This window comes from Clarias gariepinus, chromosome 21, assembly GCF_024256425.1.
Source record: "Clarias gariepinus isolate MV-2021 ecotype Netherlands chromosome 21, CGAR_prim_01v2, whole genome shotgun sequence".
Taxonomy (NCBI): Eukaryota; Metazoa; Chordata; class Actinopteri; order Siluriformes; family Clariidae; genus Clarias; species Clarias gariepinus.
Genome location: NC_071120.1, coordinates 21,464,684 through 21,582,606, shown reverse-complemented (window position 1 = coordinate 21,582,606; position 117,923 = coordinate 21,464,684). Strand labels below are relative to the sequence as shown.

General features: G+C 37.5%; 2 protein-coding genes across 7 annotated transcripts; one reads left to right on the top strand and one right to left on the bottom strand.

Moving 5' to 3' along the window:
* Positions 1-10,312: 10,312 nt before the first annotated feature.
* arid3c (AT rich interactive domain 3C (BRIGHT-like)) lies at positions 10,313-74,679 on the bottom strand. 5 transcript variants are annotated; one of them, XM_053481136.1, is made up of 9 exons: positions 74,327-74,679; positions 73,319-73,939; positions 65,990-66,097; positions 35,270-35,342; positions 19,532-19,715; positions 18,614-18,858; positions 16,784-17,098; positions 15,153-15,242; positions 10,313-13,821 (listed from the first exon to the last, which is right to left on the bottom strand). In XM_053481136.1, the coding sequence occupies exons 1-9, from the start codon at positions 74,363-74,365 to the stop codon at positions 13,640-13,642; spliced, it is 1,857 nt and encodes a 618-aa protein (XP_053337111.1). In that variant the 5' UTR covers positions 74,366-74,679; the 3' UTR covers positions 10,313-13,639. The 5 variants fall into 5 exon arrangements, with proteins under 5 accessions (XP_053337111.1, XP_053337113.1, XP_053337112.1 ...); XM_053481138.1 differs by having other exon boundaries at positions 16,796-17,098; XM_053481137.1 differs by having other exon boundaries at positions 16,784-17,095.
* Positions 74,680-87,225: 12,546 nt separating this feature from the next.
* npr3 (natriuretic peptide receptor 3) lies at positions 87,226-111,302 on the top strand. Of its 2 annotated transcripts, none has more exons than XM_053481142.1 (8): positions 87,226-88,237; positions 97,672-97,794; positions 98,249-98,424; positions 105,987-106,122; positions 106,922-107,016; positions 107,551-107,653; positions 107,752-107,836; positions 109,934-111,302. In XM_053481142.1, the coding sequence occupies exons 1-8, from the start codon at positions 87,580-87,582 to the stop codon at positions 110,040-110,042; spliced, it is 1,485 nt and encodes a 494-aa protein (XP_053337117.1). In that variant the 5' UTR covers positions 87,226-87,579; the 3' UTR covers positions 110,043-111,302. The 2 variants fall into 2 exon arrangements, with proteins under 2 accessions (XP_053337117.1, XP_053337116.1); XM_053481141.1 differs by having other exon boundaries at positions 107,749-107,836.
* The last annotated feature ends 6,621 nt before the right edge of the window (positions 111,303-117,923 follow it).

Below are 117,923 nucleotides of genomic sequence, written 5' to 3'. Positions count from 1 at the left end.
AGATAGCCACTAAAAGAAAATAATTCCCTCACTTCACTATATCTTCAGATTAATAACAGGACCGTTCAGTTCTCCTCCCCTCTCCGCTCAGATATCTCTCATGCTCAGTGTCGACAGGGCAAATAGAAGAGGCACGGATCATCAATGCTTGTTTAGAGCTTCTTTCTCTGATGTGATATGGAAAAAATTAACAGAACGCTGCAGGTATGTGGCTGAGAAAAATTAAATAATTTTCTTGTATTGCATAAACTAAATGTATATTTATTTTAAACAATATTATACAAATATTTCGACTTAGGAGGAGCTTAAAGATTAGCATTTGTTGGAAAGTCCCTAATTTGCAATCACAGATTTTATGCGTCTTGCCACGCTTTCCACTAGTCTTTTACATTGCTGTTCTGGAATTTTTGCCCCAACAGTGACATGAATTCCCAGCTTTGTTTGATGACTTGTGACCATCAATTTTGCTCTTTTATATTCGTGAGGTTTTTAATTTTGGATCGCCATCCACACCTTGATTGGTCTGGCTGTGTCGTATATATATACCGCTTCCATAATAACCAAGTACGTGGCTTAATTCATGTGTCCTTCAGAAAGACAAATCTGTCCAATTTCCCCCTTGTTGAGCATCGTCAGATCATCACCAATCCTCCAACAAATTTCACCTACAGCGCATACAGGGCTTGTGGCTTGTAAGCATTTCCAGATCTCCGTCTAACCATAAGACGACCAGGTGCTGTCCAGAGCTAAAAATTGGACGATGACCTCAACGGTGCAATACTTATGGACTTTTTTGCAAACCTTGACCTGACCCTTTTTTTTTGCTTATTACTAGCTTTGCATGTCTTCAGCCCTGTCTCTAACCCGTTTCGAAGTGACCTCGCCGTGAACTTCACCCAGGCTGTCATTTGCCACCGTTTTTGTAGGTAACTTTTTTGCAGTCATCCATTGGTTGTTGGGTGACATTCGCATGACTTCACCCAGGTCAGTGGAGAGTCATATTTTCGCCCTCTACCAGTCTGTTGCTCAGTATTTCCCAATGTCTGCTGCTTGACCTTGTTCTTATGGACTACTGTCTTTGAAATTTTATGGATGGAAGCAAACCTGACAACGTCTGCCAGTAACGGCAGGATCGAACCCCTTCGTTTGCACACTCAACTCTTTTCTTTTCAACTGACATGGTCAAGTTTTACATTTTTATTGACGTACTACTATCACTGTTTTTGGCATCCATCTGACTGAGGTGTGGTTGTGTTGGAATACAACAGGCACTGGAATGAAATGGGTGTTATACATGTAGATATATTAATTTAAGACTCTGGAGCAATATATACAGTACATATAATCATAATGGCCAATGTGAGGATGTGGGTATAGCCATTAGAGCAATCAAATGACATTTAGAGTCAGATATCATTATCTTACCAAACATGAAAAAAAAATGCATTCATGTCTTTACAAAAATGTCCAAAATCTATTTATATTTCACACTGATCTCAGACGATGAACACCGGCTGATTTCTATTTCCCAGAGTATTTTAGAGTCACGTTGTTTAATTCTTGGTAAACGTTTTTTGAGGCTTGTAGAAATAGCAGACAGTGGTTGCTGTGAGAGTTTAAAATGAGTCATTTATTTCTCTTGGGTTTCACCTAACAATGAATATTTGCATGTGGAAGTTGCAATGACGTTTCTTTGCACACAGCAAGCCAAGTCACGCCAGCTGTGAATGTTATCACCTCCTAATACCTAAATGTCTGGGGCACAAATAATTAACCTTAACCCCAGTAACCAAAAGGAAACCAAAAGGAAGCTCTTTTACCAAAAGGAAGTCTGTTAGCTTTAAAAAAAAAAAAAAAGTAAAAAAAAAAAAAAGTTAAGCTGCCAAAAATGTCCTTACAAGGTCAAAACTATCATATATATCCTCATTCCTGTCCTTGTGGGAAATGTCCCTCATGCACGTTTACATATTTTTAAATATATTTTCCTTTACAAATGACAAAAATTTCAATATTTCTGAATACAGACCATACATGCAACACATGCTAATTTACTAATATGTACCATGCATGCATAAAAATATTAGACATACACTATATAAATGTAGAAATAAATTAATGATAATTTAAAAACAACTTGAATCGAATGGAATTTAATTTCTTGAAAAAAAAAGTTTTGTGGCTGTCAAGCTTTAAGCCACAGACCTTTATTGATCAGTAGTAATACTGCAATGTGGCTTGTCAATATACTGTACTTTACTTGTTAATAACTGTCAAAATAAAACAATGTGGTCCAGAATAATTTATTTTTTTTTTATTAGAAAACAAAAAAATAAGTTTTTTATTAAAGAAAGAAAAAAGACTAGATGGTTGGAAAAATGTAGTTTATAGGTTTTTGCTGCCAGTGTAAGATGAAGCATGGGCTGTTTTATTATAATACCAGCATATTAGAAATTTTAAAAACTTACCTTAACTTCCTATTATAATAAAAATGTAAGCGCTTGATGCATTCTTGTACATCAATTTTATAGCCAACTAGCTTATTTCATCTCTCCTTTAATAATCTAATATTTTACAAGCCAGAATCCATTTATATCTTTGCTCTTTAAATGGTAAACGTAGTAAACTAAAGTATTTAGTGTATAGAGCATGATAAATTGCGCTCTCGAGTTGCCTTTGAACTGCTCCTTCCTTTTGCTATTGTAATAAATCTAACTGGTGACTTCATCTGACCATGAGCCCAAGGCACGTTAAAGTGACTGGATCCAGGCCGACTTTTCTTTTTTTTCTTTTTTTTTAGGAAAAGAGTTTTTATATATTTTTTACTTTATTTCATAAACATGAGAACAAAAGTTTAAAATATAAGTGAAACTGGTGTGGTCCGCAGACTAATTTGTTTTGGCACATAAGGTGACATGGGCACATATTTTTTTTTTTGTTCAACCCTACAGACACAAATAATGTGTGAAGAATATTTAAATGCCTTTCATGAGAATTTCCTTGGTAAAAAACATGATGTAACAGGCAAACATAATAACTAACCCTGCTATTTTAGAAAATGTTCATCTTCTGTCATTAAGTAATATTCTTTAATGAAAATTGATGTGTGGTGGTATTTCAGAATTTGAGATTATACTTTATCTGCTCCAAATCACACTGGAATTCCAGTCTGTGAAACTCGCGGCATCATATATACTTTAATGAGTAAAGACTTTGATAATAGAATAGATTAAATAAAACAAATAATGATATATGAAACATATAAGGTGGTATCAAAAAGTTTTAAGAGTCAGCACGAGGCTGCATGCACAATCACAGGGAGCGCTGACTATCTTAAGTAGGTTTGCCAAAAGGCATTGTCCTGTGTACATCGGAAACTGTGCAACTGGTGCTATCATGGACAGCAAGTTCAAACAAAAAACAAACGTGAAATTCGGGGTGAAATGGGCAAATCTCTCACAGAGACGTTCGACATGATTCGGGATGTTACAGCGATGCTGCAATGAGTTGCAAAGAGATCAGGAAGACCTTCAATTAGCTCAACCCCAAAAAATGCAGCAACTTATGCATGATGATCATTGGAGAACGATCAACAACATTGCTGCCTTTGTTGGCGTGTCATACTCAACAGTCCAGGCAATCCTCACATGTGATTTAAACATGCTCTGTGTTGTTGCCTAGTTCGATCCTGAGACAAAGCATTATTCTTTAAAAAATAGGGTCTCTTATTGGATTTTTAAGGGTTCATTTTTAGGTGTCGAATTATTGGTCTTTAGCAAGCAAAGGAAACATTACAATGATTTAAATTGGGTTATGCACGGTCTAATACATTATTAAAATCTGTAAGGATAGTGAACCGTCAACTTTGCAGAAAAAATGTGATCAGAAAAAAACCCCGAAGGACAATATAGTGCCCACTGTACAAGCATCTGGAGGCAGTGTTATGATCTGAGGTTGCTTCAGTTGCTCAGGTCTAGACTCAGCAATGCTATGCGGCAATAAAATGAAGTCAGCTCACGACCTGAATGTACTGAATGATCAGGCTATCCCAACAATGGCTAAGGCATATTCCAGGACTCGAACTGTGAAAGAATGCTTCTGGGAGCATGAGGAATCATGTCCACAATTAGACAAGATGTTGCATGCCATTATCCAAGCTAAAGATGGTCGAATTAAATTATAGTGTGCAACATTTATTATGGGAAGGCATTGTAGTATTTTTGAACCTAGGTTGCCTCAAAACAACCAACAAGCCCTTGAGGGTTCTCTGTACAGCACAAAACAGAATATGCAATAAAACCATGGGATCCTAGAATTTTCTTGCATGTAGCAAATAGCAAGTCACTCATGTGAAATTTGATTATCCTGATAATTTATTAGGAATTTACACTTTTATGCAGTTATGCAATTATCTATGTGGCAGCATTTTAACGCTTAAAATCCCACAGAAGGTCCAGGCAAATAAATACAGTGTTAACTGTTGCATCTGTAATGCAGTGAGAGGCCGATTAATTGCTATGGCTGGCTTATTGCGGTACAGATATATGCTGAAGTTGCTAATTGGTATTGACACAACATGATCCAGTCTGTTCAGATCAGCTGAGCTAATCACACCTGACAGCTAGGAGGTGATTTTGGTGGGAAATTTTACTCCTGGGGTGAAAGTTCATCGTTCATTCGATGGCAATAAGAAAACAGAGATCGGCAACTAAGACATGTGTTCACTTTTTGCGTTACTTTTGACTTCTTCACACACACACACACACACACACGCACACACAAACACACACACACACACACACACACACACACACTAATATACAGTGCCACAGTTCTCTTTAGATCACAGCATGATTTGAAATCATTTAGCACGCGTGACCCTGTCAAATAGTTCCTATTTAAGTGATTTCATGATTCAACAGGTCTGGCAGTAAAAATGTGGCTAATCACAGTTCATTTATGATTTAGCTGAGAGGGAGGGTGGTGGGCCAGATAGTTTTTCACATAGGTAGGGTTGGACAGCTTTTTTTCTTTTAATTTAATTTATCTTCATGTAATATTACAATTTGTCTGATTTTATTTTATTTATTTTTATTTAACCTTTATTTAACCAGGAAGATCCCATTGAGTTACAGTAACTCTTCTTCCAGGGAGTCCTGGCCAAGAGTGGCGGCTAGTTACAAGAACAATAAATACTGATGATCTGAATCATTTAAGTATAAACTATTCAAAAAACCCTACATATACAGAATTTAAGGAGCACTAGCAGAATTTCCTGTATTTTCAAATCCACAGATTTACTTGTAAATCTGCATTAGGATTACCAGCTCAAAAATGACCTCAGGCATGAGTAATCTGACCCTCTGGTCACATGACCACTTTAATGCACTGGAGGTCTATTTAGGATGCATGATGGATGTAGTGAACCACAAACTGAGGTCACTTAGCTATCTGATCATATACACAAAGCTATAAATGAATACTGATGTTCTCACGTTGCCGCTTGGCTTTAAGTATTTGATACAGTATCGAGTTGATCAGTTAGCGGAATTTTATGATCAAGATGCAATCAGAAAAATAAAGAAATAATGTTGCAGTGTTATATTGGTATTTGGTATTTCCAAGAATGACCATGGGTAGGGTTACAGCTAATCCATTAACATCAAGAGGATAGTGGTTAGTCAATCAAATCACATTGTCTCATTATTTTTAAGAACTAAGGGGCCAGATGTTCATAGGTCAGGATGCACAGCTGTAATTTTGGTGATGTATTGACACTGATGAATGCGTCCCTGATGTAACAAGGTTTTCTTGTTTAATGGCAAAAAAAAAAAAAAAAAGAAAAAGAATTCTATGTGCTGAGGGTCTGCATACTAAAACACCTTGTTGATGAGAGAGATGCGAGAATGAAAAGACAGAAGTCTATTTCTGAAGCAGAAGAGAAGTCTATATTACAACCGATGTGAACCGAGAATTCCCAATACACCAAACCTTTAGGTGGAATCCTGTCAGTCAAGAACAAGCATCTGACGGGCACAAACTCAATGAAACTAGAAGCTGAAAATGAAGTGGAAAAAATACCTTTTTTTTCAAACCATCAACTGCTTTAAAGTCACTAAGATGAGTTTTTTTTACATTATGATGATGAACATTATGGATTTTTTAGGGTCAATTCAATTAAATTTTCTCGCAAAGCAGTTTTACAGAATCAAAAAAGAATAATGTAAATGAATATGAAATGTGCATGAATCTAAATAATCAGATTGTCTCTGATAAGCAAGCTGATGGCAATAGCAAGAACCTTGAGAAGGACCAGACTCAATAGGGAACCCATCCTCATTTGGGTGATAACGGATAGCAGGAATTGTTTTGCAGTCATACTGTGTGTTAGACTGCTGGAAGTTCAATGTAACGGTTAATGTATTTAAGTTATATGTATTTATATATATTGTATTTAAATATGGAGTCCAGTTTCATGGGGGCTCAGGTACAAAACTGTAGAAATTCCAGTTCTGAACTTTTGAGCAACTGCAGTCACAAATCCTCAAAGAACAGCTGTCTGCATTAGCTAGGTCCAGGACCGTCTTCATGGTAAAGTGGGACCGTTCCTAGTCACCACGCGCATCCCAAGCAGACCACATCTCCGATTAGAAGCGGGCCACCAGGATCATTTAGGCAGGTCCAGAGGTCAGAGGGGGTCTGGATCATTGGCAACTCAGGAGTGCCAGAGAGAGAAAGATAGAGAGAGAGAGAGAGAAAAGAGAAGAGAAAGAGAGATTGGTATGGTCACAGTCACATAATGTATAAGGTGAATGTATATTCAGTACAGATTGCAATCAGGGACTCCGGCATGACTAACTATGACAGCATAGGTGACTCCCTATAAATAGTCAGTATACATGCACTTGAATTAACTTAATATAAATGATCTGAAATGACTTTTATAATAAAAATTTATGTTTTTAAACCAATATAATGTATTATTTTTTAAAAACTTTTCATCTACTCATGTACTATCCCAGGGCTGTGTAACACTCTCGCTCTGTTCATATATATGTGTGTGTGTACAGTATGTACAGTATATAAATACAGTAAATAATGTAAAAGAAAAAATACAGTAAATAATGTAAAAGAAAATATTAATGAAAGGATACTGGATACTTACTTAAAATAACTTTTCAAAAACGTTTCTTCATTTTTTTTTTTACAGTGTATATTTTTTTATAGTGGGTTCTTATTGGATGCCTAATAAAATGAATTGAATATATACGATGTACAGTAACTCATAAAACATATTCATAACTCTTTCTACATTTTCTCATGGCCAGCCAGGAAAGGGATTCGTATCACTGCCATCTTTATAAAGTAGTTCTTTTGTGCTTTCGTTAGGAGGAAACTCTCTTCCAGAAGATAATGTGCTAATTGTAAACTCTACAAACACAGCACCAAAGCAAGAAAAATCTCTTCCTCTTCCTGTCCTCAACATGGATTGATGGCCTCCTTACTTTATAGTAGCTATATTGATTGTGACGGTGCTCGTCAGTGGTGCATAAAATTAACACTGTGTTATAGGGCATGGATTTCTGTCAGGGTCTGACAAGATAACCCATTATCGGGCCGACGCTGCTAATTTGTTTTTGTTTATTCCGAAACGCAATGTAACACTGCTGGAGCCCTCCTCTTCCACCCATCTCCCCCCATGATAACTCTATTACCTGCAAAACTCAGGCAAGATCATCGACAGCCACTAATCTTGGCCCGGCTGCTAATTACATCAGGTTCTCAACCCTTAATTAACCAATCTTTACTCCATTTTAGCTGCTTAATGCTGCACACACGCCTGGCATCATTAGTTTAATTACCAGTGTTTGCGGAGCAGGATTTTGACCTTTGTCCTGACAAGTCATCTCTTTCCTTCCTTTCCTTTTCCCTTTTCAGTAGTAATTGCTGATTTTCTTTGGCTTAATGCTCAACACATGTCCTTCCAGATGATCACATTGTGATTTTGAATGGAACACAATACAGGATTGTATTAGTCAAGACGCTTAATGAACAAATGAAGCTGTTTGCATCTGGAGTGAAAAAGAAACAGGTAGCATTTCCATCATCTAAGATTCAAACAGTTTTAAAAATCACCTTCCCAATCACCTCCCGCCATGCGGAAGGCCCAGCTTCAATTCCCAACCAATGTTCAAACCCCTGCCACTGGATGCAGTGCCGGACCCAAGTTGAATAGTCGCGTCAGGAATGGCACCTGGTGTAAAACCTGTGCCAAGTTATGTTGGACTCGAAATTACATAACGAGATTTGTCTACATCCTAACTAGCAATCTAGGTCAGGTTTAGTGTAAACCAGCAGCAAGTCTGATTTCTTTATTGACAAAAGCCATGCTAGTTAGCAACAAAACATAGCCAGCTAAATATAGTATTGTGCTAAAGAAATAGCAATAAGTTAAAGCTTAGAGAATTTTAGTGATTAAAAGTTAAAATAAGTGCATAAAACCTGTGCCAAGTTGTGTGCAGATCAGATGGTCCGCTGTGGCGACCCCTCGCTGGAAGCAGCTAAAAGACTAACAACAACAAGTTTTGCTAATGGCTAATTTTGCTAGTCAGGTTTTCACAACAAATCAATGTTGGGCTAAACATTTCACAATTTGGTTTGTTTACATTTTAACAAGCAAATGAGATTAGGTTTCAGGTAGCAAACCAGAACTAAAGTTTGTTTTCCTCATTTTCTAACATTGTTGGTAACATGTTAGTTAACAACAAAAGGTCGGCAGCTAAATATAGCACTGTGCTAAAAAAAACAGGTTGGTCAAAATGTTTTTTTTTATTCCATTATAAAAACACAAAGGGGCAGTGATGGCTCATGAGTTTAATGCTCTGGGTTGCTGATCAGATGGGTGGGGGGTTCTAACCCTACAGTCCATATATAGTCCATATATAATATCCAGCCACTGGTATGCAGGGCATCATCAGTGCCAATCCCAAGCTTGGAAAAATGGGTGGCTTGGGGCAAGAAGGGCAATCTGCATAAAACTCTGTGCCAGTAGCATGCACTCCCGAGAAAGGGAAAAAGCTCAAGGGAAAAAAAAACTCCACAAATTATTGCTTTATTGTCACATAATGATGAAGTTACCTTCACCTGTATTACCACCTGTTTTTTTTTTTCATTTGTAAAAATCATTACAGCCATTATGGCCACTTGTTAAGTCTTAAAAATAAAAAGAATAATAAACATGGCCTTGATTATCTGCCCGTGAAAAATTTCAGTAATTATAATGGTAATTATACAGTATCATTAGAGTAGTGTGCATAGCCATCTATAGTGGTGTGTAACTAATTTATTCTTATATCGCAGATCTTTTAAAAGCTTGACTCTGATTGATTGGTAAATGTTGGACAGAAGTTCACTCGTATTGGAAATCATAATTGCAATTTATTGTGCTTGTGTTCTAATCTAGCTTCCATAACAACATCCAATCACACATACAGTATTACATGTGACTGAATTAAGAGGTGCCCTACAGTGGATTGGCAGCCTGTCCAAGATGGACCCCACCTCAGGCTAAAAGTCTCCTGGAATAGGCTCCATGCAACCCCCGGGAGCCGGTACACCATAAGCTGCAGTTTTAAGTTTACTAGCCGACCTCAAGACAGGAAAAAGTTAAGGCTTGTGACAGAACAGCTGATTATAGTGGCTGTAATACAAGTGATAACAGGAATCAATTTACAATGTGTTAAACGTACAGTGTGTTAGTTTGGGCGAAATGATATATATCTGGAATTAAGCACTAAATGTTTTACTAAAGGGAGGTTAGTAAAAAGTACTTTTGGAAGTAGTATCAAATCATTACACTGTAATTACTACATAGTAAATTTTAAGAGGACTGTAATTTACGTCCACTTCCAAAATGGTAGTTTTAATTCTTATATCAAATCACTTTATTATATTTGTATCTTTTATTGGTTTTATATACAACCCTCCAGGGTTGGGGTTCGAATTCTGTCTGTGAGTTTGCGTGTTTTCCCCGTGCTTGTGGCTTTCCTTTGGATACTCCAGTTTCCTTTCACAGTCCAAAGACATGCAGGTTAGGTTAACTGGTGTTCCCAAAATGCCTATCGTGTGTGTGAATGACAATTGGGATCAAGCTGGCAACCTGACCCGTTAAGTAACTGCCAAAGAAATGATGGATATCTCCAGGGTGGGGAATACACGTCGCCCAATGTGCCGGATGGCATGTAAACAGACCAAAATACCCCAAACCCCCAAATTATATAAAGTAATGACTATAACACCCAACTGCTTGGTAAAGTTGAAAGTAGTACTTTATTTCTAATTATGCTACAAGTTAATGGCAAAACAAACAAACAAAATCTTTCACCTGTTTTTTTTTGTACTTTTTTTAACCCCTGAGCACCACAATCCAGCTTTCCCATAATGCACTGGATTATCCAAACAAAATAAAAAGAGGAATAAAAGAAATGTTTTGAAGCTTCATACACAGCGAAAAAAAAAAAAATCTAAAATCTACCGTCATAGCATTGTGTACATATTTAACAAAGTAAACATAGTTTTGTAAGCACATGAGTGAATCTTTTTCTCTTTTTTCTTCTTTTCTTTTAAACATTCAACAAAATGATTTCATCTTTGTTAACAAGCTTTCTGATGGTGAACAGTTTCTTTAGCAAAAAGCTTTGGTTTTTACAAGAATCACACCGACTCATGTTCTCATTTCACAGTCAACGAATACTGAGAAACTGAGTTGCACAGACATCTCTGCAGGTTAGAGATGAGATGTGAAGTGGCAGCTATGTGAAAAGATTTAAACTGTGCCATTGATAAGGAATAAAAAAAAATGTAAAAAAAAAGATAGGGAAAGTCTGTTAGAGCGACATCACATTGTGACAGCTGTGTGTCGACTGTGCCCTGTTCAGAGTTCCACATATTCCCTTCAGTTTTTGTTTCTATACAGTGATTTTTTAAAAATATGGTTGTGATCTCATGTGATGTTGTGCCAAATTCAGGACACGTTTTTACATTCTTACGGCTATCATTTGTTAACCAAGGCCTGAACTGATTATCTAATCATGTTTAAATATATAATCTGAGCTATTTTTACTGCAAAATGTAGATTCAATTAATTTCAGATGTGAGAATCGATGTAAAAAATTATACATATATTTAATATCAATTAATGTAATTTAAATATTCAGCCTTGAATATTTTTTTTTATATTTATAGAGCACTTCTGCAGCTGCAGATCTCAAATTCAAAAAGTCTTTCTAAGAAGAAAAACAAGCTTTTTGGATTTGCAAAAAAAAATGTTGCAAATCTAATGAAACGTATGTTGGAAATATAATGATTATAATCAAGGCCAATGTTGTTTAATTTCATATGACGTTCATATATGTCTTTTTTTGTTGTCCCAGCATTTAGGGCTTAACCGTGACCATCTTAACACGGTGAATAATTTTAATTTTGTGATCAGGGTATCCGCAATCGGAAACCACACCTCTGGTCATGATTTAAGTTTATGTAATCCTGTGTATGCAAATTAGTAATTCAAGTAAACACTGGAATTAAACAATTGGCTAAAAACCACTGTGCATATACGAACGATAAAAAAATTATAAAAAAGAACTGGTTGTTATTGGTTGTAGCTTTTCCTATGAAGCTGCACAGACAGCATTTTGGCGCAGAATAAAATTTTTTGTGGTACACCAATGATTCGGATCATTGATATCACTTACAAATCCATGACTATTAAATAGCTCAGAATAGATCATGTAAATATAATAAAATCCTTCTGGCATTTCTTTTATTTTTCCCCCACACCTCAAAATGCCACAGTCAAAAATTTTACAGGCAATGCAAATTACACCGTTTCAAAGCTCCGTGTCGTCCGCAGACCTATATTTCTATATGTGTCGTGTTTGATGCTTGAACCCTAAACGTTAAACTTAAAAACGGGCGATTGTGGTCATGTTTGTTGGCACAGTCTTCAACAAATGAGGTAGATGCGTAGTAATATACTTCCCTTCTTTGGTATTATAATAATACAAAATAAGAAGAAAAAAAAATAAAAGAAAGTCCAGTGATTTGTTGAAACAAAAACTTTGATTTTCAAGTGGCTTCACAAGAAATAGAAATGAAATAAAATGAGGTATACCTTGTAATTCATCATCTATTACACGTATGTACAGGTACAATTGTGAGGTATCTGGCTGCTTTTAAAATATTTTTTTTTTTTTAAAAAAGAAAAATTGATCCATGGAGCTGCTGCAACGATGCAACTCAGGATTGGAAAAAAAAAACAGTAAAAATGAAAATTATTATAATAATAAATAGAATTTGAACTTATATGCTTTACAAACTTCTGAAAAAAAGGATAACAACAACAACAACAAATCCTTAAATTCTCCTTAAAGACAAAAATAAAAATGGAGAAAAAGCAAAGGTAACAAGAAATCAGAAATCAGACTTGACTCACAATAAAAGATATATTCTTATCAACTACTGTTTTGGGGTGTTTTTTAAAATTTTTTATCCCCATAAATGTATACGGTTTCCTCATATCAGGAAGTTGCATTGAAGTGCTCAGCCATTTTTCATCATTAATTCCTAACTACACAACCGTGACACGTACGACATGATGACTAATGCAGCTATGAGAAACCTACGTTGACAAGAATGACCATTTTTATAACGATATCAAATTGAATGAACACTTATAAACCTTGGAATTAAACTGAGGCAGAGGAGGTGTGAAAGACTGAGGTAACAGAATATCACTAAATACCAACGTATATCTGTTTTAGATAGAACTGACTCTTATGATTGTCCCAATATTAGTGGATTATGTGGCATCCAAGGGAATTTTCATGTTTGTTCATGTCTAATCTATTTCTTTTTTTTTTTTAACGGCAAAAAAAGAAAGCTCAAATATGACAAATAAAGTACATGTCGATCGTCCCTGACTATTTGATTCGCCCAGTTAAGCGGAATGTGCTTGGTCTACCACTGATTATATTCATTTGTACTTTAGTTCGATCATTCTTACCATTGCATATTTTTTTTCTGCACAGGCATCATCTAAACGAGATGACACCAGGAGAGTATGTGTGCACACGATATCGCAACGTTATTCATATGCTCTTTGGTATTTTGGTATTAAAGCTAGTCTGATTCACATGGAAAGATAAAGAAGGATTAAAAAAAAAAAAGGACAAGGTGTATTTTTCCAGTTTACCAGCAGATAAATCTTCGTTCAATCGTTCTGTCCACGGAACGACATGTCCCTCGTCCTTTCTGTTATCTTACACGTTCTTTTCTTCTTGGCACTGTTTCCTGGTGAGCCTTTTAAAGAAATGTTACTCAGAAGCGAGTCCTCAAAGCCTACACCATAAATATGTATACCGAACATGCTTCGTGAATGCTGCCAGGATGACACGTCATGGTTTTCGCAAAAGAAGTACTGTTCAGGAGATGCGCGGATCTGGGGAGGATGTGTAAAAAAGAAAAGAGTTGGAAATCACCATCAGAGGATACAAAAAGAACATAGAGTCTGGGGAGTTTAGCAGCCTGCCTTGCGTCTTTTGGGAAAAAGGAAGGGGGTGGTAGGGTGGTAGGTGATGGTGGTTTAAGGCGAGGCAGCCGGTCCGTGCGAGGAGGAGGAGGAAGAGGAGGATGAGGATGAGGACGGCTTGCTGTGATTGATGAGACCGGGGCTGTTGCTGCTCTTTCCCTGAGAGCTGGCATGAAGAGGACCTCGCTGGCTAGCTGGCATAACAGAGATGGCCGGCTTACGAGCAAACAGGATCCCTGGAGGCAGTGGGATAAAACGTTATCAAGCGACTTTCTTTTTAAAATTTCGGATACAGATTTTCATTTTATACATGTCAAAGTTTGGTACATTTTCCAGCATTTATTTGACCCCACAAAAACTTTCTAAATTGTGGTCAAATTTTAACTTGATGACTAAAAATGTTTTAATTGTAAGAATTTTATTTGATCAAATAAAGTCACATGTACAGTATGTCATGTAAGCTAAAATTAATAAATATTATGTCAATAAGAAAAAAAATAATTTAGTTCTTACTTTCAATTAATTTTAAGTAAAGTGGTAGATACAAAGAAGTTAAATAAATGCAAAGTCGTGTTTTTTTTTTGTTTGAATACATGTAAGTAATGTTGACTGAATATAACTCCCTCAATACTTGTATACATATCAAATCTTATTAATCAAGTTTTATTTAATAGACTTGACTTTAATTTATGTTACACATATATTACTAAACACTTAAATGTAATTTCGCTAAGGAATAGTTCTCCTAAAGTCTTCCTAAAGCACCTCTTAAGTTTTTCTCTCATTTTTAGTGGTTGGAACGGACGAGCGGGGAAATGAGGCTGCTGCTGAAGATTTCACATATTTGTTAACTGCACCTTCAGACACTTTGCAAACTTTTTTGACCATTTCTTTCATTCCATTTAATATGAAGAAATGAGGGGTGGTTCAAGACAATTCTTGATCATCCAAGACTTCACTTTACATCCCTTTTTAAATTATTCGACCAATAAAAAAAAAAAAAAAAAAAGGTTATCTTTCGAAAGTCAGACAAAATATTCACATCGAGAAATATCCTGGACTAGCCTAGGTTGACTTCTATCGCTACGTTTTTGACATCCATTATTTCCACAATGGGTTGGCCAGCATGATGTTCGATCAGAAACAGTAATTGATTCACAAAGACAGGACATTTAGCCGTGGTCTTTTGGTTCAATTGAAAAGAGCCCACTTTTAACTCGATGTCCTTTCTGGCAAAAGTTTCCCCGCACTTATAGAGTGCACTCCAATGGGCCATCTCCAGGTAATTACAGTCACTTGTTTGCCAGGCACAAGCACTGTATCCACCTTAAGCAGGGGCTTCTTCCTTTCAGGCACGAAAGACAATAAGCCCCATCGACCTGGCAGCAGCTGGATGCCAATTTCCAGATATTTAACTTTTTTAACTCTATTGGACTTGCCACTTCATTACGATAGATTTTATAGCAAAGACATCAAATTGTGTGGAGGACTAAACGCACGGGGGTGCTGCTATAACTTATTGAATTTCCTGCCCGCAATTACATCAGCAAACGGCCGCTCTATTTACCTGTGTAGACAACTCCATTTATTTCTATTGACATGTTGATGCTGCTAATGCCGTTGGTAGACAGGTTCAATGCAGTCTCTTGTCTGTCATCTGTCAAGAGAGGAGCCAGAGAGAGCAAGGGTGAGAAAAACTCAATATGAGCATTTATAAAAGGAACACAAGAAGCAAGAGGAGCGCGCCGCCAACTATTGGCGATAACTCATGAGTGACAGGATAAGGAGCAGTTTATTAAAAGAGTTCAGAGAGAAGGAGGGGGGAGGGAAAGAAAAAAAAATTACTCAAAAGCATGTCACATCCATTTGAACTTTTCAGTTGTCTCAGGAAACGGTACTACACTGAGGGTCTGTATTCTAAAACACAGTCCCTTTTGAACTCGATCTTACTTTGCCTATTCATTAACGACATTCAAACATCCATTAGGTTTTCTGATTGCAACCCTGACCGGAGCGAAATTATTCGTTTCCGTCATTTTTCCCGGACGCTACAGCTACAATAAAGTACGTTTTAATGTCTATCATTTCTCTCTCTCGTGTATCATTAAGGAGGGGCTCTTAAATGTATTTTCAGACATGGTTTAAGCAAATAACATTTAACAATAATCTTTAAATTGCAGAGTGTTCGACTGCATTACATCAAACTCTTCACTGTGGTATAGAATTACATCCCCCGCCCCCCATCATATGGTATATAAAACATAGTCTGTCATAATGATACAAAAGCAAACATTCGTGCAGGAATAACGTATTACTCATAAGAAAGAGATGCCGCAATCTTTTCAGACTCTGTCATTATGAAATGTATGCCTCGAGGTGGAGTCAAATCATTCTCATCTCCTGTGTAGCTAGACATCAGCTTTTCTGTTGTTCAACCTCTAGTATTTGTGTAACATCAAAAATATATGTTGAATTAATTGTATTATGCGTTGTAATTCTATACCACTTCGCAGTTGGCTAGTTTTTCATGCACCAGCAGAGAAAAGTGTCACGTGGATATTATTACTCTAAAATTACTGTATATACATATCTTTTGTCAGGAATAAAAGTTCCGTTCAGTTAATGACTCATTCCATATACAGCACATGACTTACAATTTACATTTAAAATGTATATTAAGACATTTTCCTCCTTTACTGGTCATTTATAGGTCTACATTTTAAAAAATATGAATAAATACATATATATATAAAATAAGAGTTCCCATCTCTAGCTACGTCATAAGGATGTCGAACTGCATTGTAGTCAGGGCCGTGTCAGCAACTTTGCAAGTGGTTAAAAGGCCAGAAACTAAGACGACTATGCTTTTTAACCTGTTATTATGAGAATATCTACTCTGTAATTATGGTTATGAGACAGATTACTGTATTTATTTTCGTTTCATAATGATGACATGAATTGTATTAATTCGTACAGTAGCAGTAAAAATGAAATTATACAGACTTATCTTATACAGGTCTTTTCTTTTTTCTCTGTATTATCGATTTTCTTGGTGATGCATTAAAATTTCCGGCAATGGTAAAAGAATCTACTTCACATTTTCATATGTCTTTATTATCATCCTTAAGTAGATATGGCATAAATAAGCAATCATTATCGATATGAATTTGCTTTTATAATGAAAGAGCCGTTCCTTACATGCACACATACCCATGTTGTTGAGCTTGATATTCATCGGCAGCTGGCTGGCCATGGCGAAGAGGTTATGTTGAAGCGCGTGCTGCATGATCCTCTGTTGCTCCTCAGCCATCAGCATCACCTTCTTTTCTGGGGGTTCTCCAGCCTCTAACTTCTCTCTTAACTGCTCCAAGGCGGCCGCCTGGACGACGGCTGCAGCCTGGGCGGCATGGGCAGCTTGTGCGGCCTGTGCGGCAGCAGCTGTGGCATGGTGCCCGCCAAGTGCCATGGGGATGCCTACTCGGTTAGTCAGGCAACTGGAGAGTATGGAGTCTTCTGTGAAACAGAGTGAAAGTAAATACTCAGATCCACTGAAGACTTTTAAGGGTTTGAGCCTTTGGGTCAGGGTTTAAAGAGTTCTGAAAGACATATAGATACTCGATGCCAAAAAACAATACTTCATAGTTATATAAATAGTATAAAAATATTTTTTTAATGATTATATTATTATTAAATTATTATAAAAAAGGCTAGAGAATGAATAAAAAAAAAATCTAAGAGTGCAATCTTTGATGAAATATTGGGGAAGCATAAGGGGTATTAGATTCATAAAGGCAAGTAAAAAGAAATAAATGTTAAATAATCATGCTTTTTGTTAAAATACCAAATAAATAAACATTAAAATTTTTTTAATGATGTAGACTAAAGTGTTTAAAGATGCAAACCCATTAAATTTAGTCTTATGTATACAGATGGTTGATTTTATAATGTTTTTATATATATATATATATATAACACTTTGGATAACACATTGTAGCATGCAATTACAAAATGGCTCACTCTCTATAAAGAAGCATCATGTGGTCATAGGAGTCAAACACAAAAATCATGCTCTGTTCTATTTTAACCCCTGTGATGACAAGCCTATAAATACTGACAGAGCTTAAAAAAGCCTTTGATCCTTTGAGGAATCTGTGTGTTTGTCTCTTTTTCCATATGGACACGTTACTGAATCACGTCTCTGCTTTCAAACGTTCCCACTGGTGCAATGCGGAAACTGGCAGCTTGGGCAAGAGGAAGTTCTGCAAGCTGTTTCCTGTCTGTACTGATGACCACCCAGGCGACAACAAGGCACAACAAGCTCGAGCACAAGGAGGACACTTCTTTTGTAAAGAAACTTTTTTTTCCTTGAATTTCTGACAGAATTCAATTGCAACTACTGTATATATATATATATATATATATATATATATATATATATAAATAATAATAAAATAAATTTTATTATAAATATCATTATAAACTCAAAATCAATACTAATTAAATACTCTTGGGACACCATTTGACACCATTTCTGATGCTGGCATTAAATAATCTTTAATAATTTAAATGTTATATATGTAATCAATCAATTTATTAAATTAAACTTAATAAATGTAATCAATTTATTTTGCAGAAGCTGTTTATACCATTTTCGTTTGCAGAAAGCATGCATGGGATATATATATGGGGCATATATATATATATATATATATATATATATATATATATATATATATATATATATATAAATTTTTTCTTTTTTTGTATAAATAGTAGTTTTTGAATGTTTGGCATGTTCAATAGCGCTACTAAAATAATAAAAAGCCATACAATGTTCATTAGATTTGTGTAGAATGTACCCATTTGTAATACTGCTTCGTTGTTTTTTTTTTATTTTATTTAGTTTATATACTCCTTGGTCTCGACTGCACCGGCTATGTAAATCCTAATTTCAATGTTTTTTTTTTTCCTTCTCTCTACAAACAACCATATAAAATATTTGTTTAGTACAAAGGCAACCCTTCTCACCTTTCTTGATGACGGGCGTGTGGGCGATTTGGCCCCCGTTGTGTGTTCCTATGCTGATGTGGGAGATAGGGAGTTTGGGTGAGGGCAGAAGGGTGGGGGTGCCCACAGGCGAGTAGTTGAAAAGGGCCGAGCCGTAACTCTGTCTGCGGCCTTCGCGCCGGTTGCTGTCGATGGCTGCCTGCAGCTCTCCCGGTGAGCTCAACCCCCGCTTTTCACATTCATATGGATAGAGGTACTTCATATACCTAAACAGAACAGGAAGATGCAGTAGTAAAAGGTTTGGAAATCTTAGTGATGTGAATCTGAAATCACTTAAAAGGACAGCTTTGGTTTTCCCGTGAGATGAGCTCACGACTGGGTGCAACTCATGACAGTTGAGTTCCTCAAATACTCACTGCATTTGTTTACATTAGACTGTAAGGAAATTTGGAAATGTGACACTGATGTAATGCTTTTTCAGAGTGTGAACAAGCTTTAAGTCACAATTCACTATATAAGAATTGTCTTTATAAAATACAACAGGCAATTAAAAGAATTCAATATTAAGTCATCCATAAACACATCACTTAACCTGCTAGTTTATTAACATATCAATTTAATATTATATCTAAATGTTAATGGGTAAAATAATTACAGTAATTTTTAATACACAACTAACAAGTTAGTGTTGAATTTATTGGCCAGTAAACATTTTATTTATATTTACGCACAATCAATTCCCAAAGAAATTACTTTATCATATGCTATTATTAAGAGCATAAATGCTTTGTACACTGATTAATGAGTATTACTTGTTTGGTCTCTTTTATTCACTCTAATCAGGTCTAATCTATACTTCTCAGTATTTTAAAAGAAACAATTGAATCAGACTCTTGTGGTCATCAGTGGATTGAAGATGTAGGAGGTTATCACACTCACTGGGTCCGGAGAGTGAAAGCTGCACTGGTAATCGAGGTAGGGAGGTTCAGACCTCTGGTAATCTCACGCCATATTTTCTTATTGATGACTTCCACTAAGCCACCTTTTTCGGTGACAAGCTTGTAGAGAGTGTAGAGATCCAACACCTGCTTGGCCATGATAGGAATCCGATTCACTGGAGTCCCTACAGGAGTGGGACACACACACACAGACACACAATATCCACAATCAATGCCATTAACTCCGGCTTATCGATGGGTCTCTCTGCCGCTTACGAGGCCAATCAGTCTGGCATAAGTAAAATGTCCGACAGCCTCGTTCCCCTACTTGAAAAAAAAAAAATCACTTTTAAACCGCTCAATCAAAAGTCTCCACTTGTGTGGTGGAAATGTATTGCCGATGTATTTCTGATCCAAAAAAATGTTCAGGAGTTGACAAAGCTTTTTAAAATCTATTACATGTACAAGTAAAAAAAAAAAAAAAAAAGTCTATTATTATTTATCACTTAATGCATATTATGTTCTGAGTAAGGAATAAAACATTTTTGGATGTTCTAAAGTGAGTTACTTCCATGCCAAAGTTAATTATAAGGAAAGTATTTTCGTGAAATCTTTCTTATACTACAGCAATTTATCAACATAAAAAACTAAATTATAAAAACTTTATTATATGCATTTATATTGAAATTATGATTAAAAAAATATTTACTGTTATCACTTATTTCACAACAGCTCCAAACAAAATTTCTCTTAATTAGACAAAAAAAATCAATGTTACAGAAAAAACACAAATTCATCCATCCTCAAGTCTTTCCTATATCCAAAAACGTAGTTACAGCTTACCACTTAGATCCAAAGTGTGACACTAAAGAGTCTAAATATCTCCTTGTAGAAAACTTCACATTTATAATAAATAAATGTAGACTATCTGCTATACCAATCATATCATAATCATCATTACTATCACTGGTAATGTTGCTACGAAAGAAACAATACTACAGTGGTGGCCAAAAGTATTAAAGCAGCGTATGTATTATATGTTATTATATGTGTTATAATGTCATGTTTTGTAGTTCTAAATGTGCACAAAACAGTTTAGTTAATGGATGGAAACAAATATATGTCAGAATTTTTACTTTCTGAAGCCGGGGTGTCCATCTCTGCACGAATAAATACTAAAACTATGGAATTCTTAAGTGTATAGTGAACTTCTATGACGGATTTCTGTATAAGATCTTGAGGAAGCGATCAAGCAGGCATGGATTGAGTAACGCAGACATCTTTTTGACTCGACGCCCAGCCGGATCCAACAGGTTTTTAAGAATAAATGACTTCATACTAAATATTAATTTCTGTATTTAATAAAATATCAAATTATTCTTATTATCTTTACTGTCATTATTTTAAAAAATTGTCAATGTCAATAAAACATTGAATATCACTTTTGTCTCAATACTTTTGGCCATCACTACATACAAAAGACCATATTGTTGTAAATAAAGCTATTATAATTTAAACAACACCTTCCAACCAATCATAATGAAGCAAGTGATATGGTAAATTTGTATAAAAGTAATTTTTCATCATAACCAGACTTGACAAAGTGACAGACAGTAATACTTCGTGATATGCCGTGCAGTGTAACAATAATTAACTGTATATTACAATGCCCTTTTCATCAATCCAAGTCAAACACATCATCGAGCTAGAGAACAAACTCTTATTCTACTCTCTGCTAGAAAAGGAATAATGTTGTTTTAATCAAGAAAACAAGTGTGGAAAAAAAAGAAAACTCTTTATAAATCTCGCCTGTCTGAAACAGCTTTGCATTTCACCTCCCGATTTCCCGAATACAAAAATCCCCAGTGATAATTTGTGCTCACTATTTAATGCCAGGTCATAAAACAGCGCCGAAGAGCAGTCCTTTGTGTGAATTGGAAAGCGGCTGACCTCCAGATAATTAACCTGTATTTTGCTGATAGAGTTCCATTGTGCCCATCGGATTTACCATAATAGCAATCAATACTCTGAGAAATATAGTGCAAACAACAGCAAGCGCAGCTTTGGCTATGAAAAGACAGTGGAGAGTAGAAGGATGGTCTACGGCGGTAAAAACACATCAATTAAGCCTTATAATTACGGCTTCATTTTGCCTCTCTGGCATGTGAACTAAGAGACACTATTTAAGTAAATGATTTATCTCTGCTTGTGCGCGGAACAATGATGGAATTACATTTAAAGTAGTAGCGCCATCTAAAACAATCAATTGCTATTTCGAACTTTTCACTTCACCCTGAACTGTCCATATATCACGTGCCATTAATGAAAAAAGTTAGCCAACTTCGTGTATTTTTCTTTTTTTTTCTCCTCGATGCAAAATTTAAACAGAGGTGAATGTTATAGTAGGTTTAGAGATATTAGCTCTGTTAGTGCATAGTACTTCACTAAAACTTATTAAAGACATTGCTACTGTATTTATATCATATACAGTGCTTTAATTATACAGGAGTATTTCCTAAGCTTTAATGTAGTCATGTCTCTCCTTAGGATTAACACCAGGCTCTAATTAAAGAGAGAGTTTACAGTTAAGAGGGAAAAAAACGTACTCTCTTCTTTTCGTCTAGTCCATTAAAACTCCTTCATAATACACAGCACCCAAAAGATAATCGTTAAAACAATTATTTATCCACAAATACAAAAGACTAATGTAAACGAGTATAGGGCGATAAATAAAAAATGGGCTTGACAAAAGCCAGCATCAGGCTAAATCTAAACCCAGACAAGGCCCTTTACGGCGAGATTTATGGGCACTCGATCGCCGGGGTGATGCATGCGGCCTCTCTGATTCCCTGAAAGAGATACAGCGAATAAAAGCCGCAATGAGCTTTTGTCAGGCCAAGCAACCTGATGTGGCTATGCATCATAATGACAATGAATGATTACATGAAAAAAAAAAGAAAAAACATGTCCTCAACGCCTTCCCCCACCAACCCCCGTGTTAATTGCTCTCAGAGAAATAATGTGGAATTGACGACGCGGTGAAGGGTTTTAGCTATAGTGGTGGGAGCCGGTCAGCTTTCTTTATCTGTAATGCATTTTCTTCTAACACTTCAGTGAGGTAATGGAAAGGTGGGGGATGCTTCCACGCTGCCACTCGATCCCGAAAAACACAGCGTGAGAAAGCACCTTGATTCACGTGTATACAACAGGAAATTGAGGAAACCAGAGGAGCTCATGAACCGAACAAGTCCCATGTGAATAAAAGAAAAACAGGTTGGTCTGCATCCTGAACAGGAGCTCTTAAATAAAAACGAAATCACATGCCTTTTTTTTTTGCACATTTGATAGCTAGGCAAAAGTCGTTACATGTATGCCACACTGAAACAACATTCATTTATGTTGGATACACACTGTCCTTTGTCCTGCCAGACAAGGTTATAAGCTGGTGTGGGTGTTGTATTACAGACAAATTCAATTTGAAAGAAGGTCAGATAATGTGGTGGATTTTTTTTTACAGCCAAAAAACAATGAACATGCATAGCAGTCATCCATTAATTCGTGTGAAACGGAAGAATGCAATAAGAATTATGATTATGTGATCAATGTGTCAATCATTTTACATGCCTGAAAGTTTAAAAGGTTTTCACACGTTAATCCACCCTTCCAGTCTAGATGTCAGAGGTTTTTTCATCACTTGAGCTTTCAGGACTGATTAGATTATGAAAATATACAGATTAAGATTATGATCATGGTCACAACTTAATCCATCCACCCATCAATTTTTTAGGACGGTTTTGACGGTGTAGGGTCACACGGGCCCGGAGCCGATCCTATTGAGCGCAGGGCTCAAGGCAGGGGACACCCTAAACAGGGTGCCAACTCATCCCAGGGCACGAGTGCAGATACTTACAAACCCAATTCGACATTATGGGAAATAATTTCCAATCAGCCTACACTGCATGTCTTTTGCCAAATGTAGGAAGATCATGCAAACTATCACAGACCTGAAGCAAGATTCGATCCCCCACCCTGGAGGTGCGAGGGCACAGAACGTAAGCTTCCATTTTTAATTTTCTTGATATAAATAGTAAATAATCACACTTTCGTCCTACTTCCATGTAGGTTTTCTAGCACTGTGGCCTTGAACCTCCTTGGTTTAAAGGGTTTGACCCTCACCCCAGGTCTGTGTTGTGCAGGTAGCTTAATCTTCCCACAGTCCAAAGACATGCAGACTAGGCTAATTGGCATTTCCAAATTGCCTGTAGTGCATGTTTAAATGAGTGTATGCATGCTTGTGCCCTGCAATGCCCTCCATCCAGCGTATACCCCCACCTAGTGCCCCAAGTCCCCAGGAATAGGCTCGAGACCTCCCGTGACCCTGTACAGGATAAGCTGTATAGGGAATGAATGAGAGGGTGAGTAAGTAGAAACTCAATAACAGGCATTTTCAAACCTTTCTATAATGGATAATATACTTTTGAAAAAAGGGGTATTTCCTAAAACAAAATGTACTTGTAAATGTTTCCTGAGGAATTTGGACTTTGTGACTTTTTAGCTATAAAGCTATACAAAAGTCCATGTATAGAGATTTCCTCAGATGATGTAATGATTCATCCTGAAAGATTCATTGTTTCCTGGGATTCTGTTTCTACTGACATTTTATTTTCTGTCTGTTTTCTTAAAATGACCTTTTCCCACACGTGCAATGCCACTTTTAGGCCAGTGTGATGTCACACACTCGTCCATTGGTCTTAAAGCCTAAATTTTATAGTTTTTTCTAAATATCTTGAGTACTTCTAAATGTGCAATGTTTTAGCCATGAATTCAGACAGATTTTTAAACGAGAACACTCTCACAGTCTATACTGCTTTATCCTGAGTACAGGGTCACTGGCTAGAAACTTAGGGTATGAGACAGGGTACACCCTGGACAGGGTGCCAATCCATTAAAGAGCACACACAAACACTACAGGAACACCATTTACATTTAGGCATTTGGCAGACACCCTTACCCAGAGCTACTTACATTTTTATCTCATATACATCTGAGCAGTTGAGGGTTAAGCGCCTTGCTCAAGGGCCCAACAGGGACAACCTGGTGGTCATGGGATTTGAACCTGGGATCTTTTGATTTGAACCTATGGCCACTGCCATAGCCACTAAGCTACCCCTGACCAGTTAGAGTAATCCTAATCTGCATGTTTTTGGACTGTGGGAGGAAACCAGAGTACCCGGAGGAAACCCAGCAAGCCTAGGGAGAACATTCAAATTCCATGCACACAGACCCCCTGATATAAGTAAAGTAAAAATACAGAAAGGATGTGAAACTTCTTATTCTTCTTATCTAGTGTGGCGCCACTGCATTTTGCCCAAAAACGTTGGATCTTTTATTTACATTCCCAGCAGGATAGCATTTCCACTTAAGCAATTCAGCTATATATTTTAAAAACACAACAGCCTGAACATCAGACTCTCAGGAAGGAAGGAAACGAGGGTTGATTTTGACGAACATGGGAACACCATGGACTTTCCTGAATGTTTCTGTGCCGAATCACCCTCTCAGCATTCAGCTAGCTTCTTATTCCCCTGTGTTGGCATTCAGGTAATGCAAAAGGTGTAATCCATTGACTCAACATAAACCGCTGGAGCGGCCCTGACTCTGGACAATTTATCGGTAGTGCTAGGTAGAAATCATGAATCACTCCGGGTATTTAGCGGCATACAATGGGCCGTAGCACCCGCATTGTTCCTATTGCTTAGATATCAGAAGCTGTAAAAGGGTTTATCTGACCAAGTTGGTGTCATGACTGACACGGGCATTCTTCAGGGTTAAAGGCTTAAAATTCTTTCAAGAAAGGGAACAATGCGAGGATTTACGTGTACAGTTCAAACACCTTACGTGTCCACGGTTCTCCATAATGTTGCGTAATCGAGGTAGAGTGTACTGTAAGTAAGACGTAGATGTTAAAGTAGATGACTAACCATGTTGTTGCATGAAATGAAACATTACATCATGCCTGTTTTTTTTTTATATTATTGTGATGTAGCCTGGAACGTTTGAAGTATTGCTTACATGTCAATATTTATACTTAATTGTTCAAAAGCTTTATTTTATAATTAAATTATGAGAGTAATTTTGTTTATTTTGTGAGAATTTAGTTCATTTTCATTGTGGTCACCATCTTCCAATGTAATGCTATTCTACAATGGACATTCTGCTACTTGCTAATATTTGTGCCAGTAGCATTAGCTTCTTCTTTGCTCTTTCTTTGTTTAAAAAGGTTGATGCAGTAGTGCTTTAGTATTTCAGTCTGTCCAGCTGTGTCAACTTCTCATCTGCTCAAACAGATCAGCTTCCAAAGCTTACCTTTTGTTACTAAAACCACCATTAACAACATTACACCCAAACAAAACTAGCTAGCTAAGCTAAGCTAAATCTCCTTCACTTGCATTCTCTGACTTGGATTTCTCACTAACACGATAATAAATAAACAGTAGCTGGGAAAGGGTGAGTGAGAAAGTAAACTCTTGCTCTTTTTTATGTTTGAGATCACTGATAAAGATGTTTTAGTGTAGGCTCTTCCGTTAATGCTAAAACGTTTGCCCCAGTTTCTGTCTGGAGGATAAGTGAACGTGTGTGCCTCCTAACAATCATCGCTTAAACACAGATCTGTTTGTGTTAGGCCGCCTGCCATTTTGATTTGAAAACAGATACGGCCATCTCAATCCACACGAGGCCGCGTGACAAACGAATCGTGTGTGGCAGGTTATGATTGATGATGGCAGGGGCTAAGAGACACTAGGAAGGCGAGTGACCTTTGAGCCCGGGCCAGGCCTATAGGGGCCGATAGAGTAAGTTCACTTTCAAGCCTAACACAGCAGGGGAGCCTCGGAATGGCATTGATTTTTAATGCGAACCCGACAACCTGAAGCTGGGGAGATTTAACATTTTTTTCAAAGGTTTGCATTTTCATATGCACCCTGGCGGTTTCATAGTTCTGTCATTCCAAACTCATAAAAAAAAAAAAAAATCTGAATGAAGAGGTTCTTTCAATGGCCAATAGTTTGAATTCTTCAAAAGGATTCTGTGTGAAATCTACACTGAAAAACAAAGCCGTCTGAGAGTGACAATAAAAAAAACCTTTAGGTTAGACTGAACCATTGTCTTGAGACTTGAAATATATGAATAAATTTTTTTTCCCTTTATGCCATACAATATTAACAGAGTTTAAAAGAGGTTCCACCTAGCAACCTTTAAATCTGCATCAGAAACATACTTATTTAGTGTGACCTATTCTTAGATTTAAATACTGTATAATTTTCTTGATTAGTAGTACACATTATGTGCGCCGTTGAATTTCTCGTAAATGAGGGTGTAAAACTGATTGACATTTACAGAAGACATCAAGCACAGTACGTTGATGAGACTCTTAACCGCAGTAAGGTATTTGAATGATGCAAACAGTTTAAAAAACACCCTTCTTGTGAATGACAATTCTGGCTCGGAACCCACTGCAGTTGTTCTCGCGAACATTCAGCGAGTGGGGTGTATCTGATTTGTGGGAAGTGTATACACCAACATCTTGCTGGAAGTTATTGCCACATCCCCTGTACATTCCCACATGTTTGGGCCATTAAAGTAGTTCCTGAGAGGTCAGTGTTTTTGCAAGTGTAAAGTAAGAAGTCTTATCATGGCTCTGGTGTACTAAAAAAAACTTTCTAATTTGATGGTATCCAAGCACTAGTGAAACACTGGGATTAAGTGTAACAGCAGATAAAGGGCGTTTTTACTTTTATAACCGTGTTCTGTCATTCTGCACAATCAAAATGAAAATTCATTACAGTGCACCTTTTGTTTAAGCCATATCTGGAGTAAAGATCGTGCTTGCTGTATCTCTTCTTTAACTGTCATTTAAGAAATAACTCATTTGAACAGACCAGTTTGTCTCGTCCTACTGCAATCTAATCTCCAATCTAATCTTAATCCAACTTATCTTTATCTACTGCATTGTAGACTGCTTATCAGGGGACACAATCAGCTCTGCTAACACACGCAACATAGCACAAGCAGGGGTTAAATCAAATGTCTGTTCAAAGGAGTTTCATCTTTGTGTTACTTGAATAGCATGGGCGACTTGGCTCTGGGACAATAATCATATCATAACATAACATGATGCAATAATAATAATCATCATCATCATAATAATCATAATGATTATAATTAATGTAATACAGATGCACTTTTCAAATCTTGTTTTGTTATCTACTTGTACATGCTGGCATATGTGCATGGTTAGTCAAAGCAATATTTTTTAAATGTGCTTTATAAAGAAAGCTTGTTTATGAACGTCACAAATTATTAAATCATTATTTTAAAAAATTTATTACAGGTATTATACTTATAGTCAGAAATTTTGGTATTTCCATTATGAATTAATGTACTATTTGTCAATAATTCAACTATTTATTTGTTTAAATACTTTCGAGGTGCTAAATAAATACACACTCTTAATGAGATAATTTGTGCCATTATTTGCTGTTAGCCAAGATAACTAAATATTTACATTCCAAGTTTAAAATTGTAATCACAATATGTATAAAAAAAAGCATTCAAATTGTGCAGCCTTATAATCTAACATCCATTATATTAATATTAAAAACTCTGTATAACAAACAACTTAACCAATCAGAACAGCACTCCTCCACTGAAAAACCCTGCTTCAAATCTTATACTGTATATTACGTATAAATCATAAACACATCTTAAATGCCTATGATACCTGGATTACACACTTCACTGGTGTGTTATGCTGCACTGAATGAATAAGATGATGAGATACAAGTTTCCCAAGAATAAAAACGTCCTGAAGGTGATTAAAAAGAAGCCTGCATAATACGACGGCATCATGAGATCAGATTGTCGTGTCTTCCAAAAAACACAACACACCTCTTTAGATACACAAGTTGACAAGCTTACCTGCTCGAAGAGTTGAATTCTACATAAATAATAAGCTTGGTAAACTGACTAATTCTGTGGCAAGAGATCAAAATATTAAAATACCAATGCTTTAAAAAAAAAGCAAAAAAAAAAAAAAACTGGAAAAATACTAAAATAAGCACATTTACTAATGTTCGGAAAACGCCATGTGGGAAATGTCATTGGAAAATGATGCAAATTGCTCTTGAACTCTCTTTGATCTCGCTGCTAATTTGGTTAATGCTAATTATTGATAATCTGCAACCGAAAAGGCAAGCAAAAAATACAAACAGAAAACACGAAGAGAAAGTGCCTTTTTATTCTGTCCATGCAAAACATTTCTATTAATTTTCAGCACTTTTGCACCGATGTCTTTTTAATTATATATCCAGACCTTCTATGTTCGAGAATATTTTTTCAAAGAGAAGTGTATTATGAAATACCTACTGATGACTTAGTAAGGAAACAATATATCATTACAAGGACATCAGATTTAGAGTGTAGGTCCATTTTCCAAAATATTCTTTTAATTTTTATAATCTTCTTGACTTTCCAGATATAAACAAATTAATCCTGATATATAAGGGTTAATCCTCAGTTTTGTGTTCTGTAGATTCCTAATGACTCTATTGTTCAAAGACTGGGAGACTGCATTCTAATTGGCTATTTCAAAATCTTTAAGGGTTCTACATTTATCCTAAAACTGATCTTTGATGAAGCCACTTAAGCCATTTGTTGCTTTGCGGGGGTGGGCAGGGTGTGTCTGTATTTTTTGCATTTCTGGCCTTCAGTCTGCTTGCCATTTGCGTGCATTGCTGTTGTTTTTACTCATTCGGGATTACTTGGGTCATAAATGGAGGTGCTGTAGCCTAAAGTTTACTTCCTGGCTGGAATAAGAATGTAACAGGACCTGCATCTGGTCCCTGTGTGTGTGGAAAGCTATTAATAACCTTAGCCAGAGGGGGCTAGATAACAGTTGTGACAACACCAAACACCATTCACTTATCCGTGATAACCGTGCTCAGTAGATCAGTGATTATCGAAAATGCCTGATATAGGGCTTAAAATAAGAGGCTAAACACAGCTTCTAGTTAATATTTATACTAGGATGTTCTTAAGATGGTTGTCGGATGTCTAGGGCAAGTTAAGCTAAGCTGAAACCAAATCAATATAACTTGACTTGATGTAAACTTGTGAGTTAGAGAAAATAGTCCTGGATAATGCTGGGAAAAGAAATTAAGGCGGATTCAAAGTTACATTCAAAACTGTTATTTTCAAAACATTCCTTGTTCAACGTTTCTGTTTAGATAAAATACAATAAATAAATTGAATAATGTTTATGGTCTAAGCAGTGCAGGTCCAAAAATTACCTAGCACACACACACACACACACACTGCATATCGTAAATATATTTAGAAATACTTACTTAGTCAAGCTGCAGTGTAACTAACACTGGCTGTGGTTATAAATTAGAAAATGGCATCTTATCATGTTCTGTCACATATAGCTGAATTTAGCTTTGCTGACCGTGAACGTTGCTAAGACTAGCAGCAAATTAGTGCAGCATTTTAGTATAAAAAAAAACAGTTGATGCCATTTTGTTTTGTGCATACTTGATTCTTAGTGCATGCCTTTGAAAGTCATATCTATTAAAGTTTATTCAATATATATTTCTTAAAAAAATTTTTTTTTACATGATTCCATGAATTCATTTTTGAATGATTACTCTTTTAAATGCTAATTGCCCTGGAATGTTGCTACTTTATAACAGTTTAAGCAAAAACAAACAAACAAAACAAAACACTCTGATGTGCTCTCAACATATCTAGTATCATTTCTAAAATAAAAAAATAAAATTAAATTAAATAAACAAACAAACAAAAAAGATTTGAGAAAATCTAATGCTATCAGTGGTTAAGAAAATTCTTTATAATCACTAATCCACCAAGAACACATTAACAATTACCAATACCTCTCATATTGAAACGCATACAGAGGAGAGGGGTGAAAGATTAGAGTTAAAGTTGGGTTAGAGTTTGTAAGTTTTCTTAGTACATGTGCATGAAATCCAAATATACTACCACTGGAAGTTTTCTTAAACGTCATGTCGCAAACTGTTTTATTGCTTTTACATCACAACTTGATTAATTATCTGATTAATTAAATAATGATACACTATATTTTTACACATTGATAGCATTTTTTAAATTTCTGGACTGTCCATGAAACAAGTTAGTTTCTGATTTCATTATTTGAGTTCACATAATTTTTTTTTTTTTTTTTAAAGCTGTAATTTGATCTTCTCTAGAACACAATGATCTTTCATGACTGCCAATAGATATGTGACATGTTCTTCTAAAACTATGACTGCATCGGAATAGGACCCACGGTGTCACTCAGTGCACCACAGACCACATATTTCGGAAGGTTTTCTTGCAGTAGAGCATGTTTGTACTGTTGACACACCTTCAATATAACATTTATCTCCCTGGCACCTGTCACTGCCAGAGTACACACAGGCCTTAATTCAGGAAAGCCACAGAGAATCAACAGGGTGGACTTGACATGGGAATGTGGAATTACATGTCAATAGCGAACATGGTTGACGAACAAAAAAAAGCATAGCAGTTGGCATTCGATCTTGCCAAACCCACTTGATAAGCAGGTAACTCAAACAGGATAGCGAGTTGAATAACAGCACGCACATCTCCCATTAATCACCTGACACACAAAGCAACATATAATCTGCCCAATTCAGAGCTGTTAGGCTTTAGGGAAAAGAAAAAAAGAAATCTGCCCCCTTAATAAAAGGCCATTCATATAATTCAGCTATAACTTACAAGTCAGATTAATACCAAATGACAATGCACCAACTGAATGTAAAAATGGGTTTCAGCATGTTTCAGTCATATACATTAATCATTTAGGCAGGCTTAAATCCTAAATAATATTAATGGTCATATGGTGCATATTTGATCTGTAATATTCAACAATTAAAGCAGAAACAAAGATCATGTAACCTGGAAATCATAATAATTTTTATATGTAATTAGAATGTTTATTGAAAAAGAAAATAATAATAATAATAATAATAATAATAATAATTATTATTATTATTATTTAAACAAGAGTGATCAATAGAAATTAAGACAATGCTTTAAAGTATATATATATATATATATATATATATATATATATATATATATATATATATATATATATATATAAAACAACTGTAGGTGTAGAATGCTGTAGGTGTAGAAAAACAGTTGCCAAATGAGGATTAACACTGATGTAAAAATGGGCAACATGATCTCATTTTAACTGATAACATTGATAAGAACATTATCTCAATATATTGTTTTATTTAAAAAAAACATCTGTCACCTTAAACTTAAAAATAACTTTTATATTTCCGTTCTTTTCCGTTCGAATGTTGTATGTATAAATATTTAATAGCATGTTTTAGATATACAATCCACCTTTCACCAATTCATATTTTTACATAAACAATTGTACAACAGCTATTATAATTATATCATTTTAATTATAATACAGATTCAAATTGTATAATTTATAACTATAGGAAGTTAAGCCTGCGGAATTATTTGCCTCATTATTGTATTAATAAAATATATCAACGGTCAATACTGTGTGTGATGCTAATGCACCTAAATAAACACTTTTATAATTATGTTTTTTTTTCTTTTAGCTTTGAAGAGCTAGTTTCTATAGGCGCATAAAGGCTCACACTAGCTGATATTTTGTCTTTCTGCATGACCTGATGTGAAAGGATCCAATCCACTCCCACATATTTATGGCATGGAATCACTAGACAGAGCGACTCCTAACTGCCTATCTCTCTCGGATTAGCCAGTGGCGAAACAAAAACAGCGTAAGCCATAATAAAACCAAGCCCCGCATTCCCGTCATCAGAAAATTTCACCAAAGTGCTTGTTTTGCCCTTATCTGTGCAACTTTTATATTTCATGGATTTTCATACAATACCTAATTTGCACATTGTTTAAGTATGATTGCTACAAAAAAAAAAAAAAACATTTAAAGGCAGGCTGTAATAGAAGGTTTTTTCCCCCCAGGGGAGCAATGAAGGAGCATCACCATCACTTGCCATATCTATTACCACTCTTTATCTCATGCATTGACTAGTTACCACAAGTCACATAATCAATTTGCAAGTAAAAATGTACTTATAGACACTACTTCAGCATAAATCATGTCACAGTTGCCGTGCATGCATTTAGAAATCTAATCCAGCCTAAGAAGGTCATTAGCATGAAGTAGGAGGAATGATTCAGACAGATGGAGGCTAACTCTTTAAATTGTCAGGGATACAAAGCTGTCATTAATGGATTAAGTATTGCCTTTACGGTTCTCACCCCCCCACTCGTTCACCTGAAGGAATTTACAGGAGCACTTACTAAACGCTCACAGATCCGCGAGCTAACCATCCCGAGCATGTGCTCAGCACCTCTCCGATGAGCATGTCCCAACTGATTCATGTTAGCCATGTACATTTTTATGACGCCTGTCCACAGGTTGTGTCAGGGATGTAAAACTACTGAGGATCTGAATTCCAGTTCAACTGGTAATGCTGTTTAACTAAATCCCAATGACCTCATTCACGCACTAAGTTATATTTTTTTTCTTTGTTTGTTTTTGCATTTGCATCTGTTAGATTGTAACTCGAAACACATTAAAATTGTGAACGAGTTTTATGTAAGCAAATGTGTTAAGGTGCGATATTAAATAGAAATAATCCACAAAGGAGGTAGGGTAATGCATCCCTACAACGGGTTACTGTTCCCATCCTAATGTGAATTATTCTCTAATCCAGATGTGCTTTTTTTCTCTTACTGCCATTTATCAATAGTTTATTGTCAATTTATTAATGATGCCATTTCTTTTACATTTAGCTTAGGTTGTTACTTACATCATTTATTTCATCACCAGCTTCCCTTTTTTCTCTTGAAATTCAAAATAATAATAATAATACCAATAATAAAAAAAACACCCACAGCTTATCATATTACTGAAGGCGCAAACTCATCTGTCCTGATCACTTTCCCATGGCGGGTCATAACTTCCATAAAGGTGAAATAAAAGAGAAAGCTTCATATTTGTTTATTATGTGGAGCACCTGCCATACAAGCCCCTATGTATGAGTGGTACCGGAAAGAACAATTTTGGATTGTGCAGAATGACAAAACACAGTTATAAGAGCAATAACTAATTTATTAACTAACTAATCCCCTGCTGGTGCCACAGTGGCTTGGTGATTAGCAATGTTGCCTTGCACTTTCAGATCCCGGGTGCAATTCCTGTGTCAGTGCGATTCCTGTGTCAGCTTGGTGGATTTCCTCCAGGTTTTCTCCCACAATCCAAAAACATGGAAGGTCCTACTATGGCCGTATAAATCGGAATAAATACAATGGTCACCATTGGCCTCCACAGTCCCTCGTTGGTCTACAGAGGTTTCTAGATGGATGGATGAAATCCCCTGCTAAACTAATGCACTTGCTCCAGCGTTTCACTAGTACTTGGATACCAGCAAGGTAGAAATTTTTCTCAGTATGCTCAGTATGCTGGAGCCAAGTCTGAAACGCCGGCCTCCCAGGAACTCCCTTAATTGGCCAAACATGTGGAAATGGCTTGTCAGTGATAAAATACGTATACTGTACAGGAAGTGTGATATAGGACTGTACAAGGGAAGTGACAATAACTCCCAGCCGAGGTCCTGTGTAAGTGCTGCACAGAATGTCATTGGTGATCAAACCAGGCCATTTTTTTTTCCAATAAAAAAAGCCCAGAGCTTTAGCACTGACGATGACCTGAAGCAGTCAGTCCGATCATGGCTCCAGTGTACTAAGAAAACATTCTACCTTGATGGGTTCCATTCATTCATTAACTTTATATACCACATATTCTGCACAGGGTCTGTGGGAGGAAACCAGAGGACCCAGGGGAAACCCATGAGGCAAGAACAGAACCCTGGACCCAGAAGGTGTGAGGCTACAGCGCTAATCACTATGCTACGTTATCGTTTTCAAAACTACTCAAAATTAAAGTATTTATTATAATATTTAAAAAATCTATGCTAAGTCTTTTTGCTGACTTATTCCTTCTGTGTAATCTGAACACTACCTTTCCCCTATATTGTTTTTATTCCTAGGTTGCCTTTTCTCATATAATATGCCTTAAACTCCATCACAGGGAGATAATAGCAGGATGTTATCCTCCACGCCTGGCAAGGTATTTCCTTTTGGGCCATTTTTATAATCTTAGTACAATTACTAAAAAGCAACAACTGCAGCTGATGAAGCAACATTGTTTTATGAATCTAAAACCAAGGCTTAGGGAGGAAACGCAGACCTGGTATCACAACATCATCTTTACATTCCTAGCTTTTTATTGAAACAATTGACCTCTGGTATTTATTGTTCATTCTATATTCAGTTACTATTTTTATGACTCGTTGTTGTAATAGATGGTGCAGCAAAAAAAACAAAATATATTTAATCACTTCCATGAGACAACACGTTAGCCCACAATATAATGCGAGGGGGAAAAAAACATCAACTGAAAGCTTGTGACCATTTCAATTAAGAAAAAAAGGTAAAGGTCACTTTTGACTGTTTCATGTGTGATACTATGCGCATGTGCATATACAGTATATATATACTGTTTTATATATGTAGTATAGTAGAGTTTTTTATGTTCAGAAGGACATAGATACAGACTTACCTCTTTTTTGCATGAAACTGAAGAGGTCATCGAGAAATTCTTTTCTTTTCACATCATCGTCAAGCTCATACAACTGTAATAACCAGAAAGAAAAACAACACAAAGCTTTTTAATGCAATTAACAATAAAGATCATATTTCACTGTTTTGTATCTTATTCATGTTTTAGTTGCATATAGTGTCTTTCACATGATGGTTAATAGTTTGTATTGGATTTTTTCTTTTGGGAAAGACAGACTCCATGTTGCACGATTCACCTTAGAAACTTCAAGAGCTCAATGAAAATTTGCTTAAGTAATTTTTTTTTTTTAACCAGAAACCTCTGAAATAGGAGTGAGTCATGATGATGCAATCTGTATTAGTGTCTACTATATTTAGTGCTTTAAGTATTCGTATATCTGTACCTGGATTTGAACGTAAGGTTGGTGTGGCTCTAACCCTTAAAACTTGCAGTTGGTGTGACATCATCAGATTTTACCATATATACGGCTTTTAATTGGATGTTAAATTGTCAATTAAGAATACAAGAGATTGTCAATGTACTGAAGCCTGAAGCCTATCCCAGGAGACTTATGGCACGAGGTGCTGTAGACCCTGGACGGGATGGCAGGGCACACGATTATTTACACACTACACATAATTTGGGCACGCCAGTTAGCCCAATCTGCATGTTTTTGGACTGTGGGAGGAAACCAGAGCACCCGGATGAAACCCAACAAGCACAGGGAGAACGTGCAAACTCCGTGCACACAGACCCTAAGGTTGGAATTGAATCCAGGTCAAAACCACTAATCCACCATGTCAGCTATCATAATCTTATATCATATAAAATAATTTATCGAAATAGCTTAGCCGTTTACATTTCTCCTATTATAACATTTACACCTCTTTCCCTTAGTATCGGCACATCCATTTCGTCGCCCAATTCTGCCCTATTCACCAGGTCGAAGCCTTTTTTTTTTTTTTGCTTCCTGAAAGAGTAGATTGTAACCTGATGGAAATACGCTGCTCAACCTTCCATTTCAATAAGTCCCTTTCCATGTTACCGGGAGTGCAGGTCGATAGATGAATACAGAAGGATGACCTTTGAAAACAGCAGGGCACATGGAATGAGGCCCCAGAGATAATAAGTGATCATTTAGAAGTGTATTAGCTGTCACCAATCTTAAAGGACCGATGCAATCGATGCCTCGCAGAAAAATGTCTTCGAGAGGCACCTTTCAAAGGTGAGAAGAAATAATCAAGGACTGGGTCTCTTTCAGAAATATGTAAGCAAAATGCAAAGTCTTTGCGGAAAGATTTCTATTCACGCGGAAAACAATAGCGCCTGTCAGGAGTCTGTGCTTGACAAGTCTCTGGCATGCTAGTCTACCAGACAAAATAGTTGACAAGCAGAACGTTACCAGCGAAGCGCGAGACGTATGAGGCTAACTTGAAAATCCTGCATGTCTTGCTGCCGATGAATAAAAACAGATCGAAAATACAAGTCTGGTCACAAAGGTTAACAGTAACAGTTAATACAATTTAATTACCTTTAATTACACGCTGCACTAAAACCAAAAAAAAACTAAATGCTTTCTGAAAAAACACCAAAACATTCTATTGTTCGTCTGTCAATTAAAATCGAATTTCTGCATGACTTGCATTTCATACCTCTTGCATGAGGTCAGATTTCGACGATATTTAGGATGAAGGTGATGTTATAGGTACTCTTGTGTTTGAGGACGCCAGCTGGCCAGAGATGAAGTAATTACGCCACAAGCTTTCAATCCATGTGTCATAATATGTTCGACCACAATACCCACAACATTGCTTTAAATATTAACCAGTGGAACATATTGTACATTAGGCTTCTGGTTCCTCTTTCCAGTAGCTCATTATCATGTTTATATTAAACTTGTTTAGAGCAATCAGTGTGCATGAGCAGCTAAAAAAAAAACACATGCAGTTTTTTTAAATAAAAAAATAAAAAAAGATATGCTACTTCATTTCATATCAAAAATGACGATAAGCATCAAATGCATGCTCTTTATACAACAAATCAGATACGGTTGAACCGGTAGCAGTTTACAACACTGTCAGATTTAAAGTGTAGACACAACAGGGGTGCTTGGATAAAAAAAAAAAAAAAAAAAAAACACTTGAGGGCAGCAAGTCTTAATGTGTGAGCTGATCCACTCACACATTGTGTCTCGTTGTCTGTCTGTGCATGTGTGTGTGTGTGTGCGTGCATTTAGAGACTACAACGAATGTAAATTATTCCTCGCGGACTTTTTTTTGTCACTGTGTCAATCTCCTTGAGCTCAAAACTAAGTGGTCGTGCTCAGACTCGACCTTGGGTGGCTGCTGTTTTGTGCATGTGCCGACAGAAAATGTGCATGTCACGGAAATTAGAGCATTTAGAATGCACGGGTTATTAAATTGTAGTGAAATATTAACTTCAGTAAGATTTAGGTGAAGCGAGTTCGGATGTTTTGAAGGTGCCGGCGACGACAGGCGTATCATCTATCAGGTAGTCATGTTCGACTTCAGCTCAGTGAAATATATAGAGAAATGTTTCTTTTTTTTTTTGCAAAGGTATTGTTATCGCACGGTTAAATCTCCCTCATGCTCCCTCTGCAATGATTTCAGTAGAGGGAGCTCTTTGCAATCATTTAACAAGCATTTTTATTTGTTTTGAAAAGTAATTTATGGTATAAGAGAGACTATTAGAAGCCAAATATCCATGAGCAGCAAAACAAGTTCTTTATAATTCTTCATACGTTAAGGCTTGCACATGATCATATTATAGTTTATGCTTCATGTTTCGGACTTATTATAAACAGGCTGAGGAAGGTAACTGGGTGACATTCTTGTGACCAGGTTTGTTTTTGCCTGTCAAAAGCAACTCACAGCTATAAGTTTGATATGACTTTGAACTAAGTTCAAGTAAACCTTCAGGCAGTCAAAGCCCATCCTGGAACATATCAAAATGGAGCCTGGTCACTCAACACAGAGGTGCTTGTTAACCTAAAAAGCTGGAAATGCCTTCAATTCCACTGACGACCACCCCAGTTCGGACAAGTCGCCACGTGCAGACTTGTCCAAATGTTCATCCGCAGGCACTTAAAAGACCAAAAAGTCACAGCTGTAGGGTTTAACTCAGTGCCATTTACCATGACTGCTTTTGTTCCGCCTTAGCAACTTGAATAACTTCTTTTCGGCTAATTACATCAGTATGCAATAAACTTTTACAGTGACGTTTCTCATATAAAAGCGTTTCATCTGATCTGTATTTCACAAAAATTTATTTATATCCTGACTGTAATGATCACGACACTTTACTTTTTTTGCCCATAAAATTGCATCTCAACATTCAAACCTTTAAAGCATATATATTCTGTACGGATTTTGGACATTTTTACCATCAATGCAGTAATTTGCTTATAATTATGCAGCTTCCTAAGCCCGTTCCATTAAACATTATAATTGCTCTTATCTTCATCTTTCATTGCTTTTTGTGAAGTAGCTGAATGAGTGATTTGCAAAACAGACGCCTACGTGTTGGAGAATTTCTGGTACATTAAGTTGACTGATCATAAAATCACTCAAGTGTTCAATCTGAACTGGAAATCTGTGTCTAAATTTCATATCATAACATCGGTAACATCTTTGGATCAAATATTTTAGCTATGTATAAAACCTCTTTTTTTTTTTTTTTTTTTTTTTAAATCATTTTACTTTCCCAGCATTTCAACATGAAATTTCAATAATATAATAGCCACAGAATCTAAAAAGATTATTATATAAGGGATGTTCGAGTCAAAGCAGGACTTTTGATTGCGCAAAATTAGAGTATATTTATAAGAGTAAAACTGCAACAAAAAAAAAGGAAGTGTTTGCAAGTCTTCTGTAAATGTCAGTCAGTGTTATACCTTTATTCATCACAAAAGTTCATCACAAGTCCCAGTTTGACTTGGACGTCCCGTATTATTATATTACTCATGCAAAAAAGACCACTGTCTTTTATTACATAGCGTATATTTATATTGAGCACAAACTTAACAAGAAAATAACTTATTAAGCAAAATTCCTAATCTACTCTGTATCAAAAACAGCAATAACCTAAAGAGGCATTCCTGTGACGGGCCGCCATCTCGTCTCATCTGTTGAGTCATTTACAACATTCCAGAGGTGGTCTAAGAAGAAAAGGATTGCAAAAAAGAACATCTTCTCGGTTATGGGATTTCTAATTGATCCAGAGTGATTAAGTTAGATATCATACATCATTCTTATGCATACAGTATGAATTTGCAAACACAAGAAGTGACAAACTGAAAAACATTCATTTCGGATATTACAAGAAATATATATATTTTTACAATAACATTATCGACCCTCGTCATTTTTTCTCACATCATCAGAGGTATTATTCTAATGTTTCCCCCTGCACTGACCTACGAGTTTCCCAAAATTGACCTAATTAGGCATAACATGACCTGGACCTCATTAACTAAAGATGCTGCACATGACCTTTTGTAAACCGTCCCTGCCCGAGTCGTACGACTGGTTGCATGACTTAAAACCTGTAATTATGGTGTCTTCATTCCTCAAAAATAAATTGTATCTATTTTGGATCCATCCGTGCAATTTTACACCACCGTTACAGTCAATCCTCTTCACCCCGATTGCTAATAAGCATCATTTGTGAACAGCAGCTGAGAGGAAAAAAGCCATGACAGCAGAATCAATATCGCAGCCATACTTTCCGAATACGCCTTGTGTGGGGCGCTCCGTATATGTGTGTGTATGTGTGTGTGTATGTGTGTGTGTGTGTGTGTGTGTGTGTGTGGTGTGTCTCTCACTGAGAGGAATCTTCTGGGAAACTGCTGGGCTAGGCATGTGTGTGTGTGTGTGAGCAACTCTGGTGTAAAGGGGCAAGAGTTAATTAGAGAACAACACGCCTGGTCATGCTGGCACTGCTCCAACTGGCTGAAAGCCAGCCCTACTCCAATTCTTACACACACACACCTTCCTACTAGTGCTGCGCTGACATAATGAGATATCTACACAAATATGAAGTGCTCGGCTCGCCTCGTCTCCTCCTGATAGGATTTGCCCACGTACTTCAGCTGATGGACTGGATTAAGTGGCAGTGAGATGACCATGTATTGGCAGGTCTAAGTGTTATTTTACTGGTGCTTTACACCATGGGCTGTTTTTTTTTTCACACCAGAGAGGCTGGGTATTTACTTAAAAGTACTGAAGAAAATAACTGTACTGTAGTTTTTATGCCGTATTCTGCAGTTTTAGTCTATTGCAGTAAATAATGGGAATAAGGGTTTTATTTTTTCTTCCTTATTTCTGTTCATATTCATAATTCTACTACTGAGATAAAAAAAAAAAAAAAAAAAACCCTTTTAACAAAACCCCAAAATCGAAGGTTGTAAGCATCCACGTAAAAACACAAGACAGAAACATAGGTCCGTATTAAACAACATAATCCTTGTTGTTGATTGATGACGGAATATGAATGGGAAAGGAAAACCAATTGCACGTTTTCAGTCTATTTGTTGTCACCTATAGAAGTTTAACACTCCTCAAAACAATAAATGCATGTTGAATTACATGAATTTAAAAAATAACTAGTTTTTAATGTTTTTCTGCATTGTGATTAAAGCTGAATGAAAAAAAAAAATCCTACAGCATTTACAATGTTTGAAATTTTTGCCGCTGCACTGTATTCTCGTTGGATATTTCAAATTAAAATGTCATTCATGCATTTAAATTCAATGTAAAAAAAATTATCTTACTAAATTCAAATCAAATCAAAGAAAATCCATCTGTGATATTACAGGAAAAAGGTACTTTAAAGTGTCCTTCCTCCTGGGAACTACTCGCCGATCGGAATGCAGCACTTCTAACTAACTGGCTGGATTGCCAGTTAAGCGGCAAAAAAACCTTCATAAAACGCTTAAATAAACCCCTTGTATATACGTACACAACCCTTTTGCTTTTTTGTTTTATCCAGGGCTTAAACACGCTAAAATGGCTGTTCCCCTTTTCTGACCTCATATAAGAAAATACTGTACCCCTCCCCCTCCTGCTTGTTAAGCAGTTTCTATAGAAACTGTACGGCATGTGTGGAAGAGGAGTGAAATAAAGTGAGTGTTAAGTATGAAAAAAATGCATTTTTTGAAAGTTATTTCAGAGCGAGATGCACATTATATGGGACCTTTATTACTATGCAAAGCATTTATCTAAAATAAGAAAAACCATGTGATGTATCTAAGATAACATTATGTTATTGCTTTTGATAAAAATGAATAAATAAAAGCATCACTAGATTTCTTTAGGCTCATTTAACAGCTGATTGTCCAACCGGCAACGAAGATATTATATTTAATAATGTATCTTTTCCTTTAATTTTTAACGAGTTTCTGATTTTGCTGTAGTGTCTTTAGATTTTTTGGTGTGTATAGGCTAATATTACATTACCTAAGATTATCCAGTTTATAACATGCCCTACCGCTAGACTTAAATCTGAATATCAATTAGATGTGAGGTGAAGCTAAGTGCAGTTTTATATTTAAAGTTATAGCAGCTTGTAATTTTTGCAGCAGTGTACTGGCAACCTAACTGCCATTTATTTTTTACAGTTCGGTAATATAATTGTCGTACAAGGATTCGACATACACTAAGCAGAATTATAACCTCAACCTCACATGGCTATACAATTTGACACAGACCCAAGTTTGTACATGTCCTAAAATAGATTTATATACATGCCAACGTTAAGGGTTCAACCATGTGGCACGAGATTGCGAGATCACATTGCAACACAACAGAAGCCTTGGTCAACATAATAAAATAGTTATATTACTATTAAAGTCAGGTGGAGGACTTTAACTGTGTTGAAGCTTTATATCCTGCATAAATTACGGTAAAAATGACAACCCGATATTATTTCTTTCTTGGAGTTAGTTAGTGCTTTATGTCACGAAGTATCCCTTGATACACAGACGCTGTGTTCTGTTTGCTGGTGAAAACTGATCTCCTTTAACCCGGCATGGTGTTTCAGAATAAATCACAACACTGATTTACGCCTACTTTTAAAAACAGCGTTCATCTTTCAATTTTTTTTTTTTTATATCAACGCAATTACAAAATGATTTACAAAATGAATAAAAGCTGGTGGGAAAGAAACAAATGATCATGTGAATTCTAATCCACAGGTATTTTATTTCATTTCAGCACACATTCACATATGTACCGAGATACAGCATCAGTTGTTAAAGCTCTAATGTACAGTATTTAAGCCTGCAAGTGTCACAAGGCAACTTTATCGACATTAACCAAGCAGTCTTTATAACAGCTTAGACCTACTAGAATAAGCCTGCATAAATACCTACATATGCATTGTCATGACAGTCTTATGTAGCCTCATAACTACCGTCTTTTAGTAAATGATTACCAATGCTTCTGTAATAATCATTATAATATGCTGGTTAGCTAAGACAGCTTGACTTTAGATTGTTCTCATGGTTATATTTTGCACGATAAAATACACAGTATTTCTCTACACAAGTGCTCATCCATTATGAATAGTCTGTTAGAAGAACGCGCAGGAATGAGAACAAACAGGTCCACCTCCATCTTTCCAAATCACTTAAGCTATGTGCAAGTGTGAGACCAAAAACGCTATCTCTGAATACTTCCGCTTAAACTTGCATTTCCACCTTTGTTTCCAGATACCCCTACGCTGACACCCATATGGTTCTCGTAAAAACTGACTTTACCTTTAGCCGTGTTAAGGTTTAATGTAAATCAGATTCCAGAGGTTAGCCCCCAGTTTAACCTCATTCATTAAAAAAGAAGGAGAAGAAGAAGACGGAGAAAAAAAAAAGAAAGTGGATAATTTGACAAAAACGAGACACTTTTACAGCATGTCCCCGAAGTGTAATTTAAGGATTAGAAGTTAAACTGCACAGCACTTTTGTTTCTCTGTTTAATTAAGGCAAGAAAAAGACAGGGTCACTCAGGCAGTACTGTGTTTATTATATGCTGCCTGACTATAGATTATTCATTTATACTTGTTATAATTCAGCAATATAGCATGCAATGATCCATCCATTACAATACAATACATTCGTCTATTCCTTAAAGCAATTTTTTATACTAGTTTCTACATCGACCTCAGCTAATATTCAACTACAGGTGCAATTTCATAGTACATGGTTACAGGCAAAAATCTGACCTTTGATTAACAATTTTTGTAGTTACACTATTAAATTTTAAACTGTTGTACCAGCTAATGTAATGAATGAATACATACACTGTGTGGACTTTAACCTCTAAACACTGCATTATATAGGTGTCACTTACCATTCCATTACATATTATCTTGAATTTGAAATATTCCAACTATTAACCATGTCTGTTTCAAAATCAGGGGGAAAAGAAAAATCTGAAAGCAGACATTTTTATGATGGGTGTGGGAGAGTTGTATGCCCCCTTATCAACTTTGCTCTTTGAGGAGCAATAAGACCTGCACAGACAGGTGCTAAACAAAGACATCTATCAAGCTCTAGTATTAGACAGGGTTAATTATCCTTTCCTCATACTTAAAAAAAAAAGGAAAACAAAAGCCTGCATATATCATAAAGACATAAACTTTAATAAACTGTTTAGAATGTACACTTTGATATCCTGTACAACAAAGAGTAAAATAAAGAATATATATAATTGAATATAACTATATTGAAGACATTTAAATCTTCTTAACTATTGTTTTTTTTTATCTCCAATTTACTACTAAAACCTATTGATTTTAGATATGTAGGTGGATCTACATACCATGCTAAAAGGAAGAAAAGACTGAGACTGAAATCTAAAACTTTAATTCACCATCGTCTTTAATAATAATTAAAATGTACTGGAAAAACGTCTGGAAAGGTTAAAGGTTAGCAAGCACCTAACCTCTCCTACACATCATTATTTCTCCCCCTATTATTACCAACCTTCAAACTTCTCCAATACAGACTCAGCTCCCTTAATCTTCACCACTTCAAAGCCACACGCCCTCTGGCCTTATACTACGCACTCAACACCACGGCAATTCATTTTTGCCAAATCTCTCTACCTTATTGTCTCTTTTTGCCTTTTATCATGGCAGATTCCTTGCCTGATGTCTTTGCGCTCTTATCTCATGTCAGCGCTTGCTTTGTCATGATTAGCAACCCAAATTTCATGGTGGTTCTTCTGAAACTAATTCTACAACATATCGGTTCACAATGCATTCAATTACCTATAGATAGAGAAAGCTCTTCTTAAGAGACAAGACAGCATATTTCATGCTTTTTCATCTCTCTCTATGTAAATGACCCTGGGCTTACTTTTATTTGAAGGGAAGTCTCCATTGAGTCATCATACATTTTCAGAAAAGTATAAATAGACCGGACAGCTCAGCAATTGTCTCCTGAAAACAATTAATATTACATTCTTCGGGGGCATCTATAATAGATGGTGTCTGGAAACAGCTGTAAAAATCAGTGAAATGTTCTAAGGTGATAGAAAGTTGTGAACATATGGAAGCAGACACGAAACGAATCAACTCAAGATGATCTTTACCCTCAGACTATACTACCAAACTGCATATTGAAATTTAATGTAAAGTGACATGCCTATTTGAATATGTGTACATAGTACGTCTAGCTTCCATAGGATGTTCTGGTGGACTTTAAAGGTCGTTTCTTTTGAAAAATAAGGCATGCAAAAAGGGTTGCTGATCCTACTTAGCTAAGAAAAGACATATGCTGTCCTTGCAAAATGTAGAGTAGTATTTAAAAACGATAGTTGCTTTGCCTACTTGAAAAAAAAAATTAAACAAAACAAAACAGTGGTTATGATCTATCCTGGGATGATGATCGTACAGACATTATGATTGCTGTTTTAAAATAACACTCAGATAAGGCTTTTAAGTACAGAGGTGCGGGGAAAATAACAGAGTCGTAGAAGAAGGTGGGTCTGTTGAAAACAATGCAGTGTATAACATTAAAATGTCAATCAATAATCACCTCATGATGTCTTAAATAGGCTCAAAGCACGAGTATAAAGGAAGGTCTGGAACATATGGCATGATGGCGGGGTTGATATATTGACTCGCCCCTGTTGTTGATGATTAATTTATGAAAAGGTAGATTTATCAGTGGAGATTAAAACGATTTTTTGGCTGCGTGAGTAAGTGAGTGAGTGAGGAAGTTAGTGATGAGGATTCCAACCAGAAATCATTAGAAAAGCAGAGTGCTGTGTTCATAGTAATGTGGCCTGATGTAGATTTCAAGGTCCTCGTGGGAAATGTTTCTTGTGGTGGTGGTGGTGGTGATGGTGGTAGTCATTTGTGTGTGTGTGTGTGTGTGTGTGTGTGTCTTAATAATGCACAAACAAAGAAGAGGAAGCTGCGTCTACATTCTCTACTCCAGCACGGAATGGGCATATCAGACATGATTTTAATAACATGAAACAGAAAATAGTGACAGTCTATTAACCGTTAAGAGTTGTATTCTTACCTTTGTTTACACGTGCATTACTAAACCACGGTCAAGTGCAAAGGAATACTGCAGTAGCAATCACAGTAGTACTAATTTACCCTCATGCACAGGTTTAAAAGAATGTAGCCCAGCAGCAAACAAGAGAAAGGTGATCATGTTACCATAAAGTGCCTCACGCAATCATTGACAGCAGAAGAAAGAAATGTAAAGAATGTCAAAGAATTACAAATTTTCCAGCTAGCTTCTTTTCCTCCACTTCACATTCGAGATCGTGTGTCTTCTCTGTAAACATGTTAGCTTAACCCTATAATGCCGTTTAAAACAATGACTGTTGGTGGGAAGCAGCAAAGTACAAAGTAAATAAGCTGCATGTTTTAGTCAGGACATTAAAGAATTTCTAACACACCATGTGTCAAAACAGAGTCATTATCATGCTAGCTAGCATCTCAGAGATTATCATTGTTGCTAGCTTGAGATAGTGTTTGCCCACATTCCTTGAATCATTGAAGCGCTAAAACATAAAATCTTTTCAATTTTCTTGTACTTCCATTCATACTTCATGTAGAATTCCTAAAAAATAAAAAAATAAAAATACACAAGTTTTTTTTAACAAGTCAATTTGAGTAAACAATTGAATGCTTGATTAAGGAGTTTTACTTGAGGGCATGTGTGCACTTTAGCCATCTCTGGCTAAATCATGACATTTACACAAGACTCCGTGTGTCACTAAAAATGTATGGTAAGAAGATTTAGCTTAGATACCTGATGAAAATATCTTCAGGCTAGTGGTGTTGAGAAGAGCAATGCTAGCAACATGTAATAAGCACAGTAATCATAATATATTCTTCAAATGTAACACCCTTTTAAAACATGGCAAAGTTTTACACAATCTAATCATTAAGATCTTTTTGAAAATCAGTAGAATATATATTTTGTTCCACTTTACTACTTTTCCCACTGAATCGGTGCCTGACTGGATCCCATCCCCCATCCTGCTGTAATTGTACGATGTTTACCCTCTCAGCCCAAGGCCGTGTCTTTAATTATCCCCACATGAAAACTGGAATGTCCAGCACTGTCATTAAAAAAAGAGCTAACGTCCAGAGCCTAGATGACAGTGTAAACAGGTGTGTTAGTTATTTCGCAAGCCTATTTTGTTCCTCCTCTATTCTCAATAAAAGTTTAAGCTTTTACTGTTTGGTTTATGCCTTAAAAGGGTTAGCTTCCTAAATCTTGCCTAAATTGATTAATGGTGCAATTAGATAATAACTTCAACCTGGTACACATCGGTATTTTTTTTTTTCTAATACCACCATGTCTTACCACATTATAGTTACATCTAAATCGATGTATTACATAACCACAAACTTACGAGGAAATGTTGCATATAAATATATTGTTTAAAAAAAAATAATTACTACTAAAGCATAAACAATGTGAGAACATTTGATATTCTAAAAATTCAAAAAGATAAAGGCACCAATTTATAATTAATTTATAGGCAAAACACAGTATTGGTGCTGATTTTATTTTTTATGTTATTTATATATATATATATATATATATATATATATATATATATATATATATATATATATATATATATATATATATATACAATAAAGAAAATGTGTTTGCCAAAAAAGCTACTTCTGTAGTTTATGCAACATGGAAGTGACCAATCTTGCTTCCCTAAAAATTTCAAGTTGCTAACTTTAGCCTGTTTTGGAGAGATGGTTTTATGTATGCTCCAAACTTGGTCTTTTTTTCAGCGTTATACTGTCTTACTTCAAACAATAAAAATTTAAAATGCTAATTATTCTACTTTCTTTATGAGTATTGAAACAAAAATTAATGAAAGCTTCCATAAGTATATGACCTGTAAAAATAATTTTTTTAGGTAAAAGCACAAAATCTGTAGTTTTCGTAACTGTGTCAAATTAATTCATGTTGCAATATCTTAAGAATTTTGCATTTTAGAATAACAAATTTTTTCAGGTTTATGTCTTTTTATGTGAAATCTATATCTATAAGTTTTATTAAAATGACTCTAAAAATAATTGAAAATCTTTAATTAAGAAAGGTTACAGGCACTACATGATGGGCATGAAATTGTATTTAGCAAATGTGTTTCTTTTTATCTAATAACAATATAAATATGTATGCATATTTGCAAAAAATTAAAAATGGATATTGAGATAAGAATCATTATGTATTATAAAAAATGGTGTTATACTGAAGATAACACTCAATACTCATCTGTTTCTCCAGTACTTGGACTAACCTCCCTAAAAAAAACTCTTTTTAGTTGTGTTGGACTAATAGCACTTAGTTATTAACCTAGTTAACCCAGTGTAAGTATGTATCCAATTATGTAAACATTAAAGCACTTTTTGTAAGTCGCTCTGGATAAGAGCGTCTGCCAAATGCCTAAATGTAAATGTAAATGTGTTATATGATCCTATCCAAAAATTCACTAAATTCACAAAAAAGACACTTTTAGCACCAATACCTTGTTTTGGCCGTTAGTTAGCATGTCATATATAAAGTATAAATCTTTACATTTGAAAACTTTACTTTAAAACTGCTTTTATTCAAAGACTACATTTCTTTTTAATTTTAACAGCCAAAAGTCTTGAGCCCCACTCATTTCTTCATATTTTGCTTCTACGGGTAAGAAGCAGTAAGTGAAGCAGTGAGGATTATGAGAGATGATCAGGCCGGTGATTATTGTACTGGTGATGCTGAATGATGAGTGGTTAAAACAGACATTTAGTTACCTTAAACAACCAAGTTTTAAATTGTATCTTTAGGCACTTCGCATCCTGTCACACTAAAATAGTTGTTCCAATTTTTTTTTTTATCTACATCATTTAATTAAATTTTATTTATTATGAAAAAATTAGAGGTGACTCAAGACTTTCACACAGTACTTTTGTTCTTATTATTGTCATTTAATTACATTTTTATTTAATATGAAGAAATGAGGCTGTGGCGGCACATGACTTTTGCACAGTACTGTAGATAATATAAGAAAGTTAATAACAATCATAAACAATTTTAGGAAAATGTTCTTTATAGTTAAGGCCAAAGGCAGATGACAAAAAAATTAACATTTATCTTAATAGTGTTTGCCACAGCACATACCTTATAGTCCAAGTTCCTTATTTAAATTTTTTTGTAATAAGATTAAACAACATTTTTATACTATAAAAATTAAACTAGAATGTATCGTTTAGTTTTAATTTAATTAATGAATATATAGTTTTAATGTGCATTATTACAATGTTGATCTACTTATTAAAGTGTCATACAATCAAAAAGTTTTTAATAATAACAAAAGTTATTATAATCATTATTATGCGTGGAACAAGTAATCCTAAGCCAGAATTTTACCCCAAATTGTGACAGACCTACTAAATAGACAAACAAACATAAACCAGTTCTACAAACATTTTTTTTGTTTTGTTTTAAAGAAGATAAGAAACCTATTGCAGCACATCGGTTTTCTGTCTTTCCCGATGAACGTGCACAAGGCAAGCTAACATGCCCAGGCCGATTCTACAATGTGTGTTGGAGACTAACAAAGCACACAAATGTTTAATGCACAAACATTACAAGGCCCTCAGTCAGCGGCGCGGGGCCGTAGTCGGAGAACAGTGCAAATGCAACCTCAGCAGGAACGATAAAAGGCCACAACAATGAAGGTGCTTGTGCACTGCGATGTGGAAGCTGCTCCATAATTCGCTTTTGCTGACGTTTACAGGTTTGATAAGGGTGGAGCCATTATCATTCAAGGTTTAGTACCAGTACAGCTCATTTTTTAGGTACAGATTGTGTTTATATCATGTGTACATGGAAGTGTAATTCTCTCAGCACTGTAATGTGATCCAATTAGAATGAGGTACAGACTAAATTGAGTCAGTTACATGACTTACTTTAGGTTATGTGTCTAGCTGAACAAGCTTCATTAGACCAGTGCTATTGTTATGGTTTAAAATATAATAAATGACTAACCACCAAGAACACTTACGTTAATCAGCAACTGGAATAATCCATTAGGCATTTGATATTAAGATGCTGCCCCATGCTAGTCGGCTATAAAAGAGCAGTCTGAACTTACTGTTTTTTTAATTGTCCTGTTTTCCCTTCAGACTATTTCCTGTCCTGGATTAATGTTTAAGAGGTTAAGCTAAATGAAAAGCATGTGGTGTCTGGATAAGTACGGAAAATGTTCAATTCGTCTTAATGGTCTTCCCAGAAAGACCAAAATGCTAAAATAAGTTACCTGGAACTAAGCTATGAGAACTTTTTTTTACCCCCAAAATTTCTATTAATAATGAAATATGATTCGGAAGACAATTACTTAATAGGTTTTTAAATTTTGCTAAAAATACTTTTCAAGAATTTTAGCAAGCATGAGATTTTATGACCACTAACGAAGAAGTAATGATTGATATACCTAGGTAACATGTACATTAACATTCCATGCATTATAAACAACAAATGTCATGAAAAAAATCGTGCATTTTGTAGAAACAAGAAAATCAAGAATTGCAAACCTCATCCTGAGAACTTACACATTTCATTAAATCTATGAAAGGAACTGAAAGGCTCTCTACTTCAGTCTCAGGGTCAAACTGAGGTTTGCAGACGTCACAACCACTGTAACTGCATTTTGTTTTGTAAATTTCAGCACTTAAGTCCTTTACGACATTACAAGCACTACACCCAAATAACTACCAAATACTCTACTTGCTGAAGAACAATCTTAATTTTTGCTGTAGCTATCTTTCTTTCTTTTTTCTTTCTTCTTTCTTTCTTCACGAAGCCTGTGGTCCATATTTCTGATTACTCAGGATTCTTTGTGTATATAGTGTGAAAATTAACAGAAAAACCACTTATATTTTTCAACATCTTCATCACAAGTGGTTCAGCTGCAGTAAGTGAAACCGTGATAGCAGTAATTAGCTTTCGATAATGGCTGAAAAATGAAGAAGTGGGCAGGAAAGTGTCATCACAGTTCTTCACAACACTTAGTTTCGAATGGTGTTAAAAGATTGGCATTTTTTAGTCACTAGTCATTAGCAGATATGTACATGATAGATGTGTATTGCATGGTAGGCTTTCTTTTTAAGTGCAAAAACAAAAAAAAAATTATCAAGTTACTATCAGGTTTGGCAGCTGCGATGTATGTGCGTAGTATCAGACAGTGGTCTAGTATCAGTTTAGATGTTATAGGAAAGTTATCAATAACCAAGGGACATGGCGTTAACTTTGATGGTTATTTTCATACACACACATACAAAAACAGCACATCTTGGTGTTTTTATCCTCTTAGCAATTTCCAAATGGTATAATAATTTGTTAATTAATTACTTAATTAAACTTTAAACTTCTGATCTGTTGTTATAGTTACATTTATTAATGTGGCATGTGGGCGAAACTGGTTCCTATTATCACTTCCAGCTGTAAGCACTTCCTTCACTACGCTTGCTTTTCTCTCTCTCATGTCGCCAAAAAAAAAAAAAAAAAAATGTATGGCAGACACCCTTATCCAGAGTGACTTACATTTTATCTCATTATGCATCTGAGGGTTAAGTGCCTTGCTCAAGTGCACAACAATGGCAACTTGGCAGTTGTGGGGTTTGAACCTGGGGCCTTCCAAACAAGAGTCCAATGCCTTAACCACTGAACGATTGTATATCCAGATGTACCGTGTAACAAATGTGTCTGACTTTCTTAATACAAGTTGCTACTATAAATACCGCTTCAGAATGCATGAGAGGAGGACATACTGTATTAAACACTTCAAGAATACCGCTTTGATTTTATTACCCACCTTCTGTGTCACTTGGATTAAGTAGCAATGAATAACTTCTGGTGTTTAACTTCTCCTTTGCCTTGTAGACTTTCCCTATTGCAGAAAACCTCTTTACCTTTGACTATTACAAAGTACTGATACTGGAGACTCCTTCAAATATGTCAAAATGCTAAATAACCATCTCCATCCAGGAAATATCAACAATTACATAATCGTACAAGAAAAAAAAAATCTGTTTATGTCGATTGCCTCGCACAGCATGGGAGACATTACAGAAACGTTAAAGCCGGCAGTACTGTCAGAGCTGCTGTTATACAAAATGAATCAATGTTCTAAACAATATGAATGAGGAATTCAGCAGTAGCATCTGTATATTGGAATCATCATATTATTCATCGCTAGATAATACCTATAATAAATGCTAGATAATAGATAATTGCTAGATAATACTGCGCACTGCTAAACTAATTTTCAACAAAAGGCCCATCTGCCATAGATAAACACACAAATCAAAAGAAATGCTTCCTTCTATTTATTCCAGTGGAAAAGGATTTGTGATCTAGGACAGGGAACCCCACTCACAGCAAACATTACAGTAAGGACAATGTCCAAATGTCTGCTGAGCCCAACACAGGCATGCATGCCTATACAAAATCAGGTTATTTAGGCTTGATTTACTTAACATTCATTTTACATTTTCAAAGAGAAATCTTTCAGTTACTGTATTTAACTTGCAGATCATTTTCCAGATTTTTCATGAATATTATGAACACAAAGTTCAGAGTGGGCGTCTTTTTTTTTCCTGATTAATTTTCCACCCTGGCAAACCTAACACCAGAAGTTATTCATTGCTACTTAATCCAAGTGACACAGAAGGTGGGTAATGAAATCAAAGCTGTATTCTTGAAGTGTTTAATATGTCCTCCTCTCATGCATTCTGAAGCGGTATTTATAGTGGCAACTTGTATTAAGAAAGTCAATCCAGATTTGTTACAGAACATCTGGATATCTAATTGATCAGATAAAAAAAAAAAAAAAAAAAAAACATCAAAATGTAAAAGGTTAGAAACTTCATACCTTCCTAGCAAGACTATTTGAACCTGCACCATTCCGCATGCTCACACCTTTCCTTTGTCTAATGTGTAACTGTTCCAAATGAGGGACTGGTTTAATGTCCAGTGTCAAAGTAATCATTTCTATGCTGATTAATAGAAACGGGCCATAAAAGCACATGAAAATGATTTGAAGTACACTGTGACCTCCATGACTCAATTAAAAGATTAACTATAAGTCACATTTCTGTTACTAACTTAAAGGTGGAGTGATAGAGTAGCATAGTCCTAGCCACACATAGTATGATTTGTGGTATCTTTGCTCTGAAATAACAAGTAACCTGTCCTACTTTGCAAAAAAGACATTTGAGTAACAAATTATGGTCAGGTTTAAATAGATCTTAGGAGACAAATGCAGCCTCTGAGCATAACAAGGGCATTTGTACAAGATGTCTTGACCCACTTTTGAAGCCAATAATACAGATGCACAAATGTTGCAAAAGTAAAGTCATGCATTAACTATTCAAAATGTAAATCTGAAGAGTGATAGCGGTTTTCAAGCAGTCCGTTAATTAATCTGCATATATGGGGGAAAGAAAAACACTACTAGGAACACTGAAAATGATACCAAACGAAAATAAAAATACAGTAGGTTTAGAATTTGCATAATTCATTTACACATAATAGGACATGAATTTTATTTTAAGCTTAGACGTGCATACTTTAATTACAAAATTAAAAGTACAAAAGCTTAGATTTGAACATGTGCTGTTAAGGAAGGAAACTAAGAAAAGATGTATGCCATAAATTAATGTAATTGTAACACCAATAAGACGTTAAGAAGACGCTAATGACCTTGGATTTCATTTGCCATTGTGCAAAAATTCGGTTGTAGCACATATTTAGGCAGCTGAAACCATTTAATCTTCTCCTTCTACATTATGCAGTGCACCAATGGAAATTAAATTTACAGAGAAATTGAATATTGAATATTGATATATCGGCCAAAGGTCAGCTTACGTCTTTATCCTACAACGAATGCATTTAAAAGTGATTTACTTTGACATTTTGAATTGACCTTGTGAATCACACCCGCTCCCATTACATTCGAGCGTTCGAGGCCCATTCTGCCTCGATAAAGAATTTGACCCAACTTTTCTTTACAGTTCTTTAGATATTTACTGTAGATGTTTGAACTTTGGGGAGATGGTGCTCTATCTTCTTAAACACTTTAACATGTGTGTTTATAGCAGGATAACTGCAAATTCAATTCCCATCATAGTCGAGTAATGTCTTCTGCTGCTGTGCGCTTGATGGAAACCAGTTAACAGGGCTCTGTCAGCGCTGGGCTGTGAGTGGCAGTAACTCACGACTTGGGACATGGGCGCTGGTACTAGCTGGGAAATCTTTTACTGCTTACTGCCACAATGGTCACCTTTTACAAAAATTTTCATTTCAAAGAAGTAAGTGGTAAGTTTGTGGTAAGTTTACATGGTTTGAAACATATTGACTGCCCTTCTCTTCTCCTCCTCTGACATATAATGAAACTTATGAAACACTTATAATTCTGCAAATTGAGTTCCTTAATCTTACGTATTAACCATCCAATAAGTCATAAGAAGCAATTTTAAAAATACACTCTCCATGTTATCTACTTTGCATAGAATTTCACTACCCAATGGCACTTAAACGTATATAGGGTAAAAACATCTATGAAGCTTATTTCAATTTATAAAGTGTATTCTGACCATACAACTGACTATACTAATCCTTGTTGCTTAAGTTGTCCCCTTAACTTTTCCATATTTAATATATCTTTCACCTGGAGACCATAATTACTTTTTATAGTAAAACTTTTAAGATATACTATATACACTTCTTTTAGGTAAATGATACTAAAATGAAACTAAGTCCTTAAGCTAATCATCACGAACTAACCAGGAAGGTTTTTTTTTTTTACAAAAACCATAGATAAATAATAAAAATATTGCAACTCTACAAAAGATTTATAAAATTTGAACATAACTGAACCTTAAGTACCTGTTAGTACTTGTTAAGGATGTTAAGGATTTAAAGGGATACATTATGAACCTTTTTATGTAAATGATACATATTACGTGCTACTAAGACGTGCCAGAGACATCTCCTGGAGACAAATGTGTCTCATTATGCATGCGTTCATTCCTACCCAACCAAATTGTTCATTTGTTTTAACCCATAAAACTAAAACTTGCATACAGTGAGGTCAATAAGTATTTGATCACCCTGTGATTTTGCAAGTTCTCTTACTTAGAAATCTTGGAGGGGTCTACAATTTTCAGCATCTGTGCATTTCCACGGTGAGAGACAGAATCTAAAAAGAAAAATCCGGAAATCACATTGTATGATTTTTTAAATCTGTCATAAAGACACCTGTGCACCCCACAATTAGCCAAAGTCTAAGTAGATCGAGGGGTATCAATGATGCTAAGAATGGTGAAGAATCAGCCCAGAACTACACGGGAGGAGCTGGTCAATGCCGTGGAGAGAGCTGGGACCATCGTTTTCAAGGCTACTATCAGTAATACACTAAGACGTCATGGTTTAAAATCTTGCATTGCACGGAAGGTTCCTCTGCTTAAGTCAGCCCATGTCCAGGCCCGTCTGAAGTTTGCCAGGGACCATCTGGATGATCCAGAGGAATCATGGGAGAAAGTCCTGTGGTCAGATGAGACCAAAGTAGAACATTTTGGTCTTAACTCAATTAGCCGTGTTTGGAGGAAGAAGAATGATGAGTATCATCCCAATAATATCATACCTACAGTGAAGCATGGGGCTGGAAGCATCATGCTCTGGGGGTGTTTTTCTGCACAGGGGACGGGGCGACTACACTGTATTTAAGAGAGGATGAATAGGGCCATGTATTTGTGACATATTGGGCAAAAACCTCCTTCTCTCTGTCAGGGCATTAAAGATGGGTCGTGGCTGGGTCTTCCAACATGACAAAGACCCAAAGCACACAGACAGAAAAACCAAGGAGTGGCTCCGTAAGAAGCATATGGACTATTTAAAAACAAAATAACAGGTCTTTAAGAATCAGAAATCTGGCTGATAAACAAGTGATCAAATACTTGTTTGACACAGGAATTTACAAATAAATTGTTAAAAAATCATACAATGTGATTTCCCGATTTTTTCCTTTTAGATTCTGTCTCTCACAGTGGAAATGCACCTATGCTGAAAATTGTAGACCCTCCATGATTTCTAAGTAAGAAAACTTGCAAAATCACAGGGTAATCAAATACTTATTGACCTCACTGTATATTAAAAGAGAAGAAATTCTAAAAAATATCCAGAATGGCTTTTAATGTAGAGACCTATTTTTTTTTTTACATTATACTTAAGCGTGTAAAGCAGTTTCTACTACACTAGAAAATGCACTTGAAACAATCACAATCTTGTCTCTCAAGCTACGATGAGTTTAAATTTAAAGTTGTTGTTCACAACGAGATCGGAGGAACAACTCCCCCACCTACCCACCTTTCCCAGCCAAATGGAGGGCATTAAATGGTGCTAACACGATGGTAAGACAATGGTAAACTGCGCTGTTATAAAATCCAAAGCTGTAATCCAGACCAGAAGTTTGGTCAGCTTCCACCATCCCCCCTCACAGCCACACCCTGACACACATGTCAAATGCTGCATGGAGGAGAGTCATAAACCCTAAACTCATCCCACACGCATGACTGATCCTCAATGAATGCTTGCTCCAGCAATGATAATGAAGGTCTCTAAATTTAGAGTGGTTGTTCTTCTTCCTGGAATCTTTATGACTGGGGGATTCGTTTCATACCCTCTGAAGATATTTAGTGTGTTTTTAGTGTAAATCTTTAATTATGTTTATTATGTATTTAGTATTGTACTGTTTTTTTTTTTTTACTTATAAGTAGAAAATTTGACAAGGTGTTAAAAAACCTTGTTAACCTTGTTTTTATTGCTTGTTATATATATATATATATATATATATATATATATATATATATATATATATATATATATATATATATATTTTTTTTTTTTTTTTTTATTCTGAGGAATTGTATACATCGATCAGTCATAACTCTAACACCATGACCAGGTGAACTAAGTAACATTGATTATCCAAAACCTAGGTGGTTCTAATGCTATGGCTGATCGGTGTATGTCTACCCACTTGATTTTGCATAAACTTTCCCCCTATTTTGTTTAAACTATTGGAACCTAAAATAAAATAAAAACCCTGAACACCACATAAAGACATTATGCACCACTTTACATTTGTTCAAATATGATTCAACTGCCCCTTTCTTTTTTTGAGCTTAATAAACGGCTAAAGTGGCGTCAGAGGCATCTGCTCACCTGGCAAAGCACTTAGCACCGGTTCTTGCTATCTGATGTTGCAATGCTGCTGAAGTCTAGTTATTGGCTCAACGCTAACCAAAAATGTTGGCAGCGTACTGCTAAGGTCATATGAAAACTAAGAAGAATGATACATTGTCCTTTTAACTCAGCCATAACAGGGAGTGACACTTTAGCCTGCCCAGGTTACAATGCTACACTACAGTCAACTAAATACTGTATGTGTTATTCTAGGAATGAGCTAAATACCTTTATATATATATATATCAACACTTGGGAATAGAAATGAAATATAGCGGAGAATACACCGGGCAGCCGTAACATTATCGTGAGATAACATTTACACTGATTACCAATTATAAACCAGTAAACTGGTGACAGGATCATGGGCACTCAGGAGTCATTTATTCCCGTGGAGACCAAAGGCCAGTTTGTCTGGTCTGATCCCACTGTAAACCCAATGCAGCAACAAATTGCTGAAATAAAAGTGAATAATACTGGCTATGATGAAGAGGTATCAGAACACAGTGCTCATCTTGCTGTGTCAAGGTTCTTAATCTGGTCTCCAAATTCCCCAGATCTCAATCTGATCGAGCATCCATGGGATGTGCTGGACAAACAATTCTGATCCTTGTAGGCCCCACCTTACAACTTAGAGCACTTAAAGGATCTTCGGCTAAGGTGCCAGATACCACAGCACACCTTTGGAGGTCTTGTGGAGCCATGCCTCGAGGGTTCAGAGCTGTTTTGATGACACAAGGGGAACCTACACAATATTGTCTTAATGTTTTATGGTTTTATTGGTATAGCTGATCTGGGTGTATATTAAAGGTGAAACATGAAATATAACAAATTCTTCTTGGTCTCTTGAAGAGGTTCAAGTTATAATAGGAAAACACTTTTTCTTCATATAGTGTAACAACCAAGGAACAATCGATGACTGTATAAAGAACTGATTTTCTTCCCCGCAAGTGTATACATTAGTACAAATTAGTTTAAAAAAATGGATCAGCATTCTGATAAATTTAATATTGAATCTTTATCATTTTTCTGCTGTATCCAAACATTTGAGACCTACTCAAGGAAATACTCCACCTTGTAACTCCTAAAGTAAAATTCCCATATTGGTAAAAACCATGAAACATAAATGTAAATATAACATTTAAAGTCTTCTGCTGGTCAATATATAAAAACAGTTTAACGATATACTTTCAGTCAAGTCCAGCACTTTGCACCAATCTGCATGTACCTGCACGGCCTAAATAATATATCTGGCAGGATGAACAAGGAGGAGAAGTCCATGTTTTCTTTTGCTACCTCTGCTGAAATATTCTAAGACAAAAGCGGCCTGTCATGGTGGGAGGTCCCGTCTGCGTAAGCGGCCACTCAGGGTTCTGCGTTGTCAGTGTTGGCGACATGCCCGCTGGCCCTCTGACACCTGGCAATAATGACATTAAAGGAAGGTGGAGGAGACAGGACGTCAATGGACAGATTTGTTCAATTTAACCCCGCTGACCCCGGGCCGGCCGGCTCAATCTGTCAGCTAGACCCCTCCCCTTGGCGCTAAGTAGCCTCTCTGAGACTCGAGGAGGGGAAAGAATGAGACAGAGGTAGAGAATGATGAGAAATGATGGAGATGTCACCGAAATCAAGATTTATATCAGTGCATCTCTTTAAGTTGGAGGAAATGTAAAGTAAGTGTCAAAGCTCTTCATCTATTTCTGCTTCCTTTATGTTTCTGCAATTAGGGATGTAACCGAATATAAATACATTACTTTACATTAAGTCAACAGATAATGTGTTCACGCTGGCATTAGCGGGCATTCAGATATTGAGCCTGCAGGACAAACAAAGGATTGTGGATCACATGGTTGCATAATGCATTTAATGTACATTTTCCCTTCATTCATCCAGGTCAGGGTGGCACTGAGGAAAGTGGGTAAAATTTTGGTAAGCAGAACTACAGCTGTCATGTAGAAACAAAAAATAATAACAGGTTTTAAAAACTGTCATGCACAGATCTATATATTCGAGAGCTCGAATAAACTGACCTTATGGGGGTCAGGTTTTTGTCAAGTGCATTTGAGTTTTTCTGGGTCGCATCAATTATACCAAAGAAACCCAACCAAAACTATGAAGTTTTCATTCCCACCAAGGGTTTAAGTTCAAATGTAGATACAGACATAAACATGCATGTTGATATTTGGAGCCGTAAACTCATACATAACTGATAGTAACAATAAATTACGCTCCTACTCTGCATGCTGAAAAAGAGGAGCAAAAAATTCAATCCTTCCGGGAAGCTCTTTTTCTCTTCAAAGGTTTCTGAGACTTGCTAACAAGACAAGATTACACAAGAAACCTAGGGGAAAAAAATGAAGATGAGCTATGGACTGTATTAGCTGAATCAACACTGGATCAGGTGAACGCTTGGCTTGCGCTACGCTATTTCATTCCTTCAGCCTCAGCTGTCTTTCGCTTTAAAGCATAAATCTCGCTCTCCGCTCTCAGGCATCTGTAGCGGATCGTCTGCACGCTGCAGCAGTGGTAGCAGCCAGCTGGAGCCAGGCCAACTAAACGCTGCCAGATAAGTCAGAGGGCCACAAGTGTGAGCAAACACGATGGGGGAGAGGTCAAACAAAGTGTTGCATGACGCAGACCTTGGCAAAAGCCTGGGATTTTAAAGGAGGGTGGGGGGATAACACAAGCTCGCTGAGAATGGAGGCCTATGCAAACAGAGCTGCACGCTGAATAGGTCTTTCTAAGATATCTCTCTAATCTGCTTAATTGATTCATTTGCACTTAACTTGACAGAACTTGTCTGCAGCCTGTTTTTAAGCAGAAGGATGTAACGTCTTATCTGCGAAAATATACACCTTCATCTTTGAGTGACAAATGTTTTCAGCTTTTTTAATTCCACTCCATCTCTATTTGGTAATATAAAACACCCGGGGTCATATGACTACGGCATCCAAAGCACTTTTCCCAACAAATAATGATCCTCTAAGCTTGCACATCTGCAGGCTATCAGTTGGCTTGAGTCGGCTTTTCATCATAATTTACAACTACAATGTGGAAAATACAGAAGGAGACTGGATTAGTCATTAGCTGCTCTTTTCTCTCTCCGGTTACACTCTTGGGTATGAACACGGTCAATCCGATGGGGCAGAGCAAGGACGCAGAACGTAAAAAAAACAAAAACAAAAAAACAATCAATGTACCTAAAGCTGCGATGCACAATATGCCAATAATGATTTCCTCCATCAGTTGATTAGTTCAAATATATAGGTGATTAGTTTAAATATTCCCATCCTGTAGATAACATCGACTGGCCTGATAGTAACGATCTGAGTGGATTTCTAAAGTATTGATTTCCACCTTGGTGTATATTCTTTATTAAATCAGCAATGTTTTCAAAAAGAATAATGCCACATTTATCATGTTCCTTGTCACTAACAAGATACGCAGAAGTACACAGATGTCTCGGCAATTGAAGCAAGGTTCATGGTGACTGCCTGGAGTTAAATGTAAGCTGTGTGTGTGTGTGTGTGTGTAAGGATGTGCATATATAGAGGAGGAGCTGTTGTGACATATCAACAATCTGGCTCCTGTGTGAAGTCGCCTTTTATGGCCTTTGACAGCAGGACTCGAGATGGTTACCATGCCTGTATGAGCAGACTTATGAGGCGAGGTCATTTGATGTTTATATACGTAACTGCACAAAGTCATCTGTATAATCTATACAAAGGTTTCCACAAAGTTAGTCCAAAATAAAGAAGCAAACATTTATAGCCAGGGTATGTCAAACACCAGATCTTCACAGCAACTAAATTCAAGGTTCAAAAATTTTTGCACAAGTACGAGGGAATTGTATTGATGACAATAAGACGGAAAAATCAGAAATGTATAGGTCTTAGCATTTGTTTTCACTCAAGTGCTAAGTTTAAACTTTATTAACAAACTCAGAAGTAGAAGAACAGACGGTAAGAGGAGGAAGCCTCGTTCCTATTCTCGGCAATAGTAAACAGCTTAATCTGTCATGACAGTCTCTAGTCTTTTCTTCCCACAACCAGTTTGATAGGTTTCAACAGTTTTTCTGTCTCAATGTCTATTACTACTTTCCCCCCTCGAGGGCTTATAGTAAATATCTCTTGCCTGTATAACATACGTTCAGTTTGAGCATGTGCGTGCATGTCTGCGATATTTTTTTAATGCCCTTTTTAGGCATCTGAAATTCAACGCAGATAGCGATCTAGTTTTCCAAATACGCACACAACCATTTCTCCTATAATGCCCCCCGCCACCCACCACCACCACCACCACTGCGCAAGCTCTAATTTCATTATGATAACCTAATTTATGTAATAGATGATTATAAATCAACCCATAAATCAGCAGAGCCATGGCGACAAGGCATTAAATGACAGGAAATCAGTGGATCCATCTCATCAATTCCCTACTTGTGCGGCCGAACGCAAAAACAATGCACAAGGAGGAAAAATATACACGTCATAAGGTAAAGCTCGGTTGGCAGAATGTGCCCACTTTCTGTTGCAATACTCAAATTGGAGTGGGACATAAAAAAAAAAAAAGAAATTCAGGACGCCAAATAATTGAAGGAAGGAGATCAGCAAACCTGGGGAGGGCTCCTGGGTGGAGGTGGGGGGGTGGGTCGGTGTGAGAAGGGGTTGAGGCAATGAGGAAGGAGTGGCGAGGGAAAAGGCGGGGAGTGCAGGCTATTAAATTTATGACTCAGACTGCCACATCATCAGTTGGGGGGTGGGGGTGGAAAGAGGTGAGGGGGGTTGGGGTAATGGGGGGGGGTGCCATTTCCTTCCTGCAGGAGGATGGTCTGACCAGTATTGTGTAAGCAGATGGGGAAGATATCATGGCAAAGTATACCTCCACCAGAGCCTCTATTCATGTTGCATCAAAAAAAAAAAAAAGAAGAACCCTGTGATTGTCATCTAATCCGCTCAGGGCCCACACCCAAATGAAAGCACTTCCCCTTGTTGTTGGTTAAAACACGCCACGGACTCCTGTGCATTAAAAATCAGGTGTTATATAAACAGGACTGTAACAGAAAAACTTTATGTTAACAGAAAAATTTTTTTTTTTTTGGTCCCAAAAATTAGTTTTAGCACTAAAAGCGAGTGTTATCACAGCTTTAGTCGGAGCACGTCTTGTTCAACCAAAAAAGGAGAACCTTAATTCACTTAAGTACATGGTTTCCATTTCACGGAGTATGCAACACCTATTCAACGAAAGTGCTGCTCTGCAAAAAAGCAGTGAAGATCGTTAGTATAATGTGTGGACGGACGGGGAAACCATATAAGTCATTACATGTTGACCTTCCGATCACTATCAGCTATCTGTAGGATATATCTATTATTTATGGATTGAGTAATACACGTGTGGGTTATACAGTATATTATGAACGTTTTTGTTCCACGTAACTACAAAAAGCCAGGATCGCTTTAAAATGCACCAAACTATTTACTGAACTAACAAGTTTGAGTCTGTTTATGGATCCCATCGTATTATTATCACATGGCTGAGAAAGCCTTTAAATAAGAGTTTTATGCTTGTGGTGTTGAATATTTCAAGATGGGAACGTGAGTCCAGGTTATGTGAGAGCGCAACAACATTTCAACAGTCGAACCATACAGCTGCTGGCTAACGGGCGTACTGTTGGCAAACGGAAATATGGGTAGCTCGAATTATAAACAACGTTAACGGTGTGCCCCTCCCACCCACAACACTGAACATGTGCCAAACGCAAAAAACATCTCGACTTGTATCATTACAGATTCCATCTACTCCACAACCAATGACTTCCACGCCACGCACCACCAGTGATTCTTTTTTTTAAACCCCCCCCCCCCCCTTCTTTGATCTTTTTAATGATCTCTGACCTAGTATGGAATCTATGAGCTGCGAATGCTGTTTTATGGCGAAGTGGAAGCGGGGGAGGGGGCTTCAAGTAGGTCAAAGGGCATCAGATTCTGCTAATGCTAAACAGAAACAAAGTGTCAGCAAGCCCATGTTAGATTTCACAGAAGCAAATGCTGATTAAAAAGGATCATGTTACTCTGGCAACTTAAAGGCGCAGGAGCGTTCGTTGTTTTTTTTGTTTTTTTTCCTTCTTTTTTTGCAGTATTTGCCGCAGTTGTGCAATATTGCTCAGCTGTCTTACACGAAATTTACACCCGTCCTTTAATCAAACTGTTAATGTGACTAAGTCTCACCTCAGGCCACATAAAAATAGACATTCTTGCCCATGCCTAAAAGTGCCATGGCTCTTAATTGTTCAGTGGGGTTCCTCTACAAATGACTTCCTCTCTGCTATCTGTTATAAACTTTTATTGGTCTGCGATCACCCCCTAAAGAGGGGCCAGCATGGCTGAACTAGCCTTATGCTCCATCTGATAGCACGAATAACCCCAAATCCTGTACAGAAGTGCTGACCCGCTCCAGAACTGCGTATACAGGCCTCCATTGGATTTTTTTTTGTTTTGCCCCCCCTTTCCAAAAAGGATCAATATTGATCTTTCATCTCCTTCGTAAACCTTTTTCCTGCTAAAGGTTTGTCATAGGCATTGTAAGAATGGAGCTGGAGAAGGAAAACAAATCCATTACTATGTCAAAATCCTATTTAGGCCTCATTCTAAAAGATTCGTTAGAACTGGTTGCTTTTTAGAAACGTAGATAATCGTCCTTAGCTGGTACATTTTAAACGTTTATCTTGAACAAAAGTCAAATTCCTGTTGACTCCTTTTAATTGTGACCGAGGTAGTTAACAGATGAACACGCAGACCTTGTTAGTTTTCCCTCCAATGTGTTTTCCTGTTTTGAAGCGGACAGATGAACAAAAATAAAGCGAGGAACCGCCGAGGCTCGACTAGATTAGGAGCTGTATCTGGTTTGTATTGATTTTGTGTGGACTTCAATCTAAATGTACTAATTGCTTCCTTGCTTGTATTCGAGCTTGGTGGCAACCAGAAGTGACTGTTTTACTGCTAAGATGTCCACGGATATGGACTCTAACCCAATTAATCAAAGTGTGTCCTGTCATTCGGTCACAGGATCTTGCTAGGAGACGGCTAGCTTAGTGTGTATATTATTTTTAAATGTGCGGAACGTTCATCGCAAAAGTTGAGGACATTAGATAAGCTTATCATGAATTATCATTAGCTTTTCTAGTATAATGATTTCCTATCACACTGTAGATTTTTACATATTATTTTACATATTACTACAATAAATGAGTTACATAATTCTATTTAATAGGTTTAACATTAACAGATCATAAGCCTAGATATTTTACTTGCGTGAAAAGTACTTATTACTTATATATAAATACATTAATATATATATATATATATATATATATATATATATATATATATATATATATATAAATTTGTGCCTATACAATTACTGATTTTAGTCTTTCCCTAAACGTAATGAATGTAATGTTCTTTCCCTGGATTTCCACTAAGCACTTATTATTTTATTTATTTCTTTTTAGTTTGCATTGGTACAAGCGTTCAGGTGATACTGGGATGTTTTAAACCATGTCAGTGGTATTAGTGGTACACTTGGGTTGATGAACTGTTCATAGCAACAACAGAGTTATAGTCATCTCTGTGCACATAAAACTCAACATAGATATCATAGATTGTTTTATTTATCTTCATTAAATGCTGTAACCTGGTCAGGGTTGTGACGGACCTATAGTCTGTTCCAGTCATTAATATATATATATATATATATTGAAATATATATTATTAAATCATATAAAAGAAAAATGTGAGGATGTCAATTCAATGAAAAAAAATATTAACATCTTGACTTCCGACCATATTAATAGTAATTTTGTCTCGGGTTTTTGAAATAAATTTACCCACCCGACTTTGTATTTGAAGGCAGGATGTATATGAGGTCAATGCAACTCTGTAGTATCACGTCATAAAGAGATTCACTGGCTACCAACATCCCTGTACTGGTTACTCAACTGTGTAAGTAATCTGCCATTTTCAGCTACCAGAAGGTAACTTAAATTCTCATTCAAAATGCTTCATTGTTCCCATCAGGCCTGAAAAATCATTTGTACAGCTGTGGGAGAGGAATGGGGTGCAGGGGTGAAAACCTGTTAAACAAACAGCCTCCAGCAGCTTCCAGTACGGCCTATTAACCATGGCCTGCTTCTGTGTTGGGAAATAGCACCCTGTGTCTTCCCTGTGACACACAACTCTTTTAGCACGTGGGTGTTAGTGTATTCCCATTTTGAGCTAAACAAAAGTCAATTAGTTCCATGGTAAGAGAATGTTCTTGGGTTTTTAGGGAGAACTGAAACGAGATACGACTTCGCCTGCGGGACAAAAGTGGAGACAGGGATTGAGAATTCTTTTGTCAAGGTAAGGGGAGTCGTATCACATGGCTGTGGAATCCAGACTCTAATTGACCCCCGAATTCATCGGAGGCCATTAAAAACAAAGCGGGCCCTCTCACCTTCATGCAGACCGAGAAGTAAATAGTAAGACATGCTTAAGGCACTAATTCATGACTTGTGGATCCTGGACCTGGAACGTCACTGAAGGATGTCACCTAAGCAACTTGATTTGTCTCTGTAAAACCTGCTGTGTCCTGGTGTGTAAAAGGTGTGAATTAAGATCAATCCTTTACTTTTTTCATTCATCAACTCTCATCATCATGCAAAGATTATTACAACCTGTAGTCGTCTTTATTCAATAACTTTCAGGATTTGATCAGGGTCAGAATGAAGAAGGCTGTTAGTTCTCTTGACTGTTACTATGTTAGATGGCTAGGACAAGTAAGACTAGTAAAACGTTTCTCATTGTAAAGCAGGGAGGGGGTGGGGTGTGAGTGAGACTCAAGTGACAGAAACAGGGAGCGTGACGGGGGATTTTACTAACCTCCTGAATCAGAGACGAGGAGCCACCACCAACACCACCACCACCACCACCACGGAAAGGAACGCTTGAATTACCCGCATCGCTCCCAGGTTGGCTGTCTTTTCCTGACTGAACACATGTCAAGGGCACAGTTGAAATCATGGCAGATGGTATTTACTCACAGATCATCCATATTTAAAACTTACATACAATATATAGTGTATGTACAATCATTTCTGTGTAACAGCGCAGAAATTCCATTAAAGAGCAGATAAAATAAGAACAATCTCAGGTGGTAAAAAAATGCACTTTATACAGTTTTATATTGTAACAAAAAGATGCACTCATGCAAAAAAAAAAAAAAAAAAATTGCTGGTTGCTTTCTTTTTTCCTCTTCCGCCCTGCTTCTTCTTTTTTTTTTTATCTCTCTCTCCTCTAGTGCAAAGGGATCAGTTGCTAAACTGAATTAGCAGGCCACTCAATCATCAAAACAAACAGACCTCCTCTGTTAGTGACATTAGCAGCGAGGTAATTCACTTATGTTACACTGGACGGCCCCTATGCACCGCAGTCAATGCTCGGGTAGATTTGCATTCAAGGTGAAAATCTACACAATTCACAATCGGGCTCACTACATTTGACTACATTCATGCCTTGGCTGTTGCAGGTCGTAAAAAACCATTTGTTTTCCCAACAGGAGTATGGGCATGTGCAAAGTTCCACACTTATCAGAACCTGTTTTGGATTCCTTTGAGGTTTTAATCTGTTACTGAATGTGTGCTCCTAATTTATCAAGTTACATAATCAGAAAAAGAAAAGCATGAGCTCCATAAAAAAAAAAAAACTAATTCCAGCCTGTTAATAAAAATTTAGATTTTGGCAGCTTGGAACAAAGATTTGTTAATTAGAGTCAACTTAAACCATCCAAACCTTCCTACTTCCTGTCGTTGTTCCCGTGCCTACAGTACAGTATGACCCACGCAAACCAATCAGGCTTCTGTAACTCAATAAACCGGTGTGTGTTTGTGTGGGGGTAGTTGAGGAAGCTAATCTTGGAGATGTGAATATCTGATGCTTGCCTTCAGCCTGGGTATACTATGTGCTTGATTCTGACCTATCTTATGTTACCAGTCCTTCCTGTAATTAACGCTGACACGTAGGGCCATATGGAGCGAGACTGATGACATGCGACCTGAGCTCCCTCCTGTATCTCTGCTGTAGGCGAAGGAATGTTTTATTGATATCGCTTGGAAATCAAGCTATTTAAGCTTAAAGTAAAGTCGGGTAGCTTATTGCTGTTTATAAGACTGAAAACTTTGTGTAACTTTATGAGTTTATGGAAATTCTGAATTCGAGTTCAATCCTTTGCTTAAATTGTATCCTACTACTAACTGCAAAACGGCTTTAATCAATTAAGTCCTCCTACTTTTGTTATTTAATGGGAATTAAGCACACATATTCTGTAGTACTGTGCAAAAGACTTAAACTTAAGTCAGACTTTCTTTTATTTTTAACGTAGTCTTGGGGAATAGTGCTCCAGGCTTCCTGAAGGACCTTTTTGCTAAGTTTTTGGTACTCATTTTCAGTCCAGTACCAAAGCAGTTTCAGTGGAATGTTGTTTGTTTGTTAGGCTACACAGTGACCTATGAATCATTCAAGCATACAAACATCTAACGTAAGGCATGAATCAGTAAGAACCGGGTGCATATGAAGACAGATGATCAGCTGAATGCTGAATGCTGAGTGGTTGGAACGGACGAGAGGGGAAATGAGGTTGCTGCTGAGGTTGTTACATAAACAACCATATTTTTCGCAGCAAGTCACAGTAAAACATTTAATCTCTTTATTTGTATAAATTTTTTTTATTTTTTTTATTTCATTTATTATGAAGAATTGAGGGGTTGCTTAAGACTTTTGCAAATTATTGTACTTTACATACATATAAAAAGCAATAATAAGTCCATTCCTGTTATAGCTAACCCTAACTAATAAAAACTACAAATATTTACAGAGCTTTACATTCACTGCAGTAGTTGGAACAGACTAGTGTGGAATAAAATTGGTTTTGCATGTTCGTTTTAAGGGTGCATACTTTATCTAACATAAATATATGCCATTATCAGGAAGTATAGGTGTGACTGTAATAATACTGTACATATCCTATAAGATAAACCCTTGCTCTGGGGTGTTATATGGTTCAAAATGTTAACTCATACCTCAAGTATCTCAATGCAAACTCTTAGGTTGTAAAACCTGTATATCTACATGTATTTATCAGACAACTGATGAACGTGGTAACTTGCAAAAACTAGCCAAGACTAACCCATAATGTCCACAGCACACTGGTTTTATGTAAAAGAGATTCATTTGCCTACTGAACTCAAAGCAATGTATCACCCGATCTCGCAATGCATCCGTGCATGACTTTGACTGCTGGTGACCAAAACACCTCTAACCTCAAATAGTTGCATGCCTAATAACATGCTTTGAAAGCCAATGCACAATCAAGCTCCACAACCCTCAATTCAAGGCAAAAGCTTTGTAATCACTTGACGCCAAGTTTGAGAAAACCATGCAGTTACTGTACTGTGAAACTCTGGCTAACAAAGTAATGTGTTACTCCTCTAGGGGTAGGGCTCTGGAGATGTGTTAAACAAAAAGCTCTCAAGGCTGTTAACTAGATCAGGGAATGGTCTAGTTCGATCATGCAGTAAGAAAGACGGCAAAACATACTAGTACCCTTCTGATTATGCAGTAAGAAAAATGGCATTGAAAATGTTTGGATTCAAAGTCAAACAAATATGACATAAACAAAAACTGAGTCTAGTGCTCAAATATATATAAAATGTATATTTAGTCATTAATATTTAGTAAATTAATGTAGGTATACTGGCTATAATAAAGTTATACGAACAGTAGCAATACTAATGTTAATGATATATAAACATACTTTGATGCTCGCGACTTGTTTATTTTTTATCTAACCTAAACAAGTCAAAGCATCAAAGTATGTTTATATATATGCATGTATCTTTTTTTCTCAGTAATAGTAGCCTGTTAACCCCACATACCTTCAGCTAGGTCAACTTGGCACATTTATTTAGTCTTGTCAGGTGAATGGACCATAGTACGGTTGAGTGACAAAAGTAAAAAGAGTAATGTTAAGTAAATGTGCCCATGTCCCTATGAGGGAGCTAATGAATGTTCGGAACACAATTGTAGATGTATGGTTTAGATGTTTTAAAACAACCTTTACAGAGCACTTGCATATTAAAAAGGAAGAAAGGTTCTGGGACATCTGGGATTAGTTTTATAATTAGTTTTATATTTGGAAAGTTGAAAAAAGGGACTGTTTGTTTTTAGTCTTGACAATGAGGAAAAAAAACAGGTTTAACAAAAACTAAAAATAACCAACTCCATTATATATGACCGGACAACAAAGGAGTAAAAAGACTGAAAACAAATTCAAAGTATTCGCCAAATGAACACAGGCGGCAAACATAAAGATCATGGTTTCAACTTTAATCCAGTTTCTGAAATCACAATCAGCCACAGCGCAAACTGACCAAGCTGGCCCAGTGACTTAAGGCAGTTTCAGCAATACCGGGGTAGCACAAATAAAAATCTAACACTCACATAGAAGAAGGCTGTTCAAACAAGCCAGTCAGGCTGTGTTTTTAATGAATAAGGAGCCCTTTGCTGACAAAACACAAGCGCTTCAATGGCACATTGTGTCCCCAAAGGCATTTTATTGGCACTCCTTGCTTGAGTTATGGTGAAAAAGTTCCATGCATACTTTCACTGACAGATCTTGAATAAAGAGCTGGGCTTTGACAAACACAGCTTTAGAACCGAGTGCTCTGACAAGACACCAGTCACTTAGCAACAAAGAAGGTTTTTTTTTGGTGTTTATTTATGAGCTGCTGATCTGAGACCAGTGTTTAAAAAAAAAAGCTGGCTCAAAAGTATTCTAAAGTTTGAATAATATGGTTTGTGTAATAATGACCTTGTAGACGTTCCTAAACTGCCAGAAACGGTGTTAATTTTTTTTAATGAATGGAACATATTCCAAATGAGTGACCACTGGTTACAGTCTGAAGGGCCGGCTGACACTCCACAGTACATTAACGCTGCTGCTACTGGGTAAAGAAAAAAAAAACATGACCTCCTTGTCATATAAAGGCTTTTGTTCCATGCATATGTTTCAGGCCACATGCTGTGCAGCTTAATGACATTCTGGACTCAGCATTTCAGAGCCAAATAAAAGGGGCTGGAGTGGACTTAAAAAAATTAAAAAAAAACTTCTGATACACGTGTGTCCGTGCTGTATAAGTCAAAAATAATGGGTCGGTTATTTTAAAAAGATCACAGTAATCAGGAGTTATGTCTGATCTATCCAGCTTCCTCTAACCATCAATCAAGCTCTGGTGCACATGGACAAATGGGTATATTTTAATCCCTTTAAAGTGTACTGCAAAATAAAGAATAGGTATTATGAAACCCCCTGTGTGTTATCAATGTTTGTTTAATCACAAAGCTATTTTGGCTTCCTGCCTAAGAAGGAACTTCTCCTTCCTTTCAGTGATTTCACAATTGCCTCATTTCCCTTTTTTTTGTCCAAGAAATGTTCAGCTACTATCTTCAGTTCCTCAGAGTGTGAATTAGATCACTGACAGCTGCTTTAATACTAAGTAATCTTGTCCATATCTGGGAAATATTTATTTATTGTTAAAAAATAAATACAGCAGACATTTCAGGAATGTGCATGAGAATAACGATGATAATGAAAAAAAATCTGTTTATTTATTCATATAAAAATATAGAAAAAATGGCTGTAATAATGCTTACAAGTGCATTACCCTTACAGCAAATACTTACTAGATTTTCGAGTTAACGCTTTCAGAGTTAAGAAGCCGGGCTTTAGCCTAGATCTGCCAAAGCAAACAAAAGAGGGAAACACAAACCTCTCTGCAGGCTTCTGTAGTGAAATCATACACCGACGCTGCCTTCCCATCACCCCGTCATCAATTCCCAGCCCCCCTTCTATAAGCCTACTAAGAGCCTCGTTATGGGAGAAAAAAGCCATTCTGTGAGTTTTTAATGTTTTCACAACATCAGGAAGACAACGATGGTGTGGAGATCTAACCTGAGCTCTGAATCCAAAGGTCAGGACAAACCGAGCAATCGGATAGATCCTCTTAAAAGAACGAAAGACGCACATTGTTTGACTGGAACCCTTATTTCACGGCAAATAATTATATTAGTGTTTAAACGACACATTGATCTTTGTCATCATTTTACAGGAAGGAGATAATTGATTACATCATCTTGACGAAAAAAAAAAACACCAAACATTTCTGAATAGAAATGTGTGAATACAATGCCAAACAAGTAAAAAAAAATTGCAGGAAATCCTAAAACTACACTCGCAGGCTTCTGAGGGGGCATGTGGATTAGTACATGTGAATATCTGCACTAGGTGTTCCTCTTTGTGGACACACACTCACGCACGTGCACATTTGTATGGCTGGTTTGTGTCGAAGTATGCAGTTTGCTCTTGTTTCGTAATGGCTTGGCCACCAGCCGACACACACGCACACTGCGAGAGATGGAGATTCCAGCATTTTTGGTCAAGCGCCAGATTGGAAAGCCACCAACCCTAGTTTTCTGCTCTCTTGCCAAACCCACCACATAATTCCTCACCTCCTTTTTTTCCTTCTTTCATTTTTTTTAAACAACAGTTTATGATATAGCAGGGACTTCCACTTTTACTTTCGCAGGTTTTTTTTTCTCAGTGGGTGACTTGCCTTTTGATTCTCCCACGGTTTAAGGTTTTTTACTCAAGCACTGTGTTATATAAAGTACTAAGGTAACCCGGTCAAAACGATAAAAACTATAGAAGCCATTTAATACTAAAACAAATAAATCTAATTTGTCATGATTTATTTAGAACCAAATTTATTTAAAAAAATTTATTAAAAATTAATGTTTTATAAGCCTAATTTTGTGTAAAGTGTTGTCTTTCCTGCCCAAAAGTCAAACAGTACTTAATCTCGCAAAACAAAACAGACAAGCTGCCTTTAGTCCCTGTCATAAATGCAGAGATAAGAAGCGTGGTTACTGTGTGCAACGAAATCCGCCCCCCTTTCCCGTAAAGCCACATCTTGTTCTTATTTCAAAGTGTCATTTATTGCCTTTAAATTTGGTTTTCTTGTGCAATGTCAAAAACAGGCAGTATACCGGCTCCACTGAGTCTGCCAAATGCCACAGGCGTCCTTTCATTGTTCCTGATTTGTGACAATATCTTAAAATTGATCACAAACTGCACTTGTTTAACTATTGTGAAATTAATTACGTCTTAGCAAAGCCTGTGCAATCAAAATGTGCATTTAAACTTATCGCTTTTAGAAACATTTTGCATTTCAAACAGCTTTAATTAAGATGTTTTGATAACATGCTTGCTATTTCTGTAGAATTTTAAACCATGACAAACCTCCCTTCATATGAATCATGATAACTTCAAACTTCAAACCTTGCATTGTATATTGTGTATTTTTATATATATATCTTTCACATTATTATTCCAATAATTTAATATTTCATGTTACACCATCAGTTTTCCATGAACGTCTGATTTCATATGTGAAGAGGAAGAAGTAGAAGAAGAAAAGGAGAAGAAGAGATCTTATAGCCTCATGTTCCATTATATAAACCTCAATTAAGGCTAATACTCTTATTTGAATTACATTTCTATGCTTAAATTACACCGGTGCATACGCTAATGCAGCCCCTAATGTACATTTCTCATTTAGCCCTAGCTTAAGATGATCTATCATAAATAAAGAATGAAAAGTCCATCCAGGCCCACTCGGTATAGATCTGAGTTAGCTTAAGAGCTTGGCCTTTGTTGTATCAATCTAAATTATCCTCAGGGAACACACTTGAGCTATCTTCTGGGAAAAATTAGAGGAGGACTACACCAGTATGATTTCATGGCATAACTGTGTAAACATTAGTAATACCTACTGTATATTCGAGTACATGTGTGTAAATATCCTCAGGATTCTCTTACTTATTTACAGAATAAGCGAATGATTAATAACACAGGTTAAATACAAGATTAGTTTTTGTGCAGATTGTTAAGATGCACAAGGCAAAGATTTTAATTCATTGTAATAATTTGGGCACTGTAAATAAATTTTATTATTATTATAATTAATAGTTTGGAAAGTGAATGAAGCAACATTCCAGATGTGTTATTTATGGTGATGTGGTGTGTCCAGGACTTTAAACTGACTTTAATATATATATATATATATATATATATTATTCCTGTTCATACTTTCTTACCTGTTTAAACTGCTCCTCGTATGTCCACTCGTGATGCTGGGGCTGAGCATTCGGAGACTCGGGTTCCCGGGCCACCGTGTACGGGGGCTGAACTCTGGAGAGCGCATGCGCGCTTTTCGGCGACTCGGCGTCCCCGGAGCGCGCGGCGTGGCGAGGCGCGAAGTGCGCCAGCGGTCCTTCGAAGACGTCGCCGTCGTCGTTCGCGCTGTCGTCTTCCTCCTCCTCCTCCTCCATGTCCCTCTCGTCTTCGTCGTCGTCCAGCGCGGTGCGCTCGTCGTCCGCGTCCGAGTCCTCTGTGGCGCGCGGCTGAACCACCGCCATCCTGTGCGCCTCCAGGGCTCCGCGCACCGACGCCTGGTAGTGACGGAAGGCGAGCTCGTGCTGCTGCTGCTGCAAAACAGCCCTGAGGTCCTTGTCCTTCTCGGCTTGGCTGCGCAGCTTCTCCTCGAGCGCCAAGCGCGCGGCCTGCTGTCGCTGCAGGTTCTCCATGACAGCCTCGAGCTTCATCCCGGCGCCGCCGCCGCCGCCGCCGGGGGGCTGATGCGAGTGCGCGCCCGAGAGGTGGCCGTGTGCACCGGGCACAAGCAGCGGCAGCGGGCTTGCAGACGTAAACGCGGCTTGCTGCGCAAAACAGGGACAGAGCAGAAGAACGTCAGGTTCGAGTCCTAACCCTAAAAAACGAGACGGTCCTAAAAGTTCCCAGTCAACGTCAAAGTTAGACCGCCTGCCAGAAGTGCATGCTTGCTAAAAACAAACTAATAATAATAATAATCATACAAGCACAGCGACAGGAGTTCATATTAACACCATTAATTCTTAGGCAAAACATGAACGCGCAAAAAGTTCTCCGTGCGCGTTCTTGTATGACAGATTGAAATGTTTAAATAAAATGAGACACATTAACCCGAAGACGTCTCTTCAGTCTTGTGTATCTATCAGTAAACTGACAACCAAGTCTAACCATATTACACCCCATACAGCTATAAGCAGATATATGTTCTCACTCACCAAGGCAGATTTAGTTGCTATGCTCGTGTTGTCAACCATGCTTCTTTCCCCCGTCCCGTCAAAGGCAACGAACTGGCTCGAAACTGTCCCTCTTCGGCTGCAGGTCAGACGTCTCTGTGGTAGTCCTGCTCCAACATTGAGCTGCTGCGATCGCGAGGAAATCTGTTGTGTGCGAGAGAGTGTGCGTGTGTGTGCGTGTGTGTGGAGGGGGGGAAGAACTCTCGTACTATATATACATACAGTATATCGGATTTGAGTCGGCAGGACGAGAAGCTTTCGGCAACAAGTGGCAAACTGTAGGTAGAATGACCTCTTGAGGCGAGTGAGATGAGATGAGATGAGATGAGCTGAGCACCTCCCGCTGCCGCGCGCCTTCAGACACGTCAGTGAGTGATAAAGGACTGAGGGCAGGGTCTAATACCACTAACCCCGGACACACACATACACACGGTTCACCTTGGTCATACTGATTGGACACTTTTGAATCACACTTGATCATAGTTCATTTGTACTGAAACTGTACAGAAAAATCTCAACACTTTCAAGGCTTTTAGGCACAATGGTAAGGTTTAAAAAATAATGATAAGTTTTACAACTAAGCAATAAATTAATAATTAACTAATGCTTTCAGGACAACAGGTAGCATTATTGCCTAACAGCTCCCTGGATCAGGTTATGGTCTGTACTCTGGTTTACACAATCTCCTGATATTAGTGCTAGGATTCTCTATTTTCCTTCCACATAGTACTCATACACTCACACACACTCATCGTCTATATCGCTTTATCCTGTATACAGGGCGTCTGGATCCCACAAAACGGGGTATACCCCTGATCTAATTGGGTTGTACCCCAGTCCATCGCAGATCACACACATACACGCTCATTCACAGACTGCGAGCAATTTGGGAACTAGTTTAATCTGCATGTGGGAGGAAACCACTCACTGTAAACCCTAATGCTCAAAGTAATTAAACATATGTTGTCAAACATAATGTTAACTTAAATCATTACAATTAGTTCAAAATAATAGACCTTGATGAGTATTTAGAACTTTTTTGTATTTATGAGTGTGGAGAAATTACACTTTTCAAGTTAGCTGAACAACTTTGATATTTTAAGCCACAGTAACTGTCTCCTTAAAGTTCCACCAACTTAAAATCTTTCAGCCCAGCTATTTTGTGTCTGACATCATCAATGCACATGTAAACTGCCCACGTTGAATTGCTTTAATCAAGATGGTGGATAGGTCTGTCTTTGCATGATGTAAGTATAATCTTTACAAATTCAGGGACCCTAAAGTTGATGTTTTTGATTTATGTCATCTGATTGTCCACAGTTTGGTGCTCTCTAGAGGCACTGGTGGCTCAATGGTAGGTGTTTCGTTTGCCACATGAAAGGCCCGGTTCGATTCTCAGCCACTGGATGAAGTGCCTGTCCCAAGCCCAGATAATATGGGAGGGCTGCTTCATGAAGGGCATCTGGTGTAAAACCAGTGCCAAGCTTGGATGGTCCACTGGGGTGACCCGTTGCTGAGAGCAAGCGAAAGACCAACTACAATTTCTTTGATTTGCAACAACTAAAAAAAATTATACTAACTAATACTAATAAATTACTAATTACTTAAATTAGTTTAATTAGTTTTAATTACTTATTAAATAGTATGAGTTAGACTACTTATTAATGCAAATAAAGAATGGGTAATATGAATGAGTACAACAAACTCAAAAATTGTTTACTTAAAATTGAAAACATCATTACTCAAAAAAATTTATGTAACTTATTACCACAAATTTCTTGAGTTTTACCAACTTATTTGGGTTTACAGTGCACCAAGCACAGCGAGGGATCATGCAAACTGCATGCACACAGACCAAGAGATGGGACCCGAATTCAGACCTGCTAACCACTGAGCCACCTGAGCCGCTCAGCACACAGGCCAGGTAGATGAAATTGTAAGTGTAAATAAGCATGATTTCTCCCACCTGGCACTCCAGTGTTTTACATCCAGCACAATCCACTTAGTCCAGGGTAAAGTGGTTACTGAAGATAAATGAAAGAATAGTGCTTTCACAACGAGTAATTTATGCAGGCACTCATCCGTCTACTGTAGCTAACCCTAATGCATATGATATCCTACAGCAACATCCCCAGTGTTGAATTCACACAGAGACTGTTCAACTAACACACTACTGTATGTACAGCGTGTATAAGGGTCCAGGTGAACTCAATTTAACTCTGAGTGTTGGGGTGTTACAATGTATAAATAAAACTGGAAGACATACACATTATGCTTTTCATCTGTGATATGTAACAGTCATTTATTTATTCTTTTTCCAATCTGGCTATCCTGCATAAAGTTTATACACTATATGGGGTATTTGGAAACACCAAAACACATGTCTTTATACTATTGGAAGAAAGCAGAGTACCAGGGGAAAACCCACAAAGCACAGGAGAACTCCACGGACACAGACCTCAGGCAAGATTTGAATCTTTAAACCTGGCAGTGCAAGCGAGGCAACAGTGATAACTGCATCATGGTCCTGCTATGAAACGATCAATTTATTATACAGTGTTCTCAAATCACCTTCACTCACACATCCTTTACAACAAGTTAAGCCTTAATAACCACCTTTATTAACACATTCCACAGACTTTATTATGACATAATATTTATTTTTACAAAATCTAACTGATAAAGTGTTGTTTTTTTTGGGGGGGTGGGGGGGATTATGTGATTTCGAAGCACCTCATTAGTGTTTTTGGCCTTATATTTAAATTTCAAAATCTATCCAAAATAATGTAATAGCTTTAGTGTTACATAAGTAAGTTGGTTAATAATATGCCGCTATACTATTATATATATATATATATATATATATATATATATATATATATAATTGTATGTGGTATATAAAGTATATAAAGCATGTTAATGTATGTATGACATTATTTCTTTATGCAGTAAGGATCAGTACATGTATTGCCTCATCGTTATAGAGTAAACGCACAAGTTAAGCATTAATGTTTACCCACTGTGGACTTTATAAAGGTTACCAGGACGACTACTTGCTTTGTCACAAAATTTTAGGGAAGAATTATGGTCATATTTTCTACATCTATACTTTAAAAGGTGCTTTGAACACTCTAGATCTTGTTTAAAGTTCAAAACAATTATAAAAATACATTTCTCATAAAGTTCATAGCAAATGGCAGAAGCTGTAGTCATCACTGCCTCGAACAACCCATTGACCTCCACTTTCAGGGCTATTTTTGTATTTAGGGACATTCATGGTCAGCTTTCTTCTTAGCCTTTAACCCTTTAATATTTCTACATTTTCATAGCTTTTCATCATGGAATGACTTAAAGAGACCAAAACTGTACCACTTGCATAATAAATCATGTTAACATATTTTTTAGGAATAAGTAATGGTTTTAGTGGGATTACTCATGCGTTAAATATTCTTGTAGTTCTATTATAAGGCGTATTTTTATTAATTTTTTTATCCTGTCTGCCTTCTTGATTGCACACAAGCAAACTCACTCTCACACATTACGGGGGAATTTTGAAACAGCGATCAGTCTACTCTGCCTGGCTTTGGACTGTGGGAGGAAAATGCACCTGTAAGAAACCCACCAAGCACTGGGAAAACATGCAAACTCCACAGGCACAGTCCCAAAGCGGGACTCAAACACTTGACCTTGAAGCGTGCCGCTCTTTATGTGAAAAAAACTATACATATAACAAAATATATGTAGTCAAATGGTTAATGCAGGTAATATTAAAATAAAATGTGACTAATAATGCTCAAAAATATTTTTACATTACAGCTTTATGGTTTTATGTTTGATATCATGATTGTAAAAAAACCATATACACTAGGTCCATGATGAAATCTCAGGGAGCTCAGGGCACAAGACAGAGGACACCCCCTGGAAGGTGTGCCAATTCACTGCAGGACACGTCCATACAAACTCACACACCGTTGGGTATTTGGAAACACCAATCATCCAACAAAGCGTATCCTTGGACAGTAGAGGCAAACTGGAGTTCCTGGGGAAACCCATAAAGGAGACAGGGAGAACATGCAAACATAATGCACACATGACCTTCAATCCTTGAGGTTTGAGGTGACAATGCAGACTGCTGAGCCATCATGCCGACAATTATAAATTATAAAATGCTAATATCTTATATATAATTAAAATAAAATAAAATAAATAAAACCACATGTGTAATAGGTTAGTGTTTGAACCTAAAGGATTCCACAAATAATTAAACAAATAAGCGAGGGGTTCTATAAACAGCTATAAACAGCTTGCTGTCAGCTATAATTAATATATTTAACTAACTAAAACATTTGTTGATTTTAAAACAAAAGTAAAACTTAAGCTTTTCTTTTTTTTCATTTTCATCTGAAAATGTTTCATTTGCATTGCAAATTTTGCTGTGTTATCTATATCCGGTTTCTATAGTATACCCTTCTAAAATCACCTTTATTTGACCAAAGGTCACACTAATTTAATAATATAAATAATATAATTCTGATAATAATATAATTCTATAATATTTTAGAGATGATGCGACTAAGGACAGGTATTAGTTTTCTTTGGAACAAGAATCTCTGCAATCAGCATGAATTAAATATACATTATGATGTGTGTGTATAAGTAAGTTTACAATCTGCTGTTCAACTATGTCTGTATAAATATATAAAAAGAAACACTTTGTAATGAGAACTACAAGAATGATGACAATCAACTATAAAAAGTAAAAAAGAAGTTAATTGTTGTGAAGAATACAAAATATAATGCTGCCCACGAGCTCCATCTAGTGTTCATTGCCGTTATTCACACTATATTACATTATTTATATACATTAATTTATCTATATTTTACTTTTCTCTACTCAACTAAAGAGTGTTAATATTTTTAAGAGCTGGGAAGAAAGAAGTCAGTTAATATTTAAGAAATTATATAATTTTATACAAAATTATTGTACACATAATTAAACATTGAACAAATGATCTTTTGAAAATTAGGAACAGAATTATATATATATAGAGATATTATATATCATATATATCCTTTGATTTATTATTATTATTATTATTATTATTATTATTATTATTATTATTATTACTATTATTATAAATTAACACATTTACCTTCTATTACCTATTCAAAATTGTTTCACAAAATAAAATCACATATTAAACATCAAAATAAATTAGTGATAATTTAAAAGGAAAGCCAACACAACATGTTACAGCATGAATGGAGGAGCAATTACCCTGAAGGAGAAAACCTCAAAGAGGACAGGAGAGTCTGATTGTAGGATAAACATGGTCAGGTGTTCATGCTGAATACCAGCAATATACTTTATGTATGCAAGTGGACTAGGTGCACCTTTGTCAGAAAATAATTACAAATTGATAACAAAATGCTGATAAAAGAAAAATCACTTTACATCTTGTTGGCAGCCATAAAACACATTTAAGAAATAAAGGTGCCAAAAAAATATCGTTAGAGTGACATGACTGTAGAACTTAATTCTTCAGTCATGTACTGTACTAGACTGAGTTTAAAGTTTAAAGTTTAAATCAGATTAAAAAAATACCCTTAATCATAGTTATTTTCATATTATGAAAGCAATTATGGTGGTCCTTTTTATTTTTTTAAAATCATCTGTGGCACCAAGAAAAAGGCAAAAAAAAAAAAAAAAGTCTTAAATCTTCCTTTATGGCCCCATTCCAACAACCCTACAGCGTCCCAAAAGGTGTGACTATGTTTTGTGCAAATAATATATTATATTATAGGAGCCAGTTATTATTTCGTTTGCACAAGTCGAAATCTTGTTATCTTGTGCGAACAAGTTGTTTATCTTGTGTGCACACAGCTCACCTTCTAACCATTAAGCAAATTAACTGTGCACATAAAGCAATAAAGGCCCTCCTGTTCCAAATATACTTTGTTAATCAACAAATTGTCACTTATGCACTTTTTCCTGTACAAGGTCGTGGGTGGCCCAGAACCTACCCGAGGGGGCTTGGGGCACTAGGCGATGTATGGAAATTAACAACTTGTGCACACAAAATAATAATTTGTTCCCACAAGATAAATAACTTGTATACATAAGGTGTACAAAAATCACACTTTGGGGGATTTTATGGGCTTCTTACAAACCTTATGTGGGACATTTTCTTAAAAAAAAAAACTTTTACTTTTTTAGACTTTGACTCTACTTTAATGTCTCCTCACTGTTATTGTTAATAATAACTATGAACTTAATCAATGTCTTTAAACAGAAAGAAGAATTATATCCAGCAGTCCTCATATGATGATTCCACAAGGATATATATTAGACAGTGTAGTTGAAAGAAAATGTCACGTCTTTATATGAGAACATTCAAGTCTCGAGAGGTTAATGAAAAAGGTTGTACTATTGGATTTATTTTGTAATAATAGAGTTTTGATCATTTATTTAACGCATGTCAATGAAATATCGTGATTTTTTTTTCTTACACTTGTCAATAAATGGTACAACCCAAATCGTTGTTACATCCGATAGCAAATAAAAAAAAGCACTATACATATATGAGAATGGATCACAAGCTCCCGTGCAGAACACATCAATTCTGCATGTTTTTGACACAGGATATCAGCATATCCACTCTGAGCATAAGATAAAGTGCTCAGCTAAGGAAAGAACAATTGATGGAGGAAAGTAAAAGGACAGCAGATGGGGAAATCAATACTGATCAGGAATATTGATCACCGTGTGGAAATGGAAACAGGTTTGTCGAAGGACATTTATCAGCTCGGCTTCCTAGGAGACGAATCAAGCACACGATAATAGATGAGCCACATTATGAACTTTGTATGCATTTCACTTAATGATCTATGCTGATACCAGAAAGGATGAGAATGAAATTCAAGCAGTCATATAAATCATTATTGATTTATGTATTGTTTTATTGTTTTTTGTTTTTAGAAGAACAGCATTTCTTTACACTACTCACAATTAGGTTTTTGTATGCTGGTGATTTTGTACACACAAACAATACAAACATGATTATTAATGATAAAATCATGAAAAATGATCTCTAATGGGCACAAAGGCATAGTGGATAGCACTGTAGCCTCGCACCTTCAGGGTCGAGGGTTCGATTCTCACCTGGTGTCTGTGTGTGTGTGGAGTTTGCATGAATAGTGTTTCCTCTCACAGTCCAAAAGACATGCAGGGTAGGGTAATTGCTGTTTACAAATTACCCATAGTGTGTGAATGTGTGTGTGCTTTGTGCCCTGTAATGGATTGGCACCCTGCCCAGGGTACACCCTGCTCTGAGTGTCCTGATACAGTCTGTCAATAAAAAAAGTCAATAATAAAATATATATTAGTTCTAAAATTAGTTCTAATTATAATTAACAATGGTAAAAAAGTATTTCTGAAATGTAGCCTACTTACTGGCCAATTCATTAGGCACATCCTGCTAATACTAGGTTGGACCTTCAGGACTGCCTTAATTGTTCATGACATAGATTCACCAAGGAGCTTGAAACATTCTTTAGAGATTTTGCTCCAACTGCATATTTTTTCAGCTACACGTCCATGATGCGACTCTTACGATCCACCACATCCCAGAGGTGCTCTACTGGATTAAGATCTGGTAACTGTGGAGATCGTTTGAGTAAAATGAACTCATTGTTATGTTCAAGAAAGTAATTTGAGATGGTTTAAACTTTGTGACATCACCAAACTTCAGCAGATCGTCTTGACCATGTCTGCATACCTGAATTGACTGAGTTGCTGGCATGTTTGGCCATGATTGGCTGATTAGTTGAACAGGTGTACCTAATGAAGTGGCCAGTAAGAGTATGTATAAGATTTTTTTTTTTTTTACAAATGCTATACTAATATTGAAATGCAGATAACTCTGTGTTTAATTTAATGCGATGTTGGCCCCGCCCCCTTTTCAGCTATAACAGCGTCAACTCTTTTGGAAAGGCTTTACACTAGGTTTAGGAGAAGCGCATTTGTGAGGTCAGAAGCTGATGTTGGACGAGGAGACCTGGCTCTCACTCTAATTAATTCCAAAGGCGTTCTGTTGGGCTGAGGTCAGGAGAGTCAAGTTTTTCCACACTAAACTCACTCATCCATGTCTTTATGGACCTTGCTTTGTGCCCTGGTGCGCAGTCATGTTGGAACTAGTGTGGGGTTGAGTCTCAGGAGTTGGGCTCGGCCCCTAAGTTCCAGTAAAAGGACCTCTTTATGCTTTAGCATACCAAGACATTTTGGACAATTTCATGTAGTTTGGGGACGGCCCCTTCCTGTTCCTTGTAGAAAGCCTTCTCAGGAGAGTTGAAGCTGTTGGTTTTCCTGGCTGTGTGCTTTGGGTCATTGTCATGTTGGAAGACCCAGCCACGACCCATCTTTAATGCTCTGACTGAGGGAAGGAGGTTTTTGCCCAATATGGCCCCGTTCATCCTCTCCTTAATACAGTGCAGTCGCCCTGTCCTCTGTGCAGAAAACACCCCAGATCATGATGCTTCCAGCCTTATGCTTCACTGTAGGTATGGTATTATTGGGATGATACTCATCATTCTTCTTCCTCCATACACGGCAAATGGAGTTAAGACCAAAAAATTCTACTTAGGTCTCATCTGACCACAAGACTTTCTCCCATGACTTCTCTGGATCATCCAGATGGTCCCTGGCAACTTCAGACGGGCCTGGACATGGGCTGACTTAAGCAGGAGAAGCATCGCATTCCGTGCGATGCAAGATTTTAACCCATGACATCTTAGTGTATACTGATAGTAGCTTCGGAAACGATGGTCCCAGCTCTCTTCACGGCATTGACCAGCTCCTCCCGTGTAGTTCTGGGCTGATTCTTCACCATTCTTAGCATCATTGATACCCCATGTATCTACTTAGACTTTGGCTGATTGTGGGGTGCACAGTCTAAAACTGAAACACTGCAGTTGAAATGATAATATAGATGATTTCTGCAAAGTCATAATTAAAAGGATAGTTCAGGCTGTGATTACGTATAAGTATTAATTCTATATTTTTTTAAATCCAGCATTTACACATAGCTTTTTTAAACAAAACCACTTTTTAATGTTTCTTACGTGTTTAAATGTGTATTTCATTAAAATGTTTCAGAAACATTTCATTTATTTAAGTTTGTTTTTAAATACACTTGTTTTTGTTGAAATGTTATAAAACTGAATAGTGCTTTCACGTCAGAGCATGGTGGACTCTTTATAGTACATTTGCCGGAGGCAGTTACATTTGATTATATCTTTTAATTAGTGTATGTAGGTATTCTTGGATGTTCACAAAGCTGCTCTGTGACTTGGTACAGATGTCTCAGCAGTGCCTGCTAAAAGTTTTTCCTTTGGGATTATGACAGACTAGACCCATTGTTTTGGGACTATGACAGTAAGTATGTGTGAATTTCAGGATAATGACCAACAGATGTCTCTTCTTCACTTAAGTAAACAACCTTAAGGTCTCTCGGCTGCCATGCGGAAGGCCCGGTCCAGTGTTATGTCAGGTAGGGAACCAGCATAAAAACAGTGCCAAGTTGTTGTGCCGATCGAATGGTCAAAATGCACTCACTGGCCATTTTATTAGGAACATTCTTGCTGTAACACTAGGGGAGTCCCCAATACATTCCCCCTACAATTACCATCATCATTACTATCATGTTACAGCATAAAAAAAAAATTATTCAGACAGTGATGATGTTTTTTCTTTTTATGATCTTTAACTGTTCACTTTTGGGTGTCCACTTTGGCCGCAGTTTCCTGTTCCTTCATGAAATTATGTGGTCGATGTGTTCTACATCCTGAGAAGCTTTTCATCTCAGCATGGTTATAATAAGTGGTTATTCAAGTTACTGTAGTCTTCTTGTCTTCTTGTTTCCTTGGTGTCCTTGTGGTTAGAGCGCTTGCTGTGTCTTGAAGTTGCGAGTTCGAGCCTTAGTGTAGTGTAAGCCCCTGTTAGGCTGTGGGATACTCTCCTTGTCAGCTCAAACCTTTTATCCCGTTACCTACTGTATGAACAGATGTTTCAGATATATGTAACAGGAAGTTACACTAGGTGTTCCTAATAAAATGGCAAGTTAATATATATATTTGCATAACTCTTATAATCGCTAATATTGCTTATAATTTTACTGGAATTAACATGCTTTTAGTCACACCAAAGCACAATAAGGTCTTTAAGTTGTCCTAATGTATCATGTAAAATAACATCATTTAGAATACACCTTTATGCAGAACAATTTTCACACACACACACAAAAAAAGAATTTCAAGCTTGCACAAAAAGAGACCCTGATCTGAGGATACAATAAAGCTAAAAACCTAGTAAGAGGTGAGTTAGTGTGGGAGTTAGTGAAGCAAAGAAAACCGTCGAGGATTTTTAATGTCTGAACTCCTCGAGTGCTCGGTGGAGACATGGCTCTGAGGCATGTTTTCTTTGTGTCATGGGTAACGGTGGGTCAAGATGAGACATGAGTGTGGCTCGAAGGGATTGTTGGACAGAATGGGGTGTTGCGTGTAGGATGTTGCTGGTCTGTTTTGGCTTTGTAGTCATGCATCAGTGAATCATCCTGCTGCTCTACTTCAGCTTAGAGCTTCTGCTCCAAAAGTGACTCACTTTCTGATGGTGCCACATGGATACCTTAAAAATCTGCCAAAAACAATTTAGCTTTGCTTCACTGGATATTCTCACATGCATACTGTAGATTTGAACTTTTAATCATAACCACCGTCCTTGCTTCGTCCCAGGTCTCATATCCCATGCTCAGTGACCATAATAGTTTGCCTTTACTATTCTACACCTGGCTGCCAGAAGATGATCTGTTTCCTGTTACTTGTTTCTGTTTGGTTCCTCTAAAGGTTTCTTCCTTGTGGCATCTCAGAGTTTTTCCTTGCCAATGTCACCTCTATTTATGGATCTCAATCTTCCTGCAGATTTCTTTAAAGGTGCTTTCTGGCCATGCCTGTCCCTGTAAAACCTTTTGACCAACTAACCTTAGGCATGTGAGCAGAAATCGACCATTGTCCCACATTTCACCATGTGATAAACCGAAAGGAGAGAACATGAGGTTTTGGGTCATCAGAACAGCACTGGTACAAATTGCCATGTTAGGACTTTACTAGGAATCACATTACTTAACTCTATGACTCATCTGTGGGTACATTCTTCCCTCTCATAGCTACATGCCTTTCCTATTAGTTTTATTGCACCAACTGAATACGGCATCACAAATAATGCAATAAATAACTGAATAAGACATCATCTCATCAGCCATGACAACTAACCTCAGGTAATGTAATACCCAAATAAACATTTCAAATGTTAACAGATACTTTTCGTGTGTACTATCCAAATGAACAACTATAAGAGCAAAAAAAAAAAAAAAACACGCAGAGTTTACAGAATCCCGTGTAATAACGTGCTTAATATTCAAGGCCGTGTTGGATTCCAAAACACTTTTAATGGCCCCATGAGGATAATTTGGGTTGAATGACGTTAACAGGCTAAAGATAACACTTATTAAAGGGCCTGTTCAATAAACTGTGTGTAAGCATTTTGTGTCCACATACCCAAAATTACCTAATAGCTTAATGCTCAACAAGTGTCCTGGGTAATCTATATGCAGATAAATTGCTTATTTGCCACAAACTTGGTACACAGTTTAGAAGAGACGTGAATGAAATATTGTGTCTTGCCTGGAAAGTGTGTGTGTGTGGATGTGTGCGTGAGTCATTTTCAGGCTGCCACCGTAATGAGGTCTACTAAATCTTTCCATGTTTTCTATCTGCGCTGAAATGCTGAAGCCTGCCACGATATAGACGACATGTATGTAAACATATATTCAAATCAAGAGTCTGAAGTGAAAGCTTGTTTTTTTTTCTTATTGAGGTTTGTACTTTAGAGTGTTTTTATTCTGATCCTTTTAACCAAGGCTGCTGTAATGTACGGTATCGTCCACTAGATGTCACTGTGTAAGAGCTTTTCATGTTAAAAAGTAAGCATTTTGCAAAAACACCTAAAAAGAGTAATACTGTAGTTGGTGAATTGTATTGGCCTAATAGAAGATGACAGCAGAGGTATAATTAAATTTCTTTTGATTCACACTTGCATGTTTTTTTGTTTGTATGTAAAGGGTTTTAAATGGCTTTTGATCTACTTTAATTTTTATGCATCTGGGTAGTGATTACATTCATTCATTCAATCTTATTTACCGCTTAAGTGTTTACAGGGTTACGGGGCCTAAAGTCCAACCCCAGGAGACTTAGGGCATGAGGCGGGGTACACCCTGGACAGGGTGCCAGTCCATTTTAGGGCACACACACTATGGGCAATTTCCGTCCATCCATCCATCTAGAACCTCTGTAGGCCAACTAGGGACCATGGAGGCCAGTGGTGTTTAGACCTGTATTTATTTCCATTTTACAACTGTGGCAGAACATTCACACACGTATTCACACATTACGTGCAATTTGGGAACAACAATTAACCTAATCTGCATGCTTTTTGGAGGAAACCAGAGCACCCAGAGGAAACCAACCAAGCACAAGGACTCGAGGCAGGAATCGAACCCGGACCCTGAAGGGGCAAAGCGTCAATGATAACCACTAAACCACCAAAGGCAATTTATGAACACTATTAGAAAGAAAAGTGCACCAAACACAGTGCACAGGCAAGGTTGATGGGCTTGGTAGGTGTAAGAGTCAGTCTCTAAGTAGGTCCAGTGCTGAAGGTAAGAGCCTGAGTGATACTGTAACTTTAAGAGAGAGGTGGGCTGCGCACAAATGACGCAGGAATAATAATGAAAAGGATGCTTCAAAATTCCACACGCCGACTGCAGCATGTGTGGTTAACGAGCAGCCCGGTGAATACACACAAACAAGAGGAATCACACAGAGCGCTGGGAAACTTTAGGAGCAGATGTAGAGACTTGAACCAAGAACCAAGTACAGAAGGGTTGTGCGCTGGAGAGCTCAAGTTAACCTTGCAGAGCATTTTATTCATTCAAGTCAATACATATATATATAAATGATATATATTTATTAGCGAGAAAGAGAGTGACTTCTTGATAAGTCACACAGAAAGCTTGTTTTAGTCTCTTTTAGTGTTTTTTTTCTTCTTCCTGGAATGACCAGTAAAAGCTGAAAGCTAAAAAAAAAAAGTGCCACTTTGTTGTTAGTGTCCAAGATTCTGCAGCATGTTGCGCTTTTTGTGCCTCTGGGTTTTCATGATCTGGTCGCTCGAGCCGAGCGCGAGTCAAGTGCAAGAGGACGTGGACGTGCTCGTGCTCCTGCCTCGCAACAACTCGTACATGTTCTCGATCGACAGGGTCGCGCCGGCGATCGAGTACGCGCGGCGGCACCTGGCGCGCGGGCCCCTGGCCGGGCTCAATTTCAGCGTGCGCTACGTGAGCTCCGCGTGCGGCGAGGACGCGCTGTACGCGCTCGTGGACCGCGCGGCGCACGAGCGCCCCGACCTGATCCTCGGCCCCGTGTGCGAGTACGCCGCCGCCGCCGTCGTGCGCGTCGCGTCGCACTGGCGGATCCCCGTCGTCTCGGCAGGTGCCCTGGCGTACGCCTTCGGCGACAAGGGCTCCGAGTACGCGCTGCTCACGCGCATCGCGCCGAGCTACCTCAAGATGGCCGAGACGTTCGCCACGATGTCGCAGCGCTTCGGCTGGAAGAGCGTCCACCTGATCTACGCCGACGACAAGGAGGAACGCAACTGCTACTTCACCGTCGAGGGGGTCCACGTGCTCCTGGAGGGCCATCACGACATCACCGTCTCCATGATGGACTCCAAAGACCCGCTCGCGTACGTGGACGACATCGTCAAGTCCATATACGAGCATGAAGGTACATTTTATTCAAATCATCATTATTAATGCACCAGGTATGTGCGTTCAAGTGTCTAGCCACATATTTTCCACATCAGTTGACAACACCAGCAAACTTTCTTACAACAACTTCTGCTCAGATGGGTAAAAGGTCGAGTAACACACACACATACAAAAAAAAAAAAATTATGAGAAGTTTTTTTTTTCGGAGCAAAAGTTATGTTTTTAGGAATGTGTGATTAAGCAGTCCCCTGAGCATGCACAGACATTTCCCACCCCTTTTAAAGTTTGCAGATTACAAGAAGTACAAACATGTGATGTGTTTTTTCACTCCTGCCAGTGCTGTTAATAGGCTCTAATACTCTGTCCTGGTTTTACAGAAGATCAGCTGTCATTATAAGCAATGCTTTTATGTGTCCATGCCTCATCACCATTCTTCAGCTGTACAAGTTCAATTAAACTCAGATCAGTTTTATTTATAGAGCGCTTTTAACAATGGTCGATGTCGCAAAGCAGCAACCGGAAGAATATCTGTATAAGACTATACAAGTCTGAAAAGTGTAAGGAAATACGCATAAATTATAACTATCAGTTTCTCCCTGATGAAAAACAGAAAAACTCCCTGAGATGCCGATAGAAGAAACCTTCCGAAGAACCAGACTCAACAGGGAACCCATCCTCATTTTGGTGATGTCAGATAGCAGAAATCGATCATCAGTCTCATGCATGTTAGGAGGCTGGACCCTCAGTATAACAGGAGAGGTGTTTAAGTTAATATGGAGTCCACTTTCATTATTTGAGGCTCAAGAACAAAACCTGCATTTACAAGTCATCAGAGAACAGCCGTCTCCATCACCCGAGTTTAAGACCATCTTTATGGTCAAAAGGAAACCGTCCCGAGGCACCTCGCGCATCTGAGCAGACAAGTCTCCAGCAAATTCAGTAACTAAGAAGCAAGTTTTATCTACATGTAGATGGGATTGCCTTTCTTTTAGTATATTTGCAATCATAGTCATGTCTAAGGCAGATCTGCACCTGCAGACGATTCTTTAGCCGAATACAGAGTAGTGCAGTACACACTTATAGCCAGGTCTGTAATGAGGGGCACACCAGAACACACAACACAAGGTTACGTATGATGTAAAAAAAAAAAAAAAATTTCAAAACATAACACTTTTTGTTTTATAAGACATAAGTTGTTGACCTTCCAGATAAAATGTTTTCTTTTTAAAACTGATTTTTTTTTCTTTGTTCCCGCTGATAGTGATACTGGCGTGATTTACCACATGCATTTCACTAAATACAGAGGGATGCAGCAGCGCTTTAATCCTTGTTGCTACTCAGCTATCGTACCTCCTAATCTGCACACTCTGCTCAAAGATCAACTCCTGAAGCCTCAACTTTAGTGCCAAACAAGCATAATGTCCATCATTTCACAAATCTACTATATAAATCACTACATTTCAAATAACTGGAGTAACCTTCTGTAGCGGCACTGTGGAACTCAAACACTGATGCCAATGTTTGCACTAGAGTTGGAGTTCCACATTTGCAGTACTTTACCATTGAGTTTAACACTAATAATTGTTTTTAATAAAATGTTAATTGTTTTTAGGCACTAATATTAAAGACTTAATATCTTTTAGGTTAGAGATCATAGAGATCAATTCATCTTCTACTGTATTAACGCCATTGACCCTGCACTAGCAACGTCCTTCTGTGACATCAGAACAGCATAGAATTGCAAGGTTGCCACAAGAATGAGGGGAATACAACATGGACAAACAAATAAGCACCAGAATAACTAAGAAGATCACAAATATTTCTGAGATATTATACGTCTAGCAGGGTGATCAGGGTGGCCAGAAATCATGGTTTTAAAAATTGCAGTTAAAATTAACAGTTGGATGCTACCTTGATGACAACAAGTTGTTTGTAAGAGTTGCAGGAATGCAGGAAGCTATTTTGGCTGTGTATATTATCACCAAAAAAAGTCTGGGTGCAATAAAAAAACACCACCACATGCTTCCCCAGATAGTGGTCCATTGATGGCCCTATATGTTCTATCAGGATAGTTTAGGCTAATACAGGTTGTCTGTGCCAAGAAGTTAAGTCTACCTTAAACTACATATAAAACTAATGTGATTTCAGTGGCCAAATTTAACTCCAGTTAAAAACCTGTGGTCTGATTGTACATTTGGAAGTCCACATGCACAAGAGCTAAGTATGTAAAGAACTTGAAATGTAGTAGTGGTAGTAGTGGATGTTGCACAAAGACCCTCAAGTGATGTCACCAATTATAAATTGTAGTGGTGGGTCATTTTGAAGAATCATTAGCACTCCTACAATTAGAAATTTCAAAGAATTATCGTCAAACCAGCCAAGCTCCTTTGCATAAGCTATCATACTCATATTTATATTTATGAAAGCTGATAATAATTCCCCAACATATAAACATAATGCACCATAATAATTTTACATCAGACCTATCAAATTCAAATAGGCAAATGAGAAAATATTTCTCTATCATTTGTTGCTTGATAAAAATATAAAAATGCAACAACAATAATAATGATAATAATAATAATAAAAACATTAATAAGTTATTATCCAATGATTTACTCCGAGAGCCGCCCACACAGACCAGGAATATCATCTGCTTTACCGTGATCCACCGCCCCCGCTGCATTTCTTACTCGAGCAGAAGAGGACTAAAGAACAGTCAGAGAGAGAACACACATCAGACTACTCTACAGTTCTACACATGAGGACATTTTAATGATAAAACGATTAATTACTATTTATTGCTCACAGGTTACCTCATTACTGAGCAAATTCTTAGTTTTACATATCATCTGCTATCTTCTGGCATCTGCAGTAATATTTTTTTAAAATACATTAATACACAATGTTTAATCAGCAATTAAATGATATAGCTTAAAGTAACGGATTGAAAATAATTGTTGGTAAAATCCTAAGGTTATGGGTTTACCAACGTGCTGTTAACAACAAGACCTATAAAGGCACAATCCTTTCAATGCATTGCTTTGTATTAAAAGACATGCTTACATGTGATGGGAGTGGTCTCTTTCAGGCTGACTCCACCCCAATGCTCTGGGTTAGATGGCTCATTGAATTGATTGAAGAAAGCACTATGGCCTTTACCGTCACTACAACTCAACTCAAAAATTTTTTTTTTTACTAATATTCACCAATTGAGAGAAGGTCATTTGGTAGAATGGTGTTCAGTCGACACTAAGTAACTTTCTCCACATTCCCACATAAATAAATCATATTCTTACATGAGGAAACTCTTAAGAGCACGCGAAACTGAAATCCTTGAAGGTTGTTTGTATCTCATATTTCCGACATCACGTACCTTAATTTTCAAAAAATTGGCTAGACATTAGCCATGAAAGCTTACAATGTACTCACTCACAAATCATTTCTAATATACACAGATCTATTAGGCAGCAAGTGAACATTTTGTCCCTGAAGTTCTTGTCTTAAAAGCAGAAAAAATGGGAAAGCGTAAGGATTCAAGCACCTTTAAAAAAAAAAAAAAGGACAAATTGTGACGTCCGAGCGATTGGATCAGAGCAACTCCAAAAAACTGCATCTCTTGTGCGATATTCATGGTCCGCATTGATTAAGACAAACCAAAAGTGGTCCCAGGAAGGAAAATAGGGTCATGGGCAGCCAAGGCTCACCGATGCACATAGGGAGAGAAGGCTCATCCATGTAGTCCGATCCAATAGAAGAGTTTGAATGGTTTGAAGAACACAAACATGAGTTTGAGGTGTTGACTTGGTGTCCGGATTCTCCTGATCTCCATCCAGTCGAGCATCTGTGGGATGTACTGGAAAAACAAGTCTAATCCATGGAGGGCCCACATTGTGACTTACTGTATAGCACTTATAGGATCTGCTTCTGATGACTTGGTCCCAGATACCACCGCACACCTTCAGATCTCTGGTGGAGTCCATACCTTGAGAGATCAGGGCTGTTTTGACCTGCTCAATATTAGACGCATGGTCAAAATGTTATGTCCAACCAGTGTACTTTTGACTACACTATTAACTCTTATAAACCATTCCTGTGACACCTTATGATTGCAACTTCTTCTCTCCAGCGACCTACAACTGATCTTTTTCATGTAATGTCAGCTCACCTGGTTACAATTACCTGGACCCTCCTGTTTTGGATACCTTCTTATGAACATCCTTGTTATTAACATTTATAACCCAGATGGTGGAAAATTTCATGTCATCTATTTCAACACATTTAGAGGAAAGAAAAAAAGCTCTCAGTTAACAGCCTAGGGCTGTGCCTCAAAATGCTTCATCCTCCCTATTTAAGCACACAGTGTTGCCATGTGATTGTGAGCACGCACGTAGTGTTTGGAGCTGGACCGTTGCGGATTTGAGCAAAACCGTGGCGATTCTTGACTAACCGTGAGTAGATGTCATGAAATTTCAGGAATGTTATTAGTTAAATGTTAGTAAATAGTAGGAGTTTGGGATATTTTTATACTCTCCATTGCACAAGAGGCACAAACAACCTACGATGTCCAGGAGATCTGCTACAAGCCAGCTACGCACTGCTATGATCTTTTTTTTTTTTTTTAGTTTGTGACTACTTTTCAAAATTTTAAGCAGGGTTTTGACAGCTATATTTTCCCCTGAACCGCCGCAAGCCATTACCGAACCCTGAGGAACTCCTGGACGATCCTACGATTTCCGATCATCTTGAGGTTTTACCAATTTGGAATAAAAATCTGGAATTTGACCTTTAATGCGTCATACAGTAATTAGTTTGTCTATTTCAATTATGAGTGGCTAAATCTTTATTGTCGATGAATCTGCGCAAGCCTGAAGAGATGGGATTAAAATGACATAATCACAGATGTTGTGGCCGCACTGGCAGCACACAATCAATGGTCACCGAATCCTGTGCTTAAGAATTGTAAATATTTTTTTGTTCTGTATCTTTATTTACGCAAGACTTAATGCCCAAAGCATAATCTATTTTTAAAGCAGTCAAAATTCTCACTCGACACAAGCACTGGCTGTACTTTTCCATCCATTATGGCTTAAGACTGGAATTTTCTGTCTCTTGCGATTCTGCAGGTCTTCATACTTGTGCGTGCGATACCCATCTGCAGATATCAATACTTGTACAAGCTCCAGACATCTCATCACGGTTTATTATTCGGGTTGTGCCCCGGATTGTTTGGTGGTTTGATGATGGTACACCCATTACAATTAAAATTGTCCACTTAGTAAACGCCTCATTTATTCAAAGCCTGGACATTACAAATTTAAATGGACACATCAGGGAGGTTACCACGGCATGATTGGCTTTATAATTTGGAATTGGAAATCTGAAATCTTTATAATTTGGATTGCTACTGGTAACTTGATAGGATTGGAAAGAAAAAAAAAACTGTCTAATAATGTCTGTTGTAATATAGTGAAAAACAAAACTAAATGTCACAAACCATGCTGGGCTTCGCAATTGGACCAGGGAGGAGTAATTCATCCTGGCTGACTTGTGAAATGTGTGTTTCCAGGTAAGACATAGGTGGCGCTATTTTGTGACTGACACTATCAGCAGTACCATCTGTTCGCTGTACCTGCTACAATCCCAATGGACAAAGTGAACACCGTTTTTAACAGGAAAAAAAAGTGGCATATTCCCATAAAGAGGGATTGCTGTTCTCCCATTTAATAATTGGAATGGATCACATCCAAGCATGATTATGTAGTTTGCTCATTTTTGGGATAAATATTTACAACTGCTTGGCAAGCCTGCGCTGTTGTAGGATGTTAGTGATCTACTTACTCAAGCTTGCTTCTGTTTGTCCAGCCCGCAAGCAACCGGTCTTTTTCTTTTCCACTCCTCCTGATACGGACCTGCAAGCATTAGCGGCTATCGGGGTTATCAGTGTGAAGCAGAAGAGCTAGTACCGGGGAAGTTGCAGTGCATATTTCCTAGCAGCAAGATAGGCAGGACAAAATTAGCTCAAGCATTTTTCATTTATTGTGTTCGTCCCACCAGGAAAAAGGAATGGAAGTGTATGGGTTATAGAAGTGTAGCTTTAAGTAAAATAATAATAATAATAATAATAATGTAATCCCCATTTTTGTTACATAAATCATATATCATACAGTGTTATGCATATGTTTCTGCATTACATACTGTAATTAGGTGTAACGTGTTCGTTTTATATTAAATGAATTAAAAACTATCACACAATAGCGTTCTGAAGTTGAGCTGCAGTTATATAGTAGTTTTTTAATTTTCCAGCTAAAATCTATTCCTCATGAAGACCCGGTATTAACTTATATGCATCACTTTTCAGATTTTGGTTTTATAATATAATACAGGTCTATGCATGTCACCTAAACTATTCTTTCCCTATCTTGGAGAAGGTGCAAGGCTTCATTGGGAATATTGATGCCTCATTTCATCCATGGCATTGCGGGAATATTTTCTACAGATTTTTATATTTGTACAGGCTAAATTCAGTTCTAGTCAAACAAATAACATTGACAGTGTGATCAAGTTACTCTATCAGTTTATTGATATGACAGACCATATAAAGGGACGTCATCTAAAAAAACTTTAAATGAATAACATTCATTCAAAACTGATTGACCTTTACAGAAGACGTCAAATACAGTACAGTGATGAGATTCTTAGCCACAGTAAAACATTTGAATGGTGCAAACATTTTATTAAAGCTTGTATGTTTGTGATTAACATTCACAGCCAAGGTGGCACGGAACCAGTTGTTCCTGTGAAAATTCAGCGAGTGACCCTTGAAAATTTATATCTGTCTGTGGGAAACACCACTTGCACATTGAAGGAACTCAGCTGGGAGTTATTGCCACACCCCCCATACAGCCCTGGCCCTCTCCAAGCCATTTCCACATATTTGGGCTATTAAAGGAGTTCCTGGGAGGCCGGTGTTTCATACATTAAGTCTGAGAAAGCTTTCTTCCTTGATGGTCTCCATAGACTTGTTTTGGAGAGTTTTTACTCTCATAAGTGTGTTCTTTTACTCTGCAGTCAGAAGTCTCAGTTTCACTTGAACACCCCTTGTGTTTAAGGATAGGGTTGTCACATGGTGTGATGTACCAAAGAGATCGGTTTAATGTTTAACATCTTAAAACTACAATGTTTCTGTTGTTACTTTATAGCAGCTGTAAATAATCATACCCTTACTAGCCACTCTTTATTTTTTCATGAAAATCTTTTAATCACAGCTTTACAAAAAACTGTTACAAAAAGTGAAAATATGGGAACACCAGTTAGCTTATTCTGCATGTTTTTGGACTGTGGGAGGAAACCCACCAAGCACCGAGAGAGAACATGCAAACTCCATGTACACAGACCCCTAGGTGGGACTCGAACCCGGACCCTGGTGGTGGAAGGTGACAGGGATAACCACTAAGCCATGAAGACTGCTGAACGATAAAAATGGATTATTTTACCACCTTCGGCGATAATAAATCAGCAGGTACTAAATTTTGGGCATGCATACTGTAGCTCAGTCATAGCACCACAATAATATTTTATCCTCACTCCTCCAAAAGTAGATTTTTTCCAGCTTCCCAAAATGTTGTGACCCATCCACATGTGATCTTAGTTACAGCATGCACTGCTGTACTATAAAAAAAAAGTACCCTCACCTCCGGTCTGTGTTTGTATGTGTGGAGTTTGCATGTTCTTCCCGTGCTAGGTTGGTTTTCATTCAGGTAATTTGGTTTCCTCTCAAAGACCAAAGACATGCACCACGTCTTTTCAAATTAAAGCATATAAATGAGTGTGTGAGAGTGTGTTCACTTGTGCCCTGTAACTGGTTAGCATCCTATGTTCCCTGGAATAGGCTCAAAACCCCCTGTGACTTTACACAGGATCAGTGGTGTAGATAATGGAGTGAATTATATATCCTACCTGTAAAATGTTTTTTGAGATGCAACAGCATATGTGACAGTAAGCTTGCTTTGGAGGACAACATTACTTAATAGATTAGTTTTTATCATTTTCTGTAGGTTGCTGCATTGTTCTAAGCAAGTATATTTTATTATTAACTCATATACGTCAACGGTCTTGTATTTGTGATCATGCAAATATTTTAATAGCTTGTTTTTGCCTCGTCTAATGATCCTGTAGTACAATATTCGAAATATGCCATGATTTAAACATTTATAGTGTTCATCTATGGAAGATGATGATAATAAGGCGTAAGCAACAAGCTAGGCTGAGCTTTTCAGTTACAATGAATCAAGTGTACTTGATGGGGATGGAATACAGTGGTGCAATGTTTTGACAGTGAATCACATGCACTTCATGCCATAAGCTGGCCCAGTGCAGGTCTCCTGAGTGGTCCTTGGGGGCGTACCTGAGGGAATCTACCGAGCACAGATATCATTCCTGAGCAGAGTTATTATATGCACGCCGCAAAGTTTGCACAGCGGCATCATACGCGTACGAGCACTTCGAAATGACCCTCAGGCCTGTGAAATGTGGCACGGCTGACAGTAAGCATGCCATGTGCTGCCCCTCACATTCCGCAGCTCATTTGTAACTAGTGTCAGTGGGAAAATCCAGATTTCTGAAATATTGCTGGCTGGGGTTGTACCCCATGGAATCAGCGTCGAGTCAACACAGGGCCTGTAGTGTTGTACGCACTCTGTAATTAAAGGGTGCCATAGAACACGAGCACTGAGGTTTGCTCAGTTTGTCCCACTCATCGGAGGATATTTCAGGCGGCACGCTACACTGACACTGACAGAGTTGTAGGGAGTGTTCCAGAGCTCTGAATCTTCCTATTTATGGGACACTTAAAGTTTTTTTTTTTTTTTTCGAAATCTGTTTGCGTAGTTGTTTGTTTGTTTATTTATTTTTCAACCACTTTGCTCCATGGGAAAATATTTCATTTCACACACCGGACTTGGAAAATGAAGCTATTTTGCAGCATGTACAAGGCTTCGCATGATTATCCGTACATGCCGAGTTGCTGTGTATACATCAGCCAGACGTACATCTGTTCCTGTTTGCAAATGAATTGCATTGGTAACGTTTGAATCGAAGCCAGAGAATCGAAAACCTGGCACTGAGCGGCGCGTCAAAAAAACAAGACCCTTAGAGTGCGGTTTCGATTCGTGGTCTATAAATCGTTTTACGAGCGTGGTGTGCTTTATTGTCTTCCCAATTAAATCCTGCACATAATCAGAAAAGCACGTTATATCAATTAATGTTAATAAGTAAAGCTGTAAAAAAACGGAAATGCACGTACACGATCGTGGCAAAGTTAAGGGAAACTCGGTGACATCATCACCATCAACATCATCATCATCATCATCAGCACATATAATAATGACTTCAGCAAGTTCACGTACAAATTGCTAATAGGCTTCTTTTCTTTTTTCCTTTACTTCGCAGTGATAATCATGTGCACGCATACAGATGTGGTCCGGGAGATCATGCTGATGGCCCACAGACAGAGACTGACCACCAGTAACAGGCTCTTCTTCAACATTGAGCTATTCAACTCCACCCTCTATGGTAAAGCTCTCACACACATTGTCTTGCTAGAGAGCGCTTATCTGCGCAGTCACTCTGACCCTGAAAAAGCTCTTCTGCTGGATAGAGATTGCATAGAGGAGTTGAGCTCCAGGCACTAAACATATTGTGTGCATGAAATAAATGCTTTGTTTGTAGTTCAGGACAAATCTTTATCTTTAAACAGAAGCCCTACAGTAATTGTTCATTCGGTCATTAAATTAAAATGCTTTGTTCTACTGCTTTTGTTTATTTCCTTAGTTTTTACATTTTATGAAAAAATATTTTATTTATATTATATATACAGATTTATTATTTTATTTAATATATTTTGTTAACATTTATTTTGACCCCAGAAGTAGCTCAAATGTAACAAAATTATCCGCGTAATAATTTACTTCCAAATGAATCCTGATTAGTGTGTGATTTGTGAATGCGTTAAATCATTGCTGCACAGGCGACGGATCTTGGAGAAGAGGCGACAAATATGACAGCGAGGCTAGGGCTGCCTACGCATCTCTGAACACACTGACACTACTGAGGTCAACCAAGCCCGAGTTTGTGAATTTCTCCCAGGAAATGAAAAAGTCTTTCCAGACGACGGGGATCGATGTTTGCGAAAGCTGCAATAATGTACGTAAGTCTTTCAAACGGAATAGTGCAATGAATACATTTTGGTACGTTACACACTGTATTAATCATATTTATATATCAAATCGATTCTTTACTATAGAATAATGGTCCAGTTGATGAATGTATTCAATACGATCCATATTTGACATGAACTTGTGTGTATGAAGCACCTGTTAGGAGAGATCAGTGCTTGATATCACTCACAGAGCAAACTGATCAGGTTTTAACACCAGGTGGCTTAGTGATTGTGCACTAACAGTTTCTGGGTTCGAGTCCCACCTCAGTGTCAGCTGGGTGCATAGGGTTTGCATGTTCTCCCAGTGCTCGGTAGGTTTCCTCCTGGTACTCTGGTTTCCTCCCACAGTCCAAAAACATGCAGATTCTTAGTGGTGCTTGCGAAGCGAAGCACTACTATTGTTATCTCACAGACTTCTTCTTTTTCTTTTTCCGTACCGTTTGTTGTAGACCCATGAATGAGGTGTCAAATTGTGCAGCTTATTTGGAAATGGGGTGCTATGACTTTTCTAAGGGTTTCAATTAACCGCCCCGAAAAGTCCCATAGACTTAACATTGAGACCAAATTTGACGGGTTGTAGTGCAGAGAAATAATTTTCTCTTTCTAATTTTCAAGTTTGCAACCTGTGTTAGAACATACGCGGCACAAGGGTATAGGTTTTACCCCCGGGGCACAAGAGGTAACATAAGAATATTAGCATATTGCTAGCATTATGCTAACTATATTAGCATGTTGCTCTTAACATGATTAGCATGTTGCTAGCATGATGCTAGCTATAATAGCATGTTGCTAGCCAGGCCGTTAAGCTGATTAGCATGTTGCTAGCGTGATGCTAGATATATTAGCGTGCTGCTAGCAACATCATGAAAATGATGCTAACATGATGCTAGAGTGCTTAGCATGTTGCTAGCATGACGTTTAGCTGATTAGCATGTTGCTAGCATTATGTTGCCTCGCCACGGCAAGCACCACTCACATTTTCTTTAGACAAACAAGTCCGATCCGCGGAGGCACCACTTTGCGACAACACCCGCCTCTAACGTCCCACATTTTCTTTAAAATATTTACCTCTTTAGTTCTAATTGGTGTTCTCAAATGGCCCATAGTGTGTGAATGACTGTGTGAGTGTGTGTGTGCCCTGCAATGGATTGGCACCCTGTTCAGGGTGTACACCGCTTGTGTGAATGAAATATTACTGATTATATACCAGTACACTGGTGACAGGATCATGGTCACCAAAGGTTCATGTATGCCTGAGCTGAACAAAGGCCATTCCACCAAGTCTGATCCCACAGAAAGCCAGTGGAGCACAAGTTGCTGATAAAGTAAATGCTGGCTGCTGCTGATGATGATGTAAAGATATCAGAACACTCAGCAGGAGCAAAGAGTACAATGTTGTTGATACAGCCTCCCAACTCCCTAGATAACAGTCAGGATCAAGCATCTGAAGACATTCAAAGGACAGCGCTATCTGCCCTCTTCCTTATACATGAGCTCACGAATGCCCGGATTGGCTAGCGTTGCTGTGATTGACTCTCTCCATGAGCATGCCTTCCCTTCCAACCAGACAACCCAGCCAATTTCTGCTTCCTTGGCTCCCGGCCACTCGGGAGCCTGTATCCTGTTATTTTAAAATGTTCTATGACCATCTGGACTTACCCAAACAACTTTACAACTAGCACTAAAATACCACTAAAATTAACACAACATATCAGTAAACTTACCCAAGTATTAGTTAAGTAGAGTATTTACAGAACAGCAACAGCAATAATAGTAGTAATGATAATAATAATACTACTAATAATAGTAATAATAATTCATTAAAATTTTTATGACCCATTCTAAAGGACCAGGGCTGGGCAATTAATCCAAACCTGACATTCAGAACCACTAATCAAAGTAATATTGCTTTCTTTTCAGCAGCCCGGTGCCTTAGTGGTTAGCACTGTCGCCTTGCATCTCCAGGGTCCGGGTTCGATTCCCGCCTTGGATATGCGTGCATGGATTTTTCATGTTCTGCCTGTTATTGATGGGTTTCCTCTGGGTACTCTGGTTTCCTCCCACAGTCCAAAGACATGCAGATTAGCCTAATTAGCATTCCCAAGTTGCCCGTCATGTGTGTGTGTGTGTGCATGCCCTGTGATGGATCGGCACCCCATCCATGGTATTCACGCCTTGGATAGGCTCCAGGCCTCCCTGTATACACGATGAAGCAGTATACACCATAAGTGAGAGAGTGAGTAATACTGTTCCCACTCTGTGTTTGTGTTAATGTAGCGTGCTCTTGAAAACATACTACAGCATGTGTATTTACGTGACTCCATCCTCTCCAGTGTGCGACATGGAGGCGACACGGAACTCTTTTATAAGAAAAATGTACCCCAGCTTTAATAGTTGATTATATTTACAGTACAGACCTTGTCTGTAAACTATGAATAACAAAAATAATCATTCATTAATCATAATTAAGGTAAAATGTTTAATTGATGGTGATATTGATTTGAGGTTACATGGCCAAGCGCTACTATGGACACGAAACAAATAAATTATACAACAATTGTGTATTTTTCATTTATTTGTAGTCAGCACACTAGCACCACCTAGAGGTAGCTCGATCAATTAAGAGTGACTATTGTTTTCTGTGAAAATCTTCAAACCGAAACAATATTTCTGGAAACAAGGTTAAAGACTGTACTTTTTTGGATCAGGGGAAATAAAAATTCAATACAAAGACAGTAGAAGAATCCAGTACCGGCAGATGAAAGTGCATGTATTAGTGTGGAAAGTGACACTGTTTAAGCTGACACTTTGAAAAGCCATCCATCAGTTTAGGGGTTTATCAGGTGGGCAGTTGGAGCTGCCATGTCGAAACAGAATGCCTTTGATGAATAGGCTTGCCGAGGTTAATGAGCTCACCAGGGTCGCTGCTACGTTCAGCTGGCTTGCCTGCCAAATAAGCCGGAGCCTCAGAACGCCCGAGGTGGACTTTGGTTAGTGACCGCTGTCTGGTGCATCGATGTCGGAAAAAAAAAAGCAAACGGCACGTGAACAAAGAGCATTCTCATTCCCGATACAAATGTCAAGCCTTCAGCATGCCAAGCACAATTACTTTATTGTACGAGTCCTTCGCTTTACGCCCCCCTTGTGAAAATATGCCCTTAGAGGCCAGAAAGTTAGGTTTAGTTTAATTTGCCAGATCACAAACGCACAGCAGAGGCGTGTAACATCTGTCTGTTGACGGCGAGTCCGGTGTTGTGTCGATGCATACTAAATTACTCACTGTGCCCGAGAAGAACCGCTTTATTCATTAAGGGAGGTGATAACTTTTTTTGGAACGCCTTACAGTCAGGTCGTGTTCTTTCAGCGGGCCAAGACTGTTTTTTCGGCAGTTCGTGCGTGCTGCATATGCAAAGTGCTCAGCACATATATCAAGCTGCAGGAGAAATTTTAATGAATGCTTGCCTGTCGATTTATTTTTATTATTTTTTTTCAGTGCTCTATGGATTTATGAAGGTGATCAAGACGAATTAATATCAATCAATATCACAGCTAGGACTTGAAATATGATGATGTTGACAAAATGAACAGCTTTTAGAAAAAACAAATCCACAAAGACAAGTGACACTGAAAAGAAACAAACGACAAACGGGCATCCCTTGGGAACTTTCCAACTCGGAGGACGTCTTGTTTATGACTCTGTCTCTGTCTGCATTATCTATAAGATACAGCGGGGCTTATTTAGCAAGAGACAAGTAGATAAGAGACAAAGACACTTCTACAAAGCTCTCCAGCGCTCGCAGTCCCCACACAGCATTACAGTATATAGGAAGCTTTCACACCAACCTGAGCAAAACACCGTACAATATCAGTCCCTACCTGATCTTATTTGAAAAGATCAAGTTCTTGAATACATGGCAAATATTTGTATGCACCGATGACCAGTAGGTGGGTCTGTTGGATTACAGCACAGTTATTGGACAAGTGTAATATATTTTATGATTACAGGAGTGCTTTCCAGAAAAAAAAATACATTACAGTTAAAAGAAAAGAGTTCGGAAACGCACGCGGTTTCACCTAGGTGACAGTTTTTATGTGCCGCAACATTTATGCACGTACATACATAAAAGTTTTTTAAAGGAAAAGCCAAAAATAATTTTTCCTTTTTTTTTTTCATTTACAACCAATGGAACATTGTTGCACAAATTAGTACTGGATTGACTGGGTTTGGCATAAGTGTGTCAAAAGGGCGGTAAATTCTTTTTAGCATTATCTCAGCCCTCGAATGTGCGTCACTTGCAGTCTGTCAAAATTCACGATTGGCACCGATATCAGTCCTAAGTAGTTTTTGCACGGGCGAATAAATGAATCATATGGTGGCAACATTATGAACTATAAATCAATGTTTGACTAGACGAAATCAGACGGTGTGTGAACAAATTCTGTAATTTACAGGACAGTTTCGCCCGATCGTGCTTATCCCAGGAGACATATGAGAATGCTGTATTAATCAGTGCACTTCCATTCACCTCAGCAGGCCACGCATACTGTAGAAACAATACCATCGAAATTTTACAGGGTGTCGAGAAAATCAGACGTCTTATGGGCCCCGAAATGGCTGTGATGGATTTGCAAGAAGGGAAGGGAGGTTAAACACACCCAACATGCATTAAAGATGGTTCTGTCTGTTACATCTTGAGCTAAACAGGGTGTCACCATGTTCACCAAACACGGTTACACAATGCTGTCTGGCTGTTTTTCTTCAGAGTCTATAGGCTACGGCGAAATCAAGGCCGCGTTATATGGTAAGTCTCCGCCGGATAATTCTGCACCAGACCGAAGGAGCTGACATGCGGCTGCTCATTTTGTCGCTCGTCCCAAAGGAACAGAAAGAATGAAGCTCAAAGCGTAGACTCGATTTGGCTAATGAAAAGAACCTGCCTATTATGAATTATGAATGAAAGCATAGAGACTAATGAAACTTTAGTACTAACAGTGAATCTGTTATTTACTGTATGAAAAAAAAAAAAACGGCGCCGGGAATATGATCTAAAAACCAAACAAAACAGCAGTAAAAAGAAATAATCATAATAATAATAAAAAAACAAAGCATGAAGTGTTTCCTTTTTTCGAAATAATTCGTCCGGAGGGATTGCTTCATTTAAACTGGCTGCAATCTGCAACAGAGCCGAGTATAAATCAAGTTCCACACCAGTGGTCTCCTTCCAGAGAAAATGTCACCCCTCAGTTTAACATCTCTTTCTTATGACACATCAGGAGAAAGCTCTGGGTGGTCTCGATGGCTGGCTTTTTTTTTTTTTCTCAGCAACCTGACTATCAATTCAGTGAGGATTCCCAGGCTTTTGTGGAATTGTTTTTCCCCCCAAAACTTGGCCGCGATATTGTCTGGTTCAAATAGAGGAGGGAGCGAATCTAACCCGGCTGACTGCTTCCATTCTTCCTAACACAAGGCAGGCCATTAAGACGGAGCGTTTTCTCCATATTTTTTAAGCGAAAGCTATAAATTAGACCCAAATCCGAGGGCCGAGACGGAGCCCGCTCACATATGGCGCGGTCCCGAAGCTGTTACCAGCAGCGGCCGATTTTAAATAGCAGCAGGGTTTATGTTTCACAACGACATTTTTCAGACGTGGAATGTCCATCCAAATACATTGTGTTGCTGAATTGCAAACTGCACATCCTGTAAAAACATCGTGGGCTTCATTATCTGAGCGCTCGGAGACGTCTCGGTCGCTCGCACATCCAGAAAAGAACATGTATATAAACAGTCCTATAACTATATCAGCTTTTCCTGCGGTTCCACACGTGTTAAGCAGCCGATGGTGAACCTAAACACACGGTGATCCCCACCAGTCACCGAATCCTGAAGCAGCAGTCCTACTAAGCCCTGGGTTTTAGTATTGTTTGTCTTGGGACGCCCACACACAACATAGCGTAACACAGGAATGGACCAATAGTCCCTATCATAACACAAGCAACTATTAATGTTATTCCTTTGGTATTCGAAACCCCGTGTATGTTTCCTTCAGGCTTTTATTAGAAGAATTTAATGTTATCAGCAAACTGTTATTCTGTCATGATTGCATGTCATTTCTGCTGCAGTCCTCATATGATGGATGGATGGATCATTTTAGTGCACAGTAACTTGTATAATAACTATTAGTGTATAACCCACAAGTGCACTAGGTGCATTCACTAAAAAAAAAAAAAAAAAGTGTAACAACTAAAGTGTAACGTTGCTTGTTGGTGGGGTGGCATCCTTATCCAGTATGTCGTCCCATCTTTTTCCTGAGAATGTACATATAAAATACCTTTGAATATGATTTCAGTAATATATTCGGCCTGCACATGTACACTACAGTACATGAACCTTTTAAGATAAAAGAAATGCATTGTTAAAGTGTGCATACATATATAATATGGAAAACTTGGCGTAGACTTGCAGTAGAGGCGCATCTGTCTGTGGGAACTGTACACCACTATACACTGTTTCACCCTACACCACTTGCACATTACAGGAAGTCGACTTGGAGTTATACCACATCCCCTGTACAGTCCTGACCTCACTTTCCACATATTTGGGCCAGTAAAGGAGTTCCTGGGAGGCCAGCGTTTCAAATTTAATTTTATTTGTATCAGACGTGAATCAGGCAGTTCGATCATGGCTGATACTGAGAAGTCTTTCTAATTTGACGGCATCCAAGCACTACTGAAACGATCGGATAAGTGCATTAGTGTAGCACCGGATTATATCAAGAAATAAAGGGAGTTTTTAGTCTCATAACTGTGTTCTGTTATTCTGCATCAAAAGTCCCAGTTTGACTTGAACACCCTTTATATATATATATATATATATATATATATATATATATATATATATTTTTTTTTTTTTTTTTTTTTTTAAATAAATGTATACTGTATATCCAATATATATATATAAGGGATGAGAGATACTTAGTGCTCCCACATTAATCACGGCATCTACATCTACAATGTCCACCGAGTGTGTTACTCCGCTCCCAACGGTGCGTGAGTGAGCAGTTCGAAAAGATGCGCTCGGCTGGCGTCACGTAGTTTGGGAGAAACGTGGTTCGGAAGAAACACGTGATAGTCTTCGGCCCTCACGACTGAGTGGTAGTAGTAGCTTTAATGTGGAGCCCCCTAGTGACAGGGAGGAATTGGACACGACTAAATTAGGGAGAAAGTCAGAAATTTTTTTTTTAAAATACACAAAATAAATATATACATGTTTGAGGTGCTATTATGTAAGACACTTAACATTTAAGTCATTATTGCAGTCTGTGTTTTTAAAAATGCCATATATTCCAATGTAATATATTTGTGTGTAGTAAATCCTAGGTACTTAATTGACTGTAAAATACATTTACATTTAGATATTTGGAAGACGCTCTTATCCAAAGCCACTTACTGTACAAAAAGTAATAAATTGATACTAAAGTCCCCTTTATCAGAAACAATATCAATATCAGAATTTTTATTTTTTTTTTGTGCCTTTTCTTTATTGCAGATCAACATGTTTATGGAGGGTTTCCATGACGCTTTAATACTGTATGCACTTGCCTTAAACGAGACGATCCATAGCGGTTACAGTAAGAAGAACGGAACAGAAATCACACGCCGAATGTGGAACAAAACGTTTGAAGGTAAAGAAATACCAAAATTAAATTTAATTTTTTCTTTCTTTTTTTCTTTAGCTATTTATTTTCTATGCTTGTTATGTGTGCAGTTGGACTGTGTGTGACCTTTTTTAGTGTAAACTGACAAAGCTCTTATTTATATTTCTAAGTGTTTCCTGAAATATGTGACGGTTCAGGAAAACAGATCTGTGACGGAACCAGATGGGAAAAAGTAAACAGTGGCACGTTTTACAGTTCACATTTTAAACATAGTTTTTAGATTTTAATACTATTATAAATAATAACCAAAACATTCAAAAAAGGCTGTGAAAAGAATATATATATATATATATATATATATACAGTATATATATATTTGTTTTTTTACGACTTTAGAGTTCTTCGATGCAACTTTTAATTCGCTTTAGTAGTAAACAGAGATGTCAAATATGCTTTCATTCATAAGCTTCACTTACAGCGTAGGTGCTCAGCCTCGTCTGCAGCCCAAGCTGTTTCCATCGACCGCAAAAACCAAAACCAATAACATAAAATAACAATGTTTTGTTTCGAGGGAATCATCAGGAACAGGGTCATGTTTTCTTGTTAAATGAAATAATATTTTAAAAATGTCAAGAATTCGGGAACACAGACGCAGGGATGAAATTACTACTTCTGTGGACTGTGCCAACAAAACCGACGGGAGGCAGATGAGATTTCCTGTTGTATTGGCCGCCTGGAATTTTCTCGACTATTGCCGGTGTTTTCCTTGGAATGTCTGACTATTTTGTCTAATTAATTCTAACATTCCTTGCATTCTATTGCACAGGGATTGCTGGCCAGGTGTCAATAGATGCCAATGGTGACAGAAACGGAGATTTCTCGGTTATAAGCATGACAAACCATGAAGCTGGAACCTATGAGGTAAGAGAACTGCAAGACTAAGCCTGTAGTGTAGATGGACACAATGTGTTGAAAGCTATTACACTAGTATAAAAAAATGCAAGATATTATACAGCCTCGTATGTCTGTTTTAACCCTTTGAAGGTCTTGAGAATAATGCAGTTACGCATCTGAGGAGCAAATTATTCCAGAACTACAGCAATATAACCATCAATATATTCCCCAAATCAAGGGGATTCAAAGTTGAGTTACAGATGAGTAGCGAGGAGTTAATACCAAAATTGCACTCATAAATAATCAGAACTTAGACCTTAATTCTGATACTTAGACATTTCCAAGGGGATCAGGAAAACCATCAAAATAGTCAATTTTAAGCAGGATATAGTATATATTGTGCTCCGACCCACCGACTCAAGTCCTGGTTTGACTTGAGCACCCCTTCTATAATAAAGAAGCAGGCCATATTGTTTTATTAAAACTATACATTTCTGAGATTTTTCTTATAGCAGTTGTTTGAAATATTTTGTCTGAATTGTTGCGTCTTTGTTGTCCTAGACTCTAATGAACTACTACGGCACTAATGAAAGTTTCCAGCTCCTACCTGGCTTCAACAGTGAACGGTTTATTCTGAAAGTTGAACCAGGGCCCGACCCATCATGTAAATTACCTTTGATGCTTTCATGCATACAGTAGTACCATTAGCAGCCCAGACATGTATTACTTCTTACTAATAACTTAATTTTCTATCCTAAGCAGGTGGACTCGGCTTATCAGCAGTGACTGGAATTATAGTCGGCGGACTTCTCGGCATGGCATTACTTATGGCATTCTACTTTTTTAGGTAAAAAATATCCAAATGTTGTCTATTACTAACCCTGAAACAATTTCCAGGATTTCTGTCATAGTGAAGATTTGCTATGAACTCCATTATACAATGAGCTAAGGCCGGTCCTGGGTCTGTTGGCACTCTAGGCAACTTGTTACATGGGACCTCACCCTCCTGGATTTTAATGTAAACTATATGTACATAGAACATTAAGCTTTTCAAAAGCTAAAATCCTATGAGGAAGGACAATATGATAAAAATTATTATTATTATTATTATTAATAATAATAATGTGAAGGATAATAAAAAAATAAAAAATACAATATTATTATTATTATTATTATTATTATTATTATGAATACAAATATTACCAAATACCAATACCAAACAGTGTCAAACAGAGCTGGATAATTAAAATTATTCTGATTCGAATTCTAATTCAGATACATTTCAGGTCTTGACCCATACTTGCAAGTTTAATAAATTTTTAAGCATGTTACTTTTTTTTTGCAAAAAAAAAAAGACTGATCAACCTTTAAAGTGGCTTATTATAAACGTTAGCCAGCTCTCTTTTTTTCTTTTTCTTTTTTTTTTAAATAAAAAGGTAAAACACTATTGTTAAGCGTTATTCACATTCAAGGTGAATCCATATATCCACCACATATTGTGCAAGCACCAGTACATCAAACTGTCTATCAAAAACACCAGTGCAACTGATAAGGTCTAAAGCGTTTTCTTAGCATATACTGTAAATGTTAAGGAGTCATAGAAATAAGCTGGTTTAAATGTATATAACATAAAAGTGCTGCAGTACTATTTTAAAAGGTTATGCCATGTATGACTAACTGTGGAAATATGGCCTTTTGAATAGGTTACAGACGTATTAAAATTCAATAATGAAAGTATTTTAATTTTGAGAGCCAAATAAATGCACATAGTGGGAAGGACAAAATCGCATATGTTACTATTTAGCCCTGAGAATCCGAGACCTGATCCCAGAGTATAGACTAGGTGTAACGTGCTCCCTCATCATCCCGAAATAACTCTCTGTAAAAGAGTACTAAAACTCTTTGATTAAGCAGATAAAACAGAATTACGTGCATACGCTTCTCTATATCTTAGATACATTTCTCGACGCTAATTTCAGTGCTGAAAATATCTAACAGGCCTCAACACAGATTTGAGCTTCACAAGCACATGGTGACTCTAAATAATCTAACACTTCATTTATCTAATCTCTGATCTCTTCTCGGTAGCAGGGATGTTTATTTTATCATTATGGAGCTGCAGAAAATTATGCCGCCTGCAGAACTTAATGTTCTTTAAACAGTCAAAAGGCCAATGATGGTCAAGAGCTACGGAGATACAAAGCTGTGCACTGCCTGTATACTCATACTGTATCATCATCTGTTCATCTGCACCCGTTTCCCACTGGTTTAAAACTTTTTAAAAAAAATGTAATGCTTGAAAGATTCATAGGTCACTGTGTGTCTTAACAAACAAAAACAAATTCTTCTGAAACTGGGCACGTACAGGGACTGGACTGAAAATGAAAGGCGAAAACTTGCCAAAAATGGAAGACAAAAAGTCCTTCAGGAAACCGGGAGAACTATTCCCCAAGACTACATTAAAAATACAAAAAAGTCTGGCTTTTTGGAAGCAAAAGATGAAGAAATGAGAGGTGGCTCAAGACTTTTGCGCAGTACTGTACTGTATGTGATTAATTTAAGAACATTGACCAGCATTATTTAGCCGATTACAAAATAGCACTTAATCCATCACATACTGTTTTCTTTTATATGACGAAATAGAGACATTTTGCTGAATAAAGACAGAAAAGTACAATGTATATCATTCACAGGATCTGGATATTTACTTTATATCAATCATACTTAATAAACTTCAATATTAATCGATATTTGCTTGTCTGTATACTGTACTGTATATTTAATTCATTTAAAAACTATATACAGAATTTCTGGAAAATCTTAATGGGCAACACAGAATAAAACGATAGCACAATCCACTGATGAGCATGGACCATGTGCATCATGTCCCATAATAAAAGATGAGTATACCGTACTAAAAAAAAATAATGTATTTGTCCTACAGAAAGAATTACAGGATAACCATTGAAAGGAGGGCACGGCGGGAGCAGTGCGACGGAAAACATCGTCAGTTACGAGAGGACTCCATCAGATCCAACTTCTCAGCAGCATAGGTTCTGCCACGTAATCAGACAAATGGAAGTGCTGGGGAAGGTGTGTATCTGATATGTCCAAAGACTCAATAAAACACCACCCCTGGATTCCTGAGATATTTCGACATACTGTAGTGTTTTGTTTTGGTTTTTTTTGGTTTTTTTTTTTTCTTGTAAATGTCTCTTGTTTTTGACTTTTGTAAACTCAGGAAAGTTGAATTAATTAAGGAGAGCTGCTCATAAGGCTTCATGGAAAAAAAAAAGGGTTGGTCTGTTTTTGCTTAGCTACAGACTCTGTGCCTTTTAAGCAAGCTTGCTTTGATGAGGAATCGGTCCCCTTTTTCAGCAAGTCAACTGAAATCTTTGGTTGATGTAGACTGGCAGTGAGGAATTAGGGGTATCTCAGTGGTTCAGATGAAAGGGAAGGAAGTAATGGTTGGTAAAAACGGACTGTTCTTTTATTTATGCCTCATTAAAAATAAAGGTGAGGGTTGAAAATTTTCGCTTTTTCCTCCCTCACGGTTTGAGGAAGTGTTTGACCGGAACACTGATCAACACGATAATTATTTGAGTTGAGACGGGAAGATCATGTATAGTATGGTTATATAATTTGTAAACCCAAAAGTAGCACATTTTACACATTGTAAAATTTGCTGATAAAAAAAAAAATCTCAACAGTCAGGTCGTTCAAATAAAAGGTAAATAAAAGATTTTGTCATCACAATCTTTTCTGGAAAAAAAAAAGCTATGTTTGGAGAAATTATATTGCACATGTAAATGATTAAAATAAAACAACTTCGTATCTGTATCTAAATTCCTTATGTCAGGAAATGTTAATTAGTACACTATCAGATTTATATAAAATATACCTTTTATTTCATCGTGTCAAATACTATGTGTTAAAGTATGAGGTGCACACTCTTCAAAATCTGTGCAAATGCATATCCTAGGATTTTATTCAAGATTAATGTAATGGCAACTGTGTACTGATGTAAGTAAATGGATCAACATAAGATTGTGATTGTGATGTTATTTATTGATTTTTGTAGAGGTTTTGATTTCCTCATTGTTGATTTAATATTGTTTTTTTGGTTGTTTTTTTCCTTTTGTGGAGCTCAAAAATTTTAAGAATTTTGTAAAGAAAAAAAAAACCGTTTATCTGCCTTTTCAGAGCACATTTTGCTTGATAACTGTGTACATGGCTTTGTAAACAAACCTAGTCAGAACTGTAACTTATTTATATTACCAGTACATACTGACCAATAAAGAAAATTATTTTAACCACTTGTAAGTTGAATGTAATTCACACGTTATTACGTTTTTCCAGTGTAATCAATTATGTTGATACGTACATAAAAATACATAAATAAATAAAAAAGTAATCAATCAATCAATTAATCAATGCATGCTACAAAATTATTACCATTAGTTTCTGCTTCTAGCTCAGAAGGCTACAGTATAGTGGCAGGTTCGAAATTCCTCATGGATCTGAAACAGGGCGTGGGCAAACAATCTTAGTGTGCTGAGATTCTCTGGCCTGGTTTCTTGGACCCAGATTAACACTACTCTTGGATTAGAAGCATAATGTCTAGCCTGAACTATTTAAGCTACCACTAGCCATGTCATAGGTGATTTTACACTTTTTCAAACTGGGGATTTACAAAGCTGTGTAAATATTAACACAGCCAATGTACCAGAAAGCACATCATACCACAACCTTATCAAAATATACTATACTTCAATCTACTGCAATTAAGTGGTCGCATATACTGTACTATGTGAAGCAAAAAAATAAAAAAGGTCATAATTAAATCTCACATTACGGTTATAACTGATTTGTTTGCCACCACAACAGCTGGGACCCGTCGAGGTCAGGACTCAAAAATGGTTTGAAGGTGTGCTGTCATATCTGGCACCAAGATGTTAGCTTCCTGTCCTGTAAATTGGATTTGGATTTGGATCCTAAACGCTTCGTCATGTCCCTCAAACCATTCCTGAACAATGCTTGTAGTGTGGCAGGGAGCCGTTCCTTCCTGAAAGAAGCCCATTAGGAAATACAGTTTCTATGAAGGTCTGGTGGATGATACATGTTTAACCATCCACATGGATGCCAGGATCAGAACATTGCCCGAGGCATTTCACTGCCTTCCCCAGCTTGCCTTCTTCCCGTTGCTTTATTACTTGCCTTGCAGTTTCATTGTGGTCATTCTTAATTCTAGATTCTAGTTTCTTCTTAGTTATCTTTCATAACTCTGCAGTTATCTTGTCTCTCTTGGCTTATCAAGTTATATAACTTTTTTTTAGTAGAGGTAGCCTCTTTCCACTCAACGACACTGCATGAAGGTGAAGGTGTCCAACAGCAGGCGTACACAGCGGAAGGATGATAAAAAAGGTCAATAGCACTCTGGTTGGCATGCTTGTTCTTTGAGATGCACTCCAACAGCTCAATTTACATATCTGTTGTAAAAAAAAAAAAAAAAAAAGTCCTTGTCCTTTGCTCCTACTTCCAGATGGCGTTTAAGATGCAGATGTGACCCATAACACCTATCCACTGCAGCTTTGGAGGTCCCAGACAAGCTGACTGTATGGGACTGTGACTGGAATTTAATTCTATAAATCAAACATAATTACCTGACCCTTATTTATCGTTCTCTTTAATACAATCCAATCTAAATATTTGTACTGCATGTATGTCTTGATGCATAAGACGTTTTTCTCTCATTCACGTCACATTTTTATTAGAAAGTGAGAAAGCCCAACAGACTCCCTGTTGACCTGAGTGCTGTTCTGACACCCTCCATAACCCTCATAGAGGAAGATGTCCTGCGGCAATTGTAACAAGGCCCTGGGTTGTCACCAGGTCAGTTCTCATTATACATTAAATTTGTTAATATGTTTATTCCAAAGAGGTGGCATGATGGCTTAGTGGTAATTAAGTAGCATTGTGGCCTACTTCCCATCTCGGGACTTTTTGGATGGAGTTTGCGTGTTCTTCACGTGCTTGCTGGGTTTCCTCTGGGTACCCCAGTTTCCTCCTACTGTCCAAAGACATGCAGATTAGGCTTGGCATTCCCAAATTTCCTGTAGTGTGTGTGCACTGCGATGCATTTGCACCCATTCCACGATGTACCCCGCCTCGTGACCTAAGCCTTCTGGAATAGGCTCCAGGCCCCCCGTGACTCTGAATGCAGCATTAAGTAGTATAGATGATGAATGAGTGAGTGGGTATAGATACTGAGTGGGAGTAAACGAGTTAATTCCCGAGGTGGCAAAGTCATGAAGGAGGCAGACAAAATTCTGAACCTGATGCATGACTTCAAATATCATAGCTCAGTCTGCACCATCACCATTTGCCCAGCATGATCTACCCTAAGCGAGCATAGATATAAATAATTTTTTTTCAAATGCATCAAATACAGCGCCGACATCGATGTCAGCGTGAACATTTACCTGACTATGAACAACCTTCATAACTCAAGGTATGCTACGTTTCAGCAGAGAGGAAAGCCAGCATCTGGAACAATGCTTGAAAAATTTGACAGACAGTATGAGGTCCCAGTGAGAAAATATTTCTTCAGCATGGTAATTCCCGAGCTGTACACTAGAGAAATGTTTGGAATGTCTCAAGTTAACGCTGCATAACTGCTGCTGGAATCATTTCATGTTTAAAGGCTTTCTCAAATAAAAAATGACTCCCCGTTTTTTTTCATGGTTATTTTACCAGCGCAGCCACGGACCGTGTTCCACTCGAAATCACAGAACTCGCACTTTTCTTTTTTTATTCTTCCTTTCTTTCTTTCTTTTTTTTTTTAAAAAATGAGCATGAATGTGTGAAATTCTTCATAAATAACAATTACTCGGCCAAATTAACTAAACACAAAAGAAGATTGGATACTTATGGATATTGGAAACATAAATATTTTGTCTATTATGCTAAACATTGTACAAGCAATTATTACGTTCTCAAACTTCTTATCTTATCTTATTCACAATTTAAAAGTCATGGTGACAAAACTCCAGCTTAGTGGCATAGTGGTCAACACTGTCGCCGTCTCCATGGTTCGGGTTCGAATGCCGGGTTTCCCCTGGGTACCCAAATTGCCCGCAGTGCGTGAATGCATGGTAACGGTTAGAGATGATATAACATCATGTGTGTCATGCAGCTGAAAGTTCAATATAATAGAAGTTATTTAAATTAACATAAAGTCCAGTTCAGTATAGAGATAAGTCAGCAGGTGCAGAGGGCAGATGGGGTCTGGATCACTGGGAGCACAGGAGCAGCATGTGTAGATCCAACCATCATGAAGCAGAATTCAGCTGGAGCTGGTCCTTCTCTGGATGCCTCAGGATCCTTGCAGGGTTGGCCTTTGTCTACTGAAGCTGGCACAATCTCCAGATGCCTCGGGATGGGTAGAAGAATAAAGAACAGGTGGAAAGAATTAGCGTAGTTGCCATTCAGGATAGATTTACTGGAGTATGAGGACGTCCACCTTTGGCCTCCATGGTCAATAGTTGGACTACAGAGGTTCCTAAATGGATGGATGGATATAATTAAATGCAAGATGTAGCAAAGGTCAATTTTACACTCTGTATCATTTTTCAGTTCCATAATGACATAATTCCCCAGTTCCTTGAAAGAAAAGTGGACAAATGTAATGTAGCAGAAACCTTTTATGGGCTACCCACAGTGAGTCTTAGTCACAAAGTGATGACTTTCTAGAGCAAAAGAAATAACTCTGGTGGTCTGAAATGAATTAAAGGACTATAGAGCACATTATTTAAAAAAAATTATAAGAAATAATGCATGGAACAGTAGCCCAAGAAACAAACTGTAGAAAAACCCATGATGTCACTGGTAGAATACATGAAAATATGAATTAATCTCATTAATAAATTCATTAGCACGGTGCACCTCAAGGGTCCGGGTTCGATTCCCGGCCAGGCTCGATTCCTGTCTCTGTGTGTATGGAGTTTGCATGTTCTCCCCGTGCTTGGTGGGTTTCCTCCGGGTACTCCGGTTTCCTCCCACAGTCCAAAGATATGCAGGTTAGGCTAATTGGAGTTCCCAAATGTGAGAATGAGTGTGTGTATGGTGTGTGTGCCCTGCGATGGATTGGCACCCTGTCCAGGGTGTACCCTGCCTCGTGCCCTAAGTCTCCGGATAGGCTCCAGGTCCCCATGACCCTGAATACAGGATAAAGCGGTATAGAAGATGAGTGAGAATAAATTCATTATCCCCAAATTGTCTTCCATAACTACACTCATTCTGGTTCGGGATGTGGTTGATCAGGAGCCTATCCAGGGAACATCGTTAGTGGGATGCAAGTTCTTAGCAGAACATCTCACATATACACAGACATCTACACACTTTTTTGTATTTTTTATCAGAAATAAAACAATAACCACCAAAACACTGGAAAAACCTCTAATATTGCTTATTTATAACAGTAGTAACACGGCATGATGGTGTCGTGGTTAGCACTGTCGTCTTGCACCTCCACGGTCTGGATCCGATTCCTGTCTCTGGGTCTGTGTGCATGGAGGTTGCATGTTCTCCCCGTGCTCAGTGGGTTTCCTCTGGGTATACTGGTTTCCTCCCACATTTCAAAGACATGCAGATTAGGTGAATTGGCGTTCCCAAATTGCCCATTATGCGTGAATGCACGTGTGAATAGAGGCCGGAGGTCCTACCAGGGTCGTAAAAAAACACAATGGTCACCAATGGGCTCCACGGTTCTTTGTTAGACTATGGAGGTTCCTAGATGGATGGATTGATAACACGAATACCACCCCTAGGTCAATTGAATGACATTGATTATTAATTATATATGCCTGTGGGGAGCAAAGGCCAGTCTGCCTGGTGTAGTCCAATAGCATAAATTGTTGGGAAAAAAGTCAATTCTGGCTCATGTAGAAAGGTATTCGAAAACTCAGTACCTCACAGATTGCTTTGGATGGGGCTTAGTATGCAAAGAGTTCAAGGTTGTTGATCCAGCCTCCACATTTCCCAGATCTCATTCCGATCAAGCATCCATGGGTGCGCCAGACAAACAAGTCTGATCCATGGAGGCACCACCTAGCAACCTAATTCAATTGACTTTTAAAAGCGAGTGCGCTTTTAACAATGGTCATTCTCACAAAGCAGCTTTACAGAATCAAAAAATTATGGAAAACAGTTTGTGTCAGGAATATGTATAAATCTATTAAACTATCGGTTCGTCCCTGATGGGCAAGCCGAGTGAAGCGGTGGCATGGAGAAACTCTCGGAGATGGCAAAAGGGGAGGAACCCCTTTTATCAACAGGGAACCCATCCCTCATTTGGGCGTCATCAGATAGCAGGGATTGATTTGCCTTAGAGCACTTAAATTATTTGCTACTAACATCCTGGTGCCAGATACCACAGAGCACAGGTCTTGTTAAGTCATGCCTCGAGAGGTAAGAGCTGCTTTGGTGGCATCCTAAAAGCTAGACGATTTTAATGTCATGGCTGATCGGTCTTTTTATGCTAAACTGCATTGTAATGGGTTGTGCTGGAGACACAATAAGTACCATATGCTAGGACTGACCCCAAAAAATGTTGTTTATTAACTGCTCGTTAGTCACACATTTGTGACAATAAACACAACATCTTGTCTTTTTCCCCTTACTAAAACCAAAGTCAGTTGGTGCCAAGAGTTAAATTATTGCAATTCACCACCTGATCAGCTATGCCTTAAGGAACTAAAGTCATTTTTTCCATTCAGTTTTCCATTTCCAGATGTGAAGAAAAATGATATTGACATGGAAAGTGTCATTCCATGGTTTTAGACACTTTCATACTGTGCATGTGGGCCTGCACACTGATTCAGATTTTTAACATGACTTTTTTCAGCATATTCTTTTTTTATAAGGCCTACAGTACAGGACATTGGAAGTGGGTCCTGATTGAACAATCACATACGCACACAATGAGAATAGGGTCCACGGTTAATGATCCGTGAAGAACCAATAACATTTACATTACGTTCTGTAATGCATCTGAAAGGAATGTCAGGATTTATATCCCCGAAGACTAGAGCCTAATGCTGGGTTGTTCTAGGGCAGGGGTTGTCAACTGGTGCACCGCGGTCTGGATGCAGACACAGCACAAAGTATTTTGGCGAAATAGATCTGAATACATTCAAAAATGCTGTAGCACAAAGGTATGAAGAAAAATAGCAGTGGGTCAGTTCTAATACGTTGATATATTATTTTAGTTCATTTACTCTCCTCAGTCTGATTAATTAAGTTACATGTCAAAAGAAAATGTTAAAAGGTTTCTTATTCATAACAAAAACGTAATTATTAACGGTAATGCAATAAAAGCTACTTATCATCACCAATCAGTCATGTTATGTTATTTACTTAGACCTTTTATGGAAAGGATTTTTACTAGATCTTTTTAATTCAGTGTCTCTGACCTATCGGGCATAGGGAGAAAACATGCATAAAACAATGTATTACAAAAGCAAATGATGTAAAAGTAAATGCAATGAGTAAATAAATAAATAAATAACTTGTTTAAAACATACGAGCTACAGTAGATAAGTGAGACAGCAAAATCTTGCATTACAGGAATACTTATGGTACTAGTCAAAAGTTTGGACACACCTTGTAATTCAGTGGTCGTTCCTGATTTTTATTTCTTTCTATGCTGAAGGCGTCCAAAATCTCCTTTGAACTGTTGATATTGAGATGTGTCCACCTAATAACGGCTCTAATCCGAGAAGGTGTTTGTTAATTGGTCATTTCTGAGGCTGGTGACTCTAAATTAACTTACCCTCTGCAGCGAAGGTAAATTTCGGTCTTGCTTTCCTGGGATGGTCTTCATGAGGGCCAGTTTCATCATAGTGCTTGATGGGTTTTGCAAATGCACTTGACCA

Bases quoted from the DNA above. Each gene is read 5' to 3' on its own strand.
- npr3 (XM_053481141.1), top strand. From the start codon at position 87,580: ATGTTGCGCTTTTTGTGCCTCTGGGTTTTCATGATCTGGTCGCTCGAG. The intron at 106,123-106,921 runs GTAAAGAAATAC...TCTATTGCACAG, and splicing joins GTGGAACAAAACGTTTGAAG to GGATTGCTGGCCAGGTGTCA. The intron at 107,837-109,933 runs GTAAAAAATATC...TTTGTCCTACAG, and splicing joins ATGGCATTCTACTTTTTTAG to AAAGAATTACAGGATAACCA.
- arid3c (XM_053481136.1), bottom strand. From the start codon at position 74,365: ATGGTTGACAACACGAGCATAGCAACTAAATCTGCCTTG. The intron at 73,940-74,326 runs GTGAGTGAGAAC...TGTTTTGCGCAG, and splicing joins TAGCAACTAAATCTGCCTTG to CAAGCCGCGTTTACGTCTGC. The intron at 13,822-15,152 runs GTAAATAGAGCG...CACTGCCTCCAG, and splicing joins AAATGGAGTTGTCTACACAG to GGATCCTGTTTGCTCGTAAG.